Here is a 130,921-nt window from a genome sequence, read left to right as displayed (position 1 = left end):
TAGTGGATAGGGTCGCTTCTCCCATGGCATGGATCTCTTGGTTCAAGGATCAGTCGAGTAGCGCTGCTTCGACGCCATCTTTATGGAACCGCTCAAATGATAATGGCATAATGTCACTGCTGTCAGAAAGACTGAAAGCCCACTGGGGATTTAAAGTCTCAGCCCTATACCACGTGGCACATTCCGGTCAAGCGTGTTGCATGCGCTGCGGGACAAAGTCAATGTGCGCAGACTTTGCGGCGCTGCCTGATGCACCACCCAAACAATCACAGATCGTAACAATCCACTGAGTTGACAGAGATCGATACTCATATTGCTTGTTGTAACGAAATATCTGTCAAGAGATCTCACTTGGTCGTCTTCCTTGTGATGAAGGTAGTGAATCTGCATTAGGTTGTTTGTGCGTGGTTAGCAATGCCGATCTAGTAATATTAGCAGTGAGTGGCTCTTCGTTGGGCTCTCTACTCCGACAATTATTGACACGCGCTGTTTGTGAATAACTGGCCAGTATGCATAGCTGAGTGTCTGATTATGACTTTTGTAGCAACCAAGAGCGATCACAGATGTCCTATGGTCAAAAGCACGGAAAATCGTCGTATTGAGTTGTGTTACTTTGCTGTGCCAGGATTCGCTGTCCCAGCTATGTTCCCTGTAACTTGTGTGTGCTCGTGGATACCAGCGAATGTGACGTCTACGACTACAGATGCTCACTTGAGACGTCATCTAAGCATCTGTATCTATATGTCTGGATAATAGAAGAAGTAAATTAAAAATGAGTCCAGGTGAGATTGGTGATTCAGAACCTGAGGAAATCTAGACTTAGTATTGCATGGAGGACAATAGTCTATCGTACAGACCCAAAAACAAACATATCCAAGAAAGCCCATGTAAGTTTCGAATTGAGAAAGTCTCCGGGCTCCCTTTGATTATATTTTATTTTTTCAGTATGAACTGTGTTTTTTTCTGTAAAATATGTTCATTTGAAAGACTAGTTGTGAGTCTAGGAGGACTAGACAGCAGGAACATATTGCGATTGTGAGACAGACTATACAACACGCCACGTGTGGTCGAGTGGGCGAAGGTACAGATTGATGAATCCTGTGATATCTGCTTCAATTCCCTGACCAGCCCTGTGATTTTGTCTCTGCCACATAATCATAGGTCTATATATCTGCTCAGGCCTTGAAGACGAAGAGCACTATTGCATGTATTGTTCTAAATATTCAGAAGCAAGGCGCTACTTATTTAAGTCCCTTCATGTCAAAATAATAAATTTCGAAGTCTTTGAAAATAATCAACCAAATAGCATAGAAATAATTTCTTACCATATGAATAGCTTCAGACAAATATAGAAGACTTCTTGGTTGTGCTAGGCTATCATTATACACATTATATCGTATGTCTTGTTTCTGTGATTCATTATATACGTTGTTTTTGTAGCGTCTAATTGTTATGATAAGGATCATCTATGTGTATTTCTATATCATTGCACCGTTTATGTTTATATCTGTAGAATATTGCCACTGTTCCTTAATGGAATGCTATGCAAAAATATCTTATCTCATCTAAATTTGCTACAAAAATCTGGTCAAAGCTTCATAAATCCAACTCTGCCATTTAACAGCACCATCCCTGAGCTACTGGTGGCCTTGGAGAGAAACATGACATCCCTAAAGCTTGCAACATATGTCATATTTGGGATTTCACTTTCTTAGTAAAGTACAAATTCTAGTACTTTTTTCGGTTGAGTCCCATCCGGGATTCGAACCCGCACCCTCAGAGTCAGGCACCTAATCGCCAGCACACAAAGTCAGCCGCCTAGCCTGCTCAGCCACCGCGACTTCCACAAAATGAAAGTCGGACAACTGGTAGTCTAGATTGCGTACTTTGTGTACCCCTCTGATACCCCTAAAGCTTGGTTGCAGTATAATGCAGCACTGGATACCTGAAGTACCCAACACCATATCCCTGTCGGTACTTGTGTATTTCAGACATGGATGTCCCTGGTGAGAAACACGATATCCCTTTATCCATTTACAAATTTAATGCATACATGTTCCGTTTACACTGTGTGAGCTCCAGAATAGAATGTCACGGTATCACATTCCGTCTATTAGTCATTACGGCAGAATATGATATACAAGCTGCAACCGCAGCTAGGTCATATTGCTCACGTTGTTAAATCTAATAACATTTCAGCTTATTAATAAATACCACTCAGCGAACCTTGCACCCCCTGCTCTCCAATATAAACGTCGCTGTAGATTATATATTGCTGTGTATCTCATACATATGGCAAGAGTGGTTACATATGCAGTTCATTGTGACTGCCATCACGTGGTGGACACCGGAAACCGTCTGCATTGCATGTTGACGTCTGCGCGTTTCCACTTAATATTACAATCATTCTTTACCGCTCTATTAACGGATATATGAAGTGATGGTATCCCGTCTTCACAACGTTCATTGTTTGATTTAGGAGAGATGCTTTGTGGGGCATGGGGTGACTGAGGCAAGGAAGCGGATGTTTGATGTCGAGGATTCAATAAGTATTGTATTACTGACAGTCAGTTCCAGAATAGAAAAGAGGATCCTAACTAACCTCTTATCTTCCACCTGTGTGAAACTTCGAGAGGAGATGGCGGTAATCCTCTGTCTTTTGGAGTTTGATTTTTACGGGTATTACGTTTCCGAGCTGAAATCGACATTGGAATCAGCTCAGTGATTCTGTTAGGCCTGTTTATAAGCCTGGTACTATGTGAAGTAAATCCCCAAATCAGCGTCAGTTTATAGCGAGGATGCAGATCGTCAGTAAACGAGGACTACATTTGCGAAGTTAAGATAAGTTGTTAAAGGGCAGGGTCACCATTCTGATCAGTGTCTAGAAGTCTTTTTATTACTCGAGTCAGGATCATGCAAATCAGAGACAGATTCATGACATCCACAACGATACACGCAATTGGGGGAACAAATGACAGCTGTGGTGTTGACCCATATTCTTTCCACCCGATCGTTTTTATGGCATTTTTCATACAACCATCAACAAATGTGGCAAGTCTAGGTTTCCACAGTTCGAACATAAATAAATTGTCAGGACTCCTTTTCATTATACTATTTTTATTATTATTATTATAAACTGTTGTAAACTATAGTTGTTAGTCTACCAGTTAACATGTGATAGTTATTATTTATTGCGCAAACGTCCCATGCTGAAACAATGACAATCCTTAAACTACATGAACAAGATATATGATGAATCAGAGTAACAAAACAAATAATACAAATGTGTATGATAATGGCCTTGTACAATCCAGAGATCATTTACATTTCCTTAAAGTTGTACTTATGGCAGCTGACTATTTCTATACTATTTGTCAAAACAAGAAACATTTAGGGCACATTCACAAAAGGAGTTAAACAAACAAATCATCACAGTTAGCAGCAAGTCTAGATCACAGAAGTGCTTTTTAGTAGCGTCGGGTCTCCTTAAACATATAGCAAGGTTCATTAAAAATAAGGTCTGTGTTTCAATTTTGTCCGAGACAAAGTATTCAACAAGGAACACGCATTCCACAACGTCAATTAAAGAGAGACCGAATGTAACATTCCCTTCAGGGCCCCTCCCCTGCAGTCACCATGCTGCTCAACCCCTATTCCCTCATCCAGCACCCCCAAGCTGCATTTCATCCCTCCCACGCCAAGTCTCCCTAATAGCATTTCCGTTTGTCACAAGTAAGAATTAATGTGATTTACGATAGACATTTCTAAACCGTTACTAACGCCGTGAAAAACAGATATGTTCCAGTAGGATCTAGCCTGTATGACCTCTCAATGTTTATCCTGAGCTTGAGTTTTCTTGCACGTTTTTATTAAAAACGTGGCGTTTCTAGCGCGAAGGTAAAAAATAAAGAAAAGAAACATTACTTATATATATGGAAAGACAAATAAACCTGTGGAAGAGATATGGAACGTTTGGACAAAGGTTGTTTCCATAGGGCTCAGAATAATATACAATATGTGAGAAACTGCAACATATACATTGCAGAGAATCCCTTCACTATGTACTGAGTGGAGAGTTACCAACAGGGGGTGCTCAGGCTCCGTGCCTTATCCCATAGACTTACGCTTAGTCTATGAATATGTATATAATTTAGATCGCAACAAACAAATCTATTTGCACTGGAAAGGAGTCCAAGGTAGACCAGAGATCCGGAACCTGGGGAAATCTACACTTCATTTAAGACTTAAAAACTGTAGGGAGGGCTAAACTGTGGGATAAATAGTATGTTTCAGGGAGGGCTAAACTGTGGGGTAAATAGTATGTTTCAGGGAGGGCTAAACTGTGGGGAAATAGTATGTTTCAGGGAGGGCTAAACTGTGGGGTAGATAGTATGTTTCAGGGAGGGCTAAACTGTGGGGGAAATAGTATGTTTCAGGGAGGGCTAAACTGTAGGGTAAATGGTATGTTTCAGGGACTGTGATAACGGTGTAACAGCCTCCATGTAATAATAACTGAGGTTAAAAAGAAATAACTAGCCCACTTCTGCGTTGAAGCTCAAGTTTTTATACGTCTGAACTTGTTTTTCAGTATTTAGGGAGTGTTTTACACTTTTTGCTTATTGATGAAACAAAAGATATTTCTCCTGTTTCCTTTACTGCAATCATGAAACAAGCGTCCTCCTAAGATCTTGGTTATAATCGTTTCCTAATTGCATAGATGGATGATCGTGCAGTCAATCGCTGGATTATCTGTTCCAGATTTCAAACTGACCGCAGGAATATAGCTGAGATATTCCTGAGAGCGTTTAACAACAAACACGTCTTGTAATATCTACGCGGTTCTTCAATATTCTGATGTTTCCTACAATATTCGTAAGATTTTACGTTACCTAAATGTTTTAATGTCCTTAAAATATACCAGTTGTCTACCTACAAAGTCCCTAACATGTAACTAGTGTGCCCCTATTATGTATAACCAGTATCCCTATTATATATTCCCCTACACAGGCTAGTATGTCCTTACAATACGTTTGCTTCAGCAGTGTACCAAGTATGTCCCTTCAATCTCTCACCATTGTTCCCAGTATGTTTTGTTCATTCAATACCCGTGAAGATCTGGGTGAGAATAGGTCTTCAGCAACCCGTGCTTGCCAACACAGGCGGCTGCTTGTCGTAAGAGGTGATTAACGGGATCGGGTGGTCAGGCTCGCTGACTTGGTTGACACATGTCGTCGGTTCCCAGTTGCGGTGATCGATGTTCATGGTGCTGATGACTGCATTGTCTGGTCCAGACTCGATTATTTACAGACCGCCGCCACATAGCTGGAATATTGCCGAGTGCGTCGTAAAATTAAACTCACTCACTTGTTCATTCATTGAGCCTGTAATGTTCCTAGTAAGTCCCTACAATGTCACACTGTATATGCTTACCACACAATAGCATTGAACACATGAACACATTTCAACCTGACAATAGATCACCCCTAACCTGCGTCCGACACAAAGGATACTAGCGAAAGTGAAATCAACAAGTACGCTTAATATATGGTTTTACAAAACAAGAATCAGGAGTCGGGATTATTAGCGGATCCTGACACAACTTGCCAACTTAATTCTGCAGAGCCGACTGCAGCGAGTAGCCAATTGAACAAGGGTGGCTTCAAGTCGGAACATTGAAGGAACTCTTCAGGACAAAGACATTGGCAGGCGCGCGTTGATTGTCCACAAGGGGCAGAGCGTGCAACGTGAACAAAGACTGCAAATAAATCCCTAACTTGGCAGTTGTATAAATATGCTATCTGATATTCCCGCTGCGAAAGGGCGGGAAAAGCGCCGCGTACTCGAGCTGAATGTTTACTCCGTGTCGAACTTTTACATTTTTTTAACAGTAAATCTGCTTGTTGGCTGTCGTCTGTAATTTCCAGCCTTTTCCTGCATTCCTAAGGCCACAACGTCGATGTCAGTCGACAACAGACGTACGAATATAGCAGAACGATACTCCAGTAAGTCTTGGCCATTTATTAAGGTTGCGTACAGCAACCAACGAAGATACTCTTTCTATTTAATGTCTCTAGAGATAGTAAACGATAAAGCAGGTAAATAGAATTCACATGCAAAGTTGCACCTAAACTGCTATCGAAACACACTGCAGATACTCTTTGAAGACGGGCATGTTTTTGAGAATAACTCCTTCAAGAAAGCAACGAAAATTCATTTGAGAACGTGCTCGGTCAAGTTTCGACCGCGAGCCTCCTTCGTTTTCAGCGCCTCTCTCAGCAAGCCCCTGATAAATTTGTTACTTTCAAAAAAGCTCCTTCCCATGAGAGTTTTAGATGGAAAACCAATTTTCTCACACTGAAATTAGCAGAAGCGGGTTCGATCCTTTGAAAACATTACTCGTAAATGTCAGCTTCCGCTCAGTGTGTTACTCTCAAGCCTCCAGAGCGTGAACAGGCAACTCGTCTTCGCATCTGTCAATAAGAGACTCGAGACCACATCCCAAATGACATTATGTTGGTGGCAGCAATGCATCAATAACTCACACAGTGTAAGTGTGTTACACCCCCAGCGTCACTCCCCCTTCGCTGTTATACCCCTCCATGTTTCTGTGCCCCATCCTGTTTGACCCTTCCTGTTCTTATCTCTGGTTTCACAAACACTCTGCAAATATTTAAAAGAGGAAGTCCAAATCAGACATTAGGGAATACGGCACATGGATTTCTAGACTTGTCCTGGTGGCACATTTGAATAACATTACAGCCAAACTACATGTATTAGTTTCTGGTTCTGTTTCAGCTATAATGAAGACATGAAATTTGCCGCCACCAAAAACCGAACATAATGATGACACGCAACTCGGATTGCAAGACCTTTGGTTTTATATATTTCCCAAACGCCTCAGCGTTCAGATCACGCACTATCAAGTTGTAGGATGTCGCTTACGCAACAATTAGGGAACACCAATTTTATTTATATTTCGCTTGGGGATACACACCTCACATCCGGGTACGGTTATGCGTATCGTTAGCATAGACCCGTAGTATTCTAACCAGGTAACCGGAAGGCATCTATTGTGTACACTTCACCCTGCATTGCCATATTCCTGCTAAAATCTGGAAAGGCGTAACCTTTACAGTGATCTTGACAGATCATAACACGATTGCATTTTTCGGTAAGTCTTCTCAGCTCTACAGACGTAGATCCCATTTAACCAGAGGTCATGGTCTCTGATGTAACACAGGCTTATGATGGTTGTCAGTTTGTAGTTGAACACAGCATGGTGTGTAAGTAGTCGAGTCGCAGTTCTGTGACTGGCATCCATCGTGATTAAGTAGCTCTTGCATGACTAAAGATGCTGGTTCCGACATAACATACTATGACGTTCAAGACCATCCATTTCTCGACTATACTATGTCATAGCTAGTGTGATGCAACACACTCCTTCATATTGTGAGTGTTCCATAGCGTTTGTTGAGTAGTAATACTATATTTTATTACGATGATAATGGGGAACTGAAAATGACGTGCACAAACGCCATGTCTGAATGTGCGGCCAGTTTGGGTATTTTGTTTATATGCGTCCAGACTCGAGACAATGCTCTGATGAATAGGTTTAACACCGAAAGCCTTTCCTCACAGAAAAGGTCTGGCTTTGAACTCCGAATACAGCCATACTGCAAAATGATTTTTGAAAAATTCAGTCAGTTAGATCCCACTTGTCACAGTGCAGCTGAGCTCACACTTTCATGAAATGATTGACAGTATAACTCATTTATCGTGGAAACAGTATGGGGTAGTTTTATACACATTGATTGACAAATGCATTACGTCTTGTCAAGAGAGTAGTTTACTCTTTGAAGCAAAGAAGATTAATTTTTCAATCACGAAACTTTAGCATAAGGCACAAAACACCCATATGCACATATGCACATGTGCTAAAAGTGGGGGCTCGTTACATGTATCCACAGGTTCTCACAGACAAAGCTCACATGACTGTCCTTCAGTTACCAGGGCTAACTGGAAGTCTGTTGCACAGTCCATGAAACAGATTACTTACCCCATTGCCTTGCCCTCCCTGCAATGCTAAAGCCTTACATGAAACAAGTCAAGATTTTCTATGGTTTAAGCTGAACACAACTCACTGGGACTATTTTCAGTTTAAATGGGTTTATTTGTGTAACAAATGTTATATTTTGGATTGCACTTTCCTAAAGTAAAGTACAAATTCTAGTTCTTTTTTTAGTTAAGCCCGAATCCAAGATTCGAACCCGCACCCTCAGCGTCAGGCACCTAATCGCCAGCACACAAAGTCAGCCGCCAAACCCACTAAGCCACCGCGACTTCCACAAAAATGAAAGTAGGACACTTGGTGTTTGGGTTCATTTCTTACTATCAAAATTACATATATTCAAGAACTAAGCGTCAATATAGTCTCGGCCACTGTTTGCGCGGGTGAAATACAGTTTTATTATTTTCTCCCGGTAGTATCGTCACTTTACATTTAGTAGGATCTTAGTCGTGAGTCTATATCTGGGATGATGACCTTTCAATAAATGCGTCATCGATCATCGGAGGCAATATACCTTAACCGCTCTTATAACTCATCACTGCTTTAGCTCATAATTTCTTTCGCCCATGTCTGTAGTTTGATTGGACGGGTATTTTTAGAATTTGAATCGAGCTGGAAGCGACCTTATTGTAACATAAAAAGGGCAGTCCTTAAAGAATGGAGATACCTCCAACAATCGTAATTGATCTGAAGTTTTTGCTGGCGACGATCTTACACTTTAACCACAGGGCCACCATCAGCCCGTTTATCAAGGAGGAAATATAACGTTTATTCTGAGGATGGGGTGTGTGGGGTAGCCTAGTGGTTAAAGCGTTCACTCGTCACACTGAAGATCCGGCTTCGATTCTCCACATTGGCACATTCTGTGAAACCCATAACCGGTGTCCTTGGAATATTGCTAAAAGCGGCGTAAAACGACACTCACTCAGCGAGTGGATTCTAATGCGTCCCTCCTCGCAATACATAGAACTCATTGTGCAGCCTTGTGATGTATGCGGATGTTAAAGGTTGAAGTGGGATGGGGTGGGTGGTTATGGGGTTGGATGGGGGGAAGGGGTTTAACCCGGCATCACTTACAGTCATACACATTATGTTAGTTGACAGTAAAGTATAGCTCGCCACCATCATATCCAAACTCGGAAGACAATACAGATAGATCAGGCAATGGAAATATACACTAGGTCGTACTTCCTGCTGTACTACTATAACGTTTAGCTTCCTTGTCGGGTTGTTGGTCCTTCTAACATTCCTAGAATTATGCAGTATGTGGTTCTGCAGATATATACGTGTTACAGCAATCAAATGTATTAATGTAATGAAACATTTTTCGTTAAAAACCGGTTTTATTAACATCTGTCACCGATTATGACAGATAAGCTGCAAGAAACATTGTCAATGTCAGCAGAGAAGCTATTAGAATAACAAACTCGTCTCTGAAAAGAACATATTTTGCAGAAAAAGGTTCATAGTATAAAGACATAAAATATAGTGTATAGGAGCTCCTTGCGTGGGCTTTCTTGAAAATATTTGCTTTGCCTCAGTGTCTTTGTGACAGAGTAAGGACCTATAGTAAGAGGGCGATACTGAGTTCTTCTGTGAGAACATGTGCGGAAAAAATACAATCGTCTGTTTAAAAAAATTACGATACTGTAAGGCCAGTTTATATGAACTACAGTTTACCTTGACCCACACAGAAGATCTACCTATCTGATGCCGTCAAGGGAGGGTTCATGCTACCTTTAATAGGGGAGGGGAGAAAACGGGCAGGAAGTGCCAGGATCCGACGACCGCAGGTTGGAATCCCAGATTCTGTCTGATCATGATCCTGTTACAATGATAGAAACACAAGGTGCGACACTGTGGTCAATCAGGCGTCAATCACACCTCTCAAATATGAGTGGGTTACTTTAGTTGTAAGCCGCTTTTAGCAATACTCCAGCAATGTCATTACGGGGAACGCCAGAAATGGACTTCACACATTGTAACCTGTGGGGAATAGAAACCGGATCTTCGGCGCGACAAGCGACCACTTTAACCATTAGGCTACACCACAGCCCTCTGAAATATGAGGACATACATGATCAGGCTGACAACAAGCTTCAGATAACAAAGTTTGATAGCCATCTATGTTAGACGAGAAGTCTACATGAAAGGTAAAGGCCAGAACTTAATTTCGCCTTTTTATATACCCCCCCCCCCCACCCCCACCCCCACCCCCCTATATTCCAGTGCAATATATGTATACCTACGACGGTCGCTGGTAAACAGGAACAATATTTTACTTTCAGTCCGCCCGACATGTTTCCATTTGTCAACAGTAGTTAGTATGTGAACATCACAACCTTGTGAAGAGTCTACATTTACAGGACACAGCTTCCTGACTTCTAAAATGTCTGAAACCGTTCGCAAGTCTATCTGGGTCGGCCTATCCCTGTAATTCTAAACCTGCAGCAGGACTCCCGTAAAGAAATACATCCCAAGGTCGAATGGAATTTAATTAGAAAACTTGCCGGCTTGACAGACAGAGCTGGGAGACGCAGCCAACACAACTAGCCCGCAGAAGCCCGGTCACGTCACCGAAATGATGCTTGCTTTCTCATATAGCCTTGCACAAAACGTAACTACCCAATACATATGTTAAAGGCATGGCACCTAAATTTCAGAAAATAAATTAATTAGGAGGAAGGACATTTTATGTTTTTCTAGACGGGAAGTGGTCCAGTGCTTTATGGATATAAAGAATATATTCTGTCCTCTAGATTGCCAGCTGCTTTCTGAAACTTTACATGAACACTTTTGCAAAGTGGCTCTTTCTATTAGAATATATGAACGATCAGAACACAGAAGAGTGTCAGCCTTTGTTTGATGCTTGAAAACACATTTTGCTGTTAATAGCACCAGTTTTGAAATTGATACAGGTCGAAGAACGTAACACCAAACTGAACGCTTTCAGCGACCAGAACCTGGAATACATTTCCGTTAAAAACCGTTGGCCTTTCGAACTGGATTGGTTGAAACAGTTAACACACTTGATTATCAACGACCAACGACTAGTTTCTGAAATGAACATATTTTACAGAAAAAATAATTCATTGTAAAAACAATGCCATGTAATTAGAAGTAGCCCTGAGAAGCTGTGGAGATGTAGACTTGCCACATTTTCCAGATTTGCATGGGCTTTGTTGGATATATTTGCTTCAGGGTCTGTATGACAGACTGCTCAAGAAACTGTATAGCGTACACTACCTGTAGTAGAATAATATTAATCATTGAAATCGACATGTTTTAACATTTATCTGATTAATTATTATTAAACATTCTCTTCACATTCTTGATGAAATAGACTTTTCAAAGTACAGTGGACTCTGTCAATACCGGCATCACTCGGGACCAACCAAAAATGCCGGTTTTGTCAAAATGCCGGTATAGGCAGTTTGCCTCAAAACGCCGACGCACAACGGAAGTCGTACTGTCTCTTGACCATTCATGTTAATTTCAAACTTCTTAACGTATTCACTTTATGTTGAAGTGTCTACTCATATGTTGCACGTTTTCCGGGCCGAGACACTTTGGCAATACTGACTGTCGTACTACTGACATTATACGGTTTTACCTTAAATACCCTCTAATTACTCTATGTATGTGAAACGTATCACACACTAATTAACAAGACACTAATAGACACCTCTCATTTCTGAAGAATCTCGGGTAGTAACTGTGACTTGTGACTTTGGACCTAATTGCATCAAAGGGTTGCGCTGTCTTTTATGTGCCGTATTTTTTTTGTTGTTCGTTGGGACTGAAAAGCAATGCCGACACCCGGAGTAGGCAGAAGCTGATGTTTACAGATGTTTCTATATGATAATTAATTGCATTTCTGCCTGGACTGAAACTCTGCGCCATTGTAGACAGAATGACGATGTTTACAGAGGCCGATATGGGCAGAGTCCACTGTAATGTAGGCTTGGGTGTTCTCGGGGTCTGAGTTAGTCTGTCATACCGACCCTGAAGGAAATATATCCAGGAAAGGCCAAGGCTAGAAAATGTGGTAAGTTCAGATTTCCACAGCCTCTGAAAGCGAAGAAAGGCTCGGGGCTCCTTTTCATTATATTTTATTTTGTGCTGTTATGAACTTTTTCTGTAAACAATGTGTTCATTTCAGAGACTAGTTGTTCGTCAAGGTCTGAGGCTTTGTCTCTGTACTGTACGAGAGACACAGTACTATGTTTCAGTACTAGTGATGGTAATTGCAGCGAAGTGTGGCCCTATCACATATCTGATGAAGGGAACGACTCATATCAGAATGTGAGACTTACACCTTGACGGGTTGGATTGTCTGTCGTTTACGTAAGCGGCAGCAGGTGTAGCACGTGCATCACGCTCCAAGGTGTGGGTGCTCGTGTTTATCAAACTGAGATAACACCGACGGCATACAACGTCCACACAATCAACACGTCTGCAACGACTCACGGTACAGTGTCTGCCCTCATATGATCGGTGATACTGTAATCTTTGAAACACTATCGGCAGTTTACATGTCGGAAAACCAACTAACCTGTACTTAGCGAAGATCTGACAATGTTTCTGGGCCACCGAAGTTCAATGCCATGTTTCTGAGAGGTTTAACCTGAAAGACCAGATCATGGGTGGTATTCCAATGATCTTTGGGTTAGCCCAGTGGTCAAAGCGTTCGCTTGCTACGCCACAGGCACATTATATCATCACATGTGAGTGATTTTCACTGTACAATCAAACCATTTAGTTAGGAGATGAAAACGTACTGAGTCTCACGCTATAGTTTACCCTCCGACATCAGTCACCAATGGTGCATTTATAGTCTGGTTCATAATTATTGAGAATTTTTCTTCTTACTTTGAGCTATCCTAACACCTCAACTGATTCACTGATACTTAAAACTAAGTAATGGTATAAGGGAGGTAACTCATCTTGGCCTACTGAGTATAGTACAATTAGAGTTACCTCCCCTGAATTTGTAGCAGACGTCATTTTCCTCAGCACTGTCAACAATGTCTGCTGAAGATAAAAGAAGGTTGATTTTTGAGTTGTGTGATCAAGGTATTCATGATGTAAATACATTGGCAGAGAGAACAGGAACTCCTCTTTCTACTGTGTATAGGATTAGGAAGAATTTTAAAGAGGAAAATGATTTTGGGCACCAGAAAGGAGCAGGGAGACCCAGAAAATTGGACTTCTCAGATCGCGTCCGGCTGGGAATTTTAGCGTCTAAAAAGCAAAGGGCAAGCATCTCCAACATCAGGTATGAAATGATAGAAAGGGGATCAACAGTTGTATCAAAATCTACAGTTAGAAGAAATTTGATTGATCTTGGATGGGAGAAAGAGACTAGAATTCCTTCTCCTCTCATGAAACAAGAACATAAAGACAGGCGTGTTGAGTGGTGTTTGGCACATGAAAACTTTGACTGGGAAAATGTGATTTTTACTGATGAAAGCTCAATATGGGTATATCCCAATAATGTGAAAATATGGACAAAGTCTGCGTCAGCACCGTTGTATCAACGACCTAAATACAGCCCAAAGTTTCATGTATGGGGAGGGATATCCTTATTAGGAACGACCCCGCTGTGTGTGTTTGAGGGAAATCTGACAAGTCAACGCTACACTAACATATTAGATAATTTTCTCCTTCCAAGTGCACATGTGTTTTATGGAAATGACTGGATTCTGCAGCAAGATAATGATCCTAAACACACCGCAAAACATGCCAAGCAGTGGTTCCAGGAGAAAAATGTGACTGCATTACCATTTCCTGCGTATAGTCCTGACTTAAATCCCATTGAGAACATTTGGGGGATGATGAAGGAATGTGTGAATCAAAAGGGGTTGACAAAAATTGAAGACATGAAGAGAGAAGTGGTCCGATACTGGGACAGCATAACTCACGAGACACTAACCTCTCTGATAGGAAGTATGCCTACCCGTCTTAGACTGTGCCGTGAAGCTCAAGGAGACTTGATAAAATATTAAATTGTTACCTACACAACATGAAAAGGTCAGTTCACTTTCACAATACATTCAATTTTATCTGATTTGTTCTCGTTTAATAATATGAAATGCTTTAGCTATTCTCAATAATTTTGAACCATACTGTATATTTGTAATATTTATTGCTTTGTGAATGTTTTCTCCATGTGTATTGGAAAAGCTGTATAACAGTACTACGTAAGTACATTATTGTATTAATACAGCATTTTCCCCATGGGATTATAACTTGTCATCAACATGTGTCAGTTTGTTCTTCATTTTACACATCTTCGATTCCCCACATGGGTACAATGTGTGAAGCCCATTTTCTGCTGTCCCCCGCCGTGATATTGCTGGAATATTGCTAAAAAGCGGCGTAAAACTAAACTCACTCACTCACTCACTCACTCATTACACGTCCATCAGTATAGTTACTGGAACGCAGTGGAAACTGGTAAATACGAAGTCAAATGATAACCGAACACTCTTCTTAACCATTATTCCATAGTTTTATTCCTTCTGTCCTCTGTCTTCCTTGTAATTTTAGAACCATGAACTGAATCGGAAACAATCGGGGACAACCTCAGTCACTGACGCAGACAACGACGTCCTTACCACACTATAATTTCGACTCTCCAGTGCTAATATGCAGGCTTTGAAGTGAAAACAATTCGTTTTTGATAATTGGCGGAGAAAGAAAATCAGAGTGGTTCGTTCTTTTGATATATTTGTGTGAATTTGAACAAACTGAAACTAAACGAGACTTCTTACAGTCTTCTAGACTATCGTCTATTCGAGACGTCACGTCTGTCATTGAGCTGATTTTCTGGAACCAAACATCCCGTACCCTTTACAGAGGTTGTTGCTACCACGGGCAGTTTTGTGCCGCCATTGTTTTCCAATAAAGGGGTTCAGGTAACGCAAGTAACGTCGAGCCAGGATCCGATGCATGTGGATTCGAATACAAGAGTCACCCTTAACTGTCCTCTGCTGACCAAGATTACAGTTGCAGTCCAAGCTTTTGGTGGTAAACCTCTATTACTTGTCTCACACTGCGACTCGAGCCGAATTTGTAATATGCTCAATCATTCATTCATTCATTCATTGAACGTCGCTGTACGTACACAAAGTTTGAGCGGGTGATTTAGTAGTCTAAAGTTCACTAAAGAGTTGTTTCGCTTCGCAGTAGCAGTCTACTCTCCCAACTCTCCACAGGGGACATCGTCACATTAATTATCACTCAGGGTCGGATCTATTGAAAAAATGGTAAATTTGATTGTAGTCGAAGGAACGAAAGCAGTCTCATTGATTCTTGCTTCGCAAATATTACACTTGCCCAGTAAAATATATTAGGAAAGAAAGTTAATGCTTTATCAAACGCCAGGGCCAGCTGCAGTCTGTTTGAATTAGTAGAAGAAGTCAACATCAAAGAAATTATAAACTTCATGCAAGTTAGTTATACCAGGCATATAAATGAAAAAGGACAGAATGAAGGCATGGTTATTAGATACGACCGGGGCCACGGGAAGGAGATTAAACATCTATTTAAGGAACATCCAATTAGGTACGTGTTTCGACGTCACAAGACATAAACAAAGATCAGAATGAAAAGACTGAAAAGACAACAACGGATTTCAACACTGGCCGCCAAGAAGATAAGCCACCCATCAACACATAAACCATCCCCGAGAAGGTTATTTCTGTACAGAAGAGTGATAAGCGAACCTTCAACTCGTGGATAATCAGTAAATCTATTTAAAAAATGCAAATTACGCAAGGCCAACGAAATTGGGGAATTGTCAGCGAATCAAGTAGGTTGAAAAGGGGTGAGTGAGAGGGAAGAAGTGAAAAGAGAATTAAATGTTTTTTAAGACATCAAATTCTCATTTATTGGTTCCTGTGAGAGAGTGCTATCGATTGCAACAAGGCGATGTAGCTGATGTATTTGGTTTCTGTTAGAGACGTCAACCGTGATGGTCAGCTGATGACGATGGGTCGACGTCGAGCGAGTGGGGTGTGTCTCTTCACAGACTCTGTGGGAGATTGACAGGTGGACGCCACGTAAATGTTGTCTTTACAACTCAGATGTGTTTCTCCTTAGGGTGTAGTGTGAGAAGACACGGAGCTGTATACAAGTGTGTGTATAAATATAGTCATGGAAACAAATAAGGGAACACATGAACGTACAAGTGTTCCTTTATTCTTTTCCAGGTCTCTTCACGAGGTGTCTATTGCACTGTCAGTGAAATTCTGGAAATAAATATTGGATCACTTGTACTTTCACGTGTTCCTTTATTTGTTTCCATGAGTATATTTTGTTGTTCTTTTCAACTCCGGCGTTCAACTACATGACGACGGTCAATAGAAGGCAACTGAGGGCGACTCTGGTACACGAACCTACGTGCATCGGATCCTGACATGACCAAAGATAGTCAATCCAGACGACTTGTGCCAGCTGAGCACCTTCATTTGAACGGGAGCAAGAGGCTGCTTAAGGTGTTGATATGGAAATGCCCTTGGAAGCAACCACTCCTCTGGGAGTCATGGAATGCTTTGGTTGCATATAATCAGACCAGTGGTAGACGTCTCAAGAAGACGCGAGATCGTAACTGGATAGACATAAATATTTATGTTATGGAAGCCTCGTAAATGTCAATCAATACACGTCGAGGTATGAATGAAATAATAATCTGTCACTCAAAGATAACAGAGGCATAGCAAATATAGGCTCGGACCATGGCAGGCAGTGGGATGCGATAAAACAGAAGCTGGTGGTCCGTCTAGAGTTACACCCCCTGCTTGCTTTGTCCGAATTTTATAAAGCATTTCGCGAATAGGCGCAGGCCTGAAGATGCGCCATGAATCCGTACCATATCAGGTTTTACACGTAAAGGAGCTGGAGCTGAAGCCGGAACTACTTTCGCATGTGCGCGCACACATACACACACGCACACACACATACATATAATAATGATAATAACAGAGGTCTCTAGTAGTGATCTTTCACTTCTATGGTTGTTTGTCAGCGTACCTGGAAAACGTCGGTTGATGCCATCAAACACTGGACTAAATGATCCAGACAGGATTATGGGTCAGCGATTGAACCTTGTGGAAGATTAAATACATTGTCCGGAATTAAGTCTGGATTTGGTTCCCATTTAGATGGTCAGATCCTCACTGTCAAATGGACGGCACACTATTGTTTGTGAAAGCAGGTTAGGCGGCTGACTGTGTGTGTCTGACTCTCAGGGTGTCAGTTCGAATGCCAGAAGTGACTCATCCCAACAAAAGAACTTGAATTTGTACTTTACTAAAAAAGTGTAATCCTAAATATAACATACGTTACATTTGACCTCTTTCTATATGGCATTGTGAATTCAAAATATTGTTTGTTCACTTCTAGTTCCGCAATACAGTGTAGCTGGAGCACTGCTGAGTGAGGTGTTTAAGAACAAACGGCGGTCGCTACTATGTCGAGGTCTCCCAAGATAAGAGATATTTGGCCATAGTGTCGGGACTAAGATTAGTTATTTGTGAATTACGGAAAACCAAGGGCAACTGAACAGGTATCCAACTTGACCTGAAGTCTATTATAAAGTAAAATATAACTCAACGCACATAAAGTATGTCGGTCATTTTCTACATGGGACGATGGGTGGATGTGTCACGTGGTTTTGATCTACTAATCTACAGTTAAACATTTGGATTACCCTCATCAAATCTTATACAGGTTTCTTTTTTCATGACGCACCGGAAAATATGTGCATTATATTTCGTGACCCTCCCTACGAGACTCATATTCTAGTGAACAGCCCCATGTTCCGTGATAAATGGACGGTTCCTTTTTTATACGGTTGGTTGTGGGCACTAAACAATCATCCAAAATTAGGGTGCCAGAAATGCTAACCGAGTAGAGCCATTACGCCGCGAGCGCCTCCTAAATAACACTGAACAGTTATGTAGTTACGTGGCGAGGAGTTATGAGAGATTTGGAGCTTTTGACGTTACAAAACCAGATTTCATGGTTGGCAAGGTGGCCTACAGTTGTGAATTTTCAAAATTAATCAGATAAATCCTGTAGCTTTTAATGATGATGCACCCACATCTCCAAACTGAGTGTAACTAGAAAATCGAAGCTGAAAGTGCATTTGTCCATATTTGCAGTCCTCCCGACTTCGTGATGTCGTATGACAGAGGTCTTCCCGACGGCCAGCGGCACAGGTGAAAAAAAACCCTGGATCTAGCTCTTCCACTTCGGAATCGCGAACACTCGTTCAAATTGATCCTTTGAAAAGAACGAGGTACGTTCCAGTTTGTTTATAATTGAAACACAGTTATAAGAAGAATCTTCCTCTTAAACAGCGATCTGATGTGTCCGTTTATACCAGTTATAGCTTTAAGTGAATCAGCTCGATTTGAAGTTAGGTGACCATGTCTGAAGATGGATTGGTTCAAAACGAAAGTATTGAATAGCGCTTAGCCATGATCAGTCAATTTGAATTTAGAGTACGTTCACAGCAAGTGTTACTGCATTGTCACTGTGATAGCCACCTTTATTATATAAGGATGTGAAGCAATTGTTATTAATAACCAATTTACACAAGTCCTATCTCTGTCGGATAATACATGAAGCCATACAGTGGCCTCTATTCCATTACGAATGTAGTTCGTGTGCCACAACGTAATATGTGTGCGTTAAGGACTGACCAATTCATGATCTGATGCAGAAAAATAACTCGACTACAAGTGTTACATATAAAAGTATCCCTTGCAGATAATTACTCGGGAAATCTACTTTTGTTCAGCTCAGCTTTTCATGGGTGAAAACGTTACGTTTTGAAGAAATAAATGTCTACATCCAAGTATCAAACAGGGCTATATCCAAGAACGTCTGGTTGTAGTGAACGAGTTGAATATTACCCATTTTGAGCCACATTACAAAACTATCACGTCAAAGAACACTACAAATGATCTACCCCCGGGACTTCGGCATAAGAAAAAGTAATTTAGAATTTGAACCCTTTGGTTACGCCAGGATCCGATGCACGTGGGTTCGAATACCAGACTCGACCTTATAATTGGCCTCTGTTGGCCTCGTGTAGCTAAATTATTACTGAGTCCGGCGTTAAACAAAGCCAACAGCACATTAGGTATACACAATACAAATACTGGTTAGCAGTTCCGTGTCACAATGCCATACCACCCCCGTCTAGTTGTTATACACAATACAAATACTGGTGAGCAGCTCCGTGTCACAATACCCTACCATCCCCGTCTAGCTGTCATACACAATACAAATACTGGTTAGCAGTTCCGTGTCACAATGCCCTACCACCCCAGTCTAGTTGTTATACACAATACAAATACTGGTTAGCAGTTCCGTGTCACAATGCCCTACCACCCCAGTCTAGTTGTTATACACAATACAAATACTGGTTAGCAGTTCCGTGTCACAATACCCTAGCATCCTACCCTCATATAGTTGTATGAGTAGGGTTAAATACAGAACTAGACCCGTGTGTAACTTTGTTTATTTGCAATAAAAATTCCCGGACGACATCCTCCCCACTGAAGTATAACCTTCCATTCCATACCGAACCATAAAACATAACACGCTGTTGTGTATGTGGCGCTTTCGTAATGATTAAAACAAAGCATTTTTTTCATTGATTGAAACAAATGAGTTTAAAGTTATGCTGGCAAGATGTCGACACCGATAATTTGCCTTGAAAGAAAAACAAGTCATTAACTTGAGAATGTAATGAAGACATGACTGGTGGAAAGTCGAAACTGCCATTAAGTCTTTATGTCGGAGAATTAGCGGATCCTGTAGCACACATATATACTAATCATTGGTCGTCTTCCACACCTGTTGTATTTTGTAAACAACCCTAATTAATTGCGTTAGTTACTGAAAGGTAATGAAGTCGATGAATATTAGAGTGTGCTCTAGTTACATACTCTCTTCATACAAGCCAGTTGTTGTCGGGCATTTGCAAGATGGGCAAATGATGGATTTTATATGTGGAATCACATTGTCCTTTCATTAAAGACATAATTACCTCCATGAACATTGTTTTGAAGACAGGGTGTGGTCTACTTTCACCTGATGAGGCTGGAAAAGTTCTATACCATAATGACTACCTTCTGTAGGCAAGGCTGTACTGATTTTGACTTGACATCACAAGTATATGGAAGTAATAACATTCATGCAAGCCAGTAGGCATACAGGTAAACACACAGGTAGACATGCAGGTAAACATACATGTAGACACACAGGTAGATATGCGGGTAAACATACAGGTAGACATATAGGTTGACATACAGGTAGACATACGGATATACGTACAGGTAGGCATACAGTTAAACATACAGGTAGATATACGGGTAGTTAAACATACATGAAGACATACAGGTAGATATGCGGGTAAACATACAGGTAGACATATAGGTTGACATACAGGTAGACATACGGATAAACGTACAGGTAGGCATACAGGTAAACATACGGGTAAACATACAGGTAGACATACAGGTAGATATACGGGTAACAGGACAGGTAGACATACATACGGGTAGAGATACGGGTAAGCCTACAGGTAGACACACAGGTAGACAGAAGTAAACATACACGTATACAGGTAGGTATTTGGGTGTATGTCCAGATACAGTCATACAGATAGGTAGACACTTGGCCATACACATGCACACATGGGCACATGGTAGTAGATACATAAAGGTCCTACATACAGATCAGATAATAGATAGATTTAGATATTTTGGATGTATGCAAATAATTCCCTGTAAACTGAAAATGAATCAGGGTGAGATGGGAGGGTCAGAACCTGAGGGAAATCTAGATTTGATTCCTTCTAGGGTTTTTATCATTGCAGAAAGGGTTGGGCGGAAGGGAACCTAATGTGCTTCAGGGACAATGATACAGACTACTAGACCACATACAGACACATACACAAGCAGACATACAGGTGGAAATGTAGAATTATGCTGATAAAAACATGTTTTGTTTTAATATTTCAGATTTCACATGCTTAATGCAGACAGACAAGTTTATTCAGTAAATGGCCACAGGCCCATCATACAGTCATTTGCATATGGTGTTGGATTTAGTGCACATGCTGTTTAAATGAAGCATTTCTAGTGCGCTGAAGTACATGGTACAGAAACATACTAACATCTTTTATAACATAGTCATTGCTTGTTTTCATAACATTAATAAAATTGGCATTTGGATCAAAATCAGTCAAATATTTCTGACTATATCTTAATCTTAAATCAGAAACGTGTTCACACTTCAGGAATACATGAAATTCATCTTCAACATCATTTTTGTCATTCAATTTACAAAACAAACATAATCTCTCATTGTAATTAACTTTATTGTATCTTCCAGTTTCAACTGCTAAATTAAAATTACCACATCTAAATCTCGACAATGCAGATCTTAGACGTAAAGGAATATCAGAATTTAAATATCTTTCCACACTTAAGAGTGTCTTGAATTGGGAGTAATAAAAACATATATTAGAGTTTTGGACTGAAGTGAACCAACATAGTTTAAGATTATCTGAAAGTCTCTGCTTAAACAAGAATATGAAGTAATCAACATTGTCAACATCCTCACTGATCCATGCATAGTCAAGGCCATACTTAAATAAAATATGTAAGGACTTGGGCATGATATAACAATGTTTTGGGCAGTCTGTTATAAGGCATATATAATAGGTGACACCAGTATTTAACCACTTTGGTCATATAAGTTAATTGTAGAGGTAGTCTGCCACAATTACCAAGCGCCATGTTATTACAGGTAGATTTACCAACTTTCAATAAATATTTACGAAATTTTTCCTGAACAGACTCAATGATGTTACAGTAGTTAGTACCCCAAATCACAGACCCATAACACAAAACAGGTGAAACCATACAGTCGAAAATCTTAAACATGTCTTCACAATTTAGTCTTCCCATCTTGGTTTGGAAGCCATTTATAGAAAATATTGCCTTGTTAGCTTTAGATGCCAGACAGCTTTGAGCTTTACTCCATATAAGTTTTGGTGCGAATACAAGTCCTAGATATTTATGCAAGTCTAAAGGTATACGTCCAAGATGATACAGGTTAAGCAACATTACCAGCTGTGCAAAAACAACAAAATATTTTTACACGGTTAAGCGATGAAAGTGCCAGGAATGTCAACCTGCAGTAGTTCTTGGCGTTCCCACCTTCTCTCTACAGCACATATAGACGGGGAGATTTAAGTGAGGCTCGCGAAGGTCAAAGCTATTACGCGACCCCGCTCGCAGAAATCACAGATTCAATTAGAAACGAGATGACGACCCCTCCTTTGACCTTTCTCTGTTACATGCTACCATTTCGTAAAACACGCGCACCGCAGTGTATGGTGCTCCTCTGCCCGTATAACATCAGTGTAACTATGTGCACATGTCAAGTGGACTCGCTCAGAGTCGTTGGGAACCGATGAATAAATTACCTCTCTGGGAACATTGGTGCCACAATGAGAGACCTTTTGAGTGACTGGGGTTTAATGCCTGGTCAACGAAGCTGAGATGTAGAATGGAAGTCAGTAATGTCAGAGACCATATAATAGATCATATGGTCTCTGGTAAAGTCTAGCCTCGAACACGCGCACAAGGTGGTTGGGTGGTTGGGTAACATGGTTATAGCGTGCTACCTTGCCCGTCGATCTTCCTCCGCCCTAGAAAGGGTTAAAGCGTTCGTTCATCACGCTGAAGACCCGGGTTCGATTCCCCACTTGAGTACTATGTGTGAAGCCCATTTCTGGTGCCCCCCGCCATTATCATGCTGGAATATTGTTGAAAGAGGTGTAACCCCCAAACTCGAGCTCTCATTCTCTCACTCACAACACTTTGCTTTGTCTGATCCAGACTTGATAACGTACATATTACCGTCACACTGCTCTAATATATATTGCTGAAAGGCAATATATAACACACAAATTATATTTTCAAGTGAATTCGATCTCTTCCCGGAAGTTTAGTATAACTCCAGTATTGGACGTTGCGGCGTAAAGCAACATCCCCTTCCTCGAGCACAGAGTAAAGGGCAGGGATGTTCCGGTCTAGACTCTCCGCTACGGAGGTTCCTGGAATGTCATCTGAAATTAGGTGTAATCAAGGTTGGATTTCATCCTCGTAGCGCTATCGGTATAATTATCACCTCTGAATTATTACCGGCAATATGATTGCTATTAATTGTGGAAGTATTAATTTCTCTTTTCCCGGAGGTAATCATTGATATCATTTGTCCAGCAAATGCTAGCTGTTGAGTACAACAATTAGAGGACAAGATAGGATGAGGTCCTCTATGATTAACATAAGATTGTAAGTTACACGAACTTTGTAACTATGGTATGCAAACTGCAGGTATGGTAAGAACAAGTGTTAATAGTCCTTATATGCTAAAGTTCTTCAGTTGGTTTGCCTTCCAATCTGGGCAGTTTCATATAGGCGGCACTGTGGTGAGTACAACGCCATCGGCCCATTATACACAATATACATTGCCAATGTAGGGATAAAGTATAAAACAATGTCATACTTGACAAAAATAATTTAGGTATTCCTTAATGTGTCGACTTTAGCTGAGAAGTATCCTGTGGGTTATCACGTGTTTGCATTAGCTGTAGGAGGAATTGGGCATGTTCGAGATACCTGAATGCATGAGATGAGGGGAAAGTGGCAATGGTTTCAACTTCAAGCAAGACAACGCCCATATGTTGGCAAGCCCTTGACACAAGATGGCCGTGTTTACGACATGTCTGTGGGTGTGGGGTAGGGTGGTGGTGGCGGATGGTGGGACATTTCCCGAAAACAGGATTTCATCAAAATTTGATGGCGATGCGGAAACACATGGTCATAAGGTAGTCGGACTCTTTTCATCAACTCTTCCTTTACAAGGGATTTGTTATGACTATGGAAGGGGTTTTATTGAAATCATTCACAGAATCACACTGGCTTATGAGCCGGCACCGTCGGGATTAACGATGTTGTGTTGTACATGTACATGACATAGTATACATGTTGCTGGATAATGACGTTCCTTTTTGAGTGGAACAAAATCGACCTCCGGTCGAAGTTGGTTTCGATAACGGCGACTGGGTGGGATGTTCTGACCGGGTGTGACCCTGGGACAATGAAGCGACCGCTCGATCACAGATGACCATAACTCACGCGAGCACCTAGTCGGCCATGCGGTCATTGTTACCCCTTTTCATCTGATCGGTCGATATATCACAGTCCTGTCTCTTTACCTTAATCCCAGCAATACGTCTCGGCTGACACGGCGGACGTTTGCTCGAGATTTTGGCGAGACTGATATCTTATCATTATTTGTTGTTTATCTGCATGGGGTTTAAAAGAATGATAGGCCATCGCTATTAATCCGACTTTTACGTTCTGAGCGCGGAATGGCAAGCGGGTGAGATCTGTAGCGTCATATGTTAAATAAAATCACTAAAACTTCAGGCCATGTCGTTTGTTACACTAATACATTCTCACAAGTCTAGATTAGTCAGGAACTCGTAGACGTTAGACCAAGTATGTACCTGTTCCCTCTCTTATTAACAAAAGTTACAATAATTTTCGATGTGACAATAACGTTTTACCTCAAAGGAGCACCATTCGACTATTCCCCGGAAGACATTTTTCAAAGGAGAGGACAGTTCCATTTTAACTTGACGTGACAGCTTAACGAATGATAAGTCATTATACATTACAAAACTTGCAAACTCCGTCTCCCAGAACAAAGGGAATAAATTGAAAAAAATGAATCAAATTCAGTTTTGAAATGATTTTGCTGGAATAGATTGCTTCATTCCTTGGAAATTAAGCTCATTTTACTTAGTAGTTATTTTATAAATGAGGTGACTTCATTTCCGGCACAAAAAATGTTGGGATACCGACGCATGTGTGAAGATAATTCAACCTACGGCTATCGCGAAATATATCCGATCACGGTGATTCTACTTATTTCACATGCTGTGAAAACTTCCATATGACTGGAATTACGAATACCTACGTGTAAAAGCATAAAAATGGTTAATCAGTGCACATGCATCCACCATGAGCTATAATGCTTTAATGCCACTTTCGCTGACATATCCTTTGAGGCGAGCCCTTGAATTACAATCTTGTCCAAGATCGCCTCACGTGACAGATTCACCGTCAACAACGTGAAATGTAATACAGTTTTGACATTGCTTGACGTTGTCCCCGACTCATCGTTCAAGAAGGGCCAAAGGGAGCGTCCGCACTCGCGCGTTCAGGGGGTCACACGGTTCGTTTGAAAGGAAGAGGAGTGTTCACATTTAGACATAAATGAAGAAGGGAGCAGCGTACAAGTATATCCTAGATAGAATCGAGGACACAGATACCAGCAGAACCTCTCTATGAACGCTCGGGTGAATTTGGGTTGGTGTTTGAATGATAAAGACCATTGGTTAGAGAATGTTTTTTATCAACACCTGCACCTGTTGTTTTGGTAAAATGAAGTATTGTGTGTCACAATTGTGTGTTCAACTGAGGTTCAGTTTGGTTTGGAGAGAGTATATTGATTTAGGCCACGTTTAGCAACATTTCAGTGCAGATATTGTATCTAGGAAACCGACCCCCGTTCATTGGCGTGACGGACCTTTGCTTTTCTACCCGTGACTCCACTTAGGTTTGGATGGTGCGTATATGAAGAGAAATGTCGATGAATAGGCTAAAAGGGCAGACTCTTTCAGTGTTGTCACAACCCCTAGTGTGCAGTACACAACCCAGTGCACTTAAAAGAACCCACGATTCCGTTGGTATATGACCAGACGGTGGCCACATGAACACGTGCATACACCAAGTTGAGGGTACAACAACGTGCAGTAAACTTGGACAACGTACTGTGACTACGTGTCCCTGTGAATTTTGTACCTCGTAAGGACGAGAGACACACAATAAACTCGGTGCTCATAGTGGCAGCAAGAGTTGTATACTCCCCAGGAAGTTGAGATTGACATTCAGTGATCGAAGGAAAAATACCAGCGCCTTGAGCATGCACTAGTGCATGGATATGTGCGCTATATAAATATACTATATATAAATATACTATATAAGTGTGTTGCCGTCCAATATAACACTAGGAAGCATGACTTTTATATTCTTTCATGTAAATAACCCTGGACCGGTTCAGGTGCCACAGCGTTGTTTTAAGCCAAGCCCGGATGACACAACTCTAAGGTAGTCTTCACGTTGAACTGCTCCAGAGCCAGTAGTCAAAACAAAACTGTCAAAAACACAATGTAAATCTACAAAATATTAGTAAATGTAGCTCAGTTCAGTATAAAAGACACAATTCTCAGAACCTTTTACATTGTACTCGTACATGAAATCACAGACGTTTTTTACAAATTCTGAGCTTTGTGATTAAAGAAAAAGTGATAGCGTCAGTTCCGGAACGAAGAATTTGTGATGAATGGGTCATATCATAACAGAACGAACAGCTGAGGATGCTGGGTAATATGGCCACGTGACTAGCCAAAGATGACTTACAGTGTAAGAATAATACGTCTTTCAACTGATAACGAAGTTTCGCGTGTGTATTCATTTATTGATCGTTTTGTCTCTGCGATGCAACAGCTTTAGAGACTGAGGTTTGCTGAGATCCGTGCAGAGGATTCTGAATTGAGCTGAGAATGAATGAGTGTTTGTGCAACCCTTTTTTCTTTGAGCATTATATTTGCACAGGATTTTGTGTTGCATAATCAGTCATTTTAGCATTGAGAGAACAAAACTATTGTTCAGCCTCCAATCTTCATTGTTTTCTTACAGAGAATTAAGGCAGCATGCATTAACAAAGTTGAGATAATATAGAGTAATCAAACTATACGTGAAAATGGGTCTTGATTTTCTTAGATTTCGATCTTGCATCATTTGTTACATAAATAATGCAACAGGCCACAGTACCCATATAGTTTATTCACACTCATATCGTATGAATGTTAATCATTTAACAAGTAAGAACACATATCCCAGAATAATGTAAATTCAAGGACATCTATTTTCGCGCACCTATCACTTCCGGATTTACTGAGTCGCTACAGATTAATTTGCGACGTAAGATTTAATGTTTGTAAACAAGAGGTCGTCTTCGTTTTCCTGCTGTCACGATTCGAAAGACACAGACTTGAAAGTAGAGTTTTTTTATCCAAAGTCTGAGGGTTGTCTGATTTGGTTAATGGTAATGTTAAACGGTCATGACCCCAGAGGTTGCGGTGTTGTCCGGGAAAAACAACAGTGGAAGCCCCGATTTCATACACAATCCTTAAACCTTTACAAAAGTTTTCATGAAAAGTTACGAAGCAAAAGCAATTAACGTGACTTTTTCTGATCAAATCAAATGGTTTTAATTAATGAATTACGAACATATGCTTGTGTTTTTTTCAGTAAAAATCTTCAAAGGGGTGTAGAAATTCTTTAAAATTTCCTTCAAGACTATTGGAACTGTTACTTGTTTAAATGCGTCTTTTTATGAAAAAAGACAAAAGTAGACAAATTTTTAACAATTCCTGACAAAAACCTTCGTATCAGCTTTCTTGGACACAAACTTCAATATTACATCGGCATCAGCTGTTGGCGTAAACTATTCACCATACTGTTTGTCCGGGTCAATATTGATGTCGTTGCGCGCAAGTGACCTCGTTACTATCATGTGGATGATGGCTTCGTCCCGCTACAATGGCAGTGTGTCAAATGCTGAAACTTATATTTTATAAACATTGTATAATGATGAAGGTTTGTATAACTGTTGACTTTCTTGTGCTGTGTCAGTTCTGCATACCGTGCTGAAACGTGTTATGTGCGCGAATATTGATTACGCGAGGTTATATCAGTTTCCTAGACAACAGACAAACTGGATTTTTCTATCACCTTTTATATACTGGGATTACCATTTATTAGAAAAGCACAGATTTCTAGTACTTTAACTGGATTCAGTCCCATCTGGGATTCGAACCCACACCCCCACTGTAGTCTTGGTATACCAACCATGTGTTACATTTGATCAGTTTCTAAATAGCACTGTGTTTTCAGACTTTTCTAGTTCGACTATTTTCATCTAGCCAAAGTGGCGGTGTCAAACACTAATAAATTCCTCACGCGTCAAGCATGTGTTCTGTCGCTACCCGCAATGCCACCACGCCCTGATCAAACTGAGCTACGTAAGTTGGAGTATTCACGTAACTGTTATTGTCACCTCCGAGGCGTCATTCGTGCCAAGCCGAGACATGTCGAATGACCTTCCAACAGTTTACGGAAAAGGGCGAGTAATGACGATTGGCGCCAATTCTACGGGATGTCGACATCCAGTGGTATTACAGATCGAACGGCGTTATTTAGTCAATGAACTGATGAACATTTCGGTACAAGAAATATCGCCATGGTGAACCCAGGGGAATATTCGCAAGTTAGTTACACAGACAGTCACACATTCCCGGCGCAGCGTTGTCACTGTTATTGTTCAGGAATGATTGTTAAATAGAATAGAAATGTCAAGGATAGGAATTTGGTTTTAGTCCCTTTTTAGACATTTTCAGATCTATAAAACCCACTATACTGGACTGACAACTCTATGATACAGAGAAAAGGGATATTTTGAAAGCAAACACCTGATGTAGACTTTGCGGTTGTAGACATTATGAGCTCTCTGACTAACGGAAAGTGGCTTGTCAGATTTCAGTCAAGAACCTACCGCTTCAATGTTTACTGGTGACGACATATTTCAAGGCCTGTTATATGTTCAAAGTACGAAGGCTTGTCACACTCGTGACTATTGCAAATTTGTGTGGTCAGAGTGAGGCAAAGTCTATTACTTGGGTGATCAAGCTGATGCATGATTATATCAGATAGGCAGTATTGCCTGTCTTGTCTGTGACATCAGTCTGTCTCACAGTCCCTGAACCACCTTACTGTCCCTACTACCTTGCCTGCCTTCCCTGCAATGCTAAAGCCCTAAATACGGCAAGACCAGAATCTGGACTGTCGCTTCTCTTCAGTTTAAATGGGTCTATTTATTACTATCAGAAGCATATATATATTGAGGGCGTAAGCGTTTGTCTATTATGAACTATGTTGTGTGATACATGTCTGAGATCTGCAGGGTGATATGGTGATTAGCACATACACTCTGTCTCGTCCATTATCTTGAATACCAAGGTCGACATATCCAGGGTATATGATTACTGATATTATTTATTTTCCGTGTGATTCATGACGTTGTATGACCCATGCTCCTTGTGATTCACGACGAGTATGATCCATGCTTGGTATGAATTAGAACGAGTATATTCCATGCTACGTGTGATTCATGGTGGGTATAATCCATGTTATGAATGATTCATGACGAGTATGATCCATGTTCCGTATGATTCATGAAGAGTATGATCCATGTTCTGTGTGACTCATGAGGAGTATGATCCATGTTCTGTGTGATTCACGAGTATTATCCATACTTCGTATTATTCACAAGTATGATCCATGTTCTGTATGATTAACGACGAGTGTGATCCGTGTTCTGTATGATTCATGGCGAGTATGATCCATACTTCGTTTGATTCATGACTAGTATAATCCATGTTCTGTTTGATTCACGACGAGTATAATCCATGTTCTGTATGATTCACGACGAGTATGCTCCATGTTCTGTATGATTCAGGACGAATATGATCCATGTTCTCTATGATTCATGAGGAGTATGATCCATGTTCTGTATGATTCATGAGGAGTATGATCCATGTTCTGTATGATTCACGGCGAGTATGATCCATGTTCTGTATGATTAAGAACGAGTATGATCCATTTTCTGTATGATTCACGGCGAGTATGATTCATGTTCTGTATGATTCATGAAGAGTATGATCCATGTTCTGCATGATTCATGACGAGTATGATCCATGTTCTGTATTATTCATGACGAGTATGATCCATGTTCTCTATGATTCATGAAGAGTATGATCCATGTTCTGTGTGATTCACGAGTATTGTCCATACTTCGTATTATTCACAAGTATGATCCATGTTCTGTATGATTAACGACGAGTGTGATCCGTGTTCTGTATGATTCATGGCGAGTATAATCCACGTTCTGTATTATTCATAACGAGTATGATCCATACTTCGTTTGATTCATGACTTGTATAATCCATGTTCTGTATTATTCACGACGAGTATGATCCATGTTCTGTATTATTCACGACGAGTATGATCCATGTTCTGTATTATTCATGACGAGTATGATCCATGTTCTGTATTATTCACGACGAGTATGATCCATGTTCTGTATTATTCATGACTTGTATAATCCATGTTCTGTATCATTCATGACGAGTATGATCCATGTTCTGTATTATTCATGACTTGCATAATCCATGTTCTGTATGATTAACGACGAGTGTGATCCATACTTCGTATAATTCATGACGAGAATGATCCATGTTCCGTATGATTAACGACGAGTGTCATCCATACTTCGTAAGATTCATGACGAGAATGATCCATGTTCCGTATGATTAACGACGAGTGTCATCCATACTTCGTATGATTCATGACGAGAATGATCCATGTTCCGTATGATTAAGGACGAGTGTCATCCATACTTCGTATGATTCATGACGAGAATGATCCATGTTCCGTATGATCAACGACGAGAATGATCCATACTTCGTATGATTAAGGACGAGTGTCATCCATACTTCGTATGATTCATGACGAGAATGATCCATGTTCCGTATGATTAAGGACGAGTGTCATCCATACTTCGTATGATTCATGACGAGAATGATCCATGTTCCGTATGATTAAGGACGAGTGTGATCCATACTTCGTATGATTCATGACGAGTATGATCCATGTTCCGTATGATTAAGGACGAGTGTCATCCATACTTCGTATGATTCATGACGAGAATGATCCATGTTCCGTATGATTAACGACGAGTGTGACCCATACTTCGTATAATTCATGACGAGAATGATCCACGTTCCGTATGATTCATGACGAAAATGATCCATGTTCCGTATGATCATCGACGAGAATGATCCATGTTCCGTATGATTAACGACGAGTGTCATCCATACTTCGTATGATTCATGACGAGAATGATCCATGTTCCGTATGAGTCATGACGAGAATGATCCATGTTCCGTATGATTAACGACGAGTGTGATCCATACTTCGTATAATTCATGACGAGAATGATCCATGTTCCGTATGATTAACGACGAGTGTGATCCATACTTCGTATGATTCATGACGAGAATGATCCATGTTCCATATGATTAATGACGAGTGTCATCCATACATTGTATTATTCATGACGAGAATGATCCATGTTCCGTATGATTAACGACGAGTGTGATCCATACTTCGTATGATTCATGACGAGAATGATCCATGTTCCGTATGATTAACGACGAGTGTCATCCATACTTCGTATAATTCATGACGAGAATGATCCATGTTCCGTATGATTAAGGACGAGTGTCATCCATACTTCGTATTATTCATGACGAGAATGATCCATGTTCCGTGTGATTAACGACGAGTGTCATCCATACTTCGTATAATTCATGACGAGAATGATCCATGTTCCGTATGATTAAGGACGAGTGTGATCCATACTTCGTATGATTCATGACGAGAATGATCCATGTTCCGTATGATAAACGACGAGTGTGATCCATACTTCGTATTATTCATGACGAGAATGATCCATGTTCCGTATGATTAAGGACGAGTGTCCTCCATACTTCGTATGATTCATGACGAGAATGATCCATGTTCCGTATGATAAACGACGAGTGTCATCCATACTTCGTATAATTCATGACGAGAATGATCCATGTTCCGTATGATTAAGGACGAGTGTCATCCATACTTCGTATGATTCGTGACGAGAATGATCCATGTTCCGTATGATTAAGGACGAGTGTCATCCATACTTCGTATGATTCATGACGAGAATGATCCATGTTCCGTGTGATTAAGGACGAGTGTCATCCATACTTCGTATGATTCATGACGAGAATGATCCATGTTCCGTATGATTAAGGACGAGTGTCATCCATACTTCGTATGATTCATGACGAGAATGATCCATGTTCCGTGTGATTAAGGACGAGTGTCATCCATACTTCGTATGATTCATGACGAGAATGATCCATGTTCCGTATGATTAAGGACGAGTGTCCTCCATACTTCGTATGATTCATGACGAGAATGATCCATGTTCCGTATGATTAAGGACGAGTGTCCTCCATACTTCGTATGATTCATGACGAGAATGATCCATGTTCCGTATGATTAAGGACGAGTGTCATCCATACTTCGTATGATTCATGATGGGTGTTATAAGCCGTATGATCCACAGTAGCTTTATATCCTTTGCTCCACGGACAGTGTTTACGTTCTGTGAGGTGCCTTTACGTTGTCTCCACAAACGTTACTCGTGTACACAGAAACTGACAAACGGATGTTGACGTTTCCTGGCCAAAACAACACCGCAGCTGCAGGAGCATACATTATCTTCAGATAAACAATGACGCGTTAAAGGAATCGCTGAAAAACACACAATAAGTCTTCCTTGACGGGAGCCGATAAAAACGACTTTCAAACTTATTCATTTATTTTAGTTACCAGATTCACCCGCACACTGAACGCCGTTAATTAGTGTACTAAGGTCATGTTAATATGTAACCTCATTTACTCCCTACTGACATCATACCCTGAACCAGGGCGACAATATATGCCCACATGGAGCTCCTGCTTGTACAGATCACATCCGACGTCATTTGTACGGCCTTGAGTCACTAAATCAATAACGCAAACTGTCTTAGCGCAGCGAGAGGTAAAACAATAATTGGTTGGGTAATCTCTTTCCTGGATGATTGGCGCTCTTCAAATTCCGTAGATCAATGACCACGTTTACGTCTTTGAAACGGGAGCGCCAAGTTATCTCCTACAGACTTCTCCCTAAACAAAGCGCCCAGTTTCATGTGGGTCGCTAGACTATTGAAGGTCTCGCTCCAGTGACCACGTGGTAGTGGGATGGGTGGGTGTGGACTCAAAGTGTTTGTCTTATAATTGCAAGCTAAACCCTTCTGGGCTTTTCGAAAGAGGTGTTATATTTCCACAATAGTTGAGAAGAGCAATTGCCATCACTGGAACCTCTTCAACACGCTCCTAGCAACAGGACGACACATGTGACCAGACACGTGCTGGGGATGGCGTAATTTGACGTTGTTGGGGACGCTATCAATTCAGAGTAAAAAATCGATGAGATTTCAATGAAATGAGATGGCTATTGTGCTGAGGGCATTGTTGGAAGCCATGGCCGGGGGTATGGGCGGGGCTGGACAGACGGGAGGGGAAGCATTACTTGTTGATGGGACCGGCAGGGTCGGGAATGGCGGGCACACGCACATATATCATGCTAATGCGGTATGGGATAATTGGTTATATTGGAATATGGTAGCTGGGAAACAAAGGAGTCTCGGTCACCATCTGTACAGGCTTAAACTGGGTTTGTTTCCCTGCGTAAAGGCTGAGCACGATAACAACGGGGCGACGTCATGGTCAACCGACCTTCACCATCCCTGCGTGTCGGTAACAATAGTTTAATAACTCTTTCATTGAGATGGGTAAGTGATACTTTCATTGAAACTGCATAAATAATCCTTTTGTTGTAAATCGATTTTTCAGAGCCTTACGCCAGTTTTGGCAATATTTCGGTTACATCATGTTGAGGGAGACCAAGAATAGGCTTTAGCTACTTAGGGAGTCGAACAGATAGGTCTTATAAGTGACAAACAAACACTTTTACCACTGACCTACCCTACCGTTAGATTTTGAGTGTAAAGAAGTCTTATTCCTGTCAACAGATCCCAGCCTTTGTCTGTCTCACAATCGGGGCGGTGGGGTAGCCTACAGTTGTAAAAACGTTCACTCATCACACCGAAGACCTGGGTTCGATTCCCCACATGGGTATGATGTGTGAAGCCCATGGCTGGAACATTTCTAAAAGCCGTGTAAAACCAAACTCACTCACTCACTCACTCACTCACTCACTCTCTCACAGTCCCAGAACTCTATGATGTTCCCTTCCAAATCTAGTTTCCATAGAGTAGGTATACATGTATATATTATTATATATCCGATCCTGGTGTTAACTTGTCTTCAATCCGCTTTGAGCATGTACAAATTGAAAACCTTCACTGAAACGTGCAATGTTACATACGGGTTTTGAACATTTATGACAAGGGCACCTTTCTAAAATTTGTTTTGATGACAAAACTTCATAACAAGCTGAAACACAAAATATTTTAAGTATCTCATCTACAAATGTGCGACAGGCGTGCAATTTCAGCGCGTCGCTACAAAGGTCCTCAATATGAAACGAGGTCATTTTTTGACGAGTCAGCTTTCCAACAAAATGCAACTAAATATTCACATTATTTTTCGTTCCCACAACCCCTGCAGGAACAAACTGACAATACTCTCACGTCATCCTATCTCGTCATTTCATCCTCCTCTGGACCAGAGCAGGAATTCAGTAGATGTCTCTCAAGACTTTTTTAATAACAAAAAAGACAGAATTTTCCGCCACTTCTTTCGTGAAATATCCTAATCGTTAAAATTCAATTGATTTAATGTCACGTGCCTTCCTTCGAGTCTCAGCATTTTGCCCCAGCATGAATTCAGCGTAGGCCAACCTTACAATGACTCTCGTGACTTTGACGTTTCGCCCCACAGCGTTAATACCTCCGACATCTTTGCCGGCGCAACTACGCCGACGATGCGGACTTGGGGACCTCGCCACACTTCCGACCACGAGGTTCAACCACCACCTGCATTTCCAATTAATTTCTCAGTGCACAATAGCAGGTAAAGTACGTGCATCTCTCAACACATCAATAGTCCATCACGTTTATGTGTCGGATGTACTGAACAGTGAAAAGAATCACACTACAAAGTGAATTTTTAACCAACAGCTCGTAATTGTAAAACCAATTTAGAAAAAAAATAGAACGAGAATCAAGCGTCTTGTATGACGGACATGTCAGTTAAAAGTTTGCCTTTAAAATAATGTGAATTAGAAATTTATATGAAACGTAGTAATTTAAAGGCCATGCCGTTTCTACTCAGTGCTTGATTGATATAAAGCTAGCCTATCGTCAGTAGTATGCATATAGCTAAAGCTGCCAGTGGAGAATGCCGACAAGAAACTTTCTTCGGGCTAACTTTATGGCCTGTGACGCTACTTCACGCCCCTCCTTTATCGGATGGCCACCCGGATCTCCGAGGTTCCTAACACAGCATGTACGCTTCAGGTGGCTGATGAATAAGAAAGTGTGGTTTTACACTTCCTTTAGCAATATTCGACTAATATCACTGCGAGGGACACCAGACATGGGCTTCACACATTGTATCCATGATGTGTCCATGACTTACCTACTAGACTACTCCAACGCCCCAGGTGACTGATGACCCCGTGAAAGGGACAGTAGCAGTCCTGAAATGTGGATACAAACAAAAAGGAAGGTGGTATTCATATGGGTTTAATGTTTAAATGCCTTCCACTGCAGTTTTAGAGAATGTGGTTGACAAACCAGTGGTTGATAGTATGAGAAACGTCATCACATGACGTACTGCTCAGTAAAGTCGGCCATAGCTGAGAGACAGTCCACTCACCACATGACGTACTGCTCAGTAAAGTCGGCCATAGCTGAGAGACAGTCCACTCACCACATGACGCACTGCACAGTACAGTCGGACATAGCTGAGAGGCAGTCCACTCACCACATGACGCAGTGCACAGTAAACTCGGACATAGCTGAGAGGCAGTCCACTCACCACATGACGTACTGCACAGTAAACTCGGACATAGCTGAGAGGCAGTCCACTCACCACATGACGTACTGCTCAGTAAAGTCGGCCATAGCTGAGAGACAGTCCACTCACCACATGACGCAGTGCACAGTACAGTCGGACATAGCTGAGAGGCAGTCCACTCACCACATGACGCACTACATGGTAAAGTCGGACATAGCTGAGAGGCAGTCCACTCACCACATGACGCAGTGCACAGTAAACTCGGACATAGCTGAGAGGCAGTCCACTCACCACATGACGTACTGCTCAGTAAAGTCGGCCATAGCTGAGAGACAGTCCACTCACCACATGACGCAGTGCACAGTACAGTCGGACATAGCTGAGAGGCAGTCCACTCACCACATGACGTACTGCTCAGTAAAGTCGGACATAGCTGAGAGGCAGTCCACTCACCACATGACACACTACACAGTAAAGTCGGACATAGCTGAGAGGCAGTCAGCTCATCACATGACGCACTGCACAGTAAAGCTTGGCATAGCTGAGAGGCAGTCCACTCACCACATGACGTACTGCACAGTAAACTCGGACATAGCTGAGAGGCAGTCAGCTCATCACATGACACACTACACAGTAAAGTCGGACATAGCTGAGAGGCAGTCCACTCACCACATGACACACTACACAGTAAACTCGGACATAGCTGAGAGGCAGTCCACTCACCACATGACACACTACACAGTAAAGTCGGACATAGCTGAGAGGCAGTCCACTCACCACATGACACACTACACAGTAAACTCGGACATAGCTGAGAGGCAGTCCACTCATCACATGACGTACTGCACAGTAAACTCGGACATAGCTGAGAGGCAGTCAGCTCATCACATGACACACTACACAGTAAAGTCGGACATAGCTGAGAGGCAGTCCACTCACCACATGACACACTACACAGTAAACTCGGACATAGCTGAGAGGCAGTCCACTCACCACATGACACACTACACAGTAAAGTCGGACATAGCTGAGAGGCAGTCCACTCACCACATGACACACTACACAGTAAACTCGGACATAGCTGAGAGGCAGTCCACTCATCACATGACACACTACACAGTAAAGTCGGACATAGCTGAGAGGCAGTCCACTCATCACATGACGCACTGCACAGTAAACTCGGACATAGCTGAGAGGCAGTCCACTCACCACATGACACACTACACAGTAAAGTCGGACATAGCTGAGAGGCAGTCCACTCACCACATGACACACTACACAGTAAAGTCGGACATAGCTGAGAGGCAGTCCACTCACCACATGACACACTACACAGTAAAGTCGGACATAGCTGAGAGGCAGTCCACTCACCACATGACACACTACACAGTAAAGTCGGACATAGCTGAGAGGCAGTCCACTCACCACATGACACACTACACAGTAAACTCGGACATAGCTGAGAGGCAGTCCACTCATCACATGACACACTACACAGTAAAGTCGGACATAGCTGAGAGGCAGTCCACTCATCACATGACGCACTGCACAGTAAACTCGGACATAGCTGAGAGGCAGTCCACTCACCACATGACACACTACACAGTAAAGTCGGACATAGCTGAGAGGCAGTCCACTCACCACATGACGCACTGCACAGTAAACTCGGACATAGCTGAGAGGCAGTCCACTCATCACATGACGCACTGCACAGTAAACTCGGACATAGCTGAGAGGCAGTCCACTCATCACATGACACACTACACAGTAAACTCGGACATAGCTGAGAGGCAGTCCACTCACCACATGACGCACTGCACAGTAAACTCGGACATAGCTGAGAGGCAGTCCACTCACCACATGACACACTACACAGTAAACTCGGACATAGCTGAGAGGCAGTCCACTCATCACATGACACACTACACAGTACAGTCGGACATAGCTGAGAGGCAGTCCACTCACCACATGACACACTACACAGTAAACTCGGACATAGCTGAGAGGCAGTCCACTCATCACATGACACACTACACAGTAAACTCGGACATAGCTGAGAGGCAGTCAACTCATTACAGGGCACATCTAACATCACATGCCATCATTATTGAAACTTTTCAACCATCCACCCTTTTCTATAACCATCTATCCACCCAACCAACCAATAAATGTGCTACCCAGCAAACATGTCAACCAACCAACCAGTAAACACGTCAGCCATGTCAGGGTACCAGTCAACATGCCAATTTCCCACCTGGTGAAGGAGTAAGTGACACTAAATATATACTCGTAACGCTGTGTTCCCCAATAAAGAAGTTGACATCCATTTCCTTATGTGCACCACTTCTAAATGACATTCAAAGACATGGCGTCCATAACAATCCAAAAAACACCAAACACATTCGTGATACCAGCCAATCACCATGAGCACAGGAATATGTTAGCATGTAATAGAATGTACAAGTGGGTGACATGAACCATTCCAACTTAACAATCAAACCCAGTTCATATGATCTGAAAACGCTACTGGGGATAATTGCCATCCTCATGATTAGAATGTAACAGAGTTTCAAAATACAGGTAGGAATGTTAATTCTCCGGCGGGAAAATAAAGGATGACGCAAATTCAGTGGTAACGTCTACATGTGAGACCGAGTCTGAAGTACACAAACCGACGCTAAAGACGCCACAGAAACTGATTCGTCCTTTTTTCCATACGAGAAACCTCAATAGCTTGTATGAGATCTTCATCATGTCTATGTTGTCACATAGGACGTCCGTCCCATTGCTGGCGTTGTCGGTGGTCTGTTCTCACTAAACTGCCTTCTAAATACAGAGATATCACACGCGACGCCCAGTGGCCTGTCAATGACATTTGAACGAAACGACGCTGACTTTTAACGTTGACTTTCTCGGAGCGTCGAACGCCACTACCCGCTTACAATCTGCGTGGTAGTGTTTACCTTACAACATACAAAGACGTGGATTAAGAACGCGTAAACTAGCATGTCCTCCCTGTAAACAGAACATGTATAAACTGACCCTGCGAATAAACATTTAGCGTTTCGAATACAATTGACAAGTATCGATTTTAGTATTTTGTATTTAAACCCACAACTTAAAAAAAGCAGTGTCGGCCCATCGCCCGTCATGGGGCGGTTATTTTGTACATTTTAGTGGGGTTGTTTCATCGTATAGTACATAGCACCATTCTAGCAATATGACTGCGGGTGGTAAATATTCAAATGAAGCCAAGACAATCTACTGCTTCCCATTGTTCTCTATTTTATGCTACTAGAGGTCTTTAGGTCTTTACGTCTGATTAGGTGATTGTCTTACATCATAACAATTTTTCAAGTCATATATAATTATTATACACTCCTCACATCAGTCAGGAGGAACATACTGTATTACATGAGTTTGGAGGAACACACTGTATCACACGATTGTGGAGAAACACATCACATGAGTGAACGAATACATTGCATTACGTCAGTCAGAAAGAACACATTGCACCACATCAGTCAAGAGGAACACTTTGTATCACATCAGTTTGGAATAAACACACTACATCACATCAGTCAGGAGGAACACTGCATCACATCAGTCTGGAGGAACACATTACATCACGTAAGTCGGGAGGAACAAACTGCATCACATCAGTCAAGAGGAACACTTTGTATCACATCAGTTTGGAATAAACACACTCCATCACATCTGTCAAGAGGAAAACAGCATCACATCAGTCTGAAGAAAGACTGCATCCCATCAGTCTGGAGGAACACACTGCTTCGCATCAATCAGGAGAAACATACTGTATTACATCAGAGTTAATAAGAATACATTGCATGACACTAGTTAGGAGGAACACGTTGCATCACATCAGTCAAGCAGAACACACTGTATGACATCGGTCTGGAGGAACACACTGCATCACATCGGTCTGGAGGAACACACTGCATCACATCAGTCTGGAGGAACGCATTACATCACATAAGTCAGGAGGAACACACTGCATCACATCAGTCAGGAGAAACACACTGCATCACAACAGTCTGGATGAATACATTGCATCACATCAGTCTGAAGGAACACATTGCACCACGCCAGTATGTAGGAAAACACTACATCACTTCAGTCAGGAGGAACACACAGCATCACATCAGTCTGGAGGAACACATAGCAACACATCAATCTGGAGGAACATGCTGCATCACATCAGTCTGGAGGTACACACTGCATCATATCAGTCTGGATGAATACATTGCATCACAACAGTCTGAAGGGAAACACTACATCACTTCAGTCTGAAGGGACACACTACATCACATCAGTTAGGAGGCACACACTGCATCACAACAGTTATTAACACACTGCATCACAAGTCAGGGGGAACACACTGCATGACATTAGTTAGGCATCACAGTAAGCAAAGCTGACAAAGTTGAACAGAGTATGGAAAATTGTCAAGAAACGTTTTACACAGCAGCAAAATGCCAACAACGCTGTACAAAATATCAGTGTTAATGTCGCTGTACACAATATTAAAATGTGTTAACGCTGTATACAACAGTATCAAAATGTGTTTTAAACGTCGTATAAAATGTCCTAAAGTATATATATATATATATCACAATGACACACAGTAATAAGATATAGTCACAGTGTTGCACACTGTATGATGATGCATTCAATCGTACACTACGTATCTTCCGCTGACTCAGCATATGGGAACTGGACAAGACTTGAAACATATCTAATATATATCATATACTGAAACCAATTCGCTTAATAACCATGCATTTTAAAAATTAGGCACTTTGGTACCGATTTCGCAGTTTCACATTACAACAAACCTATATACCACTTCATAGCGATTTGAGAATATGTTCTCAGCAAAAAATGCATACCTAAAAAAACGTGCTGCTTATCCCAATATAATTTTAAAGTGATTACGGCCTCAAGATGTTTTAAACACGATCTTTCCCGACGGCACCATTTATTAAAACATCTACTTGACTATACATTACTGGGTTAATTCGTCATGCATGACCGTCATCGATATGTGGTAGTTGTCGCTATGCAAAAATACCCGATATAAACTGACATATTTGATTGAGGTTAAGAATGTACTGCCTTGGAGACTTTTTGAATGTTTATTTATAATACCATCACTTACATAATTCTGATAACAAACGACTCGTGTAATTGAAGAAGCATATCTTCACTGTTACAGTGTTAACGATTCCGATGCTATTTTAAACCAGGGCTCTCGACTGTGTTTGAACAAAGGCTTTGTCTGTGAGGGCTCTAACAGTTATCTTTCAGTCATAGCAAGTAATCATGCTCCCAAGCTGTAAGGATAATGATTTAATGGAGAAATTAAACATTAACCACTGTAATCTCAGCTGATATCCAAGGCTCCATCCTATGTCCAGAGATCATTTGAAATCTTAACGCGATCTCATAAATATGACATAATATTTGATTCTGGCTGAAAAAAGATATCAAACAAATATTTTTCATGTTTGAGGAGTTTCCACAAGCTAAGCTGAAACAAACTGGCGCTCCTTGTCCCTAGAAGCTGCTGATTACATTCGCTCGTAAGCTCTTGAACATGATGCCATCTTTATAGTTCTCGGCCGCTTGTCAGTAACACAGCGTTATCCAGTCGTCTGAAAATCTCGTGCATGTTTACCATTGGGTCACGTGACCGGCTGATGTCATCCAGCGTGGCTGTTACTGAAAGACTTGGAAGTTGCGGCGATTGCTTTGCCTGAGGTCGCTGTGCCTTACCCAGCTTGAAGTGCAAAAAAATCACACAGATCGAGAGGAATTATACATCCAAGAGGCTTGTGTGATATTGTGAGCTCGGTAAGTACAGGATTTGAGTGATTTGAGACGTGCGTTTAAAAACTACCACTGTTCCCAACTCGATCTGTCAGTTTAACAATGAAATACGTTCCATAATGGTAAGAAAGTGGGAACAGCTCTGTCGGCAGATTTCTTTTAACGTCAGTTGATTTAAAGTGAAAGATTGACAGTCGATATTTGAGTGTACCTTTTGTCTGGTTAGAGAATTTTCTGGGTTTAGATCTTGTTTAAGTAGACTGCAGTACTTGTACCGGCTGTAGGGGTTGTCGCGAGATATAGCCTCACCGTCAATATTTAGAAAGAGTGAATCTGTTTTCTCGCGTTGCGCTGTTCGTGAAAATCATGCAAGTTGCGCTTCTCTCTGTTGTCGCCACGGCCCTAAAAGTGTTGGCGCTTCGCCTTTGTTCGTTAATAATGTTTGCTAGCGAAAACGACGAGTAGAGAAGCGCCAACCAATTTTCGCAGGGCCGGCGACATCATGGGGGAGCTTGCCTACAAACAGCCTTTCTAATCTGTTGATGGAGAAACGCGTGGTTTAAATAGGGGGGAGGGGGTGCGTTGATGGCGGATTTCAAAGAATGGGGGAGATACGATCTGACTTATGGTGTAAGCTTAATGTGCAGAATGTTTGGAATGTTTGTATTATATGAAGTTCTTTGAAACGTTAGTTAAAAATACAGGCCTTTTGTGTATCTATATTGACTGACATTCTGGCCAGTACCTTGAAATATTGACTACATATTTTGTGTGTTTTTAATTTAAAATGTCCCCTCATTGATATCCTCTGTGACCCCCACATTGTAAGCAGTGATCAGTACTAGTGGTTGACACATTAATACTTTATATTCTTTTCTTCAATTAGGTTCAATTGTACGTCAGTGTTGAAGAGTTACTACCAGTATGAATCATGCCAAAACATCTGGCATCGAAAGGATAATATGATAAAATTAGAAAGAACAGATTTTATGCCCTTTTGGATCAAGTTCTGATTAAATTCATATAAAGTGTTGTATTGAGGGCACATAATTTCAAGAAAAGTGGTACTGGCCACTAAGCTCCTTACACAGTTCTCACTTGAACTCCAGACAGACCATACTGAGAAGTGCTTACTGCTAATTGCTTGAATTTCCAGACAATTTATTGCAGAAAAGGATCTTAATCAGATGAAACAGGATAAAGTCTATCAGGTCTTGCACCAAATCAGTTTGATTAATCTTCCAAGTGACATCTTGAAGTTGGCAGGGGAATGATTCCAGACTAGGGTCCACTAGCTCAAAGCGATCTTAGCACTATGTTGGAGAATGGGAGATACAATCAATGTAGCACTAAGATCCCTTTGTGCAAGTGGGCCATGGAGATAATGTAGTGAATGAGAATTATGGAGATAAGGAAGGAGAAATCTAAAAGTGGCAGTGTGAGTAGGTTCTGAAGAATAGATGATGTAACAGATGGTGCTGGAACTCTGGTTCTGAGGTAGATGGTAGGGTGAAATTATTGGATTTTTATGATCAAGTTCAAATATAAGGTGAAGGTTTGATGGGGTCAAGGGTCATGAACGTGGAGGGTTAATTAGTCAAAATCTTCCCCTATCTCATCAGAGACTAATAAAAGTAAAGTATGTAAAATCAAGGCTTGATGTCAGCATGTAGAACATGCACTTATGAACCTGAAACTGCTAGATGCAACCTCATATTTAAGCCAATTTGCACTGAGTGCATGTTATTATTTTGAAGATATCAGCTCTGTTAATTTATCCAGAAATAATTACACCACATATATTATTCATTTAAAAAGCCTTAGCCAAACTGTAAAGATTTACTGTGCTATTTTAAGACGAAGGGGGAGGTGGTTAAAGTGTTCACTCATCACACCAGGGTTTGAGTCCTCACATGGGTACAAAGCCCGTTTCTGGTGGCCCCCAGCTGTGATATTGCTGAAATATTGCTGAATGTGGTATAAAACCATAGCACTCATTCACTTTGTAAGACAATGTGAAAACAAGAGGAATTTTCCGTTGATTCTTGGACTCTTGACATGGAACTCTGTGCATGTATCTAAACATTGCCTAGGTTACACTGTACTCTGTATGTGAATCTGGCTTGAAGCAGTGACTGGGCAGGATCTGAATGAATATTATTGTTCATGTCATGAAATTTTGTGATGTAAGATAATATATCTTAGTCAACATAAAATCAGTACCAAACCTAAGGATTATGTAGTCAGGGAAACACATAAGGGAATATTTGAAGTTACAAGAAACCTTTTGTTCTTTTCCAGGTTTCTCCACAAGGTATGTATTGCACTGAGTGAACTTCTGGAAATAAATAACCCCACGGAACCCTTGTACTTTCATGTGTTCCCCGATTTGTTTCTATGAGTATATATAATTTCATATTGATAGCAGGTGCAGCCTTGTTATTTCCTGAGTTTGCAACAGGTGTAGGGAGGTTTCAGTTCCTTAAATCAAACACAGAAAAACTGACTATAATAACCATTCAGTAGCCATAGTTTCATTTCACAAGTTGCCATGGTTACAGTTTCTGATATCCATTTATATCAGATTTATATCACCTTTCAGTTCTGACATTAGTTTAATTTGGAATATATTGATGTAAAATTTATATGAAACCATGGCATTTCTTTGCTGCTAACTAAATGAAATTTGGCTCAGTGAACTTCTCTTATTCATCATGTTCAGGGTGCATTAAATATTCAAGAACCTGTTATTGGTCACTTAGGACATATGTATAGCTATGCACCATATTGGTCCAAATATTGATGAGGCCACACTTGATGGTAAACCAATATGAATAAGTTCAAGGAGACAAATTTGTCTATGAATTATTGTATGATATATTGCTCAAACACCAGAATCTTTCATATTTACTATGGTTAATATATACTGAAAGCCATTAAAAAACGCAATTGGTATTTGTTGTCCTGGAACTTACAAATCTACTACTGAAGATTTGTTACCAGCAATACAGAGGTTGTAGGGATAAAAGGCTGATATTCATGCCCATTTTGAGTTTGAGTCCCAGAGACTTCCTTTTTTATGAACTTTGATGCTTTAATCTGAACCTTTGACATTTCTTGCAAACACAATCACATGCATAAAAAATGTTTTGCACACCCCTAACCTGCTCCTTGCCCCTATAAAAGCACAAGGAATTGTGAAACTGAATCACGTTTGAAAAATGCCACACTTGACACAATACGCTAGACGCAAAACGACAAGAATCAGGTTCTTGCTATGGTTAGCAGCGTTTCCTCAGATGTGATGATTGTCAGGCAGTGTAATGTGCATCCATACACCATTGGTCAACTCAGACAATGTTTTCGGCCACCGGAATGGATGCATTTGTGCGCAACATGGCGCACAACCTCTGATGACAGCTTGACAGGACCACAGTATCCAAGTCTTACACTTCTGAAAATGGTTCAAAACAGCTGCTGATACTTCAAAGAGGACAGATGGGACAAGACAACGTCATGTCTGCACCAAAACGGTGCAAAGATGCCTTAACGCAGGTTTAACATACCCTTTGCAGATGGATGTCAACAGATTTATCGACATCGAGGAAAACAGTGCTTGTACAGTGGAAGGGGTGGTGCCTTGATCAAGGACAAGTGCTGAATTGACACCGACCCCTCAACATCACTAGCAGACCATCCCACAGTTGTTTCTGATAAATCTGTGTCTTCCAATGCCCCCAGTGCATGGTGGACGCACATGATACTGACTGCAAGTGACCCCTCTTTGTTGTTGCGTCACTGACGTTGTTGATTGGACATTTTCTGTTATCCACAGATGTTTGTTTAAAACATATCTGCCAGTTACATCTGTATATGTTGACATTTGTGTGAGTAAAAAAAGCATGAATGTCAAATTGGGTTTTTAATGGCTTTTAGTATGTAAGAACATTGCAGTACATAGTGATATGAAATAATTAGGTGTTCTTAAAGTTATTGAGCAGTGTATGTGATAATGAAAGAAAGAAGGGGTATTTAATGGATGAAGACCATTCAGTGGGTAATTACAATGTTATGATTACTGTAAGTTGTATGCTGTAAGAGACACATAAGACACTGACACCGCTGTACAAAGACTACTGCGTGAATTAGAACACTGACTGGTATGGCAGTATTGACCAGTGAAACCATTCAATACTGCAGATACAAGGGTGCTATCAGATTACCAACATACACACAACCACCACAACCAGTTTAGCAAAATAATCATTTAACGGCTTATCTGTAGAATCTCTGGTTGCCATAGCAATGGTAAGGAGAATTTAAAGGTCTGGATTCTCTGTGGGGAGCCTTGCTTTCTTTGTCATGTAGTTAACTGTTGAGGGTCTTCTGTTTAATGCCTTTGTATACAGTGAAAAAATCTCTTTGACTTGCAAATGTACAGCTGAATAGTTTAAAACCAGAATTCATCTTACCATTATCATGGATTTGAGGGTGTTGTTCATAATCAGTATTTAAGGAACATTTGGGGGGTGAAAGATGACCAGGTGTCTGTTATTGATTGAATAGTGATAAGGGTTTTTCTTCCTCCCAAACCTGAATCAGCAGTGGACGAGCCTTGGAAGAATGATATCCACAGTAGTGTCTGATTATACATACATTGATTAATACATTACTATAGATGTTTGATTTTCATTTTAGAAGATGCTATTTATGAACATAAAGAATTTTCTGGATTTCATCTTCATTTTATTCTTTGATACAATGTTTCGGGGATTTTTCCGCCCTTTTCATCAGGTAAAGCTAAGCAGCATGTGTGAACACTTGACTGATGTGACAATTGTAATGGCGTGACACGTGAACACTCGACTGATGTGACAATTGTAAGGGCATGACACGTGAACACTTGACTGATGTGACAATTGTAAGGGCATGACACGTGAACACTCGACTGATGTGACAATTGTAAGGGTTTGATACTCGCATGAACACTCGACTGATGTGACAATTGTAAGGGCATGACACGTGAACACTTGACCGTTGTGACATTTGTAAGGGCGTGACGTTCAGGCGGACACTCTGTGACCGTTGTATTTACTTGAACAAGATAAAGGCATATCCGCTGTGGCCAAGAACTGCCTTAAATAGTCTAACATCTGCAACTAGGCAGTTCCTGCACGTTTGTTGCAAGTTATTCAAACACCATTTTGACTTCAGTGTGATTCACGTTTATGATACTTGTCAATCAAGCATTTTATGAATTCTTTATCCTGATCTGGTTTGAACAAAGTAACTGTATTCTGAGTCCTCACCATGCCAGAAGTGGGGACAGGCTCACAATTCTTCAAGCAATACTTTATTCTTTGATACAACGTTTCGAGTTACAAGTCAAGAGACAACAAGGTTCTAATGTCATCATAGATATATGGGTCTTGTAGTCTCAGAGGAGATGGACGTCCACTGTAACCAGTAAGCTATGCTTTGTTCCAGACGAAACACAGGGAACCAGGAGAATTGGACTTTGGAATAATTCCCCAGTACCGCATGTTGAAGAGGTAAATCTGAGTTATTGCTATGGACTTGGATATACATCACAGGGATTAATCAGCAGAGGGAATTTAATTCTCTGTCCACAGTCGCGTCACTTCACAGCCTTCAGATAACCTCTGTGATGTGTGAGCCTTTTTCTTGTCACACAATGGCAGTCTGTCTTCAGAACCCTACGGATAGCCTAGCATGTTTTTCAGACTGTTTGTTTTAATTGGCTTCCTGCAATTAGTAAAGAACTTGAGGCCATATTCCCGACATGGTGTGTCCACTAAAGCCTGTCCACTCAGTAACTAGGCTGTCCTCCCATCAACATCACAAGTGTTCCAGCCGAGAGTCAAGTTATTGAAAGATTTCCTCACTTTAAAGACTGCATCATTTCATTCTTGGCCAAAGGGTGTTGACTTCAGTGACATCGCAGCAGTTTGGGGGCCTCGGTCTCTGCTATTGATGATTACCCCTGCTTCCTGTAGGCTGATCCTGTGGCCAAGGTGTGAACAGTTGGAACTTGTCTGCCAGTCCTCACAGCTGTTTATTCAACCTTGTAGGTGGGGCAAGACATTTTTTGCATGCCGCAGTGGAACCAAAAGCCTTAAAGGACATTAGATGGGGCTTATGTACACAGGGGTCGCTCTAACGTCAACAGTCTTCATTCTGTGGAACCATGATACTAGATGTTTAGATAATAATTCTATTTATACATGTACTTCTTCCCGATTTGCTGGAGAGAAGTGCTTCATTTAGATTTCTCAAAGGTTGAAGTAAGTGTCTGGTTTAAGTGATAATTGGTCACTGGTTGGGACTGGTGCCAGTAGTTCCAGGCCATTTCTTTTATTGACTAGCAGTGTTAAACACGTCTCACTCACTCACTCACTCACTCACTCACTCACTCACTCACTCACTCACTCACTCACTCACTCACTCACTCACTCACTCACTCACTCACTCACTCACTCAAATCTCAAATCTCAAATCTGTAAATGTTCTGTCTTTCTAAATGAGGTTGCCAACAGCTACTTGGAAATGTGAGCCATGTACTGGATAAAGGGAGGGAAAATGGTCGGGTTTTTTTTCCATGATCGCTGTAGTGTTAACTCTAGGCAGCATGAACTGACATAAAGCTGTTTGTCACCAGCAGTCTTGGGTACATGGCTGCGACCAAGTGTTACATTCCTAGAGTGCCATCGTAAACTCTCTAGTAGGCCTATCAGCCTTGGGGTGATTTATTTGATACTGCTTTCCCTTCAGATTTTTTTTTTATTTCCTTAGGTTAACATACCTATCTGAAACATGGGAACTGAGAAAATAGAACCTTTTGACACGGATGTAGATGTAGGACCTCCAACTTCTCCCTGACCTTTTTTCAACTTCGTCTAATGTGTGGCTTGAAATATAGGAAGCAGTTTGTCTTCTTGTTTTCAAGTGGAAGTTCATCAATAAGCATGATGTATGCTTATTGAAGTTATGGACTGTTTCTTGTAATGACCCATGAGATTTTCTGCTGGCAGCACAGGTCCTCAGTAATTGATGCTTGTTGAGACAACTGCCTCATTTGGAGCCTTGCTGTTGGGAGGCTTCTGTTTGTGACTGAAAAAGGGATTTGATCGATATTTGGTAAAAGATAAGTAACCACTATAACTAACAGGTTGGACTAGTCCTGTAATGGTTGGTGGGGGAGGGGTGGGGTGGTGGTGCAGTTGGATCACCTAGTGGTTAAAGCTCTTATTTGTCATGCTGAAAAAACCCAAGTTCGATTCTCCAACTAGGATTCTCCATTTCTGTTGTCCTGAGCCATGATATTGATAGAATATTGCTAAATGCAGCATTAAGCCTCAACCATTTGCTGTAATGGTTAGACCGTCAGATACAAAGATGGTTGTGGTAGTTTTAGTAGGGAATGTATTCACCTATCCTGCCCAAAACCAAGCTTCTGTGCCACCAAAGGCATGCATGTGCATGTTAAGCCATGTTTAGAAAAAGATAATTCATTATTATCTTTGAAGATGAAACACACATCCCTTAACACTACAGATTTTGTGCCTGCCAGCAATTTGAATTTCTGTTTTGAAAATGCTTCACTCAATCACTGACATACAGCACATTTCTGCAGTGAATATTAAAAACTGCATGGCTGGCATTACTGTGCTGACTGGCTGATCATGGGTGACATTTTATCTCTCTCCTGGTGTGGGTATTCACAGCTATGCCAACTATTTTCGTATGCGTTATTTGAGTGTGAGAAAAAACTAGTCATTATTGTTTGTTTGAAGGTCAGTGCAAATTAAATGTTTGGTAGTTGTTGCCTGTGGTCTGACATTAACAGTTTGTGTAAGACAAGCGGAGGCATGCTAGCTTGTAAGATCATTGCAGTTCTGTAAATAGCTCCTTGATTAGTTCAAGACTGTAGCCTGTTTCTAAATACCCTCAATTGTATGGTAATGTTTTTTGAAGACAGTTTAGTTCTAAATGGGCACTGTATCATTTGAGATGCAGCCAGTGATGGTTGAGCAACCTAATAGCCACATAATAGCGATGTTTAAGGCATTTGAATACGATGTCTCTCTTGAGGTATGTTTTTATTGATAAATACCATGAATACTGCTTATTTTCCAACCAGTCCTGCCATTTCATGATTATGCTGAGGGTTTTAGCCCTATCCTAGTGCTTAAATGGTGTAGTTACTGACACATCTCTTGTTGAAGTGGTATAACATTACAGTGATACAGTATGATAACTAGATGATGCAGTATGGTAAATCAATGATACAGAAAGAAATCTGATTTGAAATCTGCAAGAAGGTCTACTGGTGTAAGAACACATGAATAATGACCATTTTATTGATACATTTGACTGTGCAGATAATACCTGAAGCAGATTACCTTACTAGTATTGGCTATGGCTGCATAAGATTACGGATACCCTCCAGTCTGTATGTTTCTGCCATACAATACCCCTACTTCAGTCTCTGATTGACAGCAAACAATTCAGGATTGCGTTTCACCAGCTGAAAAATGGCTTGTGATGGTGAACTTATGAAATAATTAGTTGTAAGGTGAGGATAGTACTTCATGTGGAATTGGATAAAAATCAGAATAATTCTTTATACTTCTATGATAAGATACAGTGGGTTAAAATAGGGGTTAAGGATTCATTTGAAGTCAAATATCTTTTAACAATGTTGAATTGAATACATAAAAAGTGTTCAGAACCTTCATTTATGACTTAGTCGCTTCTCGTGATAAGGACTCTTTGAGTACTTCTATATTTTTCTTCAGAGATTAATGAATTCACTTTGAAACAACATAAGTCTGGGCTAAAAATGAGGTATTATTTCATATAACCACAGCAGTTTGTCTCTGTCACTATTTGTTTTACAGAAGTAGAATAGGCACATCTGCAACACTAGAAGATTGAGTCATCTAGAAAGAGAACTTGGCTTACCAGATGACCCCCTTTTCAATATACACACATCAACTTACATATCATAAACATACATTTATTGTATCAGTGGAAGAAAGTCATATTAAAATTATACTTGTATTCCACATGTCTAGACCCTAATAAATAGGAAGAGGTATGCAAGTATTGTGACATTTTACATTTGACAATATTACCTTACCTCTTCAAGAAGCAAAGAACTTGTAAGATAAGCCACATTTTCAACAAAATCACATTTTTCACAAATTATCTTCCAAATGCACTTGTGTAGGAATCCTGGACAAAGGATCACAATCATTGTAATGCTGTAACTAGATATAGGTAAAGGTGACGATGATTGTATGACACAAACTAGAACAGATTTCTTAATGTGAACTATATGACAGTCCTTGTACCTTCTTTTCTGCAGTATTGAGTGGCACAAAGAGGATTATTTGAACCCTGACTAACTCACAGTATTCTACATCACTAGGGAGCCAGATAGCAGATGTAATTTGAAGGACCCACCAACCCCTCTTTTCAGTTTCATGTTGGTATCACCCATGTCAATTCCTGAATCCCTGGGTGTCTTTGTGAATTAACATCCTTGAAACGTGTCATCAATGCATGTAATACGATGAGATATTTTATTGCATAGCATTCCATTAAGGAACAGTGGCAGTATTCTATAAACCACAAACATAAACATAAAAGGTACTGTTTGTCCAATATTACAACCATCATAGTGCAGGAATGTCCTTTCAGTCTGTACAAATGGTCAGATATTATGCAGAAAAAAGTAAGGTCCGTATGTCCCTCAGAATACACTGTTACTTGCATCGTACAATATCCTTTACTAGAAATAGCAATGGTTTGTGATTAAGGTAATTAACAAATATTACAGTACAGTACGTTACAGGACATTATGTATTTTTATTACTGTATTGGACCGTCATATTTCCTGAAGTTTTGGTTTCCCTGTTTTATATTTCTTCTTCTGAGTGGCCAATAAATTCAGGAACAAAACTGTGTCTTGATCATAGTAGGATAAGGTATCTAATGTGCTTCAGGTACTGGCAACTTGTCTGCCATAATAATTCTGTCCTCTGGTATTTAGTATCAGTAAGTTAGACCGATGAGCCATTTATTCTTGTACGATGCCCTGTCTTGACACACGTTGGTAGGTGCTTGGTGTCCATGCTAGCTTCTGCTATCACATTGAGACAAGTGTGGTGGACAGGGCACTTCGTGGAGAACAGGAACAGCTCATTCATAATGGATGACTTTTAGAACAGGGACTTTTGGAAATCGATAATGTTAGTAGGATTAGTTTTTGTAATAATGCAACAAATTGATGCTGAGGTCATAGACGGGTTATCTGCTGTTTGCAGTCTTGGGTTAAACGATCGGTTTTATTGCCAATATCCTGGCCTGGTGATTCCGGCCTGATTTGCTTGTCAACACACATGCCATAGAACCATTCTCTTATTCGAGTAACTGTTTCAGGAAAATTTGCTTTACTTCATTTCGACTGGAAACAGAGTTGGAGTTTCTTAGTCAGGCTCTTGTGGATTGATTTTGAGAATTGGGGTTATTGTTAGATGGCACTAACATTGGTCCTTGGGACCAGTGTATTGGTTATGTGTAGTTGGATACATTCTGTAAAGTTCCTGTAAAAAATTGATCATAACTAACTGGAGTCCAATATGAATGTCATGTTTTGAATATACTATGTTCAGACAACCATTCATGAAAATGAGTTTGGAAACATTGTCGTGTTAAATGATGCAACAGTTCTACTGTTGTAGAGATTTATTTGAGCGATATATGTACTCGGTAGTCACCTGATAAAGGGCATGAAGTAGCCATGTAGTATTACTGTCAATAATCAAGGTATCCAAACATGCTTCATTTCTTCACATTTCTGAATGAACCTCTGAAAGACCTGACTCGGGTACTGTGATAAGAATATTTCTCACAAGTCTGCAATGAATTTGATGTTTGGACATGCAATGAAACTGGTCTCTTGTTCCAAGATTTCAATACTGTGGACTAATTTCAAGTACACAAATATTACATCATAACACAACATCGTTTTTTCTGAGTAATTGTCACAAGATGAAGTAATGTGTTGTGACCATGACCAGTGAATACTGTAAGCATCTAGAACTTGCTCTGATCCATGAAATTGCAAATCTCATTGTTAAAACAACTTGTACAAGTGCTTATTTGGCTTTCAAAGTGCACGTCAAGCAGTTTTGTCTGACGGTATTGCTGGTGGCTATGGACTGAATGAGATGTACTTATTCCTCAGGTAACAACAATTCTGAAAATGTTATGTTTATCCTTTTCTTCCCATGAATTTACTCCAGTTTAGCTTAGTGATTTCAAAACAACAGACCCATGCAGATCCAGGTCAGATTTGGTCTTCAGCAACCCACACTTGTCATAAGAGGCATCAAATTGGATTGGGTGGTCCCAGACATGGTTGACACACGTCATTGTATAAAAACTTGGAGATCGGTGCTCATTCTGTTGATCATTGGACTGTCTGGTACAGATTGTTATTTACAGACCAACACCACATAGCTGAAATATTGCTGAGTGTGGTGTTAAACAACCAAGCTACGAAAACAACAGTATTGGTTATCATCTGCCTTATGAGAAGAATGCTCACGTTCTTTCACCTGTCTTGTCTCCCACATATGATGAAGTAGTGATGTTATGAATGAAGGACCCAGAAATACTGAATCTTGAAAGTCAAAGTGACAGTTTAGTGTGAAGGTCATGGACAGTATTCTCCCCACAACTTGTCACAAGTATGTTATATGACCTCCTACAAGATGTGGAGCTGTGCCCTACATCATCCAGCAGGTGTACCCCCTCACATCCTACAGATATCGCAATGGCAACCAGGCTTTTCTGTGCATTTCTCCATTAAATGTCATCCTAGTTTAAGTTTTGAATTTTTCCATAAACTATCTTGCTTGTTCAGAAATGTTTTTGAAATTCTCCAGAATTGAAATTTTACATTATCTGTGGGCATCCTTTGTTGACATCTGTTATTGTGAGATAGTGTAATCATTGTAATAGAAATAATGATAATAATCTTTGTTACCCATATGAATATAACATGTCTATGTGGAACATACTAATTTTGTCTATCAACCATTGTGTCTGTATTTAGTCATCCATGACATTATTTAACAACTGAATGTGACATCAGGGTGCCGTCACACTTGTTTACTGTGTTTTACTGTACAAACGTACATGCATAGAACATGTTTTTTAGTTTTTAAAAAAATTATTTCACCCAGCAAGTGTATCATATGACTTGCAGGAAAACCTGAGCTAAAGTATGTATTGCCCTCATTGCTAGACAATTAAAGTTTGACACTCATTTCGTATAAGTCGTATGACACACTAGCTTGTGCAATAATAGGTTTTATCCACCCACAGTTGCTCAGAGACCAGAAGAAAAAGCATTAAATACCCAGAACATAGTAGTTTCCAGAGCAGCTCTAAGTGTTGCTAGGGATGGAGAATTGTATATTACCAAAGCATATCAGTAATATTTGTGATTTAACTCTGTAGTTCACAAGGATGCAGGGCTTCAGCAGTAGGTGATACAAGGTGTCCTTGACCACAGATAATGTTATCTGACAGGTAACTACCTCTAACGCTCAGTCAGTCAGTCAGTAGGGTGTGAGCATGTACCTTGGCCTACAACTATTCAGGAACGCTGTAGTGGTGAGTTGGACTCTTGAATTTGGAGAAAAACTTTATACTCTTTTGTTTGAACTATTAATTTTTATTAAGTTGTAACTGGATGTCTTTCTGTGTCATGGTTGTCTGACAAACTGATTCCTGGCTTGACATGGATTGTCGAGATCTGACTATCTACAGGCAGTAATGATATCGCTGTAACAGTGTTCACCATAGTGTGAAACAACTGTCTCTGACTGGGGTGTTAATCCACTTTAAATCTGCCAATATCTAGATAACTGTCTGATAAAGGACATATCCCTATTTCATGCAACAAGTTTCCAGGGCAGTACTTTACCCACCCACCAGGCCATGGCGTCGGCTTGACATTAACAATTGATTACATCTACATGAGGAATTCATGACATGTTTTTATGGAAAATTACTTCTTTTTATTCTTGATACAATGTTTCAGAACTTATTCTTGCTCCTTCCTCAGGTAAATGCTGAGTTAGTTTATAGTGTGAATATATAGATAAATGTCATTTGCAAGAACTTCCTAGAACTTCATTTACACAGATGGTTGTGTAAAGGATAATCTCAATCTAGATTTTCAAAGCTCTCTTAGCACTAACAAAAGTCATGAGTTAATATTAATGAATGGCACTTATAACTGTTGTAGTGCTAAGTGAGCTTTGAAAATCTAGGCCCAGTCTCTTACACCTCTGAAATTGCATAAAGTGTCTACAAGGATTGGGCAAGTCTATATTGCCTCAACCCTTTGAAATTCAGATATGTCAAGTGCTTCTTTTGAACTTGTGTACAATAATCAACATTTTTGACCAACAAGCTTAAAATAAAACTTATGGATGCAACTAATTTGGTAACCTGTATGTCACTGCCTTGTAAGGCCTGGTTGCTTGTGTTTCAAGTTGCAGGTTTCTCCAGTCAACTCAGTTGTTTCATAACGGACCACAGCAGTACCCTAAAATTTTCATGACTGAATTTTCATACATTCTGGTACTTCTGTACCATTTCTTTCATTAAGCGAAACTAATGTCTGTTTTGAAAGAACATGGGACTGACATTTAGCAATCTGGTATTTCTGGTATTTTGTTTGAAAAAAGATTGAAAAATACTTGCAGGTGTTTGATATCTTTACATGCAGCCATAAAAATGTGTGAAACAATTCTGTCAACATTATATGTGTAACAACAAGAGTCTTATCAAGAAGGCTGTTTTTTACACTGTTCCCATTTTGGCAACAGTCTGTCTGAGAATAACACCATGTATTCGCCAAACAGCCAAAAACGCAGGCACTTTCTTGAGACTTCATTGATCTGGATTAGGAATGATCCCCCGAAAAATCTAAGGAGTGAGTTGGAATGTGGCAAGAGTCTTAAAATGCCCCAGCTGCCAAAATCAAAGGGGAAAAAACAAATCAATAAAATGTCCGCAAGACCTGCAAGCCATTTTTCCAAATGTGTAATGAAACTCAGCCAGTTCAGATTTGATTTATTTCTGAAAAGGGGATGACTGCAGTTGTAGCTGTTGCGATCCTATTGCCTTATGCCGTAATTCTTAAAGCAGAGTACAGCATCTTAAAGACCTAGAGATCCTGTATGATCACTCTATCGATTTAGTGTGTAACATCCTTCCGTTGTGTAATAAATATGTAACAAATTCAATTTTTGTTGAAATAATTAAGATTCTTGTAACATGTTGCTGAATTTGGATTGCGAGATTGTGCATATTCTTTTAGGAAATAGCTTTAAGGCTGGATAAAATTTGGGTTCATAAAGTGAAAGGTGTATTATGGTGATTTTGAATGGTTTTCCTATGAGCTGATTACATGGACTCGTGGGATGAAATGTGATTAAATTCCATCTTTGTTGTGGAATCTTATTAACCCTTGATTCAGGCTTTCTCCTTACCATGGTGTTTGATTAATCCTTGGCACAATCTACAGTTAAACGTACACATACTGATTATTGATGGTATTTGATTAATCCTTGACACAATCTACAGTTAAACGTACACATACTGATTATTCATGGTATGTGATTAATCCTTGACACAATCTACAGTTAAACGTACACATACTGATTATTGATGGTATTTGATTAATCCTTGACACAATCTACAGTTCAGTGTGCACATACTGATTATTCATGGTATGTGATTAATCCTTGACACAATCTACAGTTAAACGTACACATACTGATTATTGATGGTATTTGATTAATCCTTGACACAATCTACAGTTCAGTGTGCACATACTGATTATTCATGGTATGTGATTAATCTTTGGCACAATCTACAGTTAAACGTACACATACTGATTATTCATGGTATGTGATTAATCTTTGGCACAATCTACAGTTAAACGTACACATACTGATTATTCATGGTATGTGATTAATCTTTGGCACAATCTACAGTTAAACGTACACATACTGATTATTCATGGTATGTGATTAATCTTTGGCACAATCTACAGTTAAACGTACACATACTGATTATTCATGGTATGTGATTAATCTTTGGCACAATCTACAGTTAAACGTACACATACTGATTATTGATGGTATTTGATTAATCCTTGACACAATCTACAGTTCAGTGTGCACAGACTGATTATTTCTATTCCCTTGTTCATTAAGCCCCGATACTTGCACCTTTGACCATTAGTTTGAGCAGACTTGATAACGGTTACAGGATACTGCTTTGTCCAATCACTGATCAATTTCTTTGTACATTTAACAACAATACCAGTGCATAACTGTGTCTATAGTGAGTAACGTTTATTTCATGCCACATTTTAGCAATATTCAGGGATGGCAGTTTTCTGCGAATCTGGAGAAATCCATGGATTTAGTTACATATCAATCAATCCTGGACCATGTTTGGGACTTGTGTCCCCCAGACCCCCAGCTGATTTTCAACTGAAATCAGCTTCACCTGTTGCCATCCCTAAATATTCAGCAATATCATGGTGCGAGACACTAGAAATGGGCTTCACACATTGTACCCATATGGAGAATCAAACCCGGTCGTTGGTGTGTTTAACCTTAACCACAAGGCTTCCCCACCCCCTGTGCCTGTAGAATTCCTTTACATCACATCATAGTTGTTTAAGTTTTACAACATGTGGCTGCTGAGTATACAAATCTCCAATGGCCACCTACCATGTGGTCTGCTGTAGACCCTGAAATAACCATCCATGAAAGTCCATGCAAACCTAGAGTAAGTGGCATGTCTAGATTAGTCAAAGTTTCAGGCCGAAAATGGAAAAAGAATTTCGACTCCTTTTCACTTTATATTTTATGACTATAGTTTAAGAAGGCTTTTTTTTAGGTAAAATATGCTCATTTAAGAGACTGTAACAATGATACTCCTATTTTGATTTTTTGAGCACATACTATATAGTAACAGATAACAACCGCGTACCTTCAAATGTTGAAATATATAGTTACCATGGTAACGATGACAGGTCTTGCTAGAAAAGCTGAATACAAAATAATCAAATCCATTGTAAATATGATGGAACTTGTTTCCTTTTCATTCATGAGTGTGCTGCTTCTCTCTATGAACTTACAACAGGTACAAATCAATAGCCTTAGTGACATATCAGTATCCTTAGCAACTGCTCTTTGTAATAGACCTTTTTCTCCTATTTCTCAAATATCGCAGATAACAGTTCAACTGATGTAGGGAGATTTGAATCAAATTAATTTTGTTGGAAATGTCAGCAGCTGTCGAATTCCAGTCTACCAGAATGTTCGGAAAGAGCAAAGTTAAGGTCAAGGATTTAATCAGATGTAATCAATATATGGCATATATTACATTCAGAAACTAGATCTCTAGATTGGTAAAAAGTTTGTTTTGATTTTTTTACTCTTGAGAATATTACACTTGATTCCTAGACATAATGCATGAAGGACAACTTTCAGCTACTGAAAAATGTTAGCTGAATCTAGAATACATACTATCAAGTTAAGCTGGGCCTATATTTTTTAAGCTCTCTTACCGCTAAGATAGTTGTATGGTAATGTTAATGTATGGCACTTACGACTATCTTAGAGCTAATAGAACTTCAAAAGTCTATATTCTGGTTGGGTGGTCATAGTTCTAATTCTGTAAGTTACCATTTAATATCAAAGCCTGTGTCTCTCCTCCAAGCTTGTCCTGCTTGGTGTGAAGCTATGCTGTTGAAAGACGTGACGTAATGCCAGCAGATATTACGTGGCTCTAAGTGTAGCTGCACAAGAGGCAAGCTGCTGACATAAGCGGAAGTGACTTCAAGTGTGGGAATTAACTGGTGGATGAAATGTAAACAGTGGAGGGGTGAGAAAACGGAACGAAATGGTAACGCAGCCCATAACACCATTTAGCTAAATATTGCTTAATGTCATTAATAGATAGAAAAGTGTGATGTGTAGTCGTCTAACAGATTTCTTTAAGGAATTTGTTAAACTAAAGTAAAGGACTCCAAATGACATCTTTGTTAAAAAATAAAAGGTTATCTAGTCCTGACTTGAATATTTACAGACTGCAGTCACTCTTATGGAATATTGCTGAGTGCTGTGGTAAACAACAAGCAACGCCTAAGGAGAATGAATTTCATTGTCATGATACATATTTGTGTAGTAAACTTATTGTTATCCCTGTCTATTGATCAGTATGTATTTGAGGTTCAGTCTCTTCTTTCTGGGGAGTATACAACCCAAACTGCCTGAGAGATGGGTTAAGATTATTATCTCATCCTACCTTGTACCCATTTACTGCTGGGTAAACAAGCATATAGCAAATGAAGAACACAGCATGTGTGCTTTACAATCCAGTATTGTGTTTTAATGTTGAGCAACACACCACACGTGATGTATCCTCATAAGCATTTCACAACACACACAACTGAATTATGGCAAGTCTTGTGGAAAGTTTTGTCTACAGTTTCTGTACATCAGAATATAATATTTTTTTTATATACAGGGGACTTCCTTTCAGGGATACATGATGTCCTTTGAATAGTGTATGCCAGAGTGTAAATATTTCATGTGATTTTCATTTGATAAGATATCTCAGACACTGTAAATTCAGCCTCCCCGGTTACCACCCTGCTGGTGCTACTTCTGTCATACATTGTACACACCATTAGCTTCAGTCACTTGTAGAAAGAGCCAATTACTCCAGGAAGATTTCATTATGAAGCACTCATCCTCGATTGGGTAGGATAGGCTTATGTTTGGCTTACATTCTGCATCACATGTACAGCTCAGAAGCTAAGGAACACTGGATCATCATGTGACTAGACTTAATAATACTAAATCTCTCTCACTCAATTTTGCAATGCCACACCCTAGACACACCTCACCTCACCACCTGAAATACTGTTCATTTCGTTTTTACTTTAAAGAAACTGCTTCTGTGATCTAGTCGATAGAATGGAAGGTCATGGGTTCCCCAGCTGCATGATACCAAAACAGGATATAACAGGGTACTTGTTGCTCCCTGCCTTGCCCTTGGCATTAAAGGGTAAAACAAGGACTGGTCAGCTTGGACTGGGTATAATGTGTCTGAGTGGAGTATTTATGCTGAACTCCCACATGGTATCTCAATGAGCTGGCACTATAAAACAGCTGATGCCTCTCAGTCCCTGAACCACATAAATTTTGCCTAATGCCAAGCCTTCTCTACAATGCTAAGGCCTTAAATGAAGGAAGTCTAGATTTCCTCAGGTTCTGAATCCTTTGTCTGGCCTAGTACCAGCAGCCACACATGCACATGAACGCACCTTGTTATATGAGAAAAATACATACAGCATTACACCCCATTTTACCTCACCGCACATCATTGTAACAATCACAAGAAATCCAGTATATCTTGCTATTCAACCGTGTTTAAGCCAACATAATATTGTTGGTAACTTGCCAGACTGTATTGGATCCTGGAGATTTCAATAGCTGTTTATGCTCCAAACCATAAAAAAATATCAGTACTAATGAGGTGAACATGTTTAAAAAGAATTACTGGCACAGTAAAGCGACAAGGCTTTTTCTGGCTCTGCAACAAACACTAGAGCTGGCATCATCCCACAACAGGAGATTCACCCTAAACAAATAAAACTGTTGAAAATATTACCAAGAACACTTGGTGCACAGAGAGTAAGTAAATGATGTGTAAACTCCCGATGTATACCACTGGTCTTCAATCGTAAGTATGTTTTCCACAGGTTTGAATCATACAGGAGAAGATATTTGACAATGATTTTCTATTTGATAGTGTTCTGCAGGTGTAACTGGCACACATGAGCAATGCAGAAAAAATCCCACACAATCAAATCTTGTCTGAAGATTTGCCAGGGGACAAGCCTGCGCAGAGCAAACATTAAGCTGTGAAAACATAAGTGTGTACTAATTGTGAAGTAGCATTGAAACTGAACCAAACCTTTATCAGGACTGTTTACTTTTATGGGAATTCCCTCATGGAGAATTTGTTTATTGTCAGTCTGTTGCAACAAATTGAAGGTTTGAGATTATTTAGCATTAATCTTCAATAACTTTGAACATGGATTATGTTTCCTATCAACCACAACCATTGGGTTAGCATCAGAATGTTATTTTTTTGTCCAAGGAATATGACTTTGACTAGGTAAACATCACATTTCTTTGTAGTTTGTAGAATTTGTCCATCAGCAATTAATTCAAATTTTAGTATGATATTTCCAAATGCAGGGATTTGGAGGTAAGGAATCTGTATTGAGTTATGTAGTCGTAGATTGTGTTGTGATGGAGATGTTATCTGTGACTGAGTGTCAGTCTGCCTTGAAGACAGAACCCTAAATCAAATCCAGTTTGTGCTTTTAGAGAGCCTAACCTGCTTTCTCATGGACAGTCGGTGCAGCCATTCATGATGTTCAGGGATTTATCTTTGCTGAATTCAAACCTGAAGCACATGAATGAGACTAGACTTTGTTTAATCTATCATTGGAAACCCAGTGTTCTGCCAAGAAACTGAAGATGTTGGGGATAGTGACATTTCTACCGGAGTTGGGAAACAAATAAAGCCAAGCATAGATACAGAGGTCAGTTTTGAGACTTGTAGGGCAATACTGTGACATATTTGTATGAAATTTTATATTCAGATTATTGATGTAGAAGTTCGCAGTCACCAACATCACAGTACAAAAAATGCAATGCGTAACGTGTTTACCAGGTGTGACATGGCAACATCTGATTTGATTTCATGTCAGCTTCCTCTTTGTGATCACTAACATTAGCATGTATTCAGAAAGTAGTAGTTCTAAACTTAGAAATTTGTCATATTTCTACTGAGAATGACTACAGATACATAGAGTGAAAAAGCATGGAAATATTATGAAATTAGGAGCTGTTTAAGGTGATAAGACAACACATCTGTATGTGCCTAGTATGTATTATATTACTTCTGATGTGAAATTGGCTTTCAATGCTTGTGGTCATCGACTCTGCTATACTATATTTGAAACGATGTCTTTGGCATTTAAATTGAATTAAAATTCAAAATTCGTTATCAGAACTAAGCAAACTAAATAGGCTAAAAGGTGTAAGTTACTGCTAGACACATATTAGATGAACTTCTCAATATTTATCAGACAACCTGTCTCCCTCTTGTTTCAAGTGGAACCCAGGAAGGTCCCGGGGTAGAATAGGCTTTCAGCAACCCATGCTTGCCATAAAAGGTGACTATGCTTGTCGTAAGAGGCGACTAGCGGGATCGGGTGGTCAGACTAGCTGACTTGGTTGACACATGTCATCGGTTCCCAATTGCGCAGATCGATGCTCATGTTGTTGATCACTGGATTGTCTGGTCCAGACTCGATTATTTACAGACCGCCACCATATAGCTGAAATATTGCTAAGTGCGACGTAAAACTAAACTCGCTTGTTGTTTCAAGTGGATCGTTCTGTGGGGCGTCCTGAAGTATGCAAATTGGGGTCATTTGTCAGGTCAAGGATCATCTTATATGTGTTTACCAGTAGATTATGATTCTTTATTACTTTTAGCCAAGGATAGTATATTAGGATACATTAGACAAATGAATTCTGGATGTTTATATTTAATAATGGAATCTGCTGTCCAAGTGATGTAAAATACTTTTGAGACAGCCATTGACTTCCATAACTGTATAATATGAACCGGACAACTATATGATATAAACTTGATAACTATATGATATAAACCAAAGTACATGAAAATGGCTGGTTAGTATCAAGTGTCAAACAGTTAACTATTAGGAGAATCCTTCAAATTGCGAATTTTAGAGTGGAACAGCACCATCCCTGTAAGCTGCCATCATGCCAACAACATATTAGTCTAACCATTCAAGACATTGCACTATGGGTGAAGTAAAGCATGATATTTTCCACTCAGAAATGTGAAAAGAGATTTAATTCATAAAAGATAAAAAGTAAATGGCAATGACATGTCTGGATCTGCCAAGTATAGTAAAACAGCTTTTCAATTGATCAGATAATGTCCTGGGCTGTGCCAATATTATATGTTATTGTTTAGTTAGTTGTGTGTCACATAGTATTTACTGCTACAATGCTGGTGACAACATTTGATAATATTTCAATTTACTTATGTTGCCATTTTTGTCATTGTAAAATGTAGCCTGTGCTGCTGTCTGGATCAGATCATGGATGTACTTTAAAATGAATATCTAATCTTATAGGTGTCTGGCTTTTGAGCATGTGCAGTAGCATGACATTTGTCAGATTCTTTAACTCTTGAATAGCTTGTGATAACCATATTTGTAGCTGTTGCCCAAGTGTGGAGCCTAATAATATATTACCAAAAATAGATTCCACTAGATGTTAAAATAGATAGACTCAGTTAAATCTGTGTGATCATGAAAGTGAGTTCCTGGTAGATAGCTGTAATTCCCTCTCAGAGGAGTGTTAGATGGATCTGTGGGTGTCCCGAAGTCTAGTACTCTGGAACACCTGTGTCTGCACCGTGTCTGCAGCGCTGTGTCAGGAGATACATCACGCAGGGCAGATGGTTCAGTAGTCCCTGTGGGCTGTGTGGGACTGCAACATGTTGGTCCTGTTCCACGATGTGCTAGATCATTAGGACCTCATGGTTAGTTATCTAGATACCTACTGGCTTATACATACGTAATGTTGCCTACTCAAAACAGTATAATGTAACATAAAACCACTTGCAAACATGCTAGTGTTGGGATCTGGTTAAAATCTCACAATTAATGATTGAATCATTACTAACGAGCAGTCATCGAAAATAATTGATGTGTCATTCATCAACTTTTCTTGTGTTTGATAATGTACAAAAAGATTAAAGAAAAGCATGAAGTTCTGCATTTGCAAATCATAAATCCATGTTCGGATCACAAATTTCCAGGAGTCTTCAAGGTAATTTGAATCATGACTTGGCATCATTTAATCAGACCACCACTAGAACATACCATGCTATGTATTTAGTATTTTGATATAAGGTCTTAGGTGATTGTGAAGGAGTGAGTTAAAATTTACGTCCCATTGGCAGTGTTTCAGCCATATAGTGTCAATAAGGTGATGGAAAATGCTGTACTAAAATATAGACACTCATAGCAATGTCTCCCAAAAAGCTTGAACAACATTAAAACATTTAAGAAGATACTCATAATCATTAAAACTTCACGGAATCAAATGTGCAGAAAACACATGCAGAATGTTTCCAAACATTAACTGCAAATTGAAACATATATTTCCAAGTGTCCTTTATCAGATATGCAAACAGCAGCTAGCATTAACCAATTAGCCCTCCAATGTGAACCAGACTGTGTTCGACATTTGTCAATCTCCAGAGGCTTTACACAGTATACAAGTGAATACTTGTACCAAGTGTTTTGCAAGATTGAGTTATGGAGGCCATATGCCTTGACTAAGCAGTTAATATCCCCCCAGTAAACAGATGCGGCCCATGTGTACAACTCCTACTGACGGAGCTCAGCTTGTGTTTTGAGCCAGTACTCTGGTTAGCCATGTGAATAAGCTATTTCACTCTCATTATTTAGAAAGGTTGACATTTAGTTAGTTTTGAAATGTTACTTGTTGGTCTCACAGTATATTGAACAGGTCAGAGTTGGATGTTTGTAAAGGTTGTATTGTGTGAAAATGTTTTCACTGGAGCGCCTGAAGGTGAAAGCAATTGGTGGATTAACTGGTGGGACAGTGGTCTGGTTTACTGGTTAGAATGATTGTCTTTATCGGTGGATCCAACTGAATGGTTTACTGGTTACAATGATTGTCTTTATCGGTGGATCCAACTGAATGGTTTACTGGTTACAATGATCGTCTTTATTGGTGGATCCAACTGAATAGTTTACTGGTTAGAATGATTGTCTTTATCGGTGGATCCCACTGAATGGTTTACTGGGCAAGAGCGATTGTCTGATTTAACGGTGGATCCAACTGAATGGTTTACTGGTCAGAGCGATGGTCAGATTTATCAGTGGATCCAACTGAATAGTTTACTGGTCAGAGCGATGGTCAGATTTAACGGTGGATCCAACTGAATGGTTTACTGGTTAAAGCGATTGTGTGATTTACTTGGTTCATTTCATCAGTTCACATATTGTTTAGAAATGATGCAAGTGTATAAATACTGTTATACGAGGGCCAGTGATGTAGCCTAATGGGGGAAGTGTTTGTTCATTATTCTGAAAACCTGTGTTGGATTTCCCCACATGGGCACAATTTATGAAGCCCCTGTCTCATGTCCCCCACTGTGATGTTGCTGGAATATTGGTAAAAGAAACTCATTCACTCACTCAATGTCATATGATGAACAGTATTGAATTCAGACTGAGCAAAACTGAAGGTGTTTCAGCTCCCAACCAATGTTCCTCTTGTTTCATGAAACCATTTTCATCTGCATCCGTCTTCAGTTAAGCCATATGTGAAATGAGTACCACAGAAAATACTTGCTGAGTCTTGATCATCATCATCATCATCATCATGATGAATTTATTGAAATCCTGTGAAAGTTCGATGTGATACAAGGGCAGAGCCGGAGGGTGTGCATACACCCTCTTTCCCTCGAAAAAAAAAAAAAATACCATTAGGAGCATTTTTCCTTAACCTTTGGACTTCATGACATGTACACACACATACACATACACCATCCCCTCACCCACCCTAAAATCCTGATCCACCCCTACCCTAGCTGTGTTTACGATGCCCCTTTGCAGAATTGTGCTACTCTTTGATTGTGGGTTCATATACTTGTTTACTCTAATTATGTTCCTATGTTTGTCTACAGTATATACGAAGCTCCCGGGGTAGAACAGACCTTCAGCAACCCATGCTTGCCATAAAAGGTGACTATGCTTGTCGTAAGAGGCGACTAGTGGGATCGGGTGGTCAGGCTCTCTGACTTGGTTGACACATGTCATCGGTTCCCAATTGCGCAGATTGATGCTCATGTTCTTGATCACTGGATTGTCCGGTCCAGACTCGATTATTTACAGACCGCAGCCATATAGCTGGAATATTGCTGAGTGAGGCGTCAAACTAAACTCACTCACTCACTCACCACAGTATATACAGGAATATTATCAACCTGAGTGGTTAATGTCCAAGACCTTTAGGACAGTATTGTAGCCTGCCTAGTGGTCACTTGTGCTGAAGACCCGGGTTTGATTCCCCACATGGGTATAAGCCCATTTCTGGTGTTCCCTGTCGTAATATTGTGGGAATATTGTCAAAAATGACGTAAAACTAAACTCACTCACTCACCAAGACCTACATCACTTCAGGGCTTCTCCAAGATACTGAAACTCTGACGTACCTGGAAAACTGCTCAAAGCTTATTAAGATGAAATTACCATGAAACAAGTCAAATTAATAATGGCTGTAGAATTGCAGAATGAAAATCTGGGTATTTATACAGACTTAAAATTTATGTGAATTTAAGAGAAAGATGGTATTTCAGTTTCTTTTTATGGAAAATAGATGATGTTTTCTCCTCTTCTTGATCTCCACTTCAGTGTTGAACACAGCCAAGGCTTCAGTGATCTTAACTTAACTTTCATCAACAGATGAGGTCATTTCCTTAATGTTCGTTTAAACATTATCCAGACTTGTGACAGATTTCAAATTAATGAGGCCTTGAACAAACATGGCCATCTGCCTTCTAATTTATTCCAGTCAAGAGTGTTGGTTTCAGAATCTTCCAAAAATCCCCCTCTCCTTGTATAAGGTTCTCACATAAGCTGGAAAAATCAATATCTGGAAGAGTCAAAAAGATCAAGGTTGTTAGGTCTTTGTCATATTCTTTGCAAACACTCCAAAGCCTATGTCAAGAGAGTGTAGTTTCACCTCCCAGTTTGGCATTTCAGGATTGGCAAGCCATACTTAACACAGCAAGACACTCGATGAAATTATTGCAATTATTGTGAAATTTAGGAACAAAGTTCACAGAAGAATTGTCAAATTATTCTGAATTGGAAGATTAGCTCATGTGTGCAGAGGATGTTGAAACTTGTTCTTAATGACCCATATTGTTAATCGAAATGAAATTTGTCCCATTCCAGAAAGCTTGAAGTGTTTTTCGAAAATGTTGGTGGTATTAATGGTTAAAATGAATCATTGTCGTATTTGATTGTGCTATCATTGTTGGATATGAAGGACACATGTAAATTACTGAATTCAGCTGCGATCAATTAGGTTCACAACATTTGTTTGTAATAACTATGGTAACAAATGAAAAGTAGTTTTTTGATCAAGGTAGTTTATATATTTCATTATCCTGATAATGCTCAGTAATAATAATAACAATGCTCAGTAATTTCTATTATTGTTATGGAAAAGAAATATAAACATGACAGTAATGCTAGAAAAATCATGAAGGATGTTTTTTCCCATTTACATATATTTTATTTTGATTTAAGCATTAGGTAGTGTTTTGATAGCTCACCAGTGTTAATACAGATGTATGTGTATTAATGTAGAGACATTAATGTCTGTTGTCATGTTCTTATTGTGACTCATAGCCCTTAGGTATGAAATATTCATGTTATAGTGTTTGCCATTCAGAGGAATTGTTGATGAGTACTTTCACAAATTAGCAAGTAACAGTGTGATGTGATACAGCGAATGATCCAAGCTCAGATAGTGTGATTATCACTGAGGGATAAAGGAAGATAACTCATATCATATGTTGCTCAAACTCATTGTTTGGTAACTCTCAATGTCAAATTTTCATTGGCTGATATATAGTTTCATGTTTAATTATGTCCATAACCTAAGATGTGGTCCTGAGTTTTAATACACATGATAACATACTTAGGATGATATATGTATTTATTATCTGGATTGAGTTTAAGTGCTGTTTAAGCTTGAATAGATGTATTGGAATAAGGTTTTAATGGTGTCATACACTTCTTATTAGTCATAAGAAACATCTTAGACATATTTCTTAGAAATACTAAAATCAAAAACTGTTTAAATTATTCAAAGCTATGTTGATGTTTATGATACAAATGTCTTTACAGCAATTTCTGTAAATACAGTTATAGATGCTTATTACGAATATGCAGATATTGAGGATTTCTGTTACATGGTAAATATTTACAGATCTAATTTAAGATTGTGATAAAATATGATCTGACTGTAAAGCCTGTTACGGGGTGTGGAACTGTAGGCTGTGGGGATGCCCTATTTTAAAGGTGATAATGACTGCGTCTAGAACATTATTCCAGAGGTGAATACAGGCGTGAGAATCAATAAATGTTTTAAATGGAATTCGACAATTAAGTCAATTATCCTGACATGACCATCATGAATAATGGATTATGGAAGCATAAAGGCAAATAGAGCAGACCAGAATGAAAGGAAGGCAGCCATTATCAAGTCTGTTTCTGAGGTTTTTGTTGCTATTGATTAGCAGAATTGGTTTTTTATAATTTAAAAAAAATCTTTGCATGTGCCATTTTTAATTGAAAGCTTTTATGTGAAATTGACAGGTTTTGATTAACCTCTTTTTGATTATGATAAAAAGATATCTTTTGTTGTAATATTGGTCCTACAGTTTTAGTGTGCAACGTGTGAGGTCATAGGTAGTCAGCCTCAAAGCCCACGGAGAATGCATTAGATTATTGGAGTCCGACTGAAGTCTAGAATTATAGAGCAAGAGTATATTGTCTCAACTGGAAACTGATATTTGTTCTTGGCTCATTTCACATGTATTATTCATTGATATGTATTTTAAACATGACTTAATAAATTCAGGGATTGCTGTGTCTGACATTTTGCATATTTGATGCAATCTGTGCTGAAAATAACCAGGTTAATTTTTAGTCGACTTAATACAACTTCAAGTCAGCTGACGTCCATGATGAATTTATGAACAAAAACATACTGAGTCTAGAGTAATGATAGGAATTTTGTAAAATCTGAGTCTGCCTTTTGGATATGTTTCCACATTCACTTGACACCGGAACTAAAATACATTCAGGTTGTCATCCGATGGACGCTTTCAAGTTTTATTTAATTCAGTGAAGGAAGAGGACAAGTTAATGAAGTCACAGCAGCAGACATCCTTGTTATAAGTGAAAGAGCTCCCAGCTTTTCCTGGACTGATACCAGCTCATCCTACTGATATCAGTATTTGACAGGTCTGTTCCCAATTGAAGTACTTAACCCATATCTGCAGTGGGTCACCCTCACCCTGGGATCAGTGGAACCAGTGTTGATGTTCTGTCACTGCTGCATAGATGAGTCTCCTTGTGTCAGAAAATCTGTGATCTGTGAGTACCACACATCCTGAGTGGGTCACGCTAACCTGAGAGAAGAGTGTGGAACTAGACCCCATATTGACCCCATTCTGGACAACCTTGCATTTCCTCTGTGCAGATATGTATCTGCTCCACTGAAGAACTTACATCCCTTGTGGGTCACCCTAACCCTGAGAGTTGTATCTGGTGTTTGGTTGACTAACCATTGTCTTGGGAACCTGTATTTACTCCTTCTGCAGATGCATACCTCACAATTCTAGTGGGTCCTCGCTACCTTAGGAATAACCCCCTAGGGAATCAGACCACAATCCTGACCCTCTTTTGAACAACCTTGTGTAGCCCTTCCTTTAAACATACCCCCATCACTGGTGGGTCATGGTAACCCTGTGAGCAGCCTCGGTGCTTCTGTGGAACCAGGACATGATGTTGACCCCTTTCTGGACAACCTTGCAGGTGCCCCCTCCTGCTGCTGTCTAGCCTCATTTTCTGGTCCGGTGCACATGATGGTTGCAGCAGTAGAAACAGACAAAGACAGCCTCTGCCTCGTTAGCGACTTGTCACATTACACATGCACACTTGATGTACAGTGAGTCATTACACAACAGTGTCGTTGCAGGGGCTACCTTCAGTGGTTTACCAAATACACTAATGTAGCAAGTTTCTTTCTTCAGAGACAGTGGCTTACATTTTCTTTATGAGGATTGTTCCTGTTGGTGCATCAGAAAATTGGGATCAGGTGGCCTTAATAGGTACTCAGGGGAATAGTACACTGAGTTAGACCTTAAATGAAGTAATGAATGTCATTGTGCTGCTGTAGGATTCTTTGCGTACAAGGTTCTGTGAACAAGGGGATTCTGGTAATGATACGTCTCCTGTACTTTGTGGTCAGGATCTAACTAGGTCTATACAGCTGAAATAGTGCCGATGCAGCATCAAACTCAACTCAAGTTGATGGTTAGTTTGTGCATATCATTCTTTAGTGGCTTGATTGTTGTTCTTGATCTCGACTATTGCATTGTATGGTACGTAATCAAGTATTTTGGGTCAGCCATGATATATACTTCTTTGTCCATGGTAAATGTAGCTACTTCCGTGGATCATTAATTTCTTAACAACACCCCTTCTCAATTCCACTGGCAAGTATTCATCCCATTCTCAGGTTTAAATGAAACTTATTGGTTACTTTATCTGAACCATGCATATACTGTTTCAGGAACCATGTGTTATTCTAAATGTAGTGTTCTCAGTAAAGAAATCTGTGGTTTAATAATAGTGAAAAAACAAGTGGAAGTATTGAAGATGATTTTAGTTCATTATATATGTATATTATGTATATATATATATTATTTATTTGTTAATTTATTTCAGTAATAAAGCCTCAGGCCTATGTGCATGTTACATGCAAATATTTACAATTGTTGCTGCATTTCCTAAAGTTGAAAAAATATGATGATCATAGACTGACAGCGTCTTCACAACATTTGCCAAAATGTGGCTTAGACAGAAAGTAGATAGGTAGTGTTATCATCTCAGCATGACTTTAGCTAGGGCAACACTCTAGGTTCATTAAACCTGTGGTGATTCCTAATAGGACAGGTCCCCAGTTGAGAGAGACGAGATAGATCAATGGTATTATGACTTGGTTGGTAATGCCCCCTCATACAGTGCACAGGCAAACTGTAGTGCAAATGTGGTTGCGCAGCGTAGAGAAAAAGACCAGTCTTCATATATGTGAGCAAAGGTTGGCAACACACTTCCTTCGCTTCGGTTCAAAAAGTATTTTTCGAGTCAAAATAAAATATCGCCACCATCAAAGGTACTGTCCGATTTCCAACCCCATATTTAATAATTATTCACGTGAAATATGTTTTATTCAACATTAACATAGTTAACATTGAGACGACTGAGATCCTATCGCCTTCTACTGAATAAACATGGGGAAAATCAGCATTAAGCAGCACAAGTAATTTTTCTGAACTATGAATTGTAAGGCAAGGCCTCTGGATCAGAAGAACGATAGTGTGCATACATCCAAGTTCCTTTTTCCTTACTTGCACTTTCAGAGCAGTGTCTTGTCAGAAAGCTAGCTGCCTAGTCAGCATTTCATTTCAGCATCTGCTTAGGGTTGATTGTTTTCAACAGCAATTGAAAGCAATTTGTAAGGCGAGTCTGGATGACCATGATGCTTACTTCAGTGCTTTGAAAATTAGTGCTTCTACTTCACTAATTGTTAATAATTCTTATGAATGTGTTATTGTAACACTTGATTGCCGTTTCCTGAAACCTTTTGTCAGAATCCACAGGTTTAATAATGTGAAGAAAAAAAAGCCTGAGGATTTGTGTTGTCTATCTTCCAAGTGGTCCTCCTCTGCTCAGTGAAGTGTCTGTGACACTGATGTATCCGAATTATGTAGATTGATGCTCATAATGTCAATCACCAGGATTGTCTGGTCCAGATCCCAATATTTACAGACTGTCGTCATATAGCTGGATTATCGCTGAGTATGGCCTTAAACAATCAAACTGACACATTAAAAATATCAGTATTATGTAATATTCTGCAGACTGTGCGTGTGTGCGTGCATGCACGCACGCAAAAGAGAGAGAGAGAAATACATTCAGGTATGGTGAGGAGACCTGATACTGAAATATTACTAGAGTAGTAAAGGGGTTAATCCTTCTCGCTGGTTGTAGATGTGTGATTTGTACACACAGGAAACACAGCGTTTCCTGTGCTCCAATATCATGTGATGCAGAGGAGGAAGATAAATTAGAAAAAAGGCGAAATTGTGCTCTGTACCAGATTCTTCATGCCAAGATTACAGAACTGTAATCTGAGAAAACCTGTCACTGTTTAGTTTTGATGTGAGTATTCAAAATGTATTATGAAATCTTTCTTTTGAAATTCAAATGAATCTAATGTTTGTATCAGGTTGGCTTTTGCAAAGTACTTTCTGTGTGGTGAGGCAAGTAGGGCACTGCGACTTGTTTGACTGTCCACTGCATTGTATGTGTAGTATGATGGTTTGAATTTGTTGTATTGTCCCCTTAAATGGTTGTTCGTTTTTTCTCTTTTCAATTTTTATACCAGTTTTCTATTAATTTTATTTATTTTATTTTTTATTTTTCAGGCTTGCTTCTTGATAACCTTCATTGTAGAAAAGGTAAGTTCATCTCCATTTTCGAAATTTCGAAATTGTTTTTCTGTTTCATAGCATAGCATTTCATAGTATGGCATTTAACATCTGCATACAGAAGAAGAATTTTTAGCATGTACTGGTCAATATGTTATCAATCTTTTGCATTGTGCCCTGAAGATATCACAGTGCAGGCACTGCAGCCATCTTGGCGGCCATGTTGAAATGTTTATCAACATAAAGCACATGTAGATCATCATGATGACAAGCACCTGCTTGAAACCTGTGTCAGACGAAACAATTAACCTGTTTTTTAGTTATTTCATCTTAGTGTCTTAAAATAGACCATGATAGAGCAACATAGCAAGGCAGCTAGGTCTGTGTTCAGATATCAGAGCACCTGCCCCATGGCACTTGACTATCAGAATACCTTGGCAATAAACTGCTCATGATACAGGCAGTGTTAAGTACTGGGTTAACCTTTGTCTTTTTAATGTAACAGTATACTCTACCTGAAACTGTTGTGACAATGTTGTAATTTTATGTCACATCAGCACTGTTCCAGAACACGCTGTTATCTGAAGTCGTCTAAATTAAGAATTCAGAGTTGCATTTGAAAGCAAATATTTTATACATATTATTACATTTTTGTGTTATATCCGGCGCCTAGGATGAGATTATGTCTAGTGGTAGTTGGTGGTAGGCATGTTGGTTTTACATATTGATTGTCTGACATTTTAGTGGGTTAGTAGTCATTGATCAGATTGGCTTCCTTTAGGCGTCCCCGAATGCCTTTGTCATGAGTTTACGATTGTGGTTTTTGTGACTTCTCAGAGCCATATCTGTAGATTTACATCGAAATGTTTAACAGCTGCAACTGACACACATCAGGGAAGCATAAAACACAACTTTATGTTATTATTATGTGACATTTCAGTATAGCTTCTTGTACCATTGTTAAGAGGTATACTGAAATGTTGTTATCCATAAAGTGTTAACCTTTTCATTTCGTTCATCAACTTCTAAAATTCCAGTCAAAAGATTTGCAACACATCCAGCTGTTTTCTCCACATTGCTGATACGGATGATGTAAATCTGAAATACTGCACAAAACAGCATCCCCAACATGGGCCCACATCTCCTGTCCTCCAATGGTATATTATTGGAAACAGTTGTGAACAACCATACTCATTCAAAGCAAGATTTAAGTAAATAATATAGAATGCTATTAGATCTTGGATCAGAATTTCAAATGCAAATACTGTGGAAGCTGTCAAAACCAGCATCTGTCCAATCTGGCAAGTAGTCAACACTGACACAAAATCTCAGTCCCATCAGGGGCTTGCACATTTATCATCAGCTCTACACTTTGTCTAAACCAGATTATTTCTTCAGTCCCAGCGAGTGCCATTTTTGACAGGTTCCACTGTAATGCATCCATTTGTTTTGGACCTGTTCAAAGTATACCACGTTTATGCGATATTAGAGTCTTTGCAATGGCATTTGGCTGATTGTTTGGAGATGACTACATCTCATATATAACCTGATAATGTTCCTTGGTTTAGCCACACCGTACCTGTGCTGCTGGGTTTCATCGAAGTGATAATTCATTTGTATCCTTTTTATGACTGTCCTTCGACATCAACTCGTGTCCCTGGATGGAACTAAAATACTGTTGAAAGTGACAATTAAGAGCAGACGTGCGTGAAATCATGTTTATAAGAGCATGGTGCCTTAACGAAGAACATACTCAATGTGTGAGATAACTGGTCTGGGAACTTCCAAAGGTATGAGTTGTACACTGGCAAATGTGTACAAAAATATGCTTTGCTACTTCAGTTATTGGTTAAATATTGAGAAAACTTGCTTGATTTATTCCCAAGCAAGTATGAAAATCATAAGTCACATCATGGAAGACTTGCACTGTATAGAGGAATCTGTATCAAAATGTCGCGCTCGTGGAATATAGAACTTGTTATTTGTAAAGTTTTTTTCTGTGTTTTCCGTCTCGTCTTCTAATATGCCACTCAAACAAGACTTTTTCTTACTGTTGTTTTATTTGTACAGACTGAATTCTAGTGCTGTTGTAGGACAACACAAAACATCTCAAATCAAGTTGACAGTGTAGGTAGTGAATCCAAAACTGGAAATATTTTTGTAGATATATGTAGCAGCTCTCAACATTGGGAGAGTGTCACAGATGTCAAGATCTGGAATGGTGTTTGAGGGTGTACAAAATCAAGGGAGGTAACTCTTAATATGTTTGCAGCAAAGGCAGTATGAGCATAGAGCACACAATGTTTTATGTGCTTTTCCTTAAATTTGAAACCACAGACAACCATACAAAATATACTTATTATATCTACTGCCACATAACACAAGTTAAACAGCATAACATCACACTCAAGTGTTGAAATAATGGCCATCCAGTGTGTTCTGGCCATTGACCAAAGGAAAGAGGAGTTAAGTTTAGTTGGTACCTGTTTATGATAAATATGTTTAGACAGTAATGAGTAGGGTAAGAAAATGTATGAGGCTGACATGGATACTGCGTAGGGTTATCTATGTGTTTGCATTTTGACGAACATGGCTCTTCGTTTTGATGTTACAAGTTTCATGTAATAGTTCAACTGTTTTTCACAGACGGTGGGTTTGTGAGTTACTTCATGAAGTGTATGTTGAATCTGAGATTGGTGATGAGATAACGGCTACATAATCCGTCTCATGCTGTGTTTTATGTCCTGAGTGCTTCAACTTACACCTCCTCTTGTAAACCTGAGATGGTAGGGTTTGTCATAACAACAAAAATCTGGCTCTCTGAGAAGAAATGGTATCTTTAGAAAAACATGCATGTTGTGAAATGTATACTGTTTCAGCTCCACAGGGTAGAAAAAGGCTAACGATCAGCCTGACTTTTTCAGATTGGAAAGGTTCGGGTTTCAGAGCTGGACTTGGAACATTTTTGTAGTGGGTCATATGGCAGTTCTCATGTCTCTTTCTGCATTGATTCAGTAGGTCATGCCACTTCTCATGTCTCAGTGTGAAATGCATTATTTTATGCAAGCATGAGATCAGCTATGAATGTATGACAAAGAGCTAGTTGTGTTTGCATGTTGATGGTTTTGTTCCAACTCTATCACTGTAGACTAAATGCAATGTCTGGAACTAACAAACAACTGGCGAATGTTATGAGCAGCACTGGGGTAGAGGGAAACTAGTTAGCTAATTCACATAGACAGGGCTACCAGATTCCATTTTAATGGACACAAACAAAATGTAAATGTCCTTAGGGGAAAATGTTGAATCTTGAAGGGTTTGACCAGGACATGGCCATAGAGAAATATTTGCAATGAAGTTCTAACCAGGCATTTCCTTACAAGAACAGTATGTTTCCTTTAAAGATATAGATTTGTGTATACAAATAGGGGTTATCCAAACTGAATGTTTCTCATTGTGTGATAACTACTTTTTCAGTGTCACATTCATGAACAGTCAGAGTTTTCAGCCTTAGAGAATTTCCTCATTCAGATCTGAGGGCCGAATGTATTTCATATACACCTTTCTCTGATGGTTCAGACAGGTTGGTGGTCATGCTGTCAGCCACTAGTTTGTCAGATCCACATACTGACATGGAAAGAAACGGAGAAGTGCGTGAAGTCTTTGTATTTGTTCAAGTGGACCGATTCTGTTAATGTTCAAGGATGTGATTGGCCCAGTGGTTTAGGTGCAATTCTATTGTGCAGAGTAACCTGTCTTAACCATATCAAGATCTTCAGTGCATGGTGGGGTGGCTCAGTGTTTAATCATCAAGCCAGAAGCCATTGTTTTATTCTTCACATTGACATAGCCATTTCAGGTGACCCATGGCATTGCTGGAATATTGCGAAAGGCAGTATAAAACAACTCACTCACAGATCATCAGATTGTTAGTTCTAGACTTCCTCTACTTTTCCTTGGTCTGCCAACATCTTACCTGTGATCTTGCGTTTTACGAAGCAGTTATATCTGAAGTTTGTGTATCTTCCTCATTTCACTGACACCTTCTGGGAAATAGCTGAAATGCTAAAGAGGCGCAAATCTAAACCTGTTTTTTAACATTGCTTTGACGAATGCATGAAGGTGATTCTTGTCACTGTGTTTGCTGGTTCACCATGCAGAGATCAGGAGGATCTTGTAGACTAACATGTCTCTGAAATGAGCACAGTTATGAAAATGTTATAACAAATAATCTTAAACTATTATGAAATGGATCCCGGAAACTGTGGACATCGAGACTTTCCATGTATTCTATACTTACGTGGGCTTTGTTGGCTGTACTTGTTTCAGGGTGTTCATCACAGACTAGATCTCGAGTACCCCACTAATCATGAGAATGTATTGAAATAGGGGTAGATGGGTATGGGTCTGACAGTGGAATCGGGGATGCACATTTCATGCACTGTTTCTGTGAAGACTAGTATTGGTAAGAGCAGTCACAAGCAGTCATGTTCAGGTCTGCTGGAATGACCTCAGAGTGTACAATGTCAGGCTGAGTACACACAATTTTGGCCTAAGGAAAAGCATTCAGAAATCAAATTCCTGCTTAAAAATGTAAGACTATGATAAGTAATGAAATTGTTTGTTGAAAATGCTGATATGCATTGCTGTAGACAGCTGTCAGCGAAAGTCAATATCACATGAAACATAATCATATCAGTCTGTTGTTAATAGTGAGCATATGAAGTAGTTATTTTGCTGTAATATTGCTGACTAAGAACTTAACATGATTCACCAACCTCCTATGCATGCATGTTACTTTGCAGAGCGAAATGGTAACAAACCTTGTCCATTATTTCACAAATAATATGTTCATCATCACACATAATAAGGTGTTTTGTATATCTTCAGCCTTGGAACAAATAAAATAATTGATGTGTAGGACTGTATATGTAATCCAGGAAGACATTAAAGTCACATTATTCCTCTAAATATATTTAGTTACTCGAGTAGTATCAAGTGGATATTCTTGCCATTGAATGCTTGGAATTTGTGAAAAGTAAATGACGTCAAAATGGTTAAAAGTTGTGACGTCACAATGCTAATGTTGATGTCACGATTTTACTAGACCTTGCTTGACTTGAAAGCTGTGAGTCCTCACACTGTAGGCAATTTCACCGCAGTTTCTCTCAATTTATGTTGGCGAGTAATAAACAGAATACTAAACTTGCTTCCGTGAAATACCATTTTCATTAAACTCGTTAAAGGTTTAGTATCAAACTCACTTTCGCTCGTTTGATACCAAATCATTAACTCGTTTAATAAGAATGGTATTACACGGAAGGTCATTTAGTATCCTCTATTTACATTTAATCTGTTAAACTCTGGAATTCAAAGGAAATGTATGAGAGTTATCATTTTTCTTTTGTCACAGTGATAATTTGTTAAAACCATTGGGTAAACCTGTGTGTAGTTCCCAAAGCCTGTACAGTATGTGAGGCCCATTCATGACGTCTAATGCCTTGTTATGGCTGGATTATTGGGGAAAGTAGAGTAAAAAGTTAGCTCACTTAACCTTGTTTTAATCATGGTATCCTTGGAATAGTCATCTAAGGGCAGGCATTCACTGTGCAGAGTTTTATGATGCAATGATAATTAGACCAGATTGTGGACAGATTTACCCTGACCATAATCCTGAGTTATGTTCTTCTGAGTGGCTATCACCAGAATGGTGAAAATTTAGGACGAACTTATCTTATGGTATTCCTCATCCAGCTGACAGTTCATGACATAACTGAAATACTGTTCAAAATGATGTTACACCCAAGTGACATGCTAATTGTTCCAGTCAGTCTTGCCAAACTAGCGGTCATCATGAAGATGTCAGAGGAAATGATTTATGCATGTGCAAGAAGTGCCCCTCTATTATGACGAAAGCTTGTTCCAGTGCTGACATCATCATGCATCATCTCGCTTATACATCTGTACAGCTTGTATACGCTATTTAGTACATCATGTCCAATGGCCGGCCTGTAATAAAGGTCAGAGAGGAATTGACCGGCCGTAATTGCATTTTAACTTACTCTTATTTGATATCTGCATCTATCATTGTCAAGACAAATTGACAGGCCAAATGCAATCAAACTCAACTGTTATTGGCAGCTGAATCTAATACAGAGGGTGCCTTGAGGGACAGCAGGTGCCCCAGGGCTTTGCAGCTGACTGCTCATGTGTCATGTCATTGTTTATATTCTACTGTACATATTCTGGTTGTTTCATTGATTCATCAGGCTATTGAGTTGATAGTGTTGATAGTATTACTTAGTTTGGTCATTATTACCTGACAGAAGAAATGATGGGATTACTATTTAATGGCTTAGTAAAGATAGGAGTACCAGAAAGGTCCAACTGTGAAGGCACTATTAAAACAGTCACGCTTTACAGTGCTACATTAAATTTAAGACATTATTATAATGAGGAAAATACTAGTCATAACAATGACAGCAATAGTTCTGCTTGTTTCCATAGAAAATATGTTAAAATCATTAGATGTTGTCTTTTGATGCACCTTCTCAGTTGTCAGATTGGGTGCTGTACTTCATTCCAGGGTAATATTTAAAGGCAAAATTGAATGATAAAATGAATATGAACAGAACATATAATTGTGTTTGACATGACCAGAACCATTCTTGAACTAGGTACAACATATATTTGTTGTCAATGGAGTGGAGTATTTTGTATAAAGCAGTTCAAGGGAGAAATGTCCATATATTTTATCAAATGCAGTTTCTTTTGGTGCCTAGTGATGCATGTGGTTCACCCACAATATGGTAATATGTAATTAACGGAAAATTTCAGTCTTTCCTGAACCAAAATTGTCTTGATCATGACTATTCTATAAGATTATTCTTTTAAATAGGTCAAGTCTGCACTATAGAGAAATATTAATCAAGATAGTCATTCGTAACTGTTCAGCATATTGACGGAAAGTTTCAGATGTTGTATGATTTTAATCAGAGAATGTAACATGTACCTACTGGATGCAAAAAAATATCATGCATATTATTTCTTATTATTTTTTTTTAGTTGCTGGCATATGTCAACAGATGAATGAATCAATATTTATGGAACCGTAATATCCAATTTAAATATTCTGATGTTGAAAGCTGATACAGCTGATTGAAGATCTTCAACTGATAATAATATTTCATTCGGTGAAGGTCAATAGGTATATTAATTTCAATGTATGAATAAATGGTGGAAATAAAGCCAGTGTTAAAACATGGCCTGTTTGGATACCTCCTGGGTTGTGATAGGATGTTTGGAATCAGAGTTGACAGTAGGATAAAGTGGGTCAGTGGGTCAAACAACAGGTGCTCTCACTATCAACCACTCAGTGCCCTCTGTATTACAGTGATCAGTGTGATTGGTCAGCACTTGAATAAGTTATGGGAATAGTGTCTTTCATATTTAAAGGTTGTTATTTCCATGTTTGAAATATTTCCTTGCACAAGGTATCTACATTGCCTTGCCCTTTGCTTGGCAGGTGTAACTCTGCAAATTCACCAAATATTCTTTTGCTTTGGAGGTCCAAGATTGTATGCCCAGATGTACAATTACAGTATCAGTTTGAAGTCGTATCTGTTATAAATCAGTTTTCCTGGGCGATAAGTGACTTATAGCTGTGTAAAGAAGTGACATGCATCTGAGGTTTCGATCCAACCTGTAATCTCTGAATCAGTAAACACCTCAAACAGGTGATAAAGCTCAATTGACTTTGCACAAATTATCACTTCCTGAAAAATGCCACGTTGTGTTCAGTGAAGAAGAGGAGACCTTGTGGAAAGTCAATACAGAGTAATTACAATATTTATTCTGCTGATGGAGGTGTGATAGACTTGTGTGCAGTGATGATATAGTTATGTAAACACCATGTTTGTGAGAGGCAGATGGTGGGAACATGTGATGCTGTCTTCGTTACTAGGAGAGGATTTTACTAGAGATTTTATTGACCAAGTCCCTTATGTCTGTTACAACACCTTCCCACATCTGACTGTGAGGTGATGATTAAGTCCTCATTCTACGTGTGTTTGTGGTGGAAGATAGCAAATTCTGTTGCTAATCATGTAGCCATATTTGATATATGGTGGTGTAATCCTCCTTGTTGAAGGCTCTGGTAACACATCCAGATAATTAACAAGAAGGTTAAACAGCCCTCATTAGTATCGTCAACATTATTGGATTACTTGATCAGTATTTTACATCATCAAGAGGTCACTCCTTGAAATTGTAACAGTCTCTTTTTTTAGAAATATGCAAGTGTTTTGGATTTTGGGGGTATTTTGGGGGTTTTTTTAAAAAAACTGTGGAATTCAATGAACACATAAATGGGCTCTTTTGGGACTCTAATGGTGTGCATCTTAAATTTTGTTTTTGTATTTTATTGGGTTTTATTTTTAGGGACTAAAAAAGTGTGCATCTCATAGTTGCATAGATGGTTATTGAACCTGTTTAGTAGAAATTAACCACCAGAGCACACTCAGTGTTCCTACAGCAGTGGGGGACATCTGTGTCCATGGACACGATTTTGACTTGTTTTTATTTAATGCCACGCTCAGAAATTGCCCATCTACATGACAGCAGTTTGCAACTAATCAATTTCATGATTGATACGGATAGTGACCCACATCATTGGTAAAGTGAGACAATCAACTCACTAAGCTAAACTTGCTAAACCAATTTGTCACCTGATTACTCATGGGATAGTTGGCTGTCTTTGGACATCATCATGGAATCATATGATAAGCTGTATATACCATTTTAGACATGATAAACGCTTGGAAGTAATGTTGGCCTAGGTGTTTAAGTTCCTATGCTTCACAGTATGGATTTGGATCCCTTGGGAACCGTATTTCAGTTGACTTGAATCCCATTTTACTCAGATTACTTCTCTGAGCCTTGCACCACTTTTGACTTACTGCCTTTGTGTTGTAACTGGAATTCTCTTCAAAGCACCTGCAAATCTCGCTCACTCATTCACTCAATCCCTCACTGAAATCAGGCTCCTATGATTCTTGTGCCAGTCTCTAGTAGTGTGATTTAGCAAATACTGTTGCCAATCTCAATGCAGGCAAAAACAACAGTAGCTAAGTAGAATATAGTAAGCAGAGTGTTTATAGGGACATATTTTGTCACTATTGCCCCAGAAACACAGAGCCCTCAAACAACCCCGTGATGACTGTATAAAGATCATGATGTTGCTGGTAAATTGCTGAGTATTACAATCCACTGCTGCCATCACAATTTGATCATTATTCACTCATCTGCTTATGATACTGTCGCAGTTGTTCTCTAGATTCAGCTTGTAACAGAAACTTCTCATGAATATAGAGTTCTTTACTGAATGACACACTAACCAATAGAGTTTATCCCTGATTATGTACAACATTGTTGTGTCCATGATTGCTTTCTGTTTTCTGATTGGTATTTATGTTGTCCCTGTTGTCAGAGGGATGGAATAATGAATAAATATCACTTATCAGATGTATATGGGAATTATTTCATAGTCAATATAACTGTGGCAGGAGAATACATATGAACAACCCTAACACACAAAGCTTCATGTATTTTCCATTCTTATATTCTGTGTTTCTATTACTAAATGAAAACAAATGATACTATTAATAATGTATATTTCTTGATTGTACGTGATGGATGAACAGTCGATGGATAACAGTTTAAAACTCTTTAAAAATGTAGAAATAATAAATGCTAATTCATTGTACGTTTATGATTTCAAACCATGTTAAGCTGTTATCAAAATAACCAAATACTGTATCTTGGCATCAAATTTTACGGAATGAGGTACATGTAGAAGGTAATCTTTTCCTATGTATGGATTATTTCTTGATGTTATTATACTAGGAAATATAGGTTAAGTAAAGATGTCTGGTCCTTCAGGTACTAAGTTTGGATAACAAAAGTCATATAATTGAATCATATTCTTTGAAAGTCACTTGAAGCAAATCAATTCATTAAGTTTCAATTTTCAGTCAATATTTCATTTCTTGCTCAATCTCTTTACATATTCATATTGGTCAATATCAGTTCGTTTTTAAACGTCCTTTATTATTAATCTGACAGTCTTTTAGGTTTTACAGATGAAAAAGTGTGGAATTGAGTTGACCCAACCACAATGATTTGCGTAGACAAACTTGCCATAAATCACATGAGTCATAATAGACTGGTCCCAGTCATGCTGGCATCGGTGGAGATCTTGTAACAGGTTTGAAAGCCAGGATCTATATGGCTGAGTCATAGCTTGGTGATTCATGATTGGACAAAGTAGTGAAAATTCAGCCTTGAATCTGCTTGGGGACTTCGGATGGTATTCTCAAGTTAGTGACGGTTCACTGCCTCTGGAGATAGTTACAGTATGTTTTTTTTTCTTACAATCTTTTCCTTTTGTTGTATGCATTACTCATCTGAATTATTATTTTTTATTGACAAATTGATTTTGTATAGAAATGATATTCTGGTCGATTTATGTGTTTGAAATGTCAGTGTAACCTTTTGCCCAATATATGATTTAAGAAAATGAAAATGTTTTTCCATTTTTCCATTCATGCTGCATTATAAAGGTTGTGTCTTCTATCCATCAAGTTGTAATTTGTGGTATTGTCATTTTGTATGATTCAAGTATTGTGTATCAAATTTTAGGATTATGTATTTATTCATGTGTGAATCATACTTGATTTATTAATGATTTATTGAATTTAGAAATGTTGGTGCTAGATTGTTCACATCAATTGATCGTTGAAATGAATCTTTTGAACTATATACAAGACAGACGGGCAGCTTTTTATGTATATGATATGTATGTTTTGTGAAAGATAGTGAAACAACCCCTATTCTATCCTTAAACAGGTATGAACAAGTTAACACAGGTATGAACAGAAACTGCTGAACTTCCAGTCAGCATGTTCTGTGCACAATTTGCCAAGTGCACTGATGCATTTGAATAACCATGGCAACACACTCTAAAACATGAGATTGTCCAGTACACAATGCATAAGATGGGGCCCCTTCACTGGTGTCCATTTGCTCTGATGTAATGACAGTTTGATAAGGGGCTCCTGATCTTCCAAGTCTTAATTCAAATCAGCAAAACTCCCTGGCACGTGTACTTGGTTGTGGGATGATCAACAGCCTGAGTTGTTTGGCGTGTGACAGATTTGTTTATTTGTTTGTTGGCCTGATGCATTAAGGGAATTAGTCTTTAAAGAATGCACTCTGGCAGACGAACGTACCTGGTGGCTCTACTCTCTTTCTCTCTCTCTCCCTGTGATAGGATGAGATGTTAAGTGCCTGTGGTCTATGAATTAACTTCTGTCTGTGTTCCATCAGTGTGTGAAGAGCTTATTAAGATTGAGGCAAGACATTGCTCTTATTCATCAGGTAAATAATAGCCTTCATTAGTATTTGATATGTTTTCAAGTACTGGATCAGTTACAGATGTTCTTCAGCAGATCTTCTGGTAAAGTATGTGATTGTCATGTAGCTGCATGTGCTAGGTGATGATTGACCTTAACGACAGCACTTTCATATAGATAAATTGTGTCAGTAACTTGTGTATAGGTACCCTATGTCTTTATGGCAAAAAAAATTGTGATAAAAACACACTTTCATCATTGTTTTCAAGCACCAGCCGATTATCGCATGGATCAATTTGTGGGCATTCTTCCACTGAGGAGGAAGGCCTTCGTTGTGGAAGCCATGTTTGTTGAAAACCATGTTTGCTGATTCAAAGGTTACAGTGTCACATGTATGGTCACACTAAGTTCAAGAAGGGTTTATTTTAATAAAACTTGTTCCAGATACCCTTTTGTAAATTTTGAAAGATCTTGAACTAATCGTTTTTCATTTTGATGTTTTAGTGATGAATCAGTGCAATTTATGACCCAATCCAATGTGATGTCTATATTTAGAAATGTGTTCATTTTTTGGTACTCTGCAGATTGATTGCCTATTGTTTGTGTTGACTTGCCAAGTGGAATGACCTCTAGAGTTAAGTAGGTGATGGTATTAGTGATACATGCAAATTGTAATGGGACCCCATGATGACATTTCCTTGCTGTGAGTGCTTGATATGCATTGAAATCTCCAAGTGTAGGTGATGCCTCATTGAACTTTCAGACTTCTTGAGGAGGGACCAAATGGAGGGATACTGTGCCAGGGAGATACATTAAGATAGCTGTGTAGCTTTCACTACTGAATAGGGAATACCCACTGTAGCTTTCACTATTCACTTGAATAGAGGTAACATTAAACTACTGATGATATATGTTTTATGGAATTATTGAAAGAAACATGTTTAGCTAGAGTCCTACTTGTTTCTGTCAGTTTATGAGCTCAAATCCCAGATTAGTGTCATAGGTTTGTCTGTGTCATAACAAGAGCACTTTCACCAAAGTGGTACATGTCTGTGGCCTTTATTTCTTTGCTATATTGTGTATTCATTGTGTCTTTAGTCTTTCTGTCAATGAAACACCATGAAACGGCACTGACTCACTCATTTATATATTTATATATCAGTAGAAAAGACATTTGCCATGTATTTTTCTCAACATAAATTTTAAGTCTGATGCAGCCTGAGAGAGTTGCCTCACTCATTTCTTCACCCTTCCCTCTTCCTTCACTAACTCCTGTCCTTCATTCTTTTCTTCCCTCACTCATTCCAATCACTCATTCACTGTTTCACTCACTCCTCTCACTTCTTGGAGTCTCCCCATTAACATAAAAATGTATATAAATGTATTTTAATATCTGAATGTATATTTTCAAAAGACTGCATCTCAGTTCCACTCACACGACTCATCGATATGTATGTTGGGAAGTGACAGTTGTCACTCATGTTTAATGCAGTGTGTTACATTACCGTACACTGAAAGTTTGACAGATTTTGGTGACAGATATCACCGTGACTACAAATGGGAAATCAATATATTGTTTGATTAATATTTCATAGGAACTGTCTCCATCTGATACCACAGATTTCTATCTGTCATATCCATGGCTGTTTCTTAATGCTTGTAGTATTCTATGGCATGGTCTTAAGGGCTTAAACAAATCATTCCATCATATCTTTCTCGAAATATACCCATAGACACAAATAAGGGAACACATAAAGGTACAAGTGTTTCCATGTTCATTTCCAGGATTCTTCATAAGGTATGTGTTGCACTGTGGGTGAAATTCTGAAATAAATAAGGAACACTTGTTCTTTTATGTGTTCCCTTATTTGTGGGTATGAGTATCTGTATATCAATCTGGATATAACTGTCACGACTGGGCAACTTTTGGGTGCATGTTTGGAATGTTAAAGGGTCAAGTATCTTTTATTGGACATTCTTGTGGCCAGAGTGTGTGTCCATTGTTTAGTTGCCAATCCCTTGATCTGCTGGCATTAGTGTCACCCCTCCCCTACACACCTCCTTGGCTTAACATAGACTGATGAAGTCTCCATCTTCAATACTCATTTGAGGGGCTACAGGGATGAGTCAGAATAATATAATTTTCTGAAAGATAAATTTTACACCTTGAGACCTGTTTGTTTCATGGCATCCATATTTTCTTTCTTCCCAACCAGGTGTTTTTATAAATGTAATTGAACATGTGTAGCTAGATCAGTAGTATACCTGTAGTAAGGTTGCTTGTTGTATTTAAGTACAACTTGTCATTATTAACATGGCAGAAGGCTAGGCTTTTTCTGCAAGTTATCATTAGATCAGGAATGTGTAATCTGTAGACAGTGTGTTCCATTATTTTTAGGTTTAACTGTATATTTTGTCACACAGTTTAGGTAACCTGATCTACCTGATCAGAATTGTTCAGCTGTATATTTTGTCAGATAGTTTAGGTAACCTGATCAGAATTGTTCAGATAAATATAAAGTATTTCAAAAATATTATCATTTTGTTGTGATCACTTATGAACTGAAGCAGTTGAATGTACGTGTATTATCTACACGATGCTGTGATACTGTTACCAAGAGGACTTACAATATGGCTGATGCTGTAAGCAGAACTCACTCTCACTTACTTGTAGGTTTTAGAAGCATCATGATCCATATACCAGATCTAAATAAACCTGAATTTTTTTTTTAATCATGTGTAGAGGAAATATGTTTATATCTATATGCGGCAGATAGTATGATGGGGAACAAAGGTTGTTGGTCCATTCGGTCAAATATAAACCACTGCTTGTTAGGTATAAATAATCAAGGAAAATGAAAATTACAGATCCTGGTCCATGTTTGCCTCTTGTGTCGATCTGATGAAATGTTTATCTGTGTCTGAACTTCCTTGTCATACTCTGTACATATTTGGATATATCCATTTCCACACTAGTTTCCAGTGTGCTGCTGTATTGAATATTAAACTATGCCCTGTACAAGATGCTTTTATCATACTTATTTTAAAAACATATATGTGCTGAGAAAGTGAGATCCCAAATATGACATATGTTGCATATATGTTCTGAACAGCAAGTGCAAGTTTGAAAAAAATAAAATCTCATAAAAATGTATGTTCATGTAATTCATGTCTTTTAACTAAAAATTTGACAAAAATTCTTTAGCAACTGTTCAGCATGTTTTTATGTAACACTTGTTATCCTTGAATATCTATGAGCATTAAAACAGTTCACAGTGACAACTAGATGCAGTAAGTATAGATACATTGTTAAATTTTGTGATGACTGAAGATGGTTTCCTTCTCACATGCCCCACCCATTTGGGCCCTCATCAACATAATTATTCATGGGTCAGAGGTCATGTGAGATGGTAGTTATGTAACTGAAGTATGCCCACTGAAACAAGGGAGTGGCTGAAGGCCTGAGTTCACTTGCTGCTGGCCGCTGAAGTAGCTGGTCCAACCATTGCACTGCCCAACTGACCATTAGCAGTCGGCTTGACTGAGGGAGGATTACAGCTGGCTAGTCAGTAGACAGATAATCAGCAGGAAGAGAGGAGTGTGTGCTAAGCTGCAGGAGATAACGCTGGAATTGCAGCCACTGTGTGTACTTTAGGTATGGTATTTAGCTGCTCTTGCTAATCAGTTTATGTGATTGGCTCTTTTTTTCATATTTGTTTACATTAATATTCAGAATTTTTGCTGCTATTAGTGATTGACAAACTTTTCATTTGTTTTATGTATCTTATTGAAATGTGTATTAAAGTTTGTACATTTTGAATGTTGTGATTGTTTTAAGATGGCTGTAGGATGGTAGAGTGGTTAATCCATTTGCTTGTCATGACAAAGTCCTAATTTTGATTGCTCCCATTGGTATAGTATGTAAAATAGTTCACATCTGTATAGTAATATGGTTGTAATATTTTATACATGCAAAACCAGTCCTTTTCTTACTGGTATGAGACTGAAACAATTACAACACCTATAATATACTGAGAGAAGCAATTAAGGGATGGCATGAAAATTCAAGCTTTCCTTTAATTTGTCCAGTTTTCATCACATAGTATGAGAATACATTTGTGAATACAACTATATCCTTGTAAACAAAACACTTGTATAAAACTCAATGTTACTTCCGATCCTGGTGTGCTGTTATACATAAGTACAATTACTCTATGCTGTATTTGATGAATGTTGGTGATTTAGTGTATTTCCATTAGGACTTATGATGCATTTGTCTCTCTTACTTCCTTGGTGTTGATGATTCATATTGCCTTTTAATGCAGATCATGTTGAAAATCAAATGAGATATGTTCACTACTCAACTAGCATGCTACACCAGACATAGCATGAAAAATATTAGCAAAATAGAAACTAAATTCCTATTGGATCCATAAACAATGATCAATTTCTGGAACCCAAACATTCTTGACATGCCAAAAGATTCTAGACTTAATTTGAGATCATTTTTAATTCTTCTGAAGGATCTTCGAGATGGAGATAGACTTCTTAAGTTAACTAGAAGATACCATTGGATGTGTTCTCGCTCATGATATTAGATATTGACAAATGTCAAAGCATATTGAAATATTAATAGCGACATATCATTGTAAAAGTTTATTCCACTGATAGCTACATATTGTAAACGTTTATTCCATTGATAGCTACATATTGTAAAAGTTTCTTCCATTAATAGCTACATATCATTGTAAAAGTTTCTTCCATTAATAGCTACATATCACTGTAAAAGTTTATTCCATTAACAGATACATATCATTGTGAAAGTTTACTCCAGTGTGGTTGGCATTGATATGAAATGCTCTGTGAAGTGGGTTTTGCCTCTAGCACCTCTGTAATGTTATAGATTGTAAGGAGCTTTGGCCCTTAGTCTACTGCTACCCATTCTTCCTTCTTCCATCAAAACAAACCATGTGGTAAACTGAGACCCAGTCTCTAATAAAGCTGCTCAGTAGCTGATACATTGATCTACATCTTACAGCTTAAGCTGGATAACTGAATCAAACTTCTTGTTACTGGGTTTGGGGGTGGTTGGGGGTGGGGTTTATTGTTATTATTATAGGTCCTCCTATAACCTTAGTCTTCGTATAAACTCTGATCTTTCAATAACTGTAGTCTCCCTGTGAACTCTCCTCCTGTAACCCTTAACTCCCTATGTACTCAAGTTCTCTTATAACCCCAGTTTCATTATGAACTCTAGTCCTCCTGTAACCTCAGTCTCCATATAAACTCTGCTCCTCCTGTAACCCCTGTCTCCGTTAGTCTACGTTTAACCCTAGTGCCACTTTGAGAAACCCAACTACCCTTTAACCCAGTTTAAGCTGTATTCACAGAGTATGATGCTGTAGTACTTTAATCTTGCAACATGAGTCTCAGTCACTAATTTGAAGGCACCACAGGCTTCTCAGCTCAGTCTGGACACTGTGCTGAGGTTTGAATACTAACTACCTATTATTGACTGCATTAATGTGCTGTTTGACCTGTTAATTAGTAGTGTAATAACACTTTGATTGGGCAGCTCAACATGACCATGTTTGGTGACAAATCACACAGGAGTCACCGGTACTGTTCAATTTGAGCAACTAATGAATAACGAGTGCTTCGTTAATGAGTGTACTGCAACCCCATGAGTAATGTAGGTCAGAGGATTGTTCCTTCTTCATTGAACTGGAATGTTGTTGGGTCATTATAGAATACAATAATAGTAACACTCAGTGATTATACAAAGGTTGCCGCTACCAAAACCCAATCTTACTTGTCATAGGGAATGACTAATATCTATTGGCATAGTATAGGTAGTGTATAGAGTGATTCATATCAGTCTTGCAAGCACAGGTTTGGCACGTTGATTTTAGATGATGGTTGTGAAACTTGCTCTAAGTAAAGAATGCAGAGAGAGAAATATGATGAAGTCAATTCTTTATAGAGAGTTTGCTAATCATGAATGATCACCCATACATGTGAGATGTATTTGTTATTAGTTGTGACCTTACCACTATGATGATTTTAGCATTAGGACAATTTGGGGATTCTGAATGATGGGGGAATTTCTTGTGCAAATTTCTGGTCATACAACTCTTTTCTGGAAATTCACTGGAGATACACACATTGAAGGTCAAGATGAATCCATTAAATGTTTTATACTATACTAGACATTTAAATAGCGCTGATATCCAGTTCTCTGTTACACTCGCTCAAGAGCACTTTGTTTGTCCCCGATCATTGTGTGTTCATCATAATGGCACATTTTATTTTTAATCTCAACTCCCTGGGTTCATACAACTGTTGTGTATGTTGTATAATGAAGTTATCATTCCAAATGATCCTTGTGTAAACTAACAGATGCTTGAGTCCATTCACATCAACCTGACTAGATGTGGGTAGAAACATCTTTTATATTTAAGAGGATGATGGGCTATCTCAGAGTTTTAAGGTTTTGTTTTTGTATCCTGCATTGAACTTTTGAACTTCTTCTCCCTTTGAGGAGTGGAGAGTTAGTCTTGCGTGTCTGTGATTGATCATGACTATTAGCATTTAGGTGATTCAGCATTACTGTGAAAGACCAAACGAGTGACTGAGAGAGAGATGTAAGTGCGGAGATTGGCACCTGGGGTGATTCATACCCTGTAGACCATTCCTGACACTGCAAGATGGCGCTAACTATACAGCTTGCAGCAGATTAGGTACAGTGGTCTCTTGCCATCTGTTTAATTTGACGTAGTAAGAACTGATTAATGTATCTCAGTATGTTAACTTTGTACCTTTGTTTCCTTTTGCGTGAAATTTATCCTGTGAAATCAGTGAACTGCACAGTATGACTTACAACAGTATAATATTTATTCTTAAAAACTGCAAGAAGAAACATATCTATCATCATATGATACAGGCGGATGGGATAGCTTAGTGATAAAAGCATTTGCTCATCCTGTGGAAGACCCGGTTTCGATTTCCCACATGGGTCTCTTGCCTTCATATTGCTGGAATATTGCTAAGAGTGGCGTAAAACCTAACTCATTCACTCACTCATTTATTGCAGTGTTTAAGAGATGGACATATACTTAAGAGATATGTTAAAAAGACTGGATGCTAAAGCTTTCAGCCATTGGGGATATGTCTGTAGACATTCATTCATTTGTCTTTTCTGTTCATTCCCATAGGTGATTACAACTGAATAAACTAATACCTGTAATCTTTCCCTTTTGGGTATATGACTGTCAAGCACCTGTTAAATCGCCTTTTATTAGACATTTGAACAGTCCCTTAATGATTAATATGTAATAATTGTTGCTCCATTCAAGGCCATATTTGATTCCCTACAGTGATGGCTAATGATAGTAACCAAGGACAAGCTGCAGGAGAAGTATAAGACCAGTATATGCAATAAACTCTATATGTGAGTGGACATGCAAGCCCATGCCAAGGGTAATCCAACTAAAGTGTATTGATAAAGAACAGAATTTTTCTTTCTTAACATGCTGTCACATTAGAAGGAATTACAAGTGGATGAATGTTACGTTACATATTGATGGTCCTTGACCTGGCTCGCAAACTAAGCGGAAGCTTGCTGTTAGGAAATCTTCAGTCCTTGTTGAATGATGGACTTCAGACTGCAAAACGTCCACTTAAACTTCTCTAAATGGCAACCAAGCTCATTACGATCAGCTAATACATGCATGTTCATTGCTTGTTGAGATGGATCGCAACATCAGTTCTGTTGAACTACTGTTTTTCACATAAACATATTCATATTCTGTGCAAACAGCTCTTGTTGGTACGGCAGTTGACAAATATTTACTTCTGCATAGGTAAATTTGGAGTCTTATGAAAGTCATAGCGACAAAAATATGGTTTGATGTTTATTTAGAAATGTTAGACACTGTTTTGTTTGTATTTGTGTCTAATGGAATGGTTATCAAGTGGGTGTTTATTCAGCCAATACGTTGCTAATTAACCTGTGTTATCGAAGACAGTTATCTTCTTCTCTGGGTGTCTTCATATGTGTAATGTATGCGTGAGGCAGATGCACAGCTGAAGGGAGTCAGGATATTCTGTGCAGCAGCTAATCAAATATTGAGGCTACTTTGGTGTAAATGATTAAGGATAGGACCAATATTGTGTTTCAGAAAAAAAAGACTATATAGTGAAAACTAATGAAGAAATATGTTCACATGTTGCTGAAGAACAGTTTGGATTAGACTATCGCTAAGTCCATGAATATATATAATTTTGATAGTAACAAATAAATCCATTTGAAAAGAAGCTCCAGTAAGTTGAGGGATTCTTGGATTCTAGACTTGCTTCATATAGACTTTAGCAATACAGAGAAAGCTATGCTGCAGGGGAAATAATGTGATTCAAACTAGGTTTGTATGTATGAGGGGAGGCTTTAGTTTGTATGTTGTTATGTCCTATATACTTGACCAAATTCAGATGGTTATCCACAGATATTTGTAGATGATGTTTTTCTCATAACCAGTCAGTTAAAGAACATATATATTAAAATGAAGCATGATGCTGCAAAACAGACCAAAGGTTGATAGAGTGAACTTGTGTTCACTCACTAGAGAATAACCATCCTTTGTCATCAACTACTTATTGTAGTCCATGATTCCAGATCATGGTTGAATGTTTCACAACATAAGATACATGAAAGTTGTTCAAGGCCAGTTTTGTGGGACTGATATTCTCATGATGGACAGTACACTTTTTATGCTTAACTGTACAGTCTGTATTCAGGTGTCTTATTATGTGAGAAGCTACACAGGCTTGATATCATTGTGAGACTGGGGTGGATGAAGTGTCCTGAAATATGCTGTCTGCCTGATGTTATCAAGCCTTGAATGCCCAGGGTTGGTGAAATAAGACCTTTGTGATAACCTTTTGGCTTCCATGGACCCCTGTGCCTTGCATGGGTTCCACATCTGAGAGTGACCAGATAAGATACTACTTTGATAACCACTAAGAGGAGCCACATGCGGGACAGCCCTTATCTGTTAAAAGGGTTTGGGTAGCGATATGAGGTCTCTTCTCTCTTTGGTTTGACTTTCAGTATTACAGAAGGATTGTACTCTCAACATCTGATACTTTGTATCTTTGACAAGTCTTGTGTGGTGAGGAAGCATGCCCACATCTCTAGATTTTTATTCATTTTTTTTATAACAAAAGGGAAATTCATGTAGTTGGATGATTCACTGAGGATCACTGTATTATATATAGTGTATAGAATGAGCTGTATCTTTGGAAGAGATTAGACAAAAAGTCATAACTAGATATACTCATGAAATTAAGTGTTCATTTGTTGCATAAAAAGTATCACCCAAAACATTCAAGTCACCTAACCTGCACAGTTTCCTATTCATGATGGTTCAAGACTAATGATAGCTGTCCATTTATGATGATTGATAATACAGGATTTTATTCCCATTTTATGCATATGTTGGCTGAAGGTCCTTGCTTGGAAAATGAAATATAGAGACCTAAGTCAAGTAAATGTGTGCACTTTATCTGGCAGTTGAATCATAAAGTCACATTTGTGTTGACAAAATGCTTTGGCATTCAAAGTCATTACTCCAAAAGGGCTAACATATCATTAAGAATGTTTCTGAAAATAGAGAGAAACAGTAAGCAATCTTCAGAGACCACCATTATCACACTTGAATCTTTGAGATGGAACACAGCCTTCCTTAGTATTGGCTAGGATCATTTCAAAAGAAGAAATTCTTGTGTGCATCCTAGAAGCTATTTCAAGAATTTTTAATCTAGATGCCAGTTGAGTTGAAAGCGACTGCCTCCTTGCTCCCTCCCTAAGTTCTTGTTATTTCTGCTTTCTATGAATGTGAACATGAGGTGACGCAGATTGGTCACAGGAGAAACTGTGTCAGACTCTGCAGGAAGAGAAAGCCTGCCTGTTAGACTCTTTCACCAGCAGCCAGTGAGTGACAGTCCTCATTCCACTGAGAGCAGACGCCTTGGAGCAGACGTCTAGCAGCAGACGCAACACATTCAACTCAGACACCATCAGTGCAGGAGTTTCTCTTCATCCTTGAAGGAATCTTTTTATGCATTTTCTTTGGAAAATTTGTACTCAAGCAAATTGGATTTTGTTTATTCAAGGAGACAAGCTACGACTTTGGAGTTAGCAAATTCAAGGATAGTTTGAAGTTAGCTCAGTGGATGATATTGTTGCAGAGTGCTCAAGATCAATACTGTTGGATTACTTGGAGCTGCACAAGAGAGTCAAATGCTGTTTCTGTGATTCCCTAGGTGATTTTTCTGGGTGATATCTTTGGGTGATTTAACAGCACCTCTTACAAGTTGCTCCAGTCCGGGGAAGTTACTTACTTATTTTTGTGGTGAGTACATGTACTTGGTGTAGAGTTGGAGCAGATGAAATGATTTGCATGAAAAGTGATCTTTGTAATTGTTGCCATTTTTTCAACCTGGACATGTTCAAGTTAAGGCACTGTTTAGTCTCCATCACCACTTGACCTAGTTTTCATACATTACGTTTGTAAATTTGTAAACTGACTCATATCACTTACACACTCAGTCATATCTGATTTTATGCTTTTTTGCCAATACCCTAATGCATATCACTTGCATTTGTCTACTCTATTTTCTAACTGATTAACCTTCCAGTTGTTCATGTGCTTTAATCCGTAGACTGTTCTTGCTCTGTGGAATACTTCTAAATTTCAGAATCTTGTAAACACTGCTCCAAACAAGTAAAAGTATATACTCTCTAAAGAAGCTGGTATATATATTACAGTAAGGAAGTTAAGGGTTTTATCATATTTTCATATGGCACTAGTCAATTTGTCATGGCCAAGACAAATGAAATCTATATCATAATATGTAAAACTAGGGTGTTCCTTAACTTCTCTTGAGTAGTGTATGTTGTCAGTTTGTATTTGACCTTGTTCACAAGAGTGAAAACAGTCCTTATGAGCTGTAATGTGATCGTGTGTGTTCCTGATGGTGCTGTTTGTTATTCACTTAAGGGTCAATTACTGCAATGAGATTGTTTCTCATTCTTTGTGACAAGGAACTAATAATTCTTATGTGGTGTATAGAGGTTGCTGTGAATAGGTTTTTTTCAAGAAATAATAAAGAATTTGATTTGGGAACATATTTCAGAAAAGAAGGATTAATTGCAAAATTATTATCGAGATAAAGTATGTTTGAAGATATATGTGTGCGTGCGTGCATGCATGCATGAAGGTAGGTTTGTTAAGTTGGTAGAGAGATATGTGTATGTGTATGTGCATGCATGCAGGAGGGAAGCTTGGTTGATTTGGTAGGTGTGTGTCAGGGCGTGCGTGTGTGCATGCGTGAAGTTAGGTGGGTGAATTGGGTTGGGTGATGTGTGCTTGATGGTAGATGGGTGAATAGGGTAGGGTGTTGTACGAGCATGTGTGTGAGCATGTGCATGACGCTAGGTGGGAGAATTGGATAAGATGATGTGTGTGTGTGTGTGTGTGTGTGTGTGTGGTGAACATGTGTATGAAGGTAGGTGGCAGGATTGGGTAGGGTGCTGTGTGCGTGGATGGAGTTTGAGTGTGGTGGAGGGATGTACTGATGCTGCTTGTTGGTATTTGTGCATTTATAACTAGTTGTGTTCCTGGCAGTACTAAAGAAGATACTCCAGAGCTGCAACTTGCAGTCACCACTCATGGCTCTGGCTTCTGTGCCAGTAACCAAATTGACAAAAATCAATGTCTGCTTCCCTGTATCTAATTCGGCAACATCCACTACCGATGCTGCCCTTGGTGCCATTTCATCATTTTATGGACATTTCTGTTGGATGAGGTGCTAAATTTGGACTATGCTGGTTAGAAACCCTAGAATGTTTCTAATAAGCTCCCATAAATCACTTAACCTATAGTGTGTTGACTTGCTGGAAGGCAGAGTGCTTTCCTGAAAATACAGACATTTACAGAAGATGCGATTCTGTGAAGTTGGTAAGTGATGAACAAAACACATGGGTTGTTGGAACTAGAACCTATCCAAACAATCAGCAAGGGGGAGATAAGATGTGCAGTTATTTTTGTACTTAATGATGTATTAAATTAGTTTTAGTGAATCAGCGCCAGGATTATTTCATTAAGATCTATTTAGATATTTTATTGTGTCTAAAAATGGTTTATTCCTTTTCTGGGAATTCATGAGGCCAGATACTTCTTTGTACAAATGTAATATGTAGAAACAGTAACACTTTTAGTGCCATGAACAGATACATAAGTGAGGATATCAATCGAGTTTAGCAAGTTAAATGTTTTGAAGTGACCAAGACTTATCAGTAGGTATTTCAAATTTGTCTGAAGCTGTATATTGGACGCGTTCATTATTTGTAAATTAGTGGCAAACTTTTTCTGTGATCACAAGGTTTTCAAAATAATTATTTTTAGAGTAAAATGAATTAAATAGGAAGTGTCTTACATCTGAATATTTACAACATATTGATCAATGTGGTTAGTTAAAAATCTCAGAATCATATCTGTTCACATCTTATCCTACTATCAAACTTCCACCACTTCATGTCCACTACTCAATAACACCTTTCCTCCTCCAACTCATGTCAAATTAAACCGTTCCCTTTTTACCCTCTGCATGTGATACCATCCCTCATACAAGTACAAAGCTAGCATCATCTCAGTCCTAGCCACAAGACATCCTTCCTCCCCTTCTGTTCTTCTCTTTCTCTCTGCCTCCCTCTTCTTCCTCCCTCCTCTTTGTTCCCCCCTCTTTTACACCCACCCTTCTGCTCCCCCAAAAGTTTCATTCACCCGTTCCATCCTTTTTCATCCAGCCAGTGTATCAAGACCCACAAATGATGTCTATATTGTAATGGGGACATTAGTGGGATTGTGAGAAAACCCAGTGATGAGAGCCATCAGAATCCACACATTTCCCAGTAACAAGAGCCAGTGTCCCTGAACCTGATGAATTATTAATGTCATGAGTCAGTGTAGTTACCTGTGAATCACAGGCAGATGTTGGTCTGTCAGTACAAGCAATCACTGTGCTTATACCATTGCTGGAACAACACAAGCCATTTCTGGAACATGAGTAACAGCAAGACATTTTTGTCCTGAGAACAACAAAATCAATTGAACGTGAAGCTTGCTGTCTTTATCTCTTTAATCAGTGAGAAGTTCATAGCCTGGGAGGGGTGTGCTTCTATGTCTCTGTGATAGACATATAAAGATCAATGCATACTGATTCATCTGCCATGAATTTAAATGATTCTTCTGACAGGTGATTAACTACAATGATGTAACATGAGCATGGGATATTTTTAAGTCGAAAATTCCATGATTTGTTCAGTGGGTACAAACACAGACACATTCCAAATACAAATGTGATAATAGCAAACATTTGTTAGTCACAAAATGGCGATAATTTAAGAGTAATTTGTCTTTCGACAAGAAACAACATTATCAATATTTTTAAAACTGATATACCTTTTGTGAATGTTTGTGTTACATTTTTCACTTGTTCACTTCATTTTTTATATTATGTTCTTCGGGTTAACAAGGTTGTCATGGAAAAACACATCCTGATTGCTGAATGGTTCTTTTTAAAGGAAATTGGTGGAAATCTTATGAGTTTTTGTTGCACCTGTTGCTGAAGCTACTGCATAGGCAGTGCAGCTATATTGATTCAACCAGATAATACTGCATCCTACATCTAAGGTTACCTGTGTTAACGAGTTTCTAGCATAGGTGAGTCAGAGATAGTCAGCAGGGTAACAGTTATAAAGCGCCATCTACTGTTAGTGTACATGCTGGCATCGTTGGTGGTTTGGCTTTAACTTGGTACGTACATTTATTTTCTGACACATTGGTCTGTGCTTCCTTTGAGTTTTTCCCCCCATAGTTTTTATTTGTTTGATGAAGGGGATGGGTCTGTTTGTTTCATCAGTGTTGCTACGTAATTCTTGTAATTTATCTTTGGGGTAGTAGTTTTTGTTAAGTGTTTGTTTTCAGAGTGATACTTTACACACATTTATAGATTAAGGATAACCTCGTGTTTGGGATGCTATGCATCAAAAGAATACTAATGAATTTCAGTGATATGCATTGCCTGTATTGTTGCGCAACTGAGGGAAGTTTTGATGGCATTTCATTTCAGTATTATTTTCCCTCCAAACTGGCATCTATTTCATATAATCCTTCCAAAAATATGTACATGTTCTCAGTCATGAATAATACTGTATTTCTTTCAATTTAATGTCCAAACTCTGTGGCATTTTGAAGTTTGGAAAAGATCAAATACATGCTGACTTATCCCATTTTGTAGTTTGTTTTTTTTAAGGTTTCTCATTGGTACAGAAATTATCACAATTTCAAAGTTTTTCCAGAAAACTAAATACTTCCCTTAAAAACATTTAAACTGTACTAGTCTCAGACCTCACGCCACTTGAGGACATTGCCGACCTCCAGCTGCTGGCATGTACAGCAAACAGACCCCAGGGAGGAAGATATTGATAAATGTTTAGAAAATGAATTGTTCCTGAAAAACTACATGTTAGATTGACATGCTGACGGACGCAAGAGGACAAGATTGATTTTTCTACAGTATTTCCTCCGTATTTGACATTTCCGTTTTCCATCCTTTGAAGTGAACATTGCAGAACTGCGATTAATTTTGCATGAAACTGTAGCCATGAATTAACTGGTGTCGTTTGATGATTTCACCTGTCTTTGGCGCCAGGGAATGTTTTCTGTTGTCTCCACGGTAACAGGAAATTGCAGCAAAATAATGAAGAAATGATGGATTGGAAATTGAAACGTTTCTCATGGTAGAATCTCTTGCCACGATAATTGTAGGAATATTATATGTTGCTTATAAGTCATCTCGTGTTGCACAGTTGACATTTCCCATGTGATGATAATAAACACAGTAGACTTGTGCAGGAATGTTTAACACCAGGTATGTTGCCAAGTGGTCCCTTCAAAAGGCTAGATTTGTTTGGGGCTTAATTGGTATAGTTTTGATAATTGTAACAGGGCTCTCAAATAAAATGGTCAACGTTTGTAACTGCATACAGTTTGAGCTGTGGAATATTACAAGTTCATAGAGCACATCATAGCCAGACATCTATAGACGGTGGATGGTGTGTATAAATCTGTGTTCGGGACTCTTTGGTCAAATACTGACATTTGAAATTCTAACATAACTTATCAACAGGATATTTTCTAATGGGAAGAGGGTGTCATGAAAACATGTTTGATAAGATCTGAAATCATAAACCGATGAGACAATGGTATCAGTTTTTGTTGTCTTCTGATGCATTTAACTAGCACCCCATCCAAATATGACGCTTGATTTGTTTGGTTTGTGGTTAAAAGCTGCACTCAGCAATATTCCAGCTATATGGCAGCCGTCTGTAAATGATAGTCTGGACTAGACAATCCAGTGATCAACAGCATGAGTATTGATCTACAAAATTGGGATACAATGACGTGTGTCAACCAAGTCAGCGAGCCTGACCACCCTGTGCCATAAATCTAGCCTCTGGGTTGCATGGGTTGCTGAAGATCAGTTCTAACCCTGATGATTGTCACTTGTCCCAATGCGATGTTTTGAACAAGTCTTCACGCACGCACGCACGCACGCACGCACGCACGCACGCATGCACACACGCACACACACACCAGTGATATGCATGGAGTTGCCAGTATTTGGAGCAGGGCAGCTTCCTGTTGACCTTCACGTGTGTGAGGAACAGTGATATTGAGCAAGTGAATGAGTACAATACATTTCGATACCAGACATCAATCATAGGACTGTTGTTTATCATGCTGGAAGCTAGATGAGCAGAGCTGTCACTCTAATTATGCTACTCTGACATCCTATGGATAATAGCCATGAGCTGAGATGAAGATGGATGGTCTAGATAGGATGAACGTATCCACCATATTGGCCAAGGATATATTTACACTTAGCAATTTTTTCAGTTTAGTATACACTTAGGAATGTCTATAAGGGATGTTTACTTGCCAGAGATGTATGCTCACAAAGGACTGTAAAGAAAATAGAGTGAATCTTCAGCGACCTGTCTTCATCTATGTCCTTCCTCATGTATTCTTGTTAGCTTAGACATGTCTTTTTGTTTTTCTTGGTAGTGAGGTAGCCTAGTGGTTTTACCCTTGCCCACGTTTGTGGCTGTTTGGTTGTATGTTATCTGTTTTCCCCTAAAAAGACCTGCATGAAACTTAGCAACAGCTGAGGTGAAGAATGGTACATCAGCTAGAGGTGGGTCCTTTGAATCATTCAAGGAACAGCTTGCTTGTCACAGGTCTAACCAATACTACCACCTCAAGATTTGCTTTACATATGCCCCTATATACAGGGCTGTAAGGACTAAGTCAGCACAATCGCAACTGTCCACACAATTGTCTCTGCACAGCTGTTCTGGACTATTGTTACAGCAGAATAGGTGGGATTGCTGTCAGTATAACTGATTGAGGACAATGTTTGATCAAACATTTTTATAATAACTTCAGACCGATATTTTATATTGAGTCAACACTTCCAGAACAGTCTTAGTGATCCTATCATTTTCCAGGGAGGTGGGGTAGCCTAGTGGTTAACGTGTTCACTCATCACACCTAAGACCCAGGTTCAAATCCCAACATAAGTGCAGTATGTGAAGCCCATTTCTGGTATTCCCCTCCATGATATTGCTGAAATATTGCTGAAAGTGGCGTAAAACCAAACTCACTCTATTCCACTAATTGTTTAGGCAGTCCTTAAGTCTTTGTGATAGAATTATTTCATAAAGTCTTATGTGTTTTGATGGGGGCCAAAACAAAATGTTAATTTTCTGTTTTAGTTCAGAGGTTCAGAGGTGTTTAGCCTTTATTTTTCCATGCAAAACTCCAGTTCTCAGGATATGAAAAAAACCGTCAGAAATCAGGGATATATTCAAAGACGATTGTGGCTAGAGTCACATACACGTATTAAAATGAATATTCACCAAGGTCATGGTAGAATTAGACTCACAGCATTAGGACAATCTGCTGATGTCGGGGTTTTGTTATTCATTCACTTAAGAATTCATCTCCCACACGCAATATGAGCTAGCCCTGTAGCTGACTGTATGTATATACATACCTACAATGTATATTGTACTTTTCAGCGCATAGATGGTGTAGCAAATGCAATCTGCAACAGATTGGGGTCATTTACATCCTTATTGCAGAGAAAGAATATTCAGTGAGCAATGCATAGAACACCCTTCATAGCTGAGATCAGGATTGATTCCTGCATCAGTTTGACTAATCCGTAACTTGAAGTACCAGGTAATTATGGTCTTAAATATCCGATTCAGATGACGCAATTTGTTGGTGCACTGAACATGTCAGGAACATACAATCATGAGTTTCAGATTTGCCAAGATGTTTCTACATCAGTAGCATAGTGTTGTTAAACCAAATTACAGTTACCAAGCGGTTAAAGCACCTACCCATATTCTGGATGTCAGTAGTCCAACCTCGCAAAGTAGGTAAAGGTGATGAAGTCCTTTGTGGTTTTAGTACCATCACTACAGCATGCTGTAACATGAAGTTTGAACCTGAAATTTGCTGTGGTATTGTGGCCCTTAACCAAGTCAGGATATGTTCATCATAAATTAAAAAATATGATTTATTTTGTTTTTTATGCTTTATCTGCAGGTAAATGTCTTAAACTAACATATTTTTGGACGGAATGTGCAAACTAAGATGATTCTAAGCAATATAGATAAAATTATTTTTCACGAACACTCAACTCTTTCTTTTATCTGTGCCATTAAAGCTCAGCCATATAGGATGTTGGAATATGGTCCTTTCCTATAATAAATATTGTAAATATGAAATGTCATACGTACAATATGTTCTGAATACCATGTGTGTTGTCAGATTTTAAAATAAGTGGATTCCAGTTCATGTCTTAAAGGAGACTGATTTGGATCAAGTGGTTTTACATAGTTCTGAATTGACAGCATTCAGAATGTTCTCATATGACTGGAAAAAATTGGTGTAAACCAGCAAATGATTCTGAAAACAGTTGTCTGTCTAGACATTGATGGTTGAAAAGCGTGACTGTGTGTCCCTTCACACAACTGGTTTCTGTTACTAGATTCTTCAGCAAATACCTTCCTTTCTACTCTTCTCTTCAACTAAGGCTAGCTAAATATGTTTCCTGCCAAGACCAAAATTACTACTCTTAAATTTGTCTCTTAATGATGTCAGTCCAACCGAATTTTACTGAATTTGATCAGAATAGATATCTGAAATGTCCTACTTTTTTCTATCCACTAAAATGATGACCCTTCTAAGATGCCAGGAGATGGGTCAAGATGACCAAAGTGAGATCATAGCCTATGAGCTGGGGCTTGTCAGGAATTACGCTGTTTACACACTGAAGCATGTTGCACCGATTGACCCCTGATTTCCTCACCTGTGGGAAGTGTGTGGGACTCTAGAGGAAGAGCTTGTGTGTTGTCTGTTGTGAATTAGTTGACACAACTCTTCGCTCAAAGACACTGTTTGTTTTCTGCACATGGAAGAATTTAGACTGGAGCAGCATTTCAAAGGCTCCTCCGACTGCGCGTTTGTATAGTCTGTGCAAATGTATCTATGTTTTTCTGTTTATATATGTGAGGTTTTAAGATTTTTTTTCCCCCCTCGTTCTCGTATGGATGTTGAAAGTGACTCTTCACACACTGTCGTTTTGACAAACTGGTAAGTGATGCATCTCTCTGTCTCTAAGCTGCTTCAGCAGACATTTGCGTTCTGATGCTTCTTAATAATCTTAGATATAGTAGAAGTTGTTGCCATGGCAACCAGATTTGTTTTTCATCAGTGTGATCATATTATCACATCAAAATGGGATTGATAATGCTTTTGGAAAGTCTTAATGCTTTGTATATTGACACCATGTTTATTTGACTGTTTTGTTTACTGGACACCTGCATTGTCAGAAAAACACAATCAAGATTGTTTATATATGTGAAAGAGGTGTTTAGATGATTGTCAACTAATTAGTGTGTGTCATTGAGGAGAAGAAATTCAGTTATCGAAGATGAAACTTTTATAGTTGTTAAAAAGGTTTCTAGTTGTTTGATGAAGGAATGCAGGCACACAATTGTTTTCTATCTGAGGGATGGTTTATTGCTGAGGAGATAGAAGTCATGGTCAACTGGTCTACTGTCTGCAAGGTATCATCTGCTCTGTGCGAGGAATGCTGTTTGTTTGCTGGAATTCCACACAAATTACGTTGTGGAAGAATTATGATTTTGTCTTGAACAGCTGCCTGCTTTGTTTATACATTAGGGACATTGGTAGAATTCCTGTAGGTGTCTGGTGGATTGTTGTTAGGAAAGTAGTTTATTCTGTAGATACTGCCATAGATAATGTCTAATGTCAGTCAGCTTTCCATGAACATGGTGGGGTTATATGATTTTCATTTATATTTGCCTGGACTGAAACAAAACTATAATCTATCATAAAGGTATTTTGAAAGTAAATGTTTATGAATTTCTTCTCTGAGTGGCATTTGTAGAAGTTAGATGTTGGATGGAACCAGTATGTATTGTTGACAACGTCTGTACTTATTGAGCATGACATTTCAAAACAGGTTCTTTGCACGTATTGTTTTTATGTATGAATTTGACTGTTTTGATTTTACTATTTACAGAATTGAATTAGCTTTGTGTACAATTAAGGTCCTAGAACCTAAAACTAGTACTAAGATGTTACCAGTGTCACTGAAGAGGAGATTTAGCTTATTGTGTAATTGTTCCCAGAAAATGATATAAGTGGTAATCAGAAATTGGATGCTTCTATTTTTGGACTTTTATTGTCATAGTTTCTTCCTGAAATGTACATGTGTGTGTGCAGGGCTTGTATGTCACCCTACCACAGGATGCTAGCTGTAGGCATGCCAAAACACCACTTACCTGCTCCTGTTTGTATATAGGTGTTTACATAAATGAACACTTATCCCAACCCTCTACAATGGCATGAAAATGACATTCATGTTTCTTTTAAAGAAGATTAAAAGTTGTTTGGGGGATATTTTACATTTCATCACTTGTATTAAAAATTGTGTTTTCTGTGAGTAAGAAGAGCCTTTACTGTCACTAGACTTACATGATACAGGTTATGTTTTTGTTCTGGAGTGTAATCATTATTCATACCCAAACAAACTATATTACTACTCATCAGGATTACAAAATTGCCTCCCTAAACATATCAGGGTCTGGTGTTCTGATTCCTGTGCAGCTATTTCTGGCTGCGTTGATAGCAGACTCCTGGCTCCAGTTACAGAAAAAAGGCCATTACAAGAGCTGTCAATTCCCAAATGCAGGGGCCAGGTGACGAACATTTTAACGAGATTGTCTCATTACCCAGCATTCCCTCTATGGACTCGTTAGTCACTGTGGTGCACATGTGTCATTTATACAGGTGCCCTTTCAGAAACCATTTAAGAGAGGTGTTATTGTTACTGTTTAACAAGGACCTTGACTAAATATAAAAACTCTCTGTTATTTACAGTTATTTAAACAGTAAATCCCAACCTCCCGAAGCAGCCTTATCATCCTGTAGTGGAATGTGACACTGTGAGATTGACATACTGCTTCAGTACCTTAAGGACATCTATCATCTGGAGGTCAATTCCACAAAGTGTTCATAGCTAAGAGATACATTTACTTTATTCTAGATACCTGGTAGTCATGGAGATAAGACTGATTTGTGCACATTTCACAAAGTGTTCTTACCACTAAGCTATATGTATATATTTTTCTGGATAAGTGGGAGTCATGGAGCCGAGATTGATTTGTGCACGTGGCCTCACTGATGGTGCACATGCCACAAAGTGGTCTTGTGCTTGGAAGTGTTGACTTATACTCTTCATAAAGACTTATTGAGAGACTTTGAGGTATTTCTGTGCATTTGGTACCAGAACATGCTCATTACAAAAAGTGAAGTTAGTGGTAATGCAACTGCAGCTTTTGTATATAGACTGTTGACATTATGGTTTTGCTAAATCTGGTATTGTGTTCGTTTGAAAAGAGCTTTCTTGTCAGGAATATTGTCTTGACTGCAAGGTGATGGCTTCTCCCATGACTGAAGTTGAATTGTATACAAGTAAGGAAAGCATGACCATGTTAAGTGGTGTTGGCTATTCAAACAGAGACTGTTTATCAACAAGATATTTGATCAGACTGACTGTCAGAGCTGTGGACAGGCAGGACATACCATTGGTGTCTATCTGGGAAAGAGTAATGCTAGTCTTGTGAAATGCCTGTGGTTGGTTCATGTTTTTGGTAAATTAGTCTGTCACATAGTCCCTGAACCACTGTATTTTTCCCACTGCCCAGCCCTCTCTACAATGCGAAAGATGTTTAGATGGATCCCAGGGTTCTCAGTTTTTAATTTGTATGGGTTAGTGTGTTACTCTCAAAATTATACATATTCAGAGACTAAGCATTAGTCTGTGGGTAATAAATGTATGAGTCCATTTCTTATCTCCCCTTTTGGGGTGACTTTAGTGGATCACAGTCCCTGAACCAAATTATAATGTCCCGATTGCCATGCCTTTCCAACAAAGCTAAAACCCTAAATAAAGCAAGTCTACATTTCCTCTGAATCTCCCATCTCACTTGACCTCCCTTTCAGTTCAAATGTGTTTATTTACTACTATGAAAGTTATATGTAGTGAAAGAAACAGAAAAATTCAAGTGTTCCTTTAGTATTTTCCAGCTTTCATCACCAGCTTTGAATAGCGCTGTGGACGAAATATGAAAATAGAGGAACACTGTCATGTTCCTGAATTTGTTTCTCTCAGTATATATTCAGGTTATTTGTTAGTCCATGATTGCTTCAATAACCAGTGCTGCTGAATGCTGTCAAACCAAACTCCCAACATTTTTTGAAAAGCTGCAACATTGCTGACTGTCGTAATGAAGATGTATTCATCCATTAGGTGGTTCATACAGCAGCTGGTCCTATTTGAGGTGTAAATTGTAAACATTGGTTGGTAACCCTGCCTTACCCACTTGACTTCAGTCTGAATAGTAGAATAATTATGTCGTATTAAGTCAATAGCTGACAAAAAAAAACCCCCACTTTCTCTTTATCATGTCTGAATGTGACTTTGCCAACATCACAGACGCAGGCATGATAAAACTAAGTGAAGAAGTAGCTACAGGATATCTATGTTATTACTGTTTAAACGTGCATGAAATATATCAGCCAGCGTCAAAGACTTGTTCAGGTTTAAGCATTAGGAAAATGCTATCCAAGCCTGGCACATTTTATCTTCAACTGTATATTGGTGGTGTTTACTGTCCATGATGTGCAAATGTTGATATGGCCTATGTTTAGCACATTGTATACATTATGTAGATCATGTGGGCACAGTGGGACCCTTATCATTCATTTACTTTTTGTTGTCTAGTTGGACCTAATATCAGAAGCATGTCAGGAGCAAGGAATGTTGGGGGTTTGTAGCCAGGACTGTTCTCATAGGAACATTTTTGAGTATTTTATGAACGCTTCATATATTTCCTTCATGCACATATCCAGCTTTAGTTTATTGTGTGAAAGTTTTCTTGTTATCTCTGCAGTCTACAGTTAACAGATATCAACTTGTCATTAGTTACGGCTGGAGCAGACAAACCAGTAATTGTATCAGGGTGCTGTAATTTTAGAGCAATGATTGTCGAAAGTCTTTGTATAAGTGTTTGAGTCCTTAGATCACTCAAACACCTAACAATTCAGGTTCTCAAACTGGGTACATTGTGTGTGTGATGTCATGTCATGTCATGTCATGTCATTGGTCAAGAGTCTGTATTCAACAGACCCAAGCTGCGTCTGGACTGCTGCAGAATGCAGCCTCTAGCAGGAGAGCACACCAAACTGGAAGGTAATAGGATCTCGAGATTATTTTGAGAATTCTCTATATTGAAAATGTCTTTGTTTCAGATATAACATACTAGAGCATCATGGGTAACAAGAGCAGCAGACAGAAGAAGAAGGACAAGGATAAGAAGGAAGAAGCAACAGAACAGACCAATCAGAAGACAGAAGACAAACCAGCCGGTGACGAAACAGCTACGCAGCCAACAGAAGATGGCGCCACGAAAACAGAAACATCAGCAGAAGGGGATGGAGGGGGAACAGTAAGTTTTGTCTCTGACTGTCAGATGTACACAAGGAAATTGTTATGGAAGGGGGAACATTGAATTCTTGGTCTGGGTCTGTCCTTTGTACACAAAGACTTTGTTATGTGCAGGGTGTATTTGTTAGGTAGAACAGTACAGTAATGTATATGTATACAAGAGGTTATGTATGAAGGGGAAGAAAGATGTATCTAGGTGTTTGTTACAGATAATTATATACTGCTTATGGTTGTTGGACAGGAATAGTCTTGATGTACAGTTTGACCTTCCCATTTAAGTGACCAATGATAACACTCTACACCAGACAAATCATTCATTTTGACATTGCCTTTGTTTCAGGAGGACGGTGGGACAACAGCAAATAATGAAGTAAAAGCTGAACAACCAAATGATACGGCAGCCACAGAAACCAAAACAGAGGCAGCAGTTCCAAGTGAACCGGAGGCATCAAAGGAAGAGCCCAAGTCAGAGGAGTCTGCTATAGTCCAAGAAGAAGCCAAAGCAGAAACTGCCACAGTTGTAGAATCATCACCTCCACCTGCAGCTGAGCCTGAAAAACCTGCAGCTGAGAGCTTACCCGAGCCACCCCCAGACCCCCCTGTTGAGAAGTCAGCTGAGCCAGAACCCCCAGCACCAGAACCAGCAGCGCCAGAGCCTGCCCCAGAACCTGCACCGGAACCTGCTCCAGAGCCAGCTCCTGAATCTGCTCCGGAACCACTAGCAGAGGATGCCCTACCCCCTCCTCCGCCACCAGCGGAGGAGACCCCAGCACCTCCACCACCAATGGAGGAACCTGCTGCTCCTGAATCACCGGCGGCAGCAGACACTTCGGCAGCAGCATCAGAAACACCAGCAGAACCTGGAGCTGCAGACAGCGAGAAGACAGAGGGACAAAGTGGAGAGACATCTGCACCAAGTGCTGTGAGTTGCATAGGCATAAATTCATTGATAAGTTGTAAATTATGTTTGGAATGTTAATATGTTGAGGATAATAGGGTACTAGCTTTCTTACTTTGTCAGCCTAGCAGTAAATGACTTACCCAAGAGAATGCATCACACTCTAACATAGAACTGTCACACAAAGTAATTAATTATGTTTTGTAGCTTGAATGGAAACACTCATATCTGGCTTTAAATAGGCTTTAAATGTTATTCAGGAATAGGAGGGGCAGTGGGGTAGCCTGGTGGGTAAAGCGTCTGCTTGTCACACGTGAATTTGTGAAACCCATTTCTTGTGTCCCCTGCTTTGATATTGCTGGGACATTGCTAAAAGCATTGTAGAACCATATTCACTCACACTATATAGGAAGGTACATATCTCTCTGAAAATTGCTTAAACATTTCAGTTAAGTGTTGAATATTTAGACATAAGTCCTCAACATAAGTGGCATGTTGAGGAAATGCACACAGACTGACAAGGATGTATTCTAAACCAGGACAATGGCTTGAAGGTGGCGATCGAGTTCAAGTGGGAGAATGGAGGAAGCTCAGTGTTGGTGTCTGGGAGCTTCAATGACTGGAAGGAACAGGTTGCTCTTGAGAAACGGTGAGATCATATTTTAGTGGAGGTTGTACATTCCAACAGTAACCGCAGTGTCCTACAGGTTGTAGCACCACACAGTTCTCTGTGTGTTCTGTACAGTGTGTTCTAATGTCTTCCATTGCTGGAATTTGATGACTGTTTTACATGCAGTAGAAGCACATACACATTCATCCATCTCACTATGTCATGAGGAATATCAGCACGTATACATGTATCCTAAAAAAGATGTGGATATGCCATCACTAAACCATCAATTTCACATCTGGGTGGATGAGTAGGCTTTGAATTTAGATTTCATCACAGAACTTCACTTTCGTTGTCTTGGTGGTTTGAATCTGTGAGGAGTTTGGGATTGAATGGGTACCCTGCTGTGTATGCTGGATGTAACAATTGACAAAATAGACTAGAGAGTCAGTGCTTTGATCATGTATACATTCTTGTGAAAGAGTAATCACCAGCTTTTGATGCAGCCTGTTGATTCATTGTTTTTGATAGGTGCTCAGAGTAGGTAAATAGAAATTATTAGAAATTATTCATATTTTAATTAGTAAGAAAGTGAAAAAACAGAAGGTAGTTGTCAAAATGGCTTCTTCTTTCAGGGACGACTTGTTCATTGGCACAATGGACCTGCCAACTGGAGAGTATTTGTACAAGTTCCTTGTGGATGACCAGTGGCAGGTCAACAAAAACTTGGTAAGCAGAGTTTCATACCTTTTTTGTGACAGGATCTACTGCTTATTATATTTGAATATTATAATCAAACCATGTTATGATTTGTTATTGATCACCGATACCAATGTTCGTCAATATTGTCAAAGCTGGGGACATTGTGTAAAACTAATAATTATAACATATTCTCCCTTGACCCTGGTTGAACTGTAAGTGGTACAACCCCTCACTCACTCAACTGCTCTTGTTCAAAGTGGTTTACGAGTGGCCAAGCTGTTACAGCTCCATATGATATGACAGAGTAGTGCCCCTTGGCCCTGCCAGCTGCTTCTGTGTGTGATTTAAATTCCAGAATTTCATAAACATTTACTCTTCCTTGAGAGCAACATACTCACGTACCTGGTATATAGGTGGTATTATGCTGTTATTGTGAACTGAATTCATCTGTAAAGCTTACAAGCCGTCATTAGCTTAGATCCTGTTCCATAAAGCATGTGAACAAACTACCTCAGGGTGTCTTTCCTTGATTTGTACCCTCTTAACATTTTCCCATTGTATCTTTAAACTCCAGCTGTGTGTTAGAATAGACAAAATTGACACCCTTACTTTGAAGTAAGAGTAAACAAATTGCACATCAGAGTAGTATCAAATGAATCAGAATAGTTTTTGAAGCCTCATAACTTCTAGTTAGATTGGTCTCCTTGTCACATCTTGCAGTAAGCTGTATGTGAACTTACTTACCAAGACCAAAAAATACCCCAGATTTAGGAAATGGCTGTCACCTAATATGACAGACATATCATGCCATTTGTGTAATCTACATAGTGTAAACAATTGTTTTATATTTGAATTGTCTTTTCAGCCAACTAAGGCAGATGCTGAGGGCCAAGAAAACAATCTGCTGGTTGTGACAGCCGCTAGCTAGATGATATAGCGACAATGGCTGCTGCCACCGCTGTCGCGTGTATATTCTAGTACTGTTGTTACTGTACATGAAACTTGGTACATATGTTGGTGCTGTAGTCATTTGGTGTTACATAGGGATACATTGGGACTGATTTGTACAACACAACATTGCTACGTTCACTGGCAAAGGGGGACGTGACTGGATGCATATATAAGCCAGTCGATTCCATTCAATCATCAATTTGGTAACTGGAAGTTGATATCAGTCTAACAGTTAATAGTTAACCAACTGACAGACATGGATTATCAGAATCTGTCGGGGAAATGGAGCATTGTCCTTCCTTAGCTAGTTGGATCAAGTCTATCAGATCCTATGAAGGGTTTTCAAAAGTTAAATCACTGATGTTTAACTTGTTATGCTATAAACAAGTCTCAATATATTTCAATGCTACTTTGAAATACTATCAGTGTTCACAGTCTTAAGAGAATTTGTTTTTACAAAATGTTTGAATTTTCTGCAGGAATTTCTAATGATATTACACCAAAAACTACTGATATTATGTTGGGTACAAGTTCAAATTGGCTACAGTTTTTTGGAAATGACATTCTTGTCATTGATATTCAAATAAGGAAAATTATTAAGATCCAATAAGTTTATGTATTGTTTTAGATTGTGTAAATATTGTGTAATTATTTTTCTGTGCGTGAAAACTGTGTTCAGAACGAGAGTTGATGCTTTTCTATGCAAGATTTGTTACAATCTGGACAAGACAATGACGAACGGGAACAACTGTGAAACACAGAACAATCCCATGATTGAAGTTTTCAACTTAATGAAATACATTTCTCTAACAACAAGGAAGACATGAGACCAAGGTGTAAGGAAGATAACTTACACCGTACTAGTCAAGCAGCTGACTTGATAGTCTACTGTTTCATGCCATGAAAGAGTTTCTACCTTGCATTGTATGTAATGGGTATTTTCAACAATAACATGGACCAAATAGTTTATCAATGCTTGATGCACTACATCATCAGGAACAGAGGAACAGTTAATTGGATTTATTTTTCATGAAAACTTGTGCATTGCCTGTTCTGTATTTTAACTCTTTCTATATTTTTTTTTGTAGTAAATGAAGTTATTTACTATTGTATGACTATTTGTAAATCTTGTTTGATTGAAGCTGTTTACCCAGGTATACACTAGCTATGGCATGATAAAAAAAAAGTTTTCTCCTCTAGATATGAATGATTACTAGGTTATTTCATTTTGTTACTATATATTTGCATTTTTCTTGTTTTCAAAAATGTTCTAGTTTAGTTTGCTAGCTCACAATCAAATTTAACTGCTCAACAATGTTTTGATAAGTTTGCTTTATTGATTGTTTGTTTCTGTTGTTAATAACTGACACTGCTCATTCTAGGCAGTGCTTAGTATATTGGACATGGGACCTAGTCAATGTGAATCAGGCTGCTCAATGGTTAAGCCTGGACCTAAAGCTTTACCAACGTCATTCATTATACAACTCATTTTTGCAGTTTTGAATATTGTCAAGTTGTGAGATTATTATTGCATGCTTTCACTTTTGAATTTGTAGCTTTTAAGACATTTTCTACAGCAGATTACACCTGCCTGCACTCATTATGCATAATAAATTGCTTGGTGCAAAACGAGGGTTTGTGGAATATGGTAAACATGCCTAATGTCATTAGTCTATGTATGTATTTTGATGCCCTGGCAATTATCAAACTTGTTCAAAAATGTTAAAATTTCATGTTTAAGCAAGAATTATTAAATCTGTTCCACAAAGACTTTTATCACTATTTTGTTGATTTGTTGTATATACTTAGTTGCAAGCTTATTTTGGGGGTAGTTTGGATAAAGACAAACAAGTTCAATCGTTGTAGCAATTGAGGTGGAAGAGTCATCTTTCACTTGTTTGCATTCATATGAATGTAGTTGGTTTGTCATTGCCATGGATACGGGACACTTTCACAATCACAGGTCATCCATCCGCCATCATTTTGTTACCATCTTCAAGCCAATATACTTTCATTATGGTTTAAGGGGCAAACATTGTTTTGGGACACCAATTTCATCGAAGTGTTTAAGCATATTGTTGACAAGTTAAAGAACCACGTGATAGAACCAGCGTTTATATGTACGGAACATGCCTTGTATGGGCTGGAGAGCTTTTCTGCAGCATATATTGTGTAAGCTTATTCTAGTTGTTACTGCAACTTTTTAACTATGCACTTAAGCCAGTTTAGTTAAGTTTTCCTGATCAGTTTTCTATATTCCATTAAGCAACTGGCCTTCTGATCTGAATTCACAAAATCCACATGAATGTGAGTAGGTTATGTATGGTGGCAGATATGTTTAATAGGCATTTTATGTTTCAAATTTCAACACAGCTTGATGCAAAAGTCAGCTTTTTTTGTGGGATAGGATGTGCAGAGAATTTATCAATTTGAATTTTGTAAGTAATGTTCATATTTGTTTGGATTGTTTTGTATGAAAGTGTATAATCAGTGCTCCAGTACTAACTGTGAATGTTCATAGCCTGAGTCATGTAAGGGTAGGTGAGATGGACCAGTCTTATGTTACAAACCCAGGGATGGGGGCAGCCATTTGTTAAACAAGGGGAGGTTACTCTACACAGTGAGCATTCAACTATTCTGTAATGTCCCAAGTGAGACCCTTGGTCATGTTTACCAGAAATGTCTGGTAAAATGTTCTGTTTATGTTCGGAGGTCAGTATCAGTTCATTAAGTCTTTATTTTCACCATAATTTTGAAAAATCAAACCTGAAATATTCGGTTAATAGTTCAGACTATCTTTCCTCACTTATCTATCAATGTGGCAATCTATTTTCTTTAAATGAATTTACATTACAACTGAATCTAAAGCAGAACCAGACTGACAAGAAAGATAAAGTTTTGCATGCATTGTGCTGAAAGCCCAAACTGAAAGGCGAGGATTGAGCTGATGATTTGATTGATCTTAGGAAAATAGTTTCGGAATTACTCCTATGTTTGATCTCGGTGTGTACATGTGGGTTACTAGAGAGGATCTTTTCGTGCAAATGTGTACTCATGTATGTAGACATTGTCAGACCAACATGCTTGTGGATATCAATGGAAGACATTACAGTGTTTATTGACATCTAATCATGCACTTTGGAAATTGACAGTGTAACATGGGAGCAAGTTTTGAACCAAAATGTGACATCTTTACAACTGTACGAACACAGTGCACATTCTTTGAATATTGTACTTGTTCTGAGAATTATGCAAGTTAGCATCACACTGCCATGGAAAGAGAACTATTTCCCCAAATATCTGGTTATTTTGAGACATTTCCATAACATGTCCCAGGCAATACAGTCAGTTCTTAAATCATAAAAAATCACAGTTCTTCAAGAGTGTTATTTTTCTATTTTGTTGAAATTGTTCTGTACAGATTAAGGCAGCATACCATTCTTGTAGGCATGGGAATATCTCAAACTGGCCAAGTAGGGAATCTTGCCAAATAAGGAACAGTATTTTATATAGTGTGGTAATGTGACAGTTTGTCTGACAATCAAAAATCAGTACACATATAAGTCTAGGTTACCAAATTTTTAAAGAAATGGTTCTAATTGTAGGCTCTCATAAGTATTCTATACATAATCAGATAGAATGTGTTTTTGATACCATATATAGTGTCAGTGTTTTTCTGTCACAAAAATGTTGCCTGATGATGTTGAAGGACAATAACTGTACAGTTCATCCTGCATGCTTGTCGACCTGGGGATATTTGTTTTTAGTTTTCATTTTAAAAGCCAGTTATGTAAAAGAAAAAGATATATATGTAGAGTAGTTCGACCATGTTCAGTTCCAGCAAGGGTAAAATGTGTGAAGCATCTCTCTATTGCAGGTATATTATTGTTGCAGTTATTTTATAGAGAGAGGTATGACACCTCACTAACTCTTAAACAGATTTGAGTTGCTGTAGTATGTCAGTAGGTGGCACCAGGGTATCCCGACTTGCTCTAATTCTGTTCCCATCAAGGACTAGAAGATAGTGCTAGATTAGGAACCATGTCCCCACAAGCTCTCACACTGTTCAGCAGGAATGGTTTGAAGCTAGATGGTGTTGGGCTAGAGTATACCTCCTGTGCTCATCTGTAGGTGTTGAAGGGGCCTGTGGTTGTAGCTATTGCATGGTTGACAAGTGTGTTCAGATTGTTTCTCTCATCATCCATCACAGCTTCTAAACTCGTATAGAACTTTTTGTATGAACTGTTTTTGCCTCACCCATCTATCCTTGTAAGCACTGTATGTCTGTCTGTCGTATTAAAGTGAGACACAAATGTCATGGTGTTGTTGTATTTGTGATGGCTTCCACAGACACTATTGTCATCACTGATTCCATTGTACATAGAAGTAAGGTGAAGCCCAAGTCTGGTGCTGCTACCAGTGGGCCAAGATATCTTATCTTCAGTACACACCTGGAATCATCAGTATCCAAAACTCATTCCTAAACAGTTTCTCTTATGGATGGAATCATACAGTGGATGCTGATTTGAAAAGATTTTTTATCAGAAAGGGATGACAAAACTTGATGGATCAACTTCTTTGTTTTGACAATGGCAGCATATTGGTTCTTACTGTCGTCAAGCGTGACCAATGGTAGGATGCTACTGACTGCACTGGAGGCATGAAAAAGGTATAAGATCCTATACCAAAACGTGACCATTGTCAAAGTACAAAAGTTGATCAGAAGTAAAGTTTTGCCATCTACCTACCACCAACTTACAGAATGCCACACACACACGAATCATTCGCAAAAGATGCAGCTTTTTCACGTATAAAAAACTTCAGTATAAACGTCAAATTTTGTCAATGTGTTAAAACTCGGATATCTCCTTCATTGGCAATATCTAATCTGGCTTGAGAATCTTTCATTGCAAACAAAAGGACCATATACTTTATACTTTATTAACAAATGATACGCATGTTATGCAAATATATTATGAAAGGTGTTTTGTCCCTTTTATCCCGACTAACTTTGGTGACCATTACAGTGAATATGGTGAATACTGATGAATATCCAAGGTACTAAATGGCTGTTGAGCTTTCCCTTTTAGTAACCATGACAACTGGTGACGTTCCAACAAATTCCCAGTCTTCTGTGATTGATGGCAACTAGTTTAGAGTGAGTGAACATATGATCAACACATGTGAAGAGTTCTGTTACCCATCAAGCTGGTCTTCATTGCTGACATCGTCAATTGTCCATGTACATGGTCCTGGTGCTAAGGCAATTTAACTCCTATACTTGTATGGGCTTACACTGATAGATATTCATTTATGTCACAGCGCCTACATCGTCATACAACCAGTCACACACCACATCCCAATGGTTTAGTGATTTGATCCCGAGCTGCTTCCTATCAAAGGCACAGGAGGGTGGAACATTTACCCTGAGATGGACCGGTCGGCCCAGAGTCTTTGTACCATGTCAAACTACGGTATGGTATCACAGTTGGCTTCATGTAACCTAGACCGTTATACATACCCTGAAACAAATATACCCAATGCAGCCCATGTCTTCTGCACTTTCAGGAAATACAGAATGTCTCTGGGTTACTTTTTATTGTATAAATAATTTAATTTAAATCCTTTTCTTTTCTGGAAAATATGTTCATTTCAGAGACTAGCTGTTAGTCTACATTAATCCCTATAAAACCATCAAAAGTCCGGACACATCCGCATAGGTCGCTCTGAAATTCCAGTAATGGGACTGACCATTGGCAAAACATACCTAGCCAGATTGTATAGCTTGGTGGGTCTTTGTTGATTGTGTGCTTCCAGACGGAGTACTCACAGGACTCATTGCTCACAGTTTCTGTCACTTGATTATCTGGTCCAGACTCATAGGTCATAGGTCATAGAACTGTATAGTTGCTGAGTGCGGCATCATTAATGCCAGATACATGAACACCACAGTAGGATTCACAGCTGCGGTTGTTTAGTACTAAATTCATAGATTCTACAAGGCAATATGGTGATACAGTCCTGTCAGTGGAGGGCTCAAGGGCTTACCGTTTCTTTGTTAATGATTTGGTTTATTGATCAAAACGAGTCTCGCTGTATACATGGATGCATACATGCATGCACACGCACGCACGCTTGCGCGCACACACGCTAGGGTGATTTTTGCGTTGGAGGTAACATCCATTTCAGTTTCGACTGAATTGTGAATTTAAAAAATTGTGAATTAAATCTAAGAATTAACAATATTCCATAACACTGTTAGCTACATGGCCTGTTGACATCTGTTTATATCTACGGTGATGTTGGTAGGTTGCCTTATCCGCTTTCACAAACAGATCGAGCCAAATGTAGAATGGTTTTCTAGAAAAATCTAAAGCCAAATATTTGTTGTTTTGAGGAGAGGTAGGAATAGTAATGCGCGCTCGCACACACACACGCGCGCGCGCGCGCGCTTGGAAATGGCAGTTGTGCTTGTTCCCTGTACAGATCCCTTACACCGTACACCTTTCCAGCAAACGTGGAAAACAGATGAGTCTAAACACATTCATATGTTATAAATGTATCTTCTACTATTCAGGCAACCAAACGACCATTCTCTAAGGTCTGGCAGGCGTCCCAGCACTTCTCGTCTTCATTTGAAATTATATTCCATTCAAAATATTAATATTTGTCCCGTTGAAGAGCTTGTTGTTTAAATCTTCCAGCTATATGGCTACGGTCTGTAAATGCTCGAGTCTGGACCAGACAGTCCAGTGATCAACATCGAGAGCTATCGATCTGCACATCCCATTAGACACTTCTTACGACATCATGGATTGCTGAAGACAAGTCTCTCCCGGATCTTCACGCGTTCAGAAGAGAGAGAGAGAGATAGACGATAATGTCAGCGGATTTAGTTGTACTGATCGCAACTGTCATTGGGAATACCTCGTGTTAACCGTTTCGAGTTTACATGATTCGAAAACTTATTCCGACTGTACTTTCCCTTAAGAACGCGATACACTGATTGAACGAAAGGTAGTTTATACGTTGTGCGTAATGGGATACCTTCGGAGTTTCATTTGGAGGTAGGGAGAAGTAAAATATCACTGCAAAGAGATTGGCACTTTAAAATCATAATGTGCACTAAAATAAGCTGCCAGAATTGCTGGCATAATCTACTCCACACGTTCGTTTGCAATTCACTTTAGGCAGTATAATCTACAGATGACCTCTATCGACAATATACCTTTATTTTTTACTTTGAGTCATAGTTAAATCGTGCAGATTTTCAGCTGCTGGTATTTTAAATTGACAATCAGGTCGCTGGGTTAAACATCTGTCCAGAGATAAGAACAACGGACGTGAGCGGTGCCAGAAGTCAAGGTCGCTCGAGATGAATTCGGTGTAGGATCGTGACTTGCATGTTGCGACTGACGTTGACTGCTGTAGATAGTGTAACAGGTGATAGTAGTTTTAGACTACTTCTAATATGTGTCAAAGGTTAGACTGGTGAATGTAAGAAACAACAGACTTGCTTTGATAAGACAGACTGCAGTTGGATTCCTCATGTAAAGATATATTCCAAAAATTGTGACCTGTAGATATTGTTATGTATTTTTTTACCTAAATGTTTCCTTTCCTATGTTTAATTAGACTTGCAAAAAACTAAAAGAAGAGATGAGTATATATGTGAAAGCCCTTTCTCATCTACTCCAGACAAGGTAAAAGAAAATTTCTCAGCGTATGACTTTGATCTTTGCTACTACACCAGTCAGATACACCTTGGTATGACTAATACACTGTGTAGAATGGGAGATCAAATTCGTAGACCCACACCCTTGTCCGCGCACTTGTAAGTATAATTACATGCTGCAATATGCCTGATCGATAACCATAGACTAGTACAATATGAAACAAAATATCATAAATGTTTTGCGCTTTGAGCATGGACTGCATGGATACCGGCGCATTGCAAAAGTATAATTAATAACCTTTCTTCGACGTGGTAATGTTCTTCATGGTTATAATCGTCAATTAGACACCAGCCATTTTATTTAGAGGAAGCTACCGCGCTACATCACAGGTTCCACAGCAGGGTGTGGTGGTTACTTTGGTAACGGACTTCATTCGAAATGTCTCTGTTGTTTCAGAGGAGGTAAAGTCATATTTCTGTTAAACTGGTGGGCAACATCTTATTACGATAAACCTTTATAAAGTAGTGACAACATAGCCCATTTAATGAAACTACGGTATCGACATATCTCCACAGCTCGGTAAAGAGAGGGTCTACTGAAATGATGAAATGAGAGCCTTAGCGATGGGGGATGGGGGTGTGTGGGGGGTGTGGGTGGGTGTGTGTGGGGTGGGTGGGGGTGTGTGTGGGGGTGTGTGGGGGTGTGTGTGGGTGTGGGTGTGGGTGGGGGTGGGGGGTGGAACCATCTTCCCAAAGGCCAGGTGATAAACTGTGCGTAAGCTGCATAAGATGTTGCAGTTTGAGACAGTTAAGGGATGAAATTGAGACTTCTGCGAAACACGAAGAGCTGAAAAGTCTGTCCTCTTCCACAAGGCCCGTGCGCCACTACACAAATTAGTCATTGTCAATGGTGTTGTAAAACATTCCTTATTTTCCTTGCTCAAGGATGATCCCAGGTGGAAAGGAACGGTGACTTCATACCAGGTGCTGAAAACCTAACTTCATTAAATCCCTCTGTATATAACAACGGACATTTTTTAGCATATCAGTTACGCAGAATATCTGCAGTTCAATGTCTTCCTAAGTCAGATTTTAGGACGGCATCAGATCACGCTCAGTATTCAATGATATCTTCAAGTTGAGTACTCAGTAAGACCACTAAAATGTAAGATGAAGGCTTACGTGATTTCGTCGTTCAAAGGGCTAGAACAATACATCAATTTATCCCTGTACCAACAAGGGACACAACCCTGCACACAGAACTAATGTGACGTGTACCCTTATCTTGAAACTCCATTTATGGGAAAATCATTATTGTTCATTTAACATGTATTATCTATGCAAATGGTACGAAAGAGACCACCTAGCGTCATCAGAGGCTTTCAAGGATCTATTCATATATGATCAATTCACCTCTTTTCAAATTTTGCTTTAACTGGAATCTTTCGTTGGGACACCGAAAAGTTATTTTAAAAGTTATATTGTTATACGTTTTGTATTACGTAATTCTCCCTATTAATGCATTGGTTTATTTACACTTGATGCAAGTTCTGGACTTCACTGTATGTAAATGTCAGTGCACCTTTAGCATTTCGGGCGATGCATTAAAATAGGCCCAGCTCGTCGTGTTTGCCATTCCATTTTATTCTTTCTGCATTGTCTCTCTAACCTATTGTCTTTATTATGAATACATACTCTTTAAAATAAAATATATGTGACATTTTGAAGCATCGACGGCAGAATAAACTCACACCATGTACGTCTTCTCCGACGATGGACTGCACTTTTGGAACCACTCAGTGTTACAAGTCATTTTATCAGATGTGTCATGTGATCGAACAGCCTGTATATAAATTGTGCCACGTGACCTGGAGACCTTTGTTAGTGCCGTCATGTTCACAGTCGCAAGCCTCGTTCTGCTGGCCGCCGTGGCCCTGGCTCAACAGCCCCATCCATGCGGTATGTCATCCTGCTTATAACACTGAACATGGCAGACCTAGCTCTCGGGTGCTGGGACGTAGTTATCAATGTCACTGTAGCGTATGGAAATTTTTCGCTCATATTTTACCCTACAGTGCTACAATGTAAAATGTATGTTTTTTGCTGTTAATTAGCATATCAGCAATTAAGTCCCCTTAAAAAGAGCATAATGAAAAAGAAAGAAAAAACAATGAATCCTTATTTCGTATTCGTATTTCTAGTGTCTTATGTTATACTTACATGTCATGGCACAAGATGTTTCAGAAGGAACTAAAAATTGTCCCCGTCATGCCAACTGAAATATCATTGTTTAACATGAAAGGTTTGTGTACATGTGACCGTTATCAGACTCTGTCTAGGCATCCCCAGTTCTTCACCTCGCCATTGTTTATAGACTAATATTGGTCAGATGAACCCTCTCGTAAAATACAAATCACAGCTCTAGAAGTTGAAATTACTAAGGGTACAAACCTTTTTCTATTGAAGTGTATATATAGAAGAAGAATCCGACTTAGATGTACATCGTTTCTGTTGTTACATGACGTGCTGCTTCAGAACCCCCATTATTGTTCTCTGTGTTGGCCAATGTTGTCTTTCTTCATCTTTCAGAGAGCCCACGTCAGTTTGAAGGAAGATTTTCTATTGTAAGTATTTCATACATTGGATTCATCCATCAGACAAGTCGGAGCAAGTCTGAACTAGCTTGATTATACTTTTCGTTTTAGAAAGAGAAAATATTGTATTTTCATAACGCCAATAACAATATTTTGTCCGACACTTACTATAATATTACTACACTTACTGATTTCATTACTGTGCATGCATTGTCTTGGAAGCTGATTTTATACATGTTGTGTAAATTAATTTTTAGGATAATGTAGACCCATTACATTGTATGACTGTAACAAGGAATATACAAACAAGTCAAAATGACATCAACATATGGGTAGAGGAGAAGGGATGTCACTGTAGTCAGAATAACCTTTATTAGTCCTTAATCGGAACATCCGGTTTAAGTTCGAGACTGAACCTGTATTCCCCTCTCGGAACTTCCGGTTTATTATTCTTTATTCCGAACTTCTGGTTTAAGTTCGAGATAAAGCCTTTATTATTCTTCATTCGGAACTTCCGGTTTAAGTTCGAGGTAGAACCTTTATTATACTCCTTTCGGAACTTCCGGTTTACGTTCGAGATAGAGAAACCAGTACTGCCCTACATACAGATCGATGTTTGATTGCTTCATTACAAAATACAAAACAAGAAGTGTTCGCCAGATCGGTATATCGAGTAAAAGTAAAGAGCTGCATGCGATTGCAAGTAACCCAGTGTATTTTATCAACCAGCAGTGAATGGGTACCCGGTAGGATGAGAATGTGATGTGGCTGTGAACCATCTTGGGTTTTAAAGTCCTCAGGAGCCGAGAATGAAAGCGAGTACACACTGATCCACAAACAGGGGTTAAAATGTTAGTATTCTGACTATGCACGTGTAATTCGAAACATGTTTCTGTTTTCAGTACGATGAGGACAGGCAGTTCCGTGCGTTCGGGCGCTTTGCTTATGATGACACGAACAGGCGTTTCCGTGAGATTGAAGAGATGGAGATCGGACGTGATCGCGAGTACTATGACAGATTGTACCTCCACAATCTGGTGAGTCCACACAGGAACACGCATCAGTGAGAGGTCGTGAACAACTCGCAAACACCATATATATGCTTAAGTGTATTGCATTAAACCCCGACCGTTGTGAAGAACAGCGCACCTCGTAGGGATTCCTGTTAGAATACGTGTCCACCAACCTTTTGTCTGTCGTACGAGGCGACGTATATGGACTGGGTTTTAGGCTCTTTCACATCTTTGTTAGTGACCGTACGCAGGCGCTTCTTCAACATCAGTGATGCATCACTGGACTATCTTATCCAGAGTAGAGTATCTATATACCCGCGTAGTTGGGCTGTTTTTAGTGCAAGTTAAGCAAGCAAAAAATCTGTAAAGTATCTTGAACTGTCTGTGTGACTCTCTTATGTCGTATGTGAGGCAATATAGAAAGACGTTTAAGCGTCACTGAATTCCAGTATTGTCAAGCAGCTATTACCGATATTTGCAGTTATGATGTTGCACCTTGTAATCTGTGTAGAACCTTGAGTACCGTCTGAACCTGCGCACCCGCAACTGTACCGTCACCACGCTCACCCGTCCTTGGATTCCATTCGCCGTGCCCAAGGACGCCAGGTTTAGAGGCGAGGGCGTCATTGGCGCATCTGGCATCCCCGATGAACATGTGACTATCGCCAACTTCGACGGCACTCTTGACGGAAGTGAGTTAAACTTCCCTGCCCGAAACGGAATGCATTAGGCGTGAAACGTGAAAATAAATATATTCTTCCAATACTAGAACATTTCCGGAGTTTTCATGCATAACCTAATGTAGAATATTAACCATTATTCATAACATAACAGTTCATACGGGCATTGCACAAAATACATAAAATCATTGGGTGAGTGAGTGAGTGAAGTACTATTGTCACATCGGCAATATTTCAGCCATATAAAATCATTGGTATTGAATGAATTATTCAAAATGAATGACAGGAATACAAATTCGCAAATAAGAAATACTCATAAATGAAGTATTCTGTAATTACAAAAACCTTTCTGTCCATGGTATACATGTGTGAGATGTCAACTGAGGATGGTCGTAATCTTCCAGATCCCTACTTCATCATTGCCACCGTCGAGGACTGCGTGCCCGTCACTGGCGGCTTTTACAGCAATAGCACCGGCGGCGTTCTCAGACAGTGAGTTTCCGATCACGGTCTTTGCTTTTCAGTCAGATATGAATGTTTCCTTCACACGTTATGACTGCTATTGACCCACCTCTCTCATTGAGCAATGTCTCATATGTCCTCAGGAACAAACTTTCATGCTCTTTTCTGTTCTTGATAAATTCCTTTATTATAGATTCAGTAAGATACTCTGACAAACAAACTTGTAGCATAGAGCAGGAAACAGAAAGTTTTGTCATCTAGTTTGGCCTGTTGTTGGCAAATCCCCTTCATCGGTGTGTTCACTGAATAGCTGAAACATTCCAGATGCTTAAATATGAATGTCGTATTTGTATCGAAGTACCGATTTCATGGGTGAATTGCTAACCTTTAGTCAAATTCAGATACTCTTATACTATTTTGATGTCAGCATTAACACCAAAAATATCACTTCGTTGTTTTTCATCTTGTTATCAGGTGGATAAATGCATGTGTTGTTTGGGCCTCTGTGGTTTGACATGCATGCGGGTATCACACATCATTCTTGTTTGCAGATTTTACGATATCACTCTTGGACTCCGGGACCCTGATGCTTTCATCCCCCCTCAGGAATGCCACCCTCAATAAGCGTTCATCGCACGTACATACCCGTTTCAGTCACAGAGTACTATCGCATCTTTGTCTTAATTACAGATTTTATGATATCACTTTGTCGACGGATGCAAAGGCATTCACCCCGCCAGCGGAATGTCATCCAAATGTCACTGTCTAAACGTCAGATCAATGTCTCATCCTTTGTTTCTGTACAGATAGTAGATGTTTTTGTAATAAAATAGATCTGTTGTTGCCGTATCTTACTATTGTGTATTGTAGAGATATATGTATAAATAATATTATCTGTACTTCACTGATGGTCTTCATAAATTGATGGTCTTCATTCACGGGATTAGATTTAGTTAATAATACTATTCAATCAAGCAGTCGATATGGATATACTCTTCAAAAGAAGTAGGGGATAATGAACTTTCAATTTGGATAGGAAGTGTAAACGTTATCAAACGTTTTAAGGACCGACATCTTAATAACGCAACACCATTTCCCTCTTTTACCACCCCTAAACACAACGCATGTTATGCACGTGCAGAACGCAGTAGCCCCCATACACGTGCATTCTTGATTTTGACGTTTTCCCAAGAAGGTCGAGAAATCACTTAGAACATTAATTGTGACACTCATCTTACACCACACATTTGTTAGTGTTTGTTTCTAGTCGTTTGTTTTAAAATGAAAATCGTATACATGCAAATCACATCCCATACACCAATCATCTTTCAAAAGCGACTATATTCCAAATAACTATGGCTGTAAGGAAGTGCAAATGGTGATGTACTCTCAAAACATTCAATAATATCATATCAACTTTGATTAACTCCGATAAATCTCCTAAATATTTTTATATAAGAGTATATAATGCGACATCTTTTTCCTTAATGTAAGTGTTCATATTTTGCCACTTTTAGCAGTATTCTAGCAATGTCGATATCACGGTGGGGTACATCAGAAATAGACTTCAAACATTGTGCCCCCATGGAGGGAATCGAACCCGGGCGTTCGGTGTGATAAACGAATGCTTTCACCATAAGGCTACCACACCGACCCTTGTAGATGGAAGTGAGAAAGACATTGAATTACGTGTTAGGATAATGGTGAGAACGATAATGATAATACTTGTAACAAAGGTTATGATGAAGGGCACTTGGTAGTATAGTATGTGATAATGCTAAGAATGTCAAATTATTACTTCAAAGTATAGGGGCGATGGGGTAGCCTAATGGTTAAAGCCTCCCACGCTGGGGACCCAGGTTTAAAATCCCCGTTACGAAGTCAGAAGAAGCCCAATTCTGGAATCTCCAGTCGGGATAGGTGATTTTGTTGGTATACTGCAAAAAAGCGGCGTAAAATCGTGCTTAGTCACCCAATACATACATACATGCATACATTCACACACACACACACACACACACACACACACACACACACACACACACACACACACACACACACACACACACACACACACACACACACACACACTCTCTCTCTCTCTCTCTCTCTCTCTCTCTCACACACTCTCTCACACACTCACACACACTCTCTCTCTCACACACACACACACACACGAATCACAATGCGGGCATAGAATACTCATTGGCCAATGACCAAATCTGAATAACAAAACCGACCGAAAGGGTTCCATGGACACACGAAATGCTTGTTACGGTGACGTGATTTCACACAGTGAACATATGTTTCTGTTCTGACTCTCTATGACAATGTGCTAATATCAGGTGTTAGCGATATGGTTAGCGTATCCTGCTACACTGACGGCACTGGAATACTGCGGCGAAAAACAACTTGTGCGGTCTCCTATTCGAGTGAAACGGTATACCGTGGTATTAGGACTTCGGTTCGGTGTACCGTGGCATTAGGACTTCGGTTCGGTGTACCGTGGTATTAGGACTTCGGTTCGGTACACCGTGGTATTAGGACTTCGGTTCGGTGTACCGTGGTATTAGGACTTCGGTTCGGTGCACCGTGGTATTAGGACTTCGGTTCGGTGTACCGTGGTGTACCGTGGTATTAGGACTTCGGTTCGGTGTATCGTGGTATTAGGACTTCGGTTCGGTGTACCGTGGTATTAGGACTTCGGTTCAGTGTATCGTGATACAATTAAAGAAATTCGGTATTTTCGGTTTTCGTTCCGTCATTTTGTTAACCTTTTTGAACCTTTCCAAAAATGTCTAGATGTCGAACCATTTTGTCAAAATCTATGTTGATTTGGCCCTTGTCAGTACGGTGCAGTATTATCACATGTACCGAACAGAAGGCCCTGTACGCACCTTACCGTGGTAAAATCGTACCTTGTCGTGTGGGTGTTGAAACAGCAGAAAATGACGTCATCAAACGCAAAGGCGGATTTCCGGTGTTTAAGGCCCTATACAACATTCACCCTTATGTCCTAACCCTGGTAAAGAAGCAGGTACATGCCAAATGTAGATTGTTATTGTTCTTAGCACGACTAGACCATGGTGTGGTCTCGTGACTGGCCTTCCTGATGGAGTGTCAGGAGTATAAATGTATCTGAAGGTTAAACATACGTTCTGTCGAGATAGTTCAGCGAAATTATCACTGTGCTGGCAAGGTGGGAAGATAGAGCTGCAAAATCATTTTCTGGATCATAAGAAAACCAGAAATATCCTCCCCATAGGTACATGAATCATTATCAGCAATACAGGTTTTCGTGAAAAGGTTGGCTGATCCTTTACCCTGCCGTGAAGTCAAGTGAAGCGTTGACCTAAATTGGATACGTGGTATTAGTCAAAATAGTGAATTGCATCAGCCATCAACCTTGCACTGATACGTCATTTGGAAACATCTACCATGTATACCACACGACTAGGAAAGCATTGCTGATGTCCTGTAACCTTATCAGACAACTTTTGAGACTTTTGACGCTCTATTAAATGATCTTTGAAACTGAAAGTAAACTGAATGTTTGCGATTTATTGGTCAGAATATTTGTCTATTTCAAAACATATTCGTTCGGGTATTTCACAAGTAGTCACAAAGTCGCATGTGTATAATTTCTTATGTACATCAGCTTACAGTGAAAGTTCAACTAGGTCATTAAGTATCTTGACTACGATATTGGACTGATATCCAGACACAGTCCACTGATTTCACATCGAAATCGCATACATGTTCAACTTAACCATGTGACAACAAGTGTAATGGTCGTGACCACCATAGATCCACGACGCCTCTAAAATAATTGTAATCACATCGAATGTCATTGATCATATATCAGTGTGGTTTTAGGCTGCCTAAACAGTATTAGGGTAAGGTAATCTGAAATGCGCTTTATACACTGCACCAACCTGTGGAATGGAGCCCTGTCGCGTGAACGCTTTACGTGCAAAGTTATCCCTTGTCCTCTTCATGGACACAAAAGTAGACTTCGACAAAACACCTCTTTATATCACAATATACCATTTATGTAACCGAAAACACTTATATAATATTTACGTTGCAAATACCTACATACATGCACTAGTATGACGTTCAATATTTATACCCTCTTACCTTGCATCAATCTGTTTTAATGGGCGGTGGGGAAAGCAGAACGGATTCAATACGGGATCTGAAATGTGGAGTGCAATCTATAGAAACTTTTAATATTACATAAATAAATAAAATTACATAAATGTCTCTTACCAGAGATCTGGTTTAGTATGTAGTGGAGTTGTAAAGTACCAAATGAAACAAGATAAATATATAATTTCATGTGTCGGTGTCAAAATAATTGTCAGTCTTGTCTGAAAGCTAAAACATATATCTCGAATACTGCATGTCTATTCCCAGTGAACAGTTGCAATTCGTATTTTGTTGAGAGAGAGAGGTCTCTACCCAACACGAAACCCGGTATTTACGGGTGTTGCTGACAAGCTCATATGATCGATTTCTTGAAACAAATTGATACAATTCATTAGTATTTCTGCATTAAATTTCAAATGCATCCATGGAATACATCACATGAGTATGGCAAGGAACAACCAGTAATTCACGATATTGTTAACAAATTTAACGTCAAATTCCCTGTCATAAAAATACAACAGCATGTAGTAATATGGTGAAGAAAATACTACGAACCAGTCAATGTATGATCAAAACATCAACCGAACTTCAAATATGTCCTTGTGTCAACATTGAAAATAATTACAAAATGAAGAACAATAACGTACTTTTCAAAGCGTAAGCAAACAATATCCTGTTATTTTAAAATATGTCATGAAGAACTTCAGAATGTAATTAACGTTAAAATATTGAAAGCTGTTGCTCGTAAGTATGTCCTTCCGTCAACAGTGAAAATAACTTTATAATTAACATGAAATTATAGAAGTCAATTGCTAACAAAATTTGTCAAGATTCTTGTCACAAACACAGCTATTACCTCCGCCACATGTCGATGCCCGAATGTCGCAGTAATCCTCTGCATGAAAATGCAGTTTGTCTTCACGTTACCGAAACAGTCATCAGATGCCCTGATACAAGAGGCGAACAAATTACATCCATTAGCTTAGGGTTATCGTAAGAATACTCGTTGTGAACTTGAAAATTGTCCGATCACTGAATTCGATTGGTATTAAGCCATACCCCCAAGACAGTTTAATGCTACCTTTTAAGCAGAATATACTGGACAAACATAGCTAGGGATATATGTAATTTTTGGAATTATGAATAATGATCTGTCCACTCGCCCACTCAATACCCCTAACTTAATTTGCACGGTATATATTATTTCTTTTTTTGTGTTTTGGCATGTGCAAAACAATACAATTTTCAAAATGAACACAGGGTAACCAGTCAACTGATGTAGGGGAATCCCACTTACACCTTGATATGAAATTGGATCGAAATACCAAGTGTGATCAAAATCCATCAATCTTTCATGCAACGACAAATGCACACGGCGTATTTATTAATGACTGAAACTGGTATAACAATTTATATAAATATTTAGCATATTTTACTGCAAGTATTTTTTTTACAATTTCCGTCAATTTTATTGCGATTTGCGCATTACAATATACGTCTAATTTTATTGCCATTTACGTTTTTATTACAGTTTCCGTTTTCTTACAATTCATGTAGTAATAAGGCGCCTTGAGTGACTAGGCAACACAAGATATTAACTGACCTAACTTTGCATGTGTTTGTACCGGATACCACACTGAGCTCCGTTTCACAATGCTATCGCAACGTTACGACTGTCGTAGCTCCTACACTGTAACATAGACTTACAACTATCATATCCCGTATACCGCAACAAAGACGTGCGGCTGTCGTAACTCCTACACTGTAACATAGACTTACAGCTATCATATCCCGTATACCGCAACAAAGACGTACGGCTGTCGTACCTCCTACAATGTAACATGGACTTACAACTATCATAGCTCGTATACCGCAACAAAGACGTGCGGCTGTCGTAGCTCCTACACTGTAACATAGACTTACAACTATCAAATGCTCGTATACCGTAACAAAGACGTGCGGCTGTCGTAACTCCTACAATGTAACACAGACTTTCGACTGTCATAGCTCGTATACCGTAACAAAGACGTACGGCTGTCGTAGCTCCTACACTGTAACATAGACTTACAACTATCATAACTCGTATACCGTAACAAAGACGTACGGCTGTCGTAGCTCCTACACTGTAACACAGACTTACAACTATCATATCCCGTATACCGTTACAAAGACGTACGGCTGCCGTAGCTCCTACACTGTAACATAAACTTACAACTATCATAGCTCGTATACCGCAACAAAGACGTACGACTGACGTAGCTCCTACACTGTAACACAGACTTACAACTATCATTGCTCGTATACCGCAACAAAGACGTACGGCTGTCGTAGCTCCTACACTGTAACATAGACTTACAACTATCATAGCTCGTATACCGCAACAAAGACGTACGGCTGTCGTAGCTCCTACACTGTAACATAGACTTTCGACTGTCATTACTCGTATACCGTAACAAAGACGTACGGCTGCCGTAGCTCCTACACTGTAACATAGACTTACAACTATCATATCCCGTATACCGTAACAAAGACGTACGGCTGTCGTAGCTCCTACACTGTAACATAGACTTACAACTATCATAACTCGTATACCGTAACAAAGACGTACGGCTGTCGTAGCTCCTACACTGTAACACAGACTTACAACTATCATATCCCGTATACCGCAACAAAGACGTGCGGCTGTCGTAACTCCTACACTGTAACATAGACTTACAGCTATCATAGCTCGTATACCGCAACAAAGACGTGCGGCTGTCGTAGCTCCTACACTGTAACATAGACTTACAACTATTATAGCTCGTATACCGTTACAAAGACGTGCGGCTGTCGTAGCTCCTACAATGTAACACAGACTTTCGACTGTCATAGCTCGTATACCGTAACAAAGACGTACGGCTGTCGTAGCTCCTACACTGTAACATAGACTTACAACTATCATTGCTCGTATACCGTAACAAAGACGTACGGCTGTCGTAGCTCCTACACTGTAACACAGACTTACAACTATCATATCCCGTATACCGTAACAAAGACGTACGGCTGACGTAGGTACTACACTGTAACATAAACTTACAACTATCATAGCTCGTATACCGTAACAAAGACGTACGACTGTCGTAGCTCCTACACTGTAACATAGACTTACAACTATCATAACTCGTATACCGCAACAAAGACGTACGGCTGTCGTAGCTCCTACACTGTAACACAGACTTACAACTATCATATCCCGTATACCGCAACAAAGACGTGCGGCTGTCGTAACTCCTACACTGTAACATAGACTTACAGCTATCATAGCTCGTATACAGCAACAAAGACGTGCGGCTGTCGTAGCTCCTACACTGTAACATAGACTTACAACTATCATAGCTCGTATACCGCAACAAAGACGTGCGGCTGTCGTAGCTCCTACACTGTAACATAGACTTACAACTATCATATCCCGTATACCGTAACAAAGACGTGCGGCTGTCGTAGCTCCTACAATGTAACACAGACTTTCGACTGTCATAGCTCGTATACCGTAACAAAGACGTACGGCTGTCGTAGCTCCTACACTGTAACATAGACTTACAACTATCATAGCTCGTATACCGCAACAAAGACGTACGACTGTCGTAGCTCCTACACTGTAACACAGACTTACAACTATCATTGCTCGTATACCGCAACAAAGACGTACGGCTGTCGTAGCTCCTACACTGTAACATAGACTTACAACTATCATAGCTCGTATACCGCAACAAAGACGTACGGCTGTCGTAGCTCCTACACTGTAACATAGACTTTCGACTGTCATTACTCGTATACCGTAACAAAGACGTACGGCTGCCGTAGCTCCTACACTGTAACATAGGCTTACAACTATCATATCCCGTATACCGTAACAAAGACGTACGGCTGTCGTAGCTCCTACACTGTAACATAGACTTACAACTATCATAACTCGTACACCGTAACAAAGACGTACGGCTGACGTAGCTCCTACACTGTAACACAGACTTACAACTATCATATCCCGTATACCGTAACAAAGACGTACGGCTGCCGTAGCTCCTACACTGTAACATAAACTTACAACTATCATAGCTCGTATACCGCAACAAAGACGTACGACT

At 39.2% G+C, this 130,921-nt stretch overlaps 3 protein-coding genes across 11 annotated transcripts; all 3 read left to right on the top strand.

Moving 5' to 3' along the window:
• Window positions 1-35,793: 35,793 nt before the first annotated feature.
• Window positions 35,794-48,907, top strand: LOC137294387 (uncharacterized). The gene is made up of 4 exons (XM_067825390.1): window positions 35,794-38,022; window positions 47,323-47,387; window positions 47,853-47,923; window positions 48,888-48,907. The coding sequence occupies exons 1-4, from the start codon at window positions 35,794-35,796 to the stop codon at window positions 48,905-48,907; spliced, it is 2,385 nt and encodes a 794-aa protein (XP_067681491.1).
• LOC137295469 (brain acid soluble protein 1-like) lies at window positions 41,617-114,534 on the top strand. Of its 8 annotated transcripts, none has more exons than XM_067826852.1 (7): window positions 41,617-41,859; window positions 72,415-72,447; window positions 106,865-107,061; window positions 107,401-107,982; window positions 108,498-108,607; window positions 109,204-109,297; window positions 110,136-114,534. In XM_067826852.1, the coding sequence occupies exons 3-7, from the start codon at window positions 106,885-106,887 to the stop codon at window positions 110,196-110,198; spliced, it is 1,026 nt and encodes a 341-aa protein (XP_067682953.1). In that variant the 5' UTR covers window positions 41,617-41,859; window positions 72,415-72,447; window positions 106,865-106,884; the 3' UTR covers window positions 110,199-114,534. The 8 variants fall into 8 exon arrangements, with proteins under 8 accessions (XP_067682953.1, XP_067682957.1, XP_067682960.1 ...); XM_067826856.1 differs by lacking the exon at window positions 41,617-41,859 and adding an exon at window positions 54,475-54,546; XM_067826859.1 differs by lacking the exon at window positions 41,617-41,859 and adding an exon at window positions 69,208-69,295.
• A 5,067-nt stretch (window positions 114,535-119,601) lies between these two features.
• On the top strand, window positions 119,602-123,499 carry LOC137293724 (mammalian ependymin-related protein 1-like). 2 transcript variants are annotated; one of them, XM_067824433.1, is made up of 6 exons: window positions 119,602-119,855; window positions 120,486-120,520; window positions 121,393-121,527; window positions 122,015-122,195; window positions 122,588-122,675; window positions 123,197-123,499. In XM_067824433.1, the coding sequence occupies exons 1-6, from the start codon at window positions 119,789-119,791 to the stop codon at window positions 123,267-123,269; spliced, it is 579 nt and encodes a 192-aa protein (XP_067680534.1). In that variant the 5' UTR covers window positions 119,602-119,788; the 3' UTR covers window positions 123,270-123,499. The 2 variants fall into 2 exon arrangements, with proteins under 2 accessions (XP_067680534.1, XP_067680533.1); XM_067824432.1 differs by having other exon boundaries at window positions 119,764-119,855; window positions 123,336-123,494.
• Window positions 123,500-130,921: the final 7,422 nt, after the last annotated feature.

The sequence above is a fragment of the Haliotis asinina genome, chromosome 8 (genome assembly GCF_037392515.1).
Source record: "Haliotis asinina isolate JCU_RB_2024 chromosome 8, JCU_Hal_asi_v2, whole genome shotgun sequence".
Taxonomy (NCBI): Eukaryota; Metazoa; Mollusca; class Gastropoda; order Lepetellida; family Haliotidae; genus Haliotis; species Haliotis asinina.
Note: the sequence above shows the minus strand (reverse complement) of the source record. Positions and strands in the feature narration are given on the sequence as shown.

Excerpts from the sequence above, each read along its gene's own strand:
- LOC137294387 (XM_067825390.1), top strand. The coding sequence starts at position 35,794 with ATGACGTACTGCTCAGTAAAGTCGGCCATAGCTGAGAGACAGTCCACT. Across the intron at positions 47,388-47,852 it reads CAGTACCGCATGTTGAAGAG|GCTGATCCTGTGGCCAAGGT; the intron begins GTAAATCTGAGT and ends TGCTTCCTGTAG. Across the intron at positions 47,924-48,887 it reads ACAGCTGTTTATTCAACCTT|CACAGGTCCTCAGTAATTGA; the intron begins GTAGGTGGGGCA and ends TTCTGCTGGCAG.
- LOC137293724 (XM_067824432.1), top strand. The coding sequence starts at position 119,789 with ATGTTCACAGTCGCAAGCCTCGTTCTGCTGGCCGCCGTGGCCCTGGCT. Across the intron at positions 119,856-120,485 it reads TCAACAGCCCCATCCATGCG|AGAGCCCACGTCAGTTTGAA; the intron begins GTATGTCATCCT and ends TTCATCTTTCAG. Across the intron at positions 122,676-123,335 it reads ACCGGCGGCGTTCTCAGACA|ATTTTATGATATCACTTTGT; the intron begins GTGAGTTTCCGA and ends TCTTAATTACAG.
- LOC137295469 (XM_067826852.1), top strand. The coding sequence starts at position 106,885 with ATGGGTAACAAGAGCAGCAGACAGAAGAAGAAGGACAAGGATAAGAAG. Across the intron at positions 107,983-108,497 it reads AGACATCTGCACCAAGTGCT|GACAATGGCTTGAAGGTGGC; the intron begins GTGAGTTGCATA and ends ATTCTAAACCAG. Across the intron at positions 109,298-110,135 it reads GGCAGGTCAACAAAAACTTG|CCAACTAAGGCAGATGCTGA; the intron begins GTAAGCAGAGTT and ends TTGTCTTTTCAG.